General features: G+C 37.4%; 9 protein-coding genes, 7 long non-coding RNA genes and 2 pseudogenes across 26 annotated transcripts in view; 10 read left to right on the top strand and 8 right to left on the bottom strand.

Moving 5' to 3' along the window:
* LOC126592803 (uncharacterized) overlaps positions 1–1,273 on the bottom strand; it is a 1,823-nt gene extending 550 nt beyond the window's left edge. Inside the window, exons 1-2 of the mRNA XM_050258589.1 lie at positions 1,127–1,273; positions 1–724 (exon numbers count right to left, since the gene is read on the bottom strand). The exon at positions 1–724 is cut by the window's left edge and continues 550 nt beyond it. Of these exons, the coding sequence (XP_050114546.1) occupies positions 261–719 (459 nt within the window). The 5' untranslated portion in view covers positions 720–724; positions 1,127–1,273 and the 3' untranslated portion in view covers positions 1–260. The remainder of the gene's footprint in view (positions 725–1,126) is intronic.
* A 12,149-nt stretch (positions 1,274–13,422) lies between these two features.
* On the top strand, positions 13,423–21,050 carry LOC126592799 (pleiotropic drug resistance protein 2-like). Its single transcript, XM_050258584.1, has 18 exons — positions 13,423–14,194; positions 14,960–15,080; positions 15,194–15,282; positions 15,394–15,478; positions 15,563–15,853; positions 15,981–16,071; positions 16,161–17,061; positions 17,156–17,316; positions 17,458–17,561; positions 17,651–17,816; positions 17,918–18,120; positions 18,210–18,542; positions 18,632–19,006; positions 19,254–19,387; positions 19,473–19,700; positions 19,788–19,959; positions 20,045–20,299; positions 20,559–21,050. The coding sequence occupies exons 1-18, from the start codon at positions 13,809–13,811 to the stop codon at positions 20,826–20,828; spliced, it is 4,365 nt and encodes a 1,454-aa protein (XP_050114541.1). The 5' UTR covers positions 13,423–13,808; the 3' UTR covers positions 20,829–21,050.
* Positions 21,051–24,724: 3,674 nt separating this feature from the next.
* On the top strand, positions 24,725–27,128 carry LOC126594365 (tyrosine-protein phosphatase RLPH2-like). Its single transcript, XM_050260655.1, has 4 exons — positions 24,725–25,354; positions 26,149–26,216; positions 26,422–26,601; positions 26,805–27,128. The coding sequence occupies exons 1-4, from the start codon at positions 24,835–24,837 to the stop codon at positions 26,973–26,975; spliced, it is 939 nt and encodes a 312-aa protein (XP_050116612.1). The 5' UTR covers positions 24,725–24,834; the 3' UTR covers positions 26,976–27,128.
* A 1,618-nt stretch (positions 27,129–28,746) lies between these two features.
* Positions 28,747–37,737, top strand: LOC126593534 (1,4-alpha-glucan-branching enzyme 2-2, chloroplastic/amyloplastic-like). Its single transcript, XM_050259621.1, has 22 exons — positions 28,747–29,042; positions 29,593–29,753; positions 29,937–30,184; positions 30,489–30,587; positions 31,073–31,115; positions 31,351–31,410; positions 31,529–31,609; positions 31,931–32,047; positions 32,414–32,497; positions 32,994–33,115; positions 33,263–33,382; positions 33,705–33,834; positions 33,946–34,056; positions 34,422–34,550; positions 35,137–35,240; positions 35,371–35,515; positions 35,623–35,770; positions 35,859–35,959; positions 36,483–36,560; positions 36,663–36,818; positions 36,983–37,057; positions 37,162–37,737. Exons 1-22 carry the CDS (start codon positions 28,916–28,918, stop codon positions 37,270–37,272), a joined length of 2,550 nt encoding a protein of 849 aa, XP_050115578.1. The 5' UTR covers positions 28,747–28,915; the 3' UTR covers positions 37,273–37,737.
* Positions 37,738–37,765: 28 nt separating this feature from the next.
* LOC126593535 (growth-regulating factor 3-like) lies at positions 37,766–40,286 on the bottom strand. 2 transcript variants are annotated; one of them, XM_050259624.1, is made up of 4 exons: positions 39,892–40,286; positions 39,509–39,694; positions 38,795–39,128; positions 37,766–38,382 (listed from the first exon to the last, which is right to left on the bottom strand). In XM_050259624.1, exons 1-4 carry the CDS (start codon positions 40,100–40,102, stop codon positions 37,932–37,934), a joined length of 1,182 nt encoding a protein of 393 aa, XP_050115581.1. In that variant the 5' UTR covers positions 40,103–40,286; the 3' UTR covers positions 37,766–37,931. The 2 variants fall into 2 exon arrangements, with proteins under 2 accessions (XP_050115581.1, XP_050115580.1); XM_050259623.1 differs by having other exon boundaries at positions 39,509–39,697; positions 39,892–40,285.
* An 8,105-nt stretch (positions 40,287–48,391) lies between these two features.
* Positions 48,392–51,323, top strand: LOC126593594 (transcription factor TCP24-like). Its single transcript, XM_050259697.1, has 4 exons — positions 48,392–48,830; positions 49,140–49,195; positions 51,174–51,226; positions 51,320–51,323. The coding sequence occupies exons 1-4, from the start codon at positions 48,392–48,394 to the stop codon at positions 51,321–51,323; spliced, it is 552 nt and encodes a 183-aa protein (XP_050115654.1).
* Positions 51,324–73,274: 21,951 nt separating this feature from the next.
* LOC126593523 (uncharacterized) lies at positions 73,275–98,248 on the top strand. Of its 4 annotated transcripts, none has more exons than XM_050259618.1 (4): positions 73,275–73,836; positions 74,541–74,651; positions 74,769–74,849; positions 98,047–98,248. In XM_050259618.1, exons 1-4 carry the CDS (start codon positions 73,570–73,572, stop codon positions 98,056–98,058), a joined length of 471 nt encoding a protein of 156 aa, XP_050115575.1. In that variant the 5' UTR covers positions 73,275–73,569; the 3' UTR covers positions 98,059–98,248. The 4 variants fall into 4 exon arrangements, with proteins under 4 accessions (XP_050115575.1, XP_050115574.1, XP_050115573.1 ...); XM_050259617.1 differs by having other exon boundaries at positions 98,038–98,248; XM_050259616.1 differs by lacking the exon at positions 98,047–98,248 and adding an exon at positions 90,445–90,840.
* Positions 75,216–123,394, bottom strand: LOC126593532 (uncharacterized). Its single transcript, XR_007612989.1, has 2 exons — positions 123,262–123,394; positions 75,216–75,821 (listed from the first exon to the last, which is right to left on the bottom strand). It is a non-coding gene; the product is annotated as an uncharacterized LOC126593532 (long non-coding RNA).
* On the bottom strand, positions 80,081–81,643 carry LOC126593533 (uncharacterized). Its single transcript, XR_007612990.1, has 3 exons — positions 81,092–81,643; positions 80,315–80,862; positions 80,081–80,196 (listed from the first exon to the last, which is right to left on the bottom strand). It is a non-coding gene; the product is annotated as an uncharacterized LOC126593533 (long non-coding RNA).
* Positions 84,591–120,367, top strand: LOC126593522 (receptor-like protein EIX2). 5 transcript variants are annotated; one of them, XM_050259614.1, is made up of 3 exons: positions 84,591–87,623; positions 94,959–95,039; positions 119,653–119,887. In XM_050259614.1, exons 1-3 carry the CDS (start codon positions 84,682–84,684, stop codon positions 119,663–119,665), a joined length of 3,036 nt encoding a protein of 1,011 aa, XP_050115571.1. In that variant the 5' UTR covers positions 84,591–84,681; the 3' UTR covers positions 119,666–119,887. The 5 variants fall into 5 exon arrangements, 4 of the variants coding, with proteins under 4 accessions (XP_050115571.1, XP_050115570.1, XP_050115569.1 ...); XM_050259613.1 differs by having other exon boundaries at positions 84,592–87,663; positions 94,999–95,039; XR_007612981.1 differs by lacking the exons at positions 94,959–95,039; positions 119,653–119,887 and adding exons at positions 95,296–95,438; positions 120,068–120,367 and having other exon boundaries at positions 84,593–87,663.
* LOC126593527 (uncharacterized) lies at positions 85,661–117,958 on the bottom strand. The gene is made up of 3 exons (XR_007612982.1): positions 117,812–117,958; positions 93,141–93,197; positions 85,661–85,806 (listed from the first exon to the last, which is right to left on the bottom strand). It is a non-coding gene; the product is annotated as an uncharacterized LOC126593527 (long non-coding RNA).
* Positions 88,539–88,902, bottom strand: LOC126593531 (uncharacterized). Its single transcript, XR_007612988.1, has 2 exons — positions 88,766–88,902; positions 88,539–88,656 (listed from the first exon to the last, which is right to left on the bottom strand). It is a non-coding gene; the product is annotated as an uncharacterized LOC126593531 (long non-coding RNA).
* LOC126593528 (uncharacterized) lies at positions 88,968–90,202 on the top strand. Its single transcript, XR_007612983.1, has 3 exons — positions 88,968–89,292; positions 89,926–90,034; positions 90,152–90,202. It is a non-coding gene; the product is annotated as an uncharacterized LOC126593528 (long non-coding RNA).
* LOC126593530 (uncharacterized) lies at positions 95,880–96,385 on the bottom strand. Its single transcript, XR_007612987.1, has 2 exons — positions 96,088–96,385; positions 95,880–96,001 (listed from the first exon to the last, which is right to left on the bottom strand). It is a non-coding gene; the product is annotated as an uncharacterized LOC126593530 (long non-coding RNA).
* Positions 105,435–122,989, top strand: LOC126593525 (uncharacterized; annotated as a pseudogene).
* LOC126593526 (DNA mismatch repair protein MLH1-like) lies at positions 105,797–106,417 on the bottom strand. The gene is made up of 2 exons (XM_050259619.1): positions 106,143–106,417; positions 105,797–106,056 (listed from the first exon to the last, which is right to left on the bottom strand). The coding sequence occupies exons 1-2, from the start codon at positions 106,381–106,383 to the stop codon at positions 106,052–106,054; spliced, it is 246 nt and encodes an 81-aa protein (XP_050115576.1). The 5' UTR covers positions 106,384–106,417; the 3' UTR covers positions 105,797–106,051.
* Positions 123,395–125,187: 1,793 nt separating the features above from the next.
* Positions 125,188–135,201, top strand: LOC126593593 (receptor-like protein EIX2; annotated as a pseudogene).
* On the top strand, positions 128,591–130,277 carry LOC126593529 (uncharacterized). Of its 3 annotated transcripts, none has more exons than XR_007612985.1 (3): positions 128,591–128,657; positions 129,116–129,214; positions 129,875–130,277. It is a non-coding gene; the product is annotated as an uncharacterized LOC126593529 (long non-coding RNA). The 3 variants fall into 3 exon arrangements; XR_007612984.1 differs by having other exon boundaries at positions 129,104–129,214; XR_007612986.1 differs by lacking the exon at positions 129,875–130,277 and having other exon boundaries at positions 129,116–129,426.
* Positions 135,202–143,104: the final 7,903 nt, after the last annotated feature.

Raw genomic sequence — 143,104 nt, 5'->3', positions numbered from 1 at the left:
TTCTTTGACCCACCTTCCATAATGTGTGCCTTGGCTTGCATAAGTTGACTATTAGACTTCTTTTCAGAGCAACGATTATCCTCCTCAATCCTTAATCTTACGATTAAATCCTCGAGTCCCATCTCTTTGCGCTTATACTTGAGATAATTTTTGAAATCTTTCCAAGCAGGAGGTAAATTTTCAATTACTGCAGCCACTTGAAATGTCTCACTTAGCAACATCCCTTCAACATGTATTTCATGAAGAATAAGTTGTAGCTCTTAGACTTGATTGATAACCTTCTTGGAGTCTGTCATCTTATAGTCAAGAAATCGACCGACCATGAATTTCTCCATGCCGACATCTTCAGTCTTATATTTCTTGTCAAGAGAGTTCCATAAGGCTTTTACATTTTTAATTGGACTATACACATTGTATAGTGCATTATCTAATGCATTGAGGATGTAATTGTTGCAAAGAAAATCAGAATGGTTCCATGCATCTACTGCAGCCACTTCTTCTGCAGTAGTTCCAAACATGGGCGCATCTTCAGTCAGAAACTTTGCCAAGTTCAGGGTGGTGAGGTAAAATAACATTTTCTGTTGCCACCTCTTGAAGTATGTCCCATTGAACTTCTCAGGCTTCTGACCATGATTAGTGGAAGTTGGGATCACCACGGGCACAACACTCGCAATTGACGTGCTGCCCAATTTACTAGAAGAATTACTAGTATCATCCATTTTCCCTTAAGAGAGAAAATCACACAATTCAATATATTATAATTAAAGTAAAAGCAACAAAGTATTATGAAGCAAATAGACTTTAGTTCCTTAACGCCGTAACCCACAAGATTATTTAATTAAACTTGACTAAAAAAATATAACAATTTAACAAAACCAATTTATTGCACTAAAATAATTATCAGTCCAAATTAAAAACATGTATAAAAGTGGACCAATAATGGTGGTGGGCACGTGCTTTGAACTTCTCATAAATAATTCTCAAACAAACATATAGCAATCAAACCACAATCTTATCTTAAGTTGTTGGAAAAAGTTATGGAAAAATTGCTATATATTTTATCATAAATGATTAAATAATACATAATAAAATATATACATGCAAGAAGAACAAGGAATAGAAGAACCTTAAGAGATCGAGACTAGAATTTGATTCTATAGCCTTAAGACAAGATTGCCCCTCAGTGGTGCCTCAAGGTTTGCATTGGCAAATGTCTCCCAGGATACAATGAACTTTCTCTTTGTGGAAGTAGCACTCCAATCCACAAAGAACAGCGAACCAAAAGTATTTAAAACTCTCTCTTTGTTGAACACTAAACTACTCTAATTTCTATATGATTTCTGAATGCAAAGTATGTCTAAAATGCTTGACTTGGTGGTATATTTATAGGCTTTGACATGCCCTCTTTTCAAACGTTGTGTCTGCTTTCAAAAGGAAAAGGACACAACTTTTATTTGAAATACGGAAACAGTTCGTCTGCTTTTCCAAAAGAAAACAATGCAACCTTTGTTCAAAGGTGCATCTGTTTCCAAAAGCTCCAAAAGCTGCGTCTGCTTTTCCTAAACATACATAACTTCTTGGGAAAAGCTGCAGGTCAAAACTTTCACCATTTTCATAATAAAACAAAATTAAAAGCAAACATACACAACCCTTGAAATTGCCGGTCAAACAACTTTTCCACTTTGATTTTCATTCACTTGAATATTTAATATTTTAAATATAAATAATACTAATATTTAAATTATAAAATTTATAACATCAAGTATATATTTTATTGGCTCTTGAAGCCAATGGTTTATGAGATTGGCATAACTCCTTATTTTGATCACTGAGAAGTGGTCTCTAAGTTTGTCCAATGTAAATCATTATGATCATTCCGTGAAAAATATGTCAATATACCAACCCATACTATGAATTATTCTAAGGACAAAATTGGACTAGTTCAATTTTCTTTTTTATTTTGAATAAAACGATGTTATCTACACTAAGGGGTGGTGGAGTAGCTAAGTCTTACAGTGAGCTAGTAATAATGTGGTTCAACTTCGCATTTAGCGAGAATCGAATATACGACATCTCACTTACAAATAAAAAAAATACCACTAGATTATAATACTGAAGTATTATTACTTCTTTCTTTCTTGTAACGAGCATTTAGAATACTTTCAGTACTCTTGAAACGCTAAGCAAATATTACAGATGGATCAGGCTAGACATTCGAAATGCTTGATCATATGGGGAATTAGTTTTATATGAATTCAACCAAAAAAGAAATTAGTTTTTATACGATAAAAAAAGAAATTGTTATAAAGTGACGTTACGATATATTCATGCAATATAATAATATATTGTCAGGTGGTAGCAAACTAGTGGAAGAGTAGTAATAAAGCGGAGTTTATGGAAAACTAAGCCCCAGTTTGGGGTTGGGGTGATTTAAAAAAAAAACTCATATGAAAAAAAGATGGGAGTGTTTTTGGTGTTTGGTAAACTTAAAAAAAATGGCTTATTTTGGAAACTGCTGTGAGAATAAGCTGAAATAAAAGGAAAAAGCTGAAGCTGCAATTTGTAGCTTTGGAAAACTGGCTTTTTTTCAAAGCACATAGAACTACAGTGCTCCTTTAATGAAAAGATCCACTATCAGACTGCTTTTTTTTCCAAAAGCACTTTTACAAAAAAGTTTACCAAACACTTTGCTGATTTATTTCACAGCCGCTTATTCTCACAGCATAGCCGTTTATTCTCACAGCATCTTTTTTTCAAAGCACAGCAATATCAAACCAGCCCTAAAGGTCGTTGGCAACCATAAGCTTCGGAATCATGGCATTATGTAATTGTCAAATTCTACTAATGACTACTTAATGAACTGCATTTTCTTTATTGTAAAAACTAGCAGATAACAAATATAAATTATAAAAGCTTTAGGACAGGTCTGGGCTTGCCCTGGCCTCCATGTGGCTCTGTTATTGATAAAATGGAAGTGTACATATCAAAACTCAAATGAAAAGCGTCTCTATACCAAATTGTCTCGCTGCGCATAATGTGAATTTGAATATTAATCAAGTTGATTTTTGTAGTGTACTTCGTTTTAATTTACAGTTTAATAAAATAAACACAACTTCACATGAGATCTGTGAATTATAATCCGGTAATAGTTTAATAGGGGAGCATTTTACTAATCATTGACAGATCAATATATAACGTGTTGGATCCCCTCTCATCGCTTTCTTTGTTGTCTGCCTCTGTGGTGTTAGCCTCCTGGTAGGCTTTCCTGTTCTGGTTGTGATCCTTTCCTTTTTCAAAAAAAAAAAAATTAGAGTAACTTTTATTTTCCCTGGAAGCACTTATATCTATCAAGCAAGCTGCAAAGCGTCATCTATCATTGCGGGTGCCCGAAACACGAACACATATGTCATATGTCTTTGTATAAGTGAAAAGACACTTGAAAAAAAAATTCTCCACTAGTATAATAATATATGACGTATTGCCCATTTTTCTGGACATTTTGAAAAGGCTAGAAGCACCAACACTTGGCAATGAAGTATACGTAACCTAATAAATAAGGGATGGAAATTTTTATTTAGACTCGTTTATCCTCTTTCTACACCCAACTTATTATTTTTTATTTTGAAATTCCAAATGTGCCCAATAATTCTCTTTCTATACCCAACAAAAATAAAAAAAATAATAATAATTTAGCAATAGGCAACTCCAGCCATCCTATCTCTTCAAACCTCAACCACCCAGTCTCTAACCTCCCCAACTCCCCACCGCCACCTCCTTTACCACCTACAACAATTTGGAAATTAGAACATTATTCCCAACAACCCACGATTAAAAAAGCCAAGAGAAACATGTCAATATATATATATATATATATATATATATATTTGGGAAAAATTAATGGTATTATTAACATATGGTCCAACACAATTAGATTTGACACATCGACAATTTCGGCATAATTCAGACATGTTGGAAGGACTGGATGGAAGAGAGAGCTATTGTGTGGCCGGCGTAAGATCAGGAAAGGGACATTGATGGCTAAGATCCTTGGGGCTTTCACTGTGGGTGATAAGTAGATGACAGTGTGGGGGGGGGGGGGGTTGGGAGGGGTAGAAATTGGGTGTGGTTAGGGTTTGGAGTGATGGCATGGCCCGGATTTTCTAGTGTTGGAATTTTATATTATATATATTTTTTGTTTTTTTTCATTATGAGTGTAAAAGAAAATTGTTGGACAGATTTGAAACTTCAAGATTAAAAACTATAAGTTGGGTGTAGAAAAAGGATAAATGGGTCTGAATAAAATTTTTCATAAGGGATTTAGGGTTAGATAGACGTGCCATCATTTTCTACTACGTACGTACGCCTCCATGCATTGTCAGCGAATTCAATTGATATACATCCAATTTATGTAAACATTCAATCTCAGAAACTAGATCCACTAAACAGCAATTGGGAATTGCCATTTGAGAGCAGGCACAGTCACTGCTCAATCATTAAAGTTCTTTTCTGTAACTGTCTCACTTATTAGGGTTTAAATTTGGCTTAATTTGGTGGGTTTCTATCTGGTTGGTTGTTCAAGTAAATATAAAGAAACTTCTCATGTTTGGTCTACTTGGTAGAAATTACAGAGTTAATTGGTATCCTTGCCCCCATCCCCTCTCTCTGCACAAGAAAATTAAGGAGGGTAGCTAGTTATTTATGAAACGGAGACTTTGGATGCGGTCTATAGCTATCAATGTTCTTTTACTGAAATCTTGTTGATATTCAGTTTTTTATTGAAGCCACTGACATTAATGTAATAATATATTTCTATGTAGGTTACTATATTATTGGGAGACTTTGGATGCGGTCCTTAAATACCAATATTCTTTGACTAAAACCTTTGTGGTTTTCATTTTTTGATCGAAGTTCTTGACATTAATGTAATAATGTATTTATATGTAGGTTATAATATTTTAAAATTAAAAATAAATTTTGTAGTTATTTATATTAATGAGATTTTATATAAAACCCATAATTTATGGGATTAAAAAAATATTAAAGATAAATTATACTATCCAATATATTGGGTGTATATATACACACACACACACATTGGTACGCTCATCAAAACTAACCAAAACATTATTGTACCAAAATGTGGGTACATTTTTAAAAAAAAAAAAAGCTTAATAACATTATTAAATTTCCTCTATTAAACTTGAGATGGATACATTTTCAAATCAACGAAATAGAATGTACCCTTATAAGTTAAAAAAATGGATTAGAGAAAAGATTGAATGAATTTTATATAAAAAAAGGGTACATTTTTTGTATAACGCTCCAAATAAAGGCAAAACGCTACTACATGTGGAATGGCATTCTCATTCGAAGATCCTACACCGAACCACATCTCTGTTCCCTAGCGCCTCCTGATGACCTAAAAGTTCTAAGCTCAATCCATGAAGGCGTTTGTGGAAATCACTCTGGAGGCCAATCCTTAGCACAAAGGCTCTTAACGCAGACTACTACTGGCCTACCATGCACCAAGATGCTAAGGAGTTAGTACAAAAGTGCGACGATTGCCAACGCTACAAATTGTACCAACACTGCCTGCCAGCGAACTACACCCGCAGACGAGTCCTTAGCTGTTCATGCAGTGGGTAATCGACTTGGTATGGCTAATGCCGCCCGCTACTGAAGGCAAAGGTATGATGATCATGGCAATCGATTATTTCACCAAATGGGTAGAAGCAGAGCCCATGACAACCACGACTCAGACGGACATAGAGCGTTTCATTTGGAGGAACATCAATTGCCGATTTGGCATCCCTCGGTCCATTGTCACTGACAACTGCCCGCAATTTGTGGGCAAAGATTTAGCGAAGTTCTTCCAAAAGTATGGCATCATGGAGCGCATGTCCACGCCGAGGTATCCTCAAGGCAATGGGTAGGTTGAAGCATCCAACAAGACAATCATCAACTACCTCAAGAAATCCCTCTCTGACAAGAAGGGAAAATGGCCAGACGAACTCCACGGATGTTTATGTGCATATTGCACCACTAAAAGACGAGCAATCGGTGATACTCTTTTCTCTTTGGCATTTAGTTCGGAAGCAATCATTTCCCAACATTATCATGCCAACTATCAGCACTATACTGCCAAGTATTGAGTAGAACAATAAGGAGATGGCCACAAGCTTAGATCTGGCAGAGGAGAAACGCTAACAAACCATTACCTGCATCGTAACTTACCAGCAGCAGCTACTCTCCAGCTTCAACAAAAGGGCCAAGATCCGGCAGTTCCAACCTAGAGATCTAGTCCTAAGAAAAGCCTTCATCACTTCCCGCAGAGAAGGCTCCAAAAAGATGGATCACATCTGAAAAGGTTCGTATAAGATCAACAAAGTAAGCGATAAAGGTAATTACACCCTCGCTATCATGAACGATAAAGAGATCGAAAAGCAGTGGAACACCTACAATATGATGAAGTACCATGTGTGACCACCCACTACATCAAAGCCTGAAGAACTCAAGCAGCTCAATGGGCACCACCTTGCAAGCTGAGGATTATCCTGTTGTTATGCAGTTTATACTTTATAGCTATGTTTTTGTTCATTTCACTCATTTTTCAATGAGGAATTTATAAGTAATTTACAACTTGGCTCGACTACATGTCTACAACACCTAATCACTCCTGCACTTTAAAAGAAGACCGCACCCTTTTTAGGGACTCACCGTAGGAATTGCACCCCCCGAGGGACCAATCATGATCTCCAGTGCAAGAGGGTAAACTAATTCCTCGACACCCACATGGGTTTGCTCTCCAAAACGAGAGGATAAACTCTACAATTCGAATATCCAGACGTGGTTGAGCTGGGCTGCCCTAGTATAACTAGATGCATGATGGCTTGCGCCGGGATTCCTAACAGTAGCCACAATCGTCTTTTTCAAGGCTTACCTAACTGAAGGATTTTGCGTCTCTTGGCCTAATTTGCGGGGAACCGAGCCTTAGAGACGAAGGGGGCATATAACGCAATACGCCCTGTGAACGACTGCCCTGGAACCCTAAAGCTGTTACTGAGTGCGCTAAGGTAGCCTATGGTTTCTGAAAGACTGCCTACTACTTGCCCTTCGAGCAGTAAAACCGTGTTAGACTTATACAACCTTACATTCTTGTGAAAGGTTAAACAAGAATGCACATATAAGGCATGTACATATAAGGATCCACTCCCCTGTGCAATGTGGGATATAACAATCCACCCCCTTAGGGGCCTGACGTCTTCGTTGACACACTTCTGGCCAGGGATTGGCTCTGATACCAATCTGACACTCCCCGACCTTGATATTCCCCGAACATCAGGGTAGCTACATGCTGGCTGACACCCGAATGTGACGAAAGCAATTTATTAAGTGCAAATGCTGAAAACAAGGGATATATAAGACTTATAAATATAAAAGAATAAAGAATATGCATTTCAAGAATGTGTTCAGAGCATATAATTAACTAGAATACTAAAAGAAATAATATGAAATTGAATGAATAAAATGATGGATCCTACACCGAAAGGACTCGAAAATGCCGATGCGGAAGTGCCTTGACGTTGGGATTGTATGTCTCGATTCTAAGTCCTGAAGGGAGCACAAAACAAACATGAGTGGACCAAGTTGATATATATATATATAATAAAACAATTATCAACATACTAACCCCCAAGTTTTATGAAGACTCATATATCATGATAAAAATAGGTTTTCTGAAACCTAACATGCCGTGCAATGTCTCAAAACATATCTCGTATGTATCATAATCACTAGTGAATGTCTAATATCTCTTCAGGCCCAATGCCAGCTCCCCGTCTATGTGCAAAAAGCCAGAGGAAAATTACCCCCAGGCCCCGTGCCGACTCGCCGTCCATGTGCTAATAGCCAGAGGAAAAACACTTCAGACCTTATGCTAACACCATAACCGTTGTTTGGGACGGACTGGAATCAATCCCGTAACAAAATTGGGACCATTAGGTAAGTACAAAACCATTGAACATATATATATATATTGAAAAGCAACTTCATAGTATAAAGTCATCCATCATCTATACTATAAAGAGGTGTTCTAAATGTGTTCTAAATATTATATTGTCATCCATCAGATATTCTATAAGAACACGGGTTATAGGAAAAATAGTAATAATTCAAACTAGCCTCAGTAAGCATGTTATCTCATAAAACGTAATCATTAAATCATGATTTTCATGTATGCATTTCTACTATTAAAACATGCATTTTAGAAGGGGTCCATTCACAGATACTTCGCCGTTGAAGAGCCACGCAAACTAGCGAAGACAGAAACGCCACAATAATTACCCCTAAGCACATAAAGGATCCAATTAATACAACTATATTATAACAATTGAATTTGGGAAAATGGACGTCGGAAACGGTTTCAAAACGTAGAAATTAGTCTAGAAAGGGTTCCGGGTTAAGGGTTTTGGACTTGGGTTAGAATTAGGTCTAGGTGGGTTAGGCTTAGGATAAAGGGTTAATGGGTTAGGGAATTGGGTTGATAAAAGGGCCTGGGGTAATTAATTGGGTTTGGGCTTAAAAGGGTCACGAGTTGGGCTGGATGCCTATGGGTTTTGGGCTGGTTTCAAAGGATTTGGGTCGGGTTGACCCGTTTTCAGGCCAATGAATAAGCCGGGTTTCTGGGCACCACTTCAAACGCCCATTTCATACTAAGTGGGGACCGAGTGGTGGCCGGATTTGGTCGAAAAATGGCCAGAAAGATGGCCAAACGATCACGACCTGGAAATTTCCAGATTTGCACAGTGACTTTCCTTGAGTTTTTTCGAGTTCCTACACCACTAAAACCACCTTAAAACTTACTAATCGTGAACCTAGACATGATCTACAATGATAGGGACCAATTTCGAGGCTTACCTTCGTCGGGAAATCAATAAATAAGTCAGGGAAGGTGATGAACAGTGACAACGTCACTGTTGGGGTAACGGCTTCTAGCCACAGGTTCACGAGGTCCTTGTGTCACTTTGGAGGGTTGCTGATGTTGTTAAGCTCAGGGATGAGGAGGAAGATGGGTTGCAGAGGAGAAAGAGCCATCGGGGGTGTGGAACGAGAAGAAAGAAATGGAGAGAAAGTGATAGGAAGAGAGAGAGAAAGAGAACTATGTGTGTGTGTGTGCGCGTGTGTGTGTGTGCGTGTGTGTGTGTGTGTGCGTGTGTGTGTGTGCGCGCGCGTGTGTGTGTGCGCGCGCGTGTGTGTGTGTACGTGTGTGCGTGCGTGCGTGTGTGTATGTGTTAGAAATCAGAAAAATAGGGGAAAGCCGAGGGAACCAAATCAGGGGTGAGTCCCTTGGCACACCAATTAAGACCCAAAAATAATTTTAAAACGAAAAGATCTAGCCCAAGATGCAATTTCACGAAAATATCATATTTGTTCCGATAAGATTGGGACGGGTTGTTACAATCTACCCCCGTTAAATAAAATTTCGTCCCAAAATTTGAAATAACTTACTACACTGAAAACCTCAAAATAGGGAGAAGAAAAATATATATGTAGCAAAGAAATCAAATCAGAGTGGTTGCACAAAAGGGAAAATGCCACCCCGTCGCGATCGAGTTGCAATGATTCCATCTTTCGTGCCTCCAGGCTCATACCTTCTTTCCCCATCAGTGTAAAAGTAGAAAACATACTTTATAAAAATATAAAGTCGAAGATGCATATTGACGTAAGATCAAAAATATGTACGTAAAATACGATAACACCAAAATAGATAAGTAATAAAATATAGGTCGAAAACTCATGTTGAACTTAAAACTGAAAACGGAAATACTTCCCCCAAAACATTTGTAACAACAAAAACAAGTAACTAAACTAAAGGAAGTTAAAATACTTATACTGAAAACCAAAACTAGAAAATGAGAGTGGGTCTCGCCCAAGCATACGAAACGTCACGTACTTCGAGAACAAATGTGTCTTTGGGTCGAGCCCTAACAATAGCGAAGCTGTAACTGCCGTAGATGGGTTTTCTTGCCCACTTGCTTAACAAAACCAACAAATAAGTATTCGATACAACAGTCGGCCGCCCGAGATATCGACCACACATTTGTTGTCTCAATAAGCAACTAGTAATTTCCTGAGGATGCATAATTTCACATAACGTAAATTCGATCCTCCGAATACCAGTTCACAATACTCCTCTGTCAACCAGTGTTGCCTGTAGAAAACTCTCGTACCGCGTCACAAAAAATGCCATCTTCAAACCGAATCAAATAAAAACCGTTGTCGTAACAACTTCATCCAGTACCAAGCACCCCATCTTCCTCAGTTCTTCCAAATGTGACCAACTACTCTTGAGGAACGTATTCAGAGCACACATCTAATCTAGAACACTAAAACAATTTCTAAAAAAAAAAAATTGAATGAATAAAAGAATGGGTCATACACCTAGAGGACTTGAAAATGTTGATGCGGAAGTGCCTTGACGCCGGGATTTTTTGCCTCGATTCTAAGTTCTGAAGGGGACACAAAACAAACATGAGTGGATCAAGTTGATATAAATATAGTAAAGCAGTTATCAACATACTAACCCCCATGTTTTATGAAAACTCATATAACATGGTAAAAATAGGTTTTCTGAAACCTAGCATGCCATGCAATGTCTCAAAACCTATCTCGAATATATCGTAATCACTAGTGAATGTCTAATATCCTTCCAGGCCCCATGTCGGCTCCCCGTCTTTGTGCAAACAGCCAGAGGAAAATTACCCACAGGTCTCATGCCTGCTCCCCGTCCCTGTGCTAATAACCAGAGGAAAAATACTTCATGCCCTATGCCAACACCATAATCGTCGCCCAAGACGGACCGAAATCTATCATTTTTCCCGTAGCGAAATAGAGACCACTAAGTAAGTACAAAACCATTCAACATACATATATTTGAAAAAAAACTTCATAGTATAAAGTCATCCATCATCTATACTATAAACAGGTGTTCTAAACATGTTCTAAATATCATATCGTCATCCATCAGATAATCTATACGAACACGGGTTATAGGAAAAATAGTAATAATTCAAATAGCCTCAGTAAGCATGTTATCTGAAAGCATTTCATAAAACGTAGTCATTAAATCATGCTTTTCATGTATGCATTTCTACTATTAAAACATGCATTTTAGAAAGGGTCCACTCATAGTACTTCACCGTCGAAAAACCGCGTTGCTAGTGAAGACAGAAATGCCACAGTATATGCACCTAAGCACATAAAGGGTACATTTAGTCAAGCTCTACTCAAACGACTTATTTTGGGAAAACAGACATTGGAAACGGATTCAGGACATCGAAATTAGCCTAAGAAGGGTCCCAGACAAAAACCCAAAAAGTCAACCAGAAAAGTCAATGTTGATTGTTGACCGTTGACCGATCAAAGTCAAGGTTAACGGTCAGATCGGGTTGGGTAAAGGGTTTGGACTTAGGTTTGGGTTCTGATGGGTTTGGGTTTTAAAAGGGATTAGGCTTGGGTCACAAAGGCCCAAGGTTTTGGTTTAAAAGGGACTTGGGTTCTGGTGGGTTTGGAACCTGGGCTGGGCCTAAGGCCTGGGTTCAGCCCTAAAGGCTTGGCCCAAGGGCTTGGGTAAAATGGTTGGGTAACCCGGCCCAAAGGCCTGGGTTGAGGGTGGTTTTCAGGCCACCCTTTAGCTAGTTTGGTGGTTGATTTTCCAAGGTTCATAACTTATTCGTTACTCATCCAAATCAAGTGATCCAAACATGAAAGTTGTAGTACTCGACGAAATGAAGAGATTGATATCTCCTCATTATTTTAAAAAACTATGTAGCTGACCTATAAATTCATTATTACACTAACGCTAAAGACTTCGATTAAAATCTGAAAACTAATAAAGTCTCAATCTATGGACATGAATAACTAAGAATCGGATACTAATTTTCCCTTAAAAAATGAGCAATATCCTACAAATTTTCGCATTTAAATATCTGGAACACTCGTTTTCCTAGGAGTTGAGAAATATCTCTTAAGGTGACTTAGAAACATATTTATAGTGAACTTTTTGTCTCAGACGTAAAATATAGAGAAAGGCATGCATGACAACTATTTGAGAGGAATGAGGATCCTTTTCAGATCCTCTTTGTGAGAATTTTTGAGATTTTTAAATCGTGTCCGTTCATCGTATATCGTATGGTCAGTTTTTATCAAGTACTATTTATATTTAATTTTAAATAGAAGTATTTAAAATAATTTTTTACCACATAATGTACGTGTTAAAGATCAACACTAGCTCATTAAGATTAGTCGGTATAAAGAAACTAAATTGTTCTAGTTCAAACTTGCATAGGATTGTACTAGAAGATTCTAGCAAGTTGATTAGTCGGTGGTGCATTATAAAAGGTGCATGCATATTAAGGTAAAATGCTAGATAATTTTAGCAAGTTGTTAAGTGGGTGTGCATGCATATTAAGATAAAACCTGTAATGATCTAGCAATGTCCAATGTCGGCTAACCTCACCTATAAATAGGTGGAGTGTGTGTGTTGCTATGTAATCAACCAATCAACCAAGTAAGCTAAGCTTGTAATCAAAGAAGAAAGTAGCCAAGAAGAGAGAGCTAAGTAAGGAGTGTGAGTGGTCTAAAGTGTGTCTCTAGAAAGAGTGAGTGTCATAGCTTCTAAAGAGTGTTTTTGAGAGTTTGTGTGTTGTAATATTTTGTGTGTAATACAAGTAATTTGTTTACTTGTTTTGTCTCTCCAACACTTATGTTAGAGTTGTGTACTCTAAGTTTTCCCTCAACAGTACGATGAACGGATACGATTTGAGGATTCCCATAATTCTCACAAAGAGAATCCGGAGAGGAATCCTCATCAATTTTAGAGCTCTAAAAGTCAATTTCGTATTGGTATTAATTTTAAAATCATTTGCACATAATGACTATTTCAGATATCTTTTAATCTAAGAAAAAGAACAAGACCACTTGCAGATAGCGAGTAAGTATCAATTTGTTCCTTAATTATAAGAAAAGTTTATTTTTAAGAGAACAGGTGTGCTACCCGGCTAAGAAGATTATGATAAGTTCAAAGTTTTAAGTTCAATTTTTCCAACGTAACAAAGAAAAATGATTAGTAAACAATGCGATACAACTTTTTGGTTTTTTAATTACATGGTTCATAGTTAACCTAAAGAATGAATTCAGTGATTAGGTGTTGAAACTTGCTAATTGCTCAATCAATTGTTATGGAATGCACTCAAGTTAAAACAACCCACATATATTCAACTAAAAACACTCAAAGTCATGGAATAACTTGTAACTCAATTCATTAAAAGCATTATATTGTAGTATGATAGTCAAGATTATGCATTCGAATTATCTATCGCTTTGTTTAAGATAAGAAATAAATATAAACACTCAACATCAGCACACATCAGCGCCAAAAAAGGGAAGCTTCTTAAATTCAAACCTGCATTGCATTCCCTGCCGGTACATATGAAATTGAAACCTCACCAAAAATCTCCCAAACCACTCACACTCACTCTCTTTTATTGCCTCCAGTGGACCACCGTGGCACGCCGTTTCCTCGACGATGATTAAGTCCCACCACTCCCCACCATTTCTATAAGACCCTGAGTTAATTTAGGTCAAAGATAAGCACCTGAGTTTGCTATAACATCCAAAGCACCGGCACAGTTCAGTTATATAACGAACTCTCAGTTGTCGTTGCTTCCTTTTACCACGATTTTATGAGCAACGTGGCAAATAATCGATAAGTTGGACACAAGCAAAAGCTGTGTTGAATTAGATCAAAAATGGCGGCTGCTTTGGTGAGCGACGATCTGGCCCAGTCGACCAGCAGCCGGAGAAGCTGGGGGTCGGGAAGCAAGAGGAGCTGGGCGTCTACAAGTTTCGGGGAAGTGTGGCAGGCGCCGCCGGATGTGTTCAACAGGAGCGGGCGGCAGGATGAGGATGAGGAGGAGGAACTGCGGTGGGCGGCGATCGAGCGGCTGCCGACGTATGACAGGTTGAAAAGAGGGATGCTGAGGAAGGTGCTGGACAATGGGAGGGTGGTGACTGATGAGGTGGACGTGACGAAGCTGGGAATGCAGGACAGGAAGCAGTTGATGGAGAGTATATTGAAGGTTGTGGAAGACGATAACGAAAGTTTCTTGAGAAGACTTAGGGACAGAACTGATAGGTTTGAAACACTTTCTTTTCTTTTTTTAGTAGAAAGCGATATTATGAACTAGGAAATTTACAGACGTTTCAAATTCGAGTGTATGGGTGGTCACAGACTATCCTAGTTAACTGGTCTAATCTACCAAACTTTGTCTTGAAAATCATATATTTGCTTTTTTTAAAACTAGGAAATTAAGAGTCAGTTTGGGATTGCTTTTGTTTTTTTTTTTTTTTTTTTTGAACATTTGGTAAATTTTAATATAAAAATATATAATTGTATATAACAGCAAAAATGAACATGGGAGTAGGGGTGGTGGTGGCAGAGCGGTGGCAGTAGCGTTGGCGGTTGTGGTGGTGATGGCAACAATGATGGGGGTATGATAGTGGTGGTGCCAATTGTGGGGTGTGGTGGTTGGAGTGTAGAGGTAACAATTGTGCTAGGGGAGACGGTAGCGGTGGTGATGCCGTTTGTGGTCGTGGTGGTAGTTGTGGCGGTCACTTTATTTTTCAAGGGATAAAATGTGTGTAGAAAGATAAATAATATCAGTTTTAAATAATTAATGAGGATCTTACACGAATTGAAATTATTCATTAAAAACTCATCTCCACTTTTTATGAAAGCAACATTTTTTACTACTTAACTTTAAAGTAAAGCAACTTTTGGTATAAAAAAAAATACGAAACAGAGCTTCTTCTTTTTTTTTTTTTTTTTTTTTTTGTATTTTTAGGATTTTTTTAATGTTTTTATGTTTTTGAGTTTTGTTAATTTTTGTGATTTTTCTAGTGTGGGGATCGAAATTCCGAAGATTGAAGTCCGATATGAGAACTTGTCTATGGATGGGGATGTGTATGTTGGGAGCAGAGCACTGCCTACTCTACTTAATGTTACCTTGAACACCATTGAGGTTTGATTTCTCTTGGTTTAACTGATTTTATGAAAAAACTTATTTTTCTTGCTTAACTTTTTTAATTTCTTTAAATTATTATTTTTTCAAGATATTAGTTTTTTGAGCTGCAGAGTGTTCTGAGATTAATTAAGCTTGCTCCATCAAAAAAGAGAAGGATCCAGATACTTAAGGATGTTAGTGGAATAGTCAGACCTTCCAGGTATGAATTTACTTCAGCCGTTTAGTTTTGTGTTGGGGATGGGGTTCGAACTCGAACCTTGGGTGCATAGGCGAATGCTCTCAACAGTTAACTGATTTGGTAATTTCCCAGGATGACCCTACTTTTGGGTCCTCCAGGTGCAGGCAAAACAACCTTGTTACTAGCACTTGCAGGAAAGCTTGACGATGATCTAAGAGTGAGATTTTTTCTCTCTAAATCTTTTTAATTAGTGTGCATAATTAAGCTTTGTTATTGATATTACTCGGAAAATGGTGAGCAGGTTTCTGGGAAAGTCACATATTGTGGCCATGAACTGCATGAGTTTGTTCCTAGAAGAACATGTGCTTACATTAGCCAGCATGATCTACACTGTGGAGAAATGACAGTGAGAGAGACGTTGGATTTCTCGGGACGTTGTTTGGGTGTCGGAGCTCGATACCAAATGCTGGTTGAACTCTCAAGAAGAGAGAAAGAAGCCGGAATCAAGCCGGACCCCGAGATTGATGCATTCATGAAAGCCACCTCAGTCTCAGGCCAGAAGACTAGTTTGGTCACAGATTATGTTCTCAAGGTTTGTGATTGCCTTCATTTTTTAAGACAAACGACTTTCGCACACCTCTGTTTATTTCTGTCCCTTAAATCTCTACTGGATTATGATTTTTGGAAAATCTGACTGATTAGTAAATAAGTTTTTACAGATACTTGGATTGGATACCTGTGCTGATATCTTGGTTGGTGATGATATGAGGAGGGGTATTTCCGGTGGCCAGAAAAAGCGCTTGACCACCGGTACATTTTTTCGCACCATGTTTTTAATTTTGTTCATCAAATCTTCTTATAATTATGGTTTAGGGACTAATTGCTTGAACAATGTGTAGGGGAGATGTTGGTAGGACCAGCAAAGGTTCTTCTGATGGATGAAATATCAACAGGGTTAGACAGTTCCACAACTTTTCAGATATGCAGATACATGAGGCAATTGGTTCACATAATGGATGTTACCATGGTCATCTCTCTTCTGCAGCCTGCGCCGGAGACATTTGAGCTCTTTGATGACCTAATCCTGCTTTCGGAAGGGCAGATCGTGTACCAAGGTCCGCGCGAGAGTGTCCTCGAGTTCTTCGAACGCATGGGATTCAAGTGCCCAGAGAGGAAAGGAGTTGTTGATTTTTTGCAAGAAGTGACATCCAGGAAGGACCAAGAGCAGTATTGGTTCGAAAAAAGCCAACCTTACAGATATATTTCGGTTCCTGAGTTCGTGGAGGCCTTCAACTCTTTTCGTATTGGCCAACAGCTTGCAGCTGATCTCGGGGTTCCTTACGAGAAGTCCAGAGCTCATCCAGCTGCATTGGTCACAAGGAAGTATGGCATTTCAAACTGGGAATTGTTCAAGGCATGTTTTTCGAGGGAGTGGCTGCTAATGAAGCGCAATTCGTTCGTGTACATATTTAAGACCACGCAGATAACGATCATGTCATTGATCGCCTTGACTGTGTTCCTTAGAACAGAAATGCCTGTGGGGACAGTACAAGATGGAGGGAAATTTTTCGGAGCACTGTTCTTCAGTCTGCTCAATGTGATGTTTAATGGTATGGCAGAACTGGCAATGACTGTTTTCAGACTTCCTGTTTTCTATAAGCAGAGGGATTTCTTGTTTTATCCTGCGTGGGCTTTCGGATTACCAATTTGGGTCCTCAGGATCCCGCTTTCGTTCATGGAATCTGGGATTTGGATCATTCTTACCTATTACAGCATTGGATTTGCTCCAGCTGCTAGCAGGTAAATGGTAATGTTCACAGTTTTCAGTTTCCATCTTATAAATTTATATCCTTCCTGATTAACAACTCACATGATTTTTTCTTCACTGCTCCAGATTTTTCAAACAGTTCTTGGCATTCTTTGGCATACATCAGATGGCTCTATCCCTCTTTCGGTTCATTGCTGCACTTGGAAGAACACAAGTTGTTGCTACCACGCTTGGTGTTTTCACCTTGCTGATGGTATTCGTTCTGGGAGGATTTATTGTTTCCAAAAGTAAGTAATCAATCTTATATCTAACTTTACCGTGTTAATGTAGTTAAAGCAAGATGTTAGCATGCTTAAATTTGTTCCAAATTTCTTGAAAATTTCCAATTCTTTATGATTGTTCAGTTTCTAAGCTATTTTTCTTGGCAGACGACCTTGAGCCTTGGGTGCTATGGGGCTACTACATTTTCCCTATGATGTATGGACAAAATGCGATCGTCATGAATGAATTCCTTGACAAAAGATGGAGCGCAGTTAGATCTCTCTGTGGTTTGATAGTCTTCAGTTCATGATTTTTCGATAAAAACACCTTCATCTAATCAATTCTTATCTTCTTTTGCAGCCAAATACAGATCCAAGAATTAACGCAACTACAGTCGGGGAAGTCCTCCTCAAGTCTAGAGGATTCTTCACAGATGAATACTGGTTTTGGATTTGTATTGGAGCACTATTTGGTTTTTCTTTCGTCTTCAACATCTTGTTCATTGCAGCATTGACTTATCTGAACCGTAAGTTCATCTCATTTTGAAGCCATACTCTCTTTTCTTAACGGAATGAAATTGCGGAGCTGACACACCCTCCTTTTCTTTTTTTGGGAAACCAACATCAGCTCTCGGGGATGCAAAAGCTGTCGTGTCTGATGAAGAAAGTGAAGGAAAGAGAAAGAAGTCGTTAAGTGAAGAAATGACAGTGAAAAGTTCTTCAGAAATGATTGGCGATTCGGATCATGCACCAAAGAAAGGAATGGCTTTGCCCTTCCAACCTCTTTCGCTTGCGTTTAACCATGTGAACTACTTCGTGGATATGCCCTCTGTAAGTTATTCATTTTAGACATTTTATTCCGGATGCTTTACATACTCATTTTGATCAACAAATATACTTCTATCGATTACTGATTCCAGGAAATGAAGACTCATGGAGTTGAAGAAGATCGCCTTCAACTGCTACAAGATGTCTGTGGTGCTTTTAGACCCGGAATATTGACAGCCCTTGTAGGTGTTAGTGGTGCTGGAAAGACAACTCTTATGGACGTCTTGGCAGGTAGAAAGACTGGTGGATATATCGAAGGGACCATTAACATATCTGGTTATCCAAAGAAGCAAGAAACATTTGCTCGTGTCAGCGGTTATTGTGAACAGAATGACATCCATTCCCCACATGTTACTGTCTATGAATCTCTCCTGTATTCAGCCTGGCTCCGTCTTGCTTCTGATGTAAATACACAAACACGAAAGGTATGTTGCACTGGAATCTTTCCTTTCTTCTTGAAATCCTATTTTCAATCTTCTCGAGTACCAAAAGTTTCTTCCTAATGGTGATACAGATGTTTGTTGAAGAAGTCATGGCTTTGGTTGAGCTTAATCCACTAAGGGATTCTCTTGTTGGCCTCCCGGGAATAGATGGTCTTTCAACAGAACAAAGGAAGAGACTAACCATAGCTGTGGAGCTGGTTGTTAATCCCTCTATCATTTTTATGGATGAACCGACAACTGGTCTCGATGCCAGGGCTGCTGCTATCGTCATGCGTACTGTGAGAAACACGGTGGACACAGGCAGAACTGTTGTCTGCACAATTCACCAGCCAAGCATAGATATTTTTGAAGCTTTCGACGAGTTACTTCTGATGAAACGTGGAGGGCAAGTCATTTATGGTGGACCCCTCGGCCGCCATTCTCACAAGCTTGTAGAGCATTTTGAAGTGAGTTTTCCTTTCAGTTTTTATTTCTTGATGTACGTCCTTCACTAGTGATTTTAGAGAAGTGGTTTCCGCACGTGCATTTTCTCTCTTCCACACCCCTGTTTATTTGTAGTCTTTACATTGAGAAAATCAAAGGAGAATCAAGTGACAGAAATAAACGAGGTGTGCAGAAGAAGAATATGCATGTGTGGAAGTCATTTCCTGTGATTTTAATGCAGTCTCGACTCGTATATTTAACCTTCTACAGGCCATCCATGGAGTGACCAAGATCAAGGATGGTTGTAATCCTGCTACATGGATGCTGGAGGTCACTGCTCCTGCCGTTGAGACTCAACTTGATGTGGACTTTGCAGACATTTACACAAACTCCTTGCTTTACAAGTAAGTGTCGTAATATCTTTCTCGATCGGTTAATCTATGATTTCTAGTTTTAAGATTCTCACTCTTCCTCTTGATGTTCTTTTAGAAGGAACCAGGAGCTTATAAAAGAGCTTAGCACACCGGCTCCCGGGTCCAAAGATCTTTACTTTCCAACCAAATACTCCCAACCTTTCTCTATTCAGTGCAAAGCTTGTTTCTGGAAAATGTATTGGTCTTATTGGAGAAACTCTCAGTACAATGCCATCCGATTCTTCATAACCATTGTCATGGGTGTCTTATTCGGTATTATCTTCTGGCAGAAGGGACAGCAGATGTAAGATCTGGTTTTTTAACTGCATAATTGACGAAATCATGTTATTAGCATCTCTGTTTAATATAAATCAAAGTTTTCTTGTAACAGAACCCAACAACAAGATCTGATGAACCTTTTGGGAGCCTTGTTTTCTGCTGTGCTTTTCCTTGGAGCCACGAATGCTTCTGCGGTCCAATCTGTTGTTGCCATTGAAAGAACAGTTTTCTACCGCGAAAGAGCTGCCGGGATGTATTCTGAACTGCCTTATGCATTTTCTCAAGTAATATATAAAATTGACAAATTTCTTAGAGACCTTGTTGCACCATCATATTACTTGACTAACAAATTATCTTCTTCTTTTGCAGGTGGCTGTAGAGACAATCTATGTTGCAATCCAAACATTCATATATACACTTCTCCTCTACTCCATGATTGGATTCGAGTGGAAAATCGGCAAATTCTTGTGGTTTTACTACTATATCTTAATGTGCTTCATCTACTTCACCATGTACGGCATGATGGTCGTTGCACTGACTCCAGGCCATCAGATTGCTGCCATTGTCATGTCCTTCTTCCTCATTTTCTGGAACTTGTTTTCCGGCTTCCTCATTCCAAGACCGGTACGTGATATCAAAATTAAGGGCCTATTCGGGATTGCTTCTGGGATGGCTGAAACGCCTACCATAGAAGCGGTTTATGGAGAAACGTCTGCCATATTTATGACAAAATCTTTTATAAGTAAAATTGCTTTTTGCGAAATCAATCCCAAAATAACCCTAAATACGCGATCGATGCTCATTGCTTCCGTTTAACCACACTATATGAAAGTCCATGGTTTCAAAAATCCACATTAACTTTGAATGTCTATCTGTGTTGCAGCAAATACCAATCTGGTGGAGGTGGTACTACTGGGCTTCCCCTGTGGCCTGGACACTTTATGGCCTTGTGATGTCCCAAATGGGTGACAAGAATGCTGACATTGTCCTCCCTGGATATGGCACCGTGCCATTGAAGATGTTCCTCAAAGATGCCTTCGGTTTTGATTATGATTTCCTTCCCGCAGTCGCCGCCGCACACGTCGGCTGGGTTCTCCTTTTCTGCTTTGTGTTTGCCTATGGCATCAAGTTCCTCAACTTCCAAAGGAGATAAAGAAAGAACCAACTTTACATACTACTGCAATTGACTCAAGAGAGTCTTGGCGAGTTAAGATTAGCATTTTGTAAGTAATGGAGGAAAACAAACCAAAACTGTTTTCCCTTTTTCCCCTACTTATCTTGTGTATTATTGTATTCTTTTGTAAGAGTGTTTGCTTTTGTACTAAAAACATAGCTGAAGCTGAGTGTTTGATATTAAATAACGTCGTATAACTAATTCACGTGTTATAATTGTCAGAAAATTGAGGTCCATTTGCTATATTATTACGTTTATTTGAATAATTCTTGAATGATGATTGTGATAGGAGCCAAAATGCTAAAATAGACTTAAATCCATCCCTAGGAAGCTCACTGGTCTTAGGGAATTAAAATGATATAGATTGGAAGGAATTTGAAAAGTTGGATTTTTATTACAAACATTAAAATTCGGTTTTTGAAGTTTAAACGAACTCAAATGACTAAAATTCATTCTGTATTATAGCAAAGCAGCAAGTTTGAAATGGGACGTCGCGTTCTTTTCAAAGATGGCGTCAAAGCAGAGCTTGGACGCCAAATTTGTAAATTCATGTTGCATCCTTTTGTCTTCCTCCATCCACTCGGCTATTTGATATACATCAATCACGTCAAACAGTACTATCAATTCACTGTTCATGACTAATGTATTTGAATGACAAGATGATATTATTTTATGGCTTACTTGTATAACATGTCAATGTGAAGTTACTCTTACATATATAGTTTTCATTGTAGCAAGCAATTAGACTTGTGTATCTTTTCGACTCTTTCTATGACTTACTTGTATAACTATCAAAGTATACGACCCTACAACTATGTCACGTGAAACGTTATATATAAGCTCTCTTTGTAGCAAGTAACTAGACTTCACTTGTATCTTTTTTACTCTTCCGATTATATTATTTTATGGCTTACTTGTCTAACTGTCAAAGTAGACAACCCGACAACTTGTGCTAATAACAAATGACGTTACCTGTATCATATTTATTGAATTTACAACTTGATTTGTGAATAATGCAGTCATGAACAAATAAATCTTCCAGGGTGACAAGTCAAATTAGGATTATCAATTCACGTCTAACCTGTGTTTAAAATATCAGTATCAGTAAAAATATCGATAAACAAATCTCTAAAAATACCAATAGATGTATTAAATATCAATATCGATATCTATTATAAAAATATCGACCGTATTGAATATATTTTAAACACTGCATCACACCGTAATTTCCAACGACTAGATATCGATTCTTTGGTTCTACTCGCACCCATTTTCTCAAGATAATTGGTATGAATAAGACTCCACATTTCTCGCAACTACATCTCATTACCCATACCCGAACTATGAGTAACTTCAACCCAGCTAGTACACAATGCAACATCTTCAAGAGACGTCCAATTCGTACCTGCATCGGTAGTCATTTTGTTGAAAAAAATTGAATTGAAACTTTGAGAGAAAGATAGGAATGTGATTGAAAGTAGTTGAGAACATATGAAATTGTGGTGTAAGTTAAATGATAATGAGAAGATATTTATAGATAAGTAGAAACTTTTTTTTTTTTAATTTTCAGATTTTTTTTCGGATTTTTTTACATTTTTTTTAATTTTTTTATTCAAATAATTAATCTCTGCCGTTGGATTTAAAAAAAAATTGAATTCCAACACTCCAGATTGTGCCACATGTCACAATGGTAACTTTTCTTAATTTTAAAACTATTTTTTTTCGTTTTTTTATTTATTTATAAAACATATTAATATCGACCGTTGATCTCAAATCGAACGGTTGATATTAAATAAGATTTTTTTTATTTTTTTTACCGTTGAGATCGAACGGTCCAAGTTAAATAATCGTGAGATCGAAAGGACCGTGGGAAGCCACGTGGCTTCCCAACGGTAACATTGATGTCTGAAAAGTGGGCTGTTTTTTCTGAAAAGTTGTCGGAGCTGTTTTTTCTGAAAAGTTGTCGGACGACACGCCCCCACGCTCGAGTGGGATGCTCGCGCGTGACAAAAAAAAAAATTTTAAAGGCCCGAAGCTCGGGCTCGCAGGCTGTCAACTCTTCACAGGCCTGAAGCTCGGGCCTCCACCTCCGCTCGGGCGCCTTCACGCTGGAGCAAATCCACAAGGCCTCGGGCCCTTTTCTCTCGCCTGTCCCCCGAGCAATCCACAGGGTGGAGTTGCTCTAAAATGACAGCCACTAAGAGCAACTCCAGTGTAGGAGCCCTCCCCCCAGGCAATTCACTATTTAATCCACCTAGTGAACAGTAACTGCCCTTAATGAATAGTGCATTCCCCTGTCAATTGCCTTTTGCATCTCCACCCCTGCACTGAATAGCCCTGGCAATTGGCAATAAAATATTAATATTTTTTTATTTATAAAATAATACATAATAATTTTATTTGTAATTTCGGATAAGATTTTTAATCGTTCTCGTTGCACCACGTGTCATTATCCGAAAAGCCAATAGCAATAAAATTTTTGTATTTTTGTATTTATAAAATAATTCAAAATAATTATATTTTTGTATTTTTGTATTTTTGTAACAAATAAATAATACAAACAAATAAATATAATGAAAGTAGCTAACAAATAATTATAATGAAAGTAGGTAACAAATAAATAATACAACCAAATAATTATAATGAAAGTAGGTAACAAATAAATAATACAAACAAATAATTATAATGAAAGTAGCTAACAAATAATTATAATGAAAGTAGGTAACAAATAATACAAACAAATAAATATAATGAAAGTAGCTAACAAATAATTATAATGAAAGAAGATAACAAATAAATAATACAAACAAATAAATATAATGAAAGTAGCTAACAAATAAATAATATATTGTTACCTGATCCGTTAAATTTTCCCCACTTCGAAGATTACCACTAGCTTGTGCCAAGGCGTCTCTCCACGTACTAAACGATTGACTAAGTAATTTCCAACGACTGGACATCGATTCCTTAGTTCTTTGCCCACCCATTTTCTCAAGATAATTGGTATGAATAAGACTCCACATTTCTCGCAACTGCATCTCATTACCCGTAATCGAATCATGAGTAACTTGAACCCAACTAGTACACAACGCAACATCTTCAAGAAGCGTCCAATTCGTACCTGGTTGAGTAGTCATTTTGTTGGAAAAAAATTGGATTGAAACTTTGAAAGAAAGATAGGAATGTGGTTGAAAGTAGTTGAGAAAATATGAAATTGTGGTGTAGGGTAGAAGATAATGAGAAGGTATTTATAGGTGAAGTGAAATCAAAATTTTTTATAATTTTTCATAATTTTTTTTCGGATTTTTAAGAATTTTTTTACATTTTTTTTAAATTTTTATTCACCTAATTAATCTCTGCCGTTGGATTTAAAAAAATTTAAATTCCAACACTCCAGATTGTGCCACGTGTCACAACGGTAACATTTTAGATTTTTAAACTGTTTTTTCTTTTTTTTTTTAATTTACAAAGCCTAATAACGTGGACCGTTGATCTTAGATCAAACGGATGAAATTAAATTAGATTTTTAAATGTTTTTTACCGTTGGAAATCCAACGGCCCATAAAATAGGACCGTTTCAATCAAACGGACATGGGGAAGCCACGTGGCTTCCCCAACGGTAACTTTTCAAAACTGAAATCGCGGGCCCCTGCCCTGTTTTTTTGTCGGACGACTCGCGCCCACGCGCGCGTGAAACGCACGCGCCTGACGCAGCCCTCGGGCTCTCGGGCTGGCAATCCTCGACGGGCCTGCTCCTCGGGCCTCGCCTGTCGCTCGGGCTTCCATACGCTGGAGGTCATCCCCCCAGCAATTTGCTACTGTTTGACCCACTGGCCCCCGAGCAACCTCCCCCGCTGGAGGTGCTCTAAACACCACCACCTATATAATCCCCATTTCTCAAATTTCAACCTCCCCAGATCTCCCAACGCAACCACCATCAGCCTCAAAGACTCAAACTTACCACACAAATCTGTACACAAATTCAATGTCAGACCCAAAAGCAAAACCCAGAATAGTGTGCTGCATCGGCGACACCCATGGCTTCCACACCAAGCTCCAAAACCTCTGGTCCAATCTCCAATCCGCCATCGACCCATCAGATTTCTCCACCGCCCTCATCATTTTCCTCGGCGATTACTGCGACCGCGGCCCGGACACCAAAAAAGTCATCGACTTTCTCGTCTCCCTGCCCTCCAGGTACCCGAATCAGAAGCACGTCTTCCTCACCGGCAACCACGACCTGGCCTTCGCCGCCTTCGTGGGCGTCCTGCCGCCGCCTCCCGACGGGTCGGAGTTTTCCGAGGGGTGGAAGGAGTATGCGGATAGCGAGGATAGAGAAGGGTGGTTTAAGGGAGATGGGTACGAGAGGATGCACTTGCAGGGGAGGAGATGGGGTGGCAAGATCAAGGCTAAGTTTAATGCGGCTAAAGGGACAGAGTACAAAGGGTCAATTTATGATGCTGGGCCCACATTTGAATCCTATGGGGTCCCACATGGTTCTGCTGGTATGTGTTTCGAGTTTTTCTGGTTTGTGTGTGAGATTCATGGGTTTTTTGTTTGGTGTTTTGGGTTTCTTTTGTTTTGGTTTGTTTGATTGGATTCTCTGTTTGTTGATTTGATTCATTTGATGCCAATTGATGTTTCTGTTAATTGTTAAGTTGTTTTGTCGGTTGGGATTGTTTATGTAGGAAAGACTTCTGCTCAAAAGAGCTTCTGATAGAAGTGATTTTATGATAACATATCAAAGCTTTTATTAAAAAAAAAAAATACTTATGGAAAAGCAGTAAGCACTTGAAATTGCTTCAGCGCCTAGCAGCTGCCTCTCCAGAAAACTCTTCCATCTAAGAATCGCTTCAAATTTTTTTCTCTCAAAACGTAGACAGAAAAACTTTTGGTTGTCGGAATGCACCCTTCCACAAGCAATCCAAAACAGGCCTAAAAATTATATGCATTCCAGTTCTGTTCACTAGCAATTGACAAATGCTAAACTTTGTTAAGTTGTGGAAGTACCATTGTGTTATTGACTTATTAGTATTCGCAAACGTGGATTAGGGCAGTTTGCTAGGGCAATGTTCCCGCCCCTAGCATCCAAATGTGAATCCTCCTTCCCGTGGATTAGAATAGTTTAGAATATGGTCTTGTCAATAAAGAACTTGTTAGCACTCGGTGATTTGGTGACTTAGTGTCATATATTTACAATCCAGCTGTCTATCAGACTGGTTTGTGTGCTTTATTTGCAAATTCAATGCTGTGGCTTTGTTATGTAGTTTTGTGTTGAAAGAATGATTGTTATGGGCAGATTTGGTTAAGGCAGTTCCTGATGAACACAAGAAGTTTCTTGCTGATATGGTTTGGGTCCATGAAGAGGTGAGGCCTGTTCTATTTGCTATCTTTTTTTTCGATGAACACTAGAGTCGTTGTGTAAGATACTAAAATGTGAGAAAAAACCTTAAAATTTCAATTGGTTCACTTCCCGATTCTTTTTGTGTGTTATGGAGCAGAATGCAGTAGTCGAGAACTGTAGGACCAAATGCTGAACTTAGTCGGTCTTGATGATGTGTATTTTTTCCAGGATGATGTCTGCATAGAGACTGCGGATGGAATCAAACACTGTAGATTGATTGCTGTCCATGCTGGTTTAGAGAAAGATAAAGATGTCAAACAGCAGTTGGCATTTTTGCGAGCCAGAGACACCCGGGTGCCTAAGATACAGGCTCTGAGTGGGAGGAAGAATGTATGGGATATACCAAAGGTAGTGACTTTCTACCTCTTAATATCAGCAATCCTTTTTACTGAAACGTTCGCTGTTTATTGTCTGATGATTTTTGTATTTCCTACGTTCGTTAGTTCTTGATAAAGATTTTATCTTTTGTGGGTTAACTGAGATATGATATGCAACCTCATACAATAAAATGCAACTGAAATCAATAGATATCGGTGTTTTGGTCCTGATAGGAACTGACAGAGAAACCAACTGTTGTTGTAAGCGGTCATCACGGGAAACTTAACATTGAAGGCCTCAGACTGATCATCGATGAAGGCGGTGGTATGGCGGAAAGACCAGTGGCTGCAGTTGTGCTCCCCTCTGTGAAAATAGTCCGGGATACAGATGCGTTGACCAACTAGAAACTGTGTTACAATTGATAAGCATAGGTTTATAGCTTTTACTATCTGTGCGCAAGTTTGTAAACTAGAAACTCTGTTGCTTAAAAGACAATGGCAACGCATATCATACATGAATTTACAATTGAATGACTCATTGTCAATTTGGCGCTTCAATTATCTGACGATCGACGGATGAAGAAGGTATATTCCATTTTGTGAGGATCATTCACTTGCGGTCCATTTTTTAAGGTTAACTGAAAACAAAGGTCATGACTCATGAGAGTGAGGGCTGGTTTGGTATTGCTGTGCTTTGAAAAAAAGCTGCTGTGAGAATAAGCGGCTGTGCTGTGAGAATAAGCGGCTGTGAAATAAAGCCAGTAGAGTGTTTGGTAAACTTTTTTGTGAAAGTGCTTTTGGAAAAAAAAAGCAGGATGATAGTGTGTCTTTTCATTAAAGGAGCATTGTAGCTCCGTGTGCTTTGAAAAACTGGCTTTTTTTCAAAGCAGCAAATAGCAGCTTCAGCTTTTCCTTTGATTTTCAGCTTATTCTCACAGCAGCTTCCAAAATAAGCCCTTTTTTTTCAGTTTACCAAACACAAAAATGACCCTCAGCTTTTTTTCACAGTGGCTTTTTTTAAAATCACCTCAATCCCAAACGGGGCCTGACTTTTGTTAGAGAGAGAATGATAGGAGAGAGAGACACACACACACACAGAGTCACAGATAGGTTATAAATGACTGGACTAATCACTTTTATTAAAAAATTCAATCAAAAATAGTTAAATTATAATTTCACGGAATTGTTATTGGCATTCTAAAAATCTCATTATATATTTCAAATTTTCTATACTTGGAAAGAAAAATATATTTGTGAGGAGTATAGAATGAGATTTTTGGAGTGCCAATAACACTTCCCTAATTATAAGGTGGTTTAAATTCGTCTTTTGGCGAGAATTGAATATAATACCTCACTTATCACAAGGTGACGTAGTAATTGAACACGAATTTCAAGTCCGTATTTCACACAGCATGTTCTGAGTTCGATTCTTGATTAATAGTCTTTATGAATCTTTCCGATTCCTGAAAGAGTGAACTATCGTGACGAAATTATCAACTAATCACTTTTATAAAATATTCAATCAAAACTAGTTAAATTTTTATCAAAATTCCAGAAGGAAATACAAAAATTCATTTGATTCCAATAAGAATGTAACCTATGTGAAAATAACAAGAAATGGCAACAAACGGGCAAACAAAATCTCAAAAATATCCCTTCTCTCCCCCCACAGCCTTTCGTTCCTCATCCTCCTCCAAGGATTTGTATCCTCTCCTGATCCAATGGAGATGATCCTCCTGACCAATCATTGTGGGTCGTTGGATGAAAATCCAACGGTTATAATTATTATAACTTTAAAATGATCTCTTGTTTGTAACCGTTGGAGTTTTATCCAACGGCCCACAATTATTAGTCAAGAGGATCCTCTCCATTGGCTCAGGAGAGGATCCAAATCCCCCCTCCAACATACCCCCCATTATTTTATTGTTTAATTTTTAGATTACCAAATATATATACTAAATAAATAGTTATAGTTCTCAAAAAAACAAAAATATATACACACACACACTAAATAAATAAATAAAAGTCGAAATTCCATGGACGATCGAAAATTTAGAGGAGAAGCAGACTGGGTCCCACCAACACATCCCCATGCAACTCTCAACTGTACACGTGGCATCCAGCGGTATTCAACAAAATACTTGGTTACTCTCTCACTCCTCCCTCTCTCTCTCTCTCTCTCTCCCCCCCCGATTTCTCTGTTGCATCACTCACTCACTCAACGTTTCTTCCGGGAGGCGAGTTTCGAAACCCCGCAAAACGAAACGGCTGCTGCTGCTGCTTCGAGATCGATCGATCCTTCTCGCGCGCTTCGGTCGATCTGATAACGAAAGGAGGAAGAAGAAATGGTCTCGACTCTCTCGGGGATTCGCTTCCCTCTCCTACCTTCCGCCTACACCTCGCATTCCAGCTTCAATGGCGATCGGAGGACCTCCGGCCTCTCTCTCTTCCTCTCCAACACCTCCTCCTCTCGTATTCCCTCTCTCTCCGTTTCTTTTTTCGTTTCGAAAAAATTGATATTCGAGTTCGATTTCTCTGTTTCAATCGGCTGCTTCGATTTTCTGTTTATTTTTCAGTAATTAATTATTATTTTTTTGTTATATAATTAGTATTATTATTGTTTTTTAATTTTAGTTTTTGAAGTTATGCGTAGATTGATTGATTGTTAGTGGTCACCCTCTTAGAGATGGAGCTTACTTGGATATGCTGTGAGCTTTTTTGGAAGCTTGGAACAGTAATGGAGACTTATGCTTTTTTGAAGAGGACAAAAAAGCATATGGATTTCGATTACGGATTATATGGACGTAATGCCTATGCTTTTTTTGTGTCCGATAGCAATTTTGAATTTAATTCTTGTTGAAAAGAATTAAAATTTTAGAAAAAAGGCATTGTTTTAGTCGATTTTGTGCTTAAGAGATGAACTTATTAGCTTAAAAATGATTTCTTTTATTATTATTTCATACTTTTTATTCGATGATTGTGGTGTGTGTGTGTGTTAAGCTAAATTGATGCGCGTTTGCAGGGAAGATCTTTGTTGGAAAGCCTTCGTATGATTCTAATTTGCCATCTTTAGCGGTTGCTGCATCGAAGAAAATGCTTGTTCCTGACAGCCAGAGTGATGGCTCTTCGTCTTTGAAGAAGGAGCAGTCGGGAGCTGCAAGTACAGTTCCAGAGGATCCTCAGGTTTATGATACCCATCTATATGCATACCAGTTATGTTCTGTGGTATCAATTAAAATATTATGCTTTCAATTCAAAGGTTTTATTGGGTGTGCAGAATGCCGTAGCTTAGTCAATTTCCTTGTGACATCTTGGAGGATCCCGCATAACATATTGTTGTACTGTGTATGTATAATTTTTGTTTAGGTGATTCAGGACGTAGATAATGTAGCAAAGGAAGATGAAGAGAAGCTTGAGGATGCCCCTTCATTAGTTGTGGCCAATGTTGATGACGCTGAAGCCAAGGTTGAGGACACACCTCGTCCCTTAGAAGTGAAAGCAAGTACTGCTACAAACAAAGCAACAGGAAAGACAATTCCACCGCCTGGCAATGGGCAAAAGATATATGAAATAGATTCACTTTTGGTGGGTCACCGTGATCACCTTGATTACCGGTAGGATGCCCCTTCATATTTTAGTTTATGATTATAATACATATACAACATGAATGGATGATGGCCTAAAATTGAAAAAAGAGTAAATAAATTGATTAACAGCAATGTCGCTACCCCTTTCAAGCAAAAGGGTACATGGCAGCTAGCTGGTTAGTGTAACAAGTGCAAGATTATTTTTGCTCCTTTAGTGCACTGAATTATGTTTCTTTCTTTTTCTTATTTCCGGTTACAAATCCTTCATGCTTTGCTTTATGTCCAAATTAGGTTCATAAGGCTTTAAGTAATTTTGTTTTACTATGGTCAGTTATGGACAATACAAAAGGCTGCGTGAGGAGATTAACAAGTACGAAGGTGGTTTAGAGGTGTTTTCTCGTGGCTATGAGAAGTTTGGCTTCACACGCAGGTATTACTTTTGGCTTTATCTTCTGGAGTCCACGTATTTTCCATGTTTTTTGAGTAGTTTACAACATTGAATACGTACCACATTTTTAGTTGTTTTTTATTTTGATATGGAATAGAAATTAATAGGTAAATATGCTAATAGGGTGTCGATGTATAAGGTCAGATAGATCATAGAGCAGACGAGAGAAAAGTTTTTCCTTTGACTGTTTTGAACTGCATACTGGCGTTATATTAAATATTGTGTTACGATTAGCGATTTCATGCTCTCATCCACCTTATTGTGGCAGTGCCCTTTATCACCTTCTTAGCTAATTATTGTCCTTGTTTACATCTTTGTATTTATTCTGTGGGTAATATCTTTTGTTATTTTTTATTTTAGGGTTCCTTTTTCAATTTCCCATAGTAATTTCCATAGTTTTTGGTTTAAAACTAAATTATAATTTGTCAAATCTTTAATGCTGATTATTATCTCTACTGGTTTTTCAGTGCCAAAGGTATCACTTATAGGGAGTGGGCACCTGGAGCAAAGGTTTGTTTTCCTTGTCTGGTGTTTTAAGGATTTTACTTTTTGCAGTTAGTTACTCTCTGTATAAGGGTGACTTATTGAGACCAACAATCATAGACACGATGTGCTTACTAAGATCCTTTCCCCTTATTTTGTTGTGAGGAGTATCTTGTCATTTGATGGAAGGTTTTATTTGACCAGTTTAGGTACCTTAATAAGGTTTAATCTCATGGTTGCCGTTTCTTGTTGTCCTTTTCAGTCAGCATCACTGATTGGAGATTTCAACAATTGGAACACGAATGCAGATGTGATGACTCAGGTATGTTTTTGGAACTGTAGCAGTGGGATTTCCAAGATAGTGGACAAATGAATTACATCAAGCCACATGATTAATATTTTTTGTACAACATCATTGCTCATGTACCATATGTGAACAGAATGACTTTGGAGTCTGGGAGATCTCTTTGCCAAACAATGCAGATGGCTCACCTGCAATTCCCCATGGTTCTCGAGTGAAGGTAATATTTTCTGTGGATAATTGTATGTCTGGTTTTGCTGCTCTTTCTCTATTATTGTAATGCTTCATAATCCAGCGAATAAAAAGAGGACTTATTTTCATCTAAGTAATCCTTAACTAATTTGTCTGTTGACTTGTCTGTAGTGATAATTTCAAAAAAGAGCTTGGTTATACACTTTTTTAATTTGTTCTCTTCTAGAAATTTATGTGGAGAATGAACAATAGTTTCAAGGCATACTACAATTGCAAGTTTTGTCCATCTCATGTTATTGCAATAAGATAAATTTGTGTAGTTAATTCAGTATGTTATGTGAAATTGCAGGTCCGTATGGATACTCCTTCAGGCATCAAAGACTCGATTCCTGCTTGGATCAAGTTTTCCATACAGGCTCCAGGTGAAATCCCATACAATGGCATATACTATGATCCACCAGAAGAGGTATGTTCTTCGGAAAAAAAATCAGTTATGCTTGATACTGGTAGGGATGCCGGGGCTCTGGGTAGAAGAAAGGCTGCAGTAAGGTAGAAATTAAACCATAGGATTGAATCAAAATTGAGCAAATGTTTGTGATATTGGAGAGGGAATGATTCCCAAGTCATTAATGATTCTTAGGATTCTTATACTGGTTCTTTGATTTATCATAGGTTTCAGTTGGGAATCATTCCCTCTCCAACATCACTTCATTAATTTTATGAAATAGTTAAGACAGTAAATAGGTTAGTCTGCTTCATTTACATGTTCATGTTTCCTATTGTTGTTCAACTCTTGAATGGGTTAATGATACTCGCATGCACTTCTTTTCAGGAAAAGTATGTATTTCAACATTCTCAGCCGAGTAGACCAAAATCACTTCGCATTTATGAGGCACATGTTGGAATGAGTAGCACGGTGTGGATCGTAACCCTTCTAGCTTATTCAGCTAATTATTATGTTCTTGCACATTAATTTTTAATTCTTCTTTTTGATAAGCCTCACCTTAGGTGTGCTCCAGATCAGTAGGATCTTATTTTTAGAATCTGCTTTTAAAGTTCTTTATTTTAGTGCAGGTGGTCATAACTTAAGATCCTTGAGTTGGGAGTTCAGTTTGGCATGCGCCTCACAAATGAATGCTCTAGTTGTGGCCGAAATTTTATGACCCATGTTTTAACATGTTAGACAAGAATAGTATAGATGATTCGGAAACATCTTCTTTTTATATCTGTCATCAATAGTTCTAACAGCATCAACGGCATTTTTTTTGTATTGAAATCTATCCAGATGAAATCATCCAAAGTTCAAGGGGATTACTGTGCCACAGAGCTGTCTTAGATCTCTTCTTCCTTTTGGTTTCTAATCACTTGTTAAATTTTATTCCCTAACAGTACCATTAACTTTTGAGTTGCAGGAGCCCAAAATTAACACGTATGCTGAATTCAGAGATGATGTGCTTCCACGCATTAAAAAACTTGGTTACAATGCTGTTCAACTCATGGCTATTCAAGAGCACTCCTACTATGCTAGCTTTGGGTATTGTCCTTTTAACATATGCTCCAACTGTTTGTACTCCATTTTATCTTTTGGGAAAATATATTTCTGTTGAAACAAATGGAATTTCTTGTGAGCAGTTGATGTTTTCTAAAAATAAAATTGAAATTTTTTCTGTTTGTGGTGCAGGTACCATGTCACCAATTTTTTTGCTCCTAGCAGCCGCTGTGGAACCCCTGACGATCTGAAGTCTCTAATAGATAAAGCTCATGAGCTTGGTCTGCTTGTACTCATGGATATTGTTCACAGGTAATAACTAATTGTTCGCAGCAGATAGGACTTAGGTTCCTGGACACATCCATGGGTTAATCATATTCAACATTTTTCACATGCTTAGCAGAAATACCGATTAAGTTTCCATAAATTTCTTTTTATACTTATTGTACTAACTTTAGTCTGTTTGATGTATTACTCCACCTATTTGTATTGGGATTGACGATGTCAAATTCTTTTTTCACTCTATCCTATTCAAATATTTTGCACGAATCATGCTTCTAGACTGAATATTACTTGTTAATTACTATGAACTTATTTGTCTAAATATCTAACTGCTAAATATGTAACACTACAGCCATGCATCAAATAACACATTGGATGGTTTGAACATGTTTGATGGAACCGATAGTCATTACTTCCACTCTGGGTCTCGAGGATATCATTGGATGTGGGATTCCCGCTTGTTTAATTATGGAAGCTGGGAGGTATGTGCTTTTGTGCATTCTTTTCTTTAAATAGTGCACTGTGAGTGATTTGGCCTTAATCTTTTGCTTTATCCTATGTTTATGAGGTACTGATTTTAACTTTTCATGTAGGTTTTGAGGTATCTTCTTTCCAATGCAAGGTGGTGGCTGGAAGAATACAAGTTCGATGGGTTCAGATTTGATGGTGTGACTTCAATGATGTACACTCACCATGGATTGGAGGTACCATTTTAGATTTTACTTTGTCTTCTACTATGGGTATCTGAATGACTCATATGCTATTCAATCTTAAGTTTCACTGAAATGGTAAATGTTATGTGTACGTTTTGTTTTGGTTGTGTTTCATTTTATTTGCCTTTAAGGTCCTACAATTTTTTATGGAAAACTTCCTTGCTTATCTATCGTCAGCATATTTGACCCAAAAAAATCTATTGTCAGCATAGTTTTTCGTTGATTCTGATGTCCAATATCAGTTTCAGTATTCCCATTGGTACCTCTGTTGCTACATATGCTACTACAATTCGAGTTTACTTTCATATATCCAATGACAGGTTCTTATATTTGTTTATTGGTTGAGCTTGCTTTAGGTAGCATTCACTGGAAATTACAGTGAGTACTTTGGGTTAGCAACCGATGTAGATGCTGTTACTTACCTGATGCTGGTTAACGATTTGATTCATGGGCTCTACCCTGAAGCTGTTACCATTGGTGAAGATGTATGTTGTCTATACCCTTTGATAAGTAAAGTTGAGCATCCTTTGTTGCAGTTATCTCCCAAGTAATGAATTTAGATTTCATAGTGGACTGAACTGAAATAAACTGTTTACAAGGTTTGGTAACTTGAAATAAGAAAAATAAAATATTACCACTGTTATATAAGTTCTACATTTTTTTTTAGTTTTTTTTTTTTTTACTATTTTAATTTCTCTCATCCACTTTCCCCCAATCCTTAAGACATGGAAGTTCATGTAGTTTTACAACTATTTCTATTCAGATGAGTATTTAATTCAGCTTGTTTTGAGTTGATAACATTTCAATGTTTCTCATTAGAAATGAAAATACAGCCAGGTTTGAGTTTCAATCAAATTGACCTGTCGAGTTTGAGGAAGGTTTTATAGAGGAGCTCATTGTTATATTTAGATTTTAGAAATAATAGCCATAAATATTTTGAGCTTTGAATCATCACTCATTAGCTGATTTAACAAGTCAAATCTGTTTTTCCTGTTCAATTGGTTTAAAATATGATGAAAATGCTACTTTTATAGGCTGTTATACTGGTTATGCATATTTCTACCTTTACAGGTTAGTGGAATGCCAACATTCTGTGTTCCTGTTGAAGATGGTGGTGTTGGATTTGATTATCGCCTGCATATGGCTATTGCTGATAAATGGATTGAGCTCCTCCAGTAAGTTGCGATACAAAGCATATCTGCTCCATTTTTAAAGTTAGAAAGTCTTTTATCTCTGATGTAGGTGGCATTTGTGAAAAAAAACTAATTAGCTTTGGTTGACATTGTCGCATGAAATTTGATGTAGGAAAATGGATGAAGAGTGGCAAATGGGTGATATTGTTTTCACACTCACCAACAGAAGGTGGGGGGAGAATTGTGTTGCTTATGCCGAAAGTCATGACCAAGCTCTTGTTGGTGACAAAACAATTGCATTTTGGCTGATGGACAAGGTTATACAAGTTTTCGTTGCATTTTGCATATCTCGTAACTTGAAGGATGTGTATACTTTGGTTTCTTGTATTAGAATTATTTGTCTAATATTCTATGCTTCTCTCAGGATATGTATGATTTCATGGCTCTGGATAGACCATCAACTCCCCTTATAGATCGTGGAATAGCATTACATAAAATGATTAGGCTTATTACTATGGGATTAGGCGGAGAAGGATATCTGAATTTCATGGGAAATGAATTTGGACATCCTGGTAAGATTAGGCCAAAATGTGATATTGTACATCATCATTCTGTCGAGCTGCCATTCATTTTTATATTTATGTTTATTTTTCTCTTCAGAGTGGATTGATTTTCCAAGAGGCGTTCAACATCTTCCAAATGGAAAAATAGTCCCTGGGAACAATAACAGTTTTGACAAATGCCGACGTAGATTTGATCTTGTAAGTTCTTACTATCCATGAAGCATGCCTGTTGGTTTATATCACTTTTGTGCATCAACATTTTGGTAATTATGTAACAAGAATTTGTGTTTAGTTCAGATGGTGGCTAATTGAAGCAATGCATGATTCCTAAGAGATTTTTCAGTTGTGCTGAAAAACTGAAGAGCATGATGACATAATACAATTAAATGTTACTTGTAAAGGCAGTAGAAAATTACTAACCGAGGTCAAGTTGATTGGTAACCTAATAGCGTACTCGTGATACATACATCAAGATATATTGATCTTGACAGTGCTACTACTAGCAAATTACTAAACTATAGAATCTCTCTGTTGAGCAATCCCTTTTATGTTGCACATGAAATTCTTGAAGTACTATCTCCTTGTCGAACTTTGCATATCCATTTCCATATTCCTGGTTCTTTTAAGGGTATATTGGCCTTACAGAAAATAAATTGTGCATAACCTTTGTTGCTTCTGATTACATCGTATGTTTTCTGAATTGTTGATTATACTTGACCAGGGGGATGCAGAGTATCTAAGATATCATGGAATGCAAGAATTTGATCGAGCGATGCAACATCTTGAAGAAACCTATGGTGTAAGTTTAGTCAAACGCGTACATGTGCTTAATTACTTAGGGCATGGGTTGTGCCATATCTGTTAGATTATAGTATGAAAAATTGGTCTACTGCTGATGTAGTTCATGACTTCTGAGCATCAATACATATCACACAAGGATGAAGGAGACAAAATTATCGTCTTTGAAAGGGGTGACCTGGTTTTTGTCTTCAATTTTCATTGGAGTAACAGCTATTCAGACTACCGAGTTGGCTGCTTAAAGCCAGGAAAGTATAAGGTATTTCCTCTAAAAATTTCTATGAAGCCCTCATAGCCTAATATACTATCTTTCCGCGCTTTCAGATTTTCTTTTTAGAATTGATCTTTATTGGTTAAGTGCATGTCATAGAACTCCTCTTCGCTTATTCTTTTCATATGATAACGCTGTGTTTCTTCTTCCAGATTGTCTTGGATTCAGATGAAAAGTTATTCGGAGGCTTTGATAGGATTGATCACAGTGCTGAGTACTTCACTACTGTAAGAAAATTTTCCTTTGGATCTTCTCCAGTGCTATCATGTGTAGACTTCGGGTGAGTACTTCCCGGCTGTAAAATATTACTAACCCTCATTGTGATCTGCAGGATGGGTGGTTCGATGAGCGGCCTCATTCTTTCCTACTGTATGCACCTTGTAGAACAGCCGTGGTCTATGCCTTCGTAGAGGGACCTAAAAAGGCTGATATCCGACTCTAATTCAGTTCCGGTGCTCAAAATGTCTTCATCCTCCCGCACTCCTAAAACCAGACGCGCTGTACATTAGCTAATAAAAGTGCCGTCAATGTGGAATTCCGCTGCCGCCTTCGGCAGTTACGCTACGCCAAAGTCGGAAGAACGAGGTTAACAAAGTAAAACCAGAACTTAAAACTGCGAAGGTGAGAGAATTTAGGCAGAAGTTTAGGAGACCAGTGTCTTTCATAGGCCTATGAGAAAGTAGACATACATGGCAGTTTGTTTTCCAAGCTAGAGATTTTCTAATGTACAGATGGAGCATGTAGCTGATCGTGGTGTTACATTAGTTGGCAAACATCTGGGCTCGCCGAGTTTTGTTACCGAAAATACGATGAGTCCTTCGTGCTTGGATGGTTGTTTTTTCTTTAAAACGATGTAAAAAAAGAATTTAAACTTGAGCGCATGAGAGCGAAACTATGTCTTGACCAACTGGTCTAGCTCACAAAGGAGAATCACCTTAACTTGAAAAGTGAATTGCAATTGCACATCTACGAGATAATGAGTGTTAAATTTGTTTTGGTTAAAACATACACAGAACTCGTCCAGTTAAAGTAAAATAATGAGAGCGATTTACACAAGCAACTATAAGAAGCTTGCCGGAACTGTCTGATACGGATGATAATTCAAGTGCTGATGAAGCTAGCTTCGGAGGCAGAGGCGCGGGGCAACCGATGTAAGACGCTGGTCGGCGACGAATTGGAGTTGGAAGAGGACCGCAGGGCTTCTGCAAGTGGTCCTCCCATGGAAGCCATTTGGTTTGTTGCCCACCCGGCTGGCCAATTCAAATGTGGTTGCCCACGCTCAGCATGGCTGTCCTGGTGGCCTGGCTCGACCCCATTGCCAGTAGACAATTTCAACGACACATCCGATGAGGTAGTTCCACGTATCGAAATGGAGAGGCTGGTGGCCGAGTTCATTGAGCTAGCATTGCTTCTTGCGTTGTCGAGTTCTTGAAGCTTCCCCGGCCAGTCATCAAAAAAGGGCCTCAACACATGGCTGTCGGATTTTGCACTAGCGAAGACCTCACTGCGGGGCCCGAAGAGGCTCATATTCTCAGGTTTGGCCTCTGAAGAACTAAAGTTGACATGAAACACTAGCAATTACGGGCGAGAAATCAAAGTAAAAAAAAAAATTTGAGCATACAAATAGAGCATCATGTACTTTTAGGGGCCCATGAGATTCCATAATTAAACTGCCTACTTTATTAGCGTGCCCTCTCGTCAATGTTAGCGAGAAACACTTAGAAAGTTGCACACAAAAGGAAACAAAACCCGCCACCACCTATTGTGCAATGACGATTAGTGTGTTTTATTTTTCTTGTGTGTTTTGATTCTTGAAGTGTTTCATACCAACATTAGCCGTTGTCACTTGTCGAGGACTACATTAATTTAATTCGACAAGTGACATCGGTTAATGTTAGTGACATTAATTTAGTTCAAATTGAATTAAACCCAAAAATAATAGCCTTGGTGGTGGTGTTTACTACCTTTGGTTGAGATGAAGAAGATCAATCGAAGGGGATGATGAAGACCCAGAAAGAGCGAAATGGGTCCCACTAGCGGATGTATTGGTGATGGTGGTACCATTATTAAGACTAGTGCCACTCCCTCCGCCACCAGCGGTAGTGGTGGCGGCGGTGGTTGTGGTGGCAACTTCCACAGGCTTTCTTGAACGGTTTCTGCCACGGTGCACATGGCGCTCACAGTACTTCTGACCTGCAACCACATCTCTCGAGCACCGCCATTTCTTCCCATCTGTCCTCCTGCACCTCGTTGGCTCCGGATCCATGGCAGCTCTTCCCCAATACCCTGATTGCAACACTGAAAGATAATACACATTATGATTTTTCATTAATCTTCATGCTTAACTCACTCAAATCTCAGCAAACCTGGGCTTAGAAAGTTGACTAGAGCAAGTTATGTACCCAAGTTCAAATCTTCCTCCCCGTAATTTAGATTAGATTAGAATATTAATCCACTAAATGGGCATTGTTTTCTTTGAAAAAAACGATATTCTAAACTACTCTAATTTATGAAAGGAGATTCGAGCTTAGGGGGCAAGAGACGAGCAAGCTACTCTAACTAACTAACCTAACCCGCGTTTGCAAATCAAATTGGCATTTTAAATAGATTCTTATTTGTGACAGATCTGAATAATAATATTTGGTTTAATTAAAGTTTGGAGTTAAAAGTACACATACAAGCAGGTTGAAGGTGAGGGAACTGTTGGAGAGGGTGGTGGAGGAAATAAGGAGCAGAATGGAGGCTTTTCCTGATTGGCTGAAGAAGCTCCGGAGGAACAGCCGCACCGGCCACCATGTACCTGAATATCAAAGCCTGCAGCTCCAGCTCCTGCCACTGTGACAAGCTGAAATAGCTTCCCATTTCTTCTACAGAAAACAATAATTAAATTAAAAGATTTGAGCTTTTAAAAATAAAACTTGAGAAGAAACAAGAAAAAAAGACCAGGCAAGAACATCAACTTTTCTATTCAAAGAATCAAACTTTTTCTTGTGGGTTGGATGTATGTGTGTGTGACAGAAGAAAGAAAAGGGAAAGGTTCAAGAAGGAGATAAAATCTTACTGGGAAATCTAGAGGTGGCAGGTGAGGATTCAGAAAATGCTGCTGACAGGATTTTGGTGTTGGGTTCAGGAACAAACAGAGGGAGAGCATACCCAGCAGATGGAAGCTCTGAGTTTTGATGGGGATCAAGGTCAAGTTTTGGTATCTTTGCAGAATGTTGTTCCTCTGACTCATGCTGCTGGGTTCTCCATTGCTCAAGGTGAAAGTCCATCTAGAGAGAGAGAGAGAGAGATGGGGTGGGGTTCAAGCTTGGTCTGTTTTTCTGTTGTGGTGATTAGTTGTTTACTGGGTGAGATTAATATGTTGGGTTTGTTGGGTGTGGAGATTGTTTTTTTTTAAGCTTTTGGCAGAGGTTCTGACAGAAAAAGCCTGCAAAGTTTTGTTTAAAGTGGAGTGAAGAAGCCTGAGTGGGCCTGGCAATTCCTGACACGACCCGATAACCCGACACGACACGACACGAAATTAACAGGTGTTCGGGTCGACACGATAACGAAACGGGTCGTTATCGGGTAACCCGATAAGCACCTGTTAGGATAACGGGTTTGTTCGGGTATACACGTGGGTAACACGATACACGATAAGCAGAATATTAATTTAATAATTTATAACCCTAAAAAAATACTATAATAATTATATATATATTAATTTAACAATTTTATACCCCTAAAAACTATAATAATTATAATAATTATATATACTATAATAATTATACCCAAAATATTAACTATAATAATTATATATATATATATATATTAAATTTTATACCCCTAAAAACTATAATAATTATACATACAAAATAAATAGATTTAAATCTACTTAATAAATAAATATATATATACACACACACCATTGAACTTCATGAGATACGAATTGTACGAAACTAATTTCAACGATCCAACTGTCAAACATGTTTGTATATATTTCGAGATCGCATACGCCAAAAATTGCAAAAAACAAACATTCAGAGAGCAAGTGACGGGACAAAACTTTTTGACGGTTATAAACGAAAAATCATGATTTAACGGTCATTTTAACTCCGATTTTGATGATTTTTTACAACCACGCTCCTTGACCCTATATGAATACAATGATTGAATTCGATCTTCAATTTAAAATATTTACACTAGTGGATACCACAAAATCTTATGTTATACTTAATAAAAGTATGAATAAACTCTTAAGTATTAGTGAATCTATTGTTTTGATGGGATACTCATTCTACAAAACTAGTTTCAATGATCCAACCGTCAAACATGTTTGCATATACTTCGAGAGCGCATACGCCAAAAATTGCAAAAAACAAACATTCAGAGATCAAGTAATGGGACAAAAGTTTTCGACGGTTATAAACGAAAAATCTCGATTTAACGGTTATTTTAACTCCGACTTTGATGATTTTTTACAACTACACTCCTTGACCCTATATGAATACAAGTAATGAATTCGATCTTCAATTTAAAATACTTACACTAGTGGATACCACAAAATCTTATGTTATACTTAATAAAAGTATGAATAAACTATTAAGTATTAGTGAATCTATTGTTTTGATGGGATACTCATTCTACGAAACTAGTTTCAAAGATCCAACCGTCAAACATGTTTGTATATACTTCGAGATCGCATACGTCAAAAATTACAAAAAACAAACATTCAGAGATCAATTAACGGGACAAAACTTTTCGACGGTTATAAAAAGAAAAATCACGATTTAACGGTCATTTTAACTCTGATTTTGAGGATTTTTTTGCAGCTACACTCCTTGACCTTATATGAATACAATGATTGAATTCGATCTTCAATTTAAAATATTTACACTAGTGGATACCACAAAATCTTATATTATACTTAATAAAAGTATGAATAAACTATTAAGTATAAGTGAATCTATTGTTTTGATGGGATACTCATTCTACGAAACTAGTTTCAATGATCCAACCGTCAAACATGTTTATATATACTTCGAGATCGTATACGCCAAAAATTGCAAAAAACAAACATTCAGAGATCAAGTAACGGGACAAAACATTTCGACGGTTATAAACGAAAAAGCACGATTTAACGGTCATTTTAACTCCGATTTTGATGATTTTTTACAACTACACTCCTTGACCCTATATGAATACAATGATTGAATTCGATCTTCAATTTAAAATATTTACACTAGTGGATACCACACAATCTTATGTTATACTTAATAAAAGTATGAATAAACTATTAAGTATTAGTGAATCTATTGTTTTGATGGGATACTCATTCTACGAAACTAGTTTCAAAGATCCAATCGTCAAACATGTTTGTATATACTTCGAGATCGCATACGTCAAAAATTACAAAAAACAAACATTCAGAGATCAATTAAAGGGACAAAACTTTTCGACGGTTATAAAAAGAAAAATCACGATTTAACAGTCATTTTAACTCTGATTTTGATGATTTTTTGCAGCTACACTCCTTGACCTTATATGAATACAATGATTGAATTCGATCTTCAATTTAAAATATTTACACTAGTGGAAACCACAAAATCTTATATTATACTTAATAAAAGTATGAATAAACTATTACGTATTAGTGAATCTATTGTTTTGATGAGATACTCATTCTACGAAACTAGTTTCAAAGATCGAACCATCAAACATGTTTGTATATACTTCAAGATCGCATACGTCAAAAATTACAAAAAACAAACATTCAGAGATCAAGTAACGGGACAAAACTTTTCGACGGTTATAAACGAAAAATCACAATTTAACGGTCATTGTAACTCCGATTTTGATGTTTTTTTACAACCACACTCCTTGACCCTATATGAATACAATGATTGAATTCGATCTTCAATTTAAAATATTTACACTAGTGGATACCACAAAATCTTATATTATACTTAATAAAAGTATGAATAAACTATTAAGTATTAGTGAATCTATTGTTTTGATGAGATACTCATTCTACGAAACTAGTTTCAATGATCCAACCGTCAAACATATTTATATATACTTCGAGATTGCATACGCCAAAAATTGAAAAAAAAACAAATATTCAGAGATCAAGTAACGGGACAAAACGTTTCGACGGTTATAAACGAAAAATCACGATTTAACGGTCATTTTAACTCCGATTTTGATGATTTTTTACAACTACACTCCTTGACCCTAGATGAATACAATGATTGAATTCGATCTTCAATTTAAAATATTTACACTAGTGGAAACCACAAAATCTTATGTTATACTTAATAAAAGTATGAATAAACTCTTAAGTATTAGTGAATCTATTGTTTGATGGGATACTTATTCTACGAAACTAGTTTCAATGATCCAACCGTCAAACATGTTTGTATATATTTCGAGATCGCATACGCCAAAAATTGCAAAAAACAAACATTCAGAGAGCACGTAACGGGACAAAACTTTTCGACGGTTATAAACGAAAAATCATGATTTAACGGTTAATTTAACTCCGATTTTGATGATTTTTTACAACTACACTCCTTGACCTTATATGAATACAATGATTGAATTCGATCTTCAATTTAAAATATTTACACTAGTGGATACCACAAAATCTTATGTTTATACTTAATAAAAGTATGGTATAGTACTATTGTTTTATTTTTTTTCATAATTATTTTGGTAAACTTCTCATAATTTGAATGATTTTTAATGTTTGGTTTTTCTATGCTTAGTTTATGCAGAAGATAGTTATGACGTGGAAAACCTTACTGAAAACATCATCAACATAACTCTTGAAGGCAATAGATCAAGCCAAAGTTCCAATGCAATTTCATGATGATCGATGTAAATCGAGGATTTTGTAAATTGAGGTTTAAACTTTTGAGAAAGATTTCACAACCTTGAAAACAAAAACTATTTCATTTTGCAAATCCTTGCACATTTAAAATTTGTAATAGATTAGTAGTGTATGTATTATTTTTTTATTAGGCTCTTATTTTCGAGTGTAAATGTAGTACTTAAACGACAAATGTGTTTTAATGTTTTGAAGTAATATTTATGTGGCAATGTGTGGTATGTGCAAATTTAAGAAAAAAAATATATTTTTCTTAACGGGTCATAACGGGTCATAACGGGTCGGGTCACTTTACCCGTTGGGTAAAGTGACACGACCTGTTAAGGACCCGTTAAGATAACGGGTGTGACACGACACGACCCGTTAAGATAACAGGTGTTACACGAAAACGACACGAACACGACTGACACGACCCGTTTGCCAGGCCTAAGCCTGAGGCACTTGAGAAAAGACAGCAGACAAGACAGATGAGAGATAAAATATTAGTATAGTATAACCCAGAAAAGAATTTTAAAATTAATTAAAAAAATTGGAAGAAAACAGATAGCTAGAGCTAGAGAGTAGAGAGAGAGAGAGGAAGAACCCTGCAGACTTTCTGCCTCACTGCAAATGCTTTGGAAATAGCAGAAGGGTGTTTTTATTAGGCTTGATTTCTAACCCAGGACCCAAGATCCATTTGCATGATATAATGAGAGAGAGAAGAGAGAGAGAGAGAGAGAGCAGTTACATCTTCAACCTTTATCACTCAGCTTTCGAAGTTAATGTTCTTTTCTTCATAGTTCCAGTTGGGAACAAAGTATGAACATCTTATTTGAGAAATATAATTTATGAGGAGCATTACGGTTTATTAGCATTTATCTTATTCGTAGGTAAAACTTTATGTTATATTTTCAAAATTGTATAATTAATATTTAACTATGATCGATTGAGCGCGTAGATTAGTTCAAATTTTGAACATCTCACTTCTTTAGACCAATTGAGAATAGAAATTAAAAACCCCACAAGTACTCATTTTATACTATACTCTATCTCATTTGTCCTTTTTCTTTAATTAGATTCTTTTACTTTTGTGGCGAATTAATATCTATTGCTTTTTTTACCAAAAAATAAATAGATTTTATTGCTTTTTTCACACATGAAGAGATCTCAATTATTCAAAAAGAAGAACTACTACAATTTTGTCTTTTCTTTTGAGATCATTTGAACAAATTTAATAGCATGCATGCATGTTCAAATCTCTGAAGAAAAAAAATAGGAAAACTTATTTTAAGCTCTAAAAAATACTATTTTTTAATAATATTGTATGCAAGACTAAAAATTAAAAACAGTTCTTTGACTCATGTTCACGTTAGCTTATACCTCACGTCAAATTTAGTTATTATTTATAAACTTTTTTTTGTTTATAATTTGCCTATATTACTCTTAGGTAAAATTGTTATATGGATCAAACACCAAAAAAATTGAAAAGCAATCATAACTAATGTATGAGCCTACGAATCAAAAATGTTGAAATTGTCGGAACTAACGAACTAAAACATAAAAAATAAAATTGGACCAAATTGATCATACCGAATCAATCGAATCTAAACTATACAACTCACCCAATGTACTGAATCAACTGAACCTAATTGTATATAGAACCAAACAATGCAAATTCAATACTACCACTTAGTATTACAAGCTAGTGATATTCATCTTCATGAAAAGTCCTAGGTTTGATTCTCACCAAATGCGATGTTGAACCACATTGAGGCTAAACCCACTTCTCCCCCTTTTAGTGGTATTAATATCGTTTGTTAAACAAAATGCAAATTCCCCACTATGTCTTTTAACAACGGCTTGGTATGCATGGTAAAAGTAATCATGTCTGCCTAAGACAATTTTTGGATGTAAATTAGTGCATTCTCCACACAATGTCATTATGAGAGCTTTCAAAAGTGTGACTATAGAACTGGTTATACAATGTTAAAAATTTGAATAAATATCAAGAACAAAAATAAAATAAAAAAAAATAGCAATGGGTATGTAATAGGGAATAATGATGGCATTCATGTAGACAATGAAGATGGAAGATACATTTATGGGTGATAATGAATCTATGATTACGTTTCTAAAACTTTGACGGTAGAGCTTATGTTGTGGACACGATGAAGATGACATTCTTGTAAATAGTAATATAATCTATTATATTGTTCTAACGTCTAAGTGACATGTCATCATGTATTAAAATAAAAGAGCTTTTTAGATGTAAAAAACTTTTCAGGTTATAGTTTAGAAATCGTCTTATTTAAGTAAAATGGGCTTTTAGACATAAAGCCTATGTCTAGAAGCCCCAAAAACAAGTAAGTAAAAAGGTATCTCACTGCACAAGCAAGCTATCTTCTTATTTATGCAGCTCAATACTATATGAGATAATTTCATATCTATAATTTATGTGTCAAATGGTATGCCAAAGAATAACAGGTGACCTCAAAAAATCCATCTGTGGAACAAAGCCAAATTGAGAATCCTAAACCGTTGATCGCTTTCCACTCCGTAGAATTAATCCGTAAAAGTAAAACAAGTAAACAAGAGGGGAGCAAGCAAAAGTGGTAGAACTAGAAAGTGGTCGGTTGTGGGGTGGGAGGGGGTGGAGGGGTTGGGGTGCCTTCTCTTTCCCAGCTGTCTTCCTCCTCCTCTTTCTTTCTTCTTCTTTTTATTCTGTGTTACTTTTTAATGCGTTGGACTGATTTGACCAACTTAATATCTACAACTGTGTCGACATGACAACTCAATTCCAACACAACGCCATCGGCACCTACTCACCTAGTCCTTTGACAAAACTTTCCATCTTAGTAAATTGTAGTTATGATCCTTTAACTTTAACTTAATTAAAGTAATGGTCCATCAACTAAAAATTCATTACCATTGGTCCCTCAACTCATCAAAACGTACAGCTATGGTCCCTCAACTAAAAATCCATTACTATTGGTTCCTCAACTTTAATTCAACTAGAAAAATAGTCCTTTAACTTTAACCCAATTGTAGCAATGATCCTTCTAACATAACTCATTTTGACAAAAATTTTGACGTAATTGACGAAAATAATCATAATTACACACTTTGATAAGTTGATGGACCCTAATTACATAAATGGTTATTCCAATATAACTTATTTTGACAAAATTTTGACGAAATTGATGAAAATGACTATAGCTACACATTTTGATAAGTTGAGAGACCAATGGTAATGGATTTTTAGTTGAGGGACCATTGCTCAAATTTAATTAAAGTTAAGGGACCATTGCTACAATTTACTCGCCTGCATTATATTCCAGCCTACCTACTTTCGATCTTCGTTTCGCTAGGAATAGGATTATCTCCCTTCTTATTACTATCTATTTCTATCATCTCCTCTTGCATTCTTCTTTTTGTTTTATTCTCCATATAAAAAATTTAAAACAAGATATAAACGTGGCGTAATCGTAACCGTTTAAATAGGAGATGATGGAAGGGAAGAGAGATTAAAAGGGGAAAGAATCCTACTCCGTTTTGACAGATTTTATCTTTCAAGTTTTCAACTAATGCTAATTCTAGTTATATTATTCTACTAATAGATGTTTGTAACACGTTTATTAAATACTTGTTCTATACAATATTTTTAGAAGTGTGATATTCACACATCTTATTTGACTTTTCTCACAATATTCTAATTTTCGACTGTCAGATCGGATGAATTGAAGAAAATTAACGAATATAAATTAACAAATTATGTGTAAAAAGTAAAATAAGATATGTGAATAGGACATCTCTATTTTTAATTACAAGAGAGTTTCTTTCTTTTACTTTCGCAACCAAATTTTATATATTCTATTATTTCGTCAATACTTTTACATCAATGCTCCTCGAAGTTTGGATGTTACTTTGATATATGAACTTTCAATTTTGTTTTCAACTCCCAAAAACTTGTATATAGTTCTTGTTAAATTTTGTGACCTTGATTAATTTTACGTACATTGCCCAGCTAATGGATGTTTTTTTACATGTTTAAAGATACATCACTCGTCAAACACTTGTTAAAAATAATGTCTTCCGTCACAAGAGAGTTTCTTTCCTTCACTTATGCTAGCAAATTTTACACCTTTATTTCGTGAATACTTTCTACAACAATGCTCCCCAAAATTTTGATGTTCTAGTTTGATCTTTGAAGTTTTTATCTCGTCTTGAAGTCCCGTAAACTTATGATTCTTGTTAGGCCATCTCTAACCAAGAGTCAAAATGAATCTGCTAAAATGAATCATGGTTAAATTTAACCAAGAGCTAGGTACATATCCCTTATACACCTCGTAGGCCTCAACATATGCATTATAAACCTAAATAAATAAATAAAATTTAACACTGAATAGTTGGAGATGAAAAATTTTAAACCTACAATAGTATTAATTTTTAAAAGACTATATAATAAAGGGAATTTTAATGAAAAACTCCCAGTATTGTTTACTTTAACGAAAAACCATATTTTTACACTAAAAAGTCAATCCTGATACTATTTATTTCATCATTTATTTTATCTTTATCGTTAAAACTCAAAATTTTCAAACCATTTTCATTAGTTTTCCTTAGAGAAATTTTATTTGGACCCAATAAACTTATTTCTACACCCATTAAATTTTTGTTAAAATTCATATTCCAATTATGCCCTAAAGAAAATATGGGTGTAGAAAGATATTATCAACTGGCGAAAAATCCAACCACAATTGGCTGCCGGAAATTGGAAAATGGATTACTGAAGGGTGGAGAAGAACATCAAAAATATAGTGGAGGGCGGTTGTGGTCTTCGACGACACCAAGAGAATGCGTCGCCAGAGAAGCTAATAAAATCTCATCAAACCCTAATTTATCTCGTTCATTAACTCCATGGCCAAGGTTGAAGGATCCAAGGATTGTGCGTGCGTCTCGAGCTTTTGGAGGAAAGGACAGGCATAGCAAGGTTTGCACCATAAGAGGGCTTCAAGATCGGCAGGTGAGGCTATCGGTACCCACTGCAATCCAATTGTATGATCTTCAAGAAAGGCTTGGTCTTAACCAGCCTAGCAAGGTTGTCAATTGGTTGCTTGATGACGACCATAATCAAGTCTGGTTGTTGCAGGGTAGGTGGTTGGGTGGGTTTATGTGTTTGTGTATTTTTTTCAAGTTTGTAAATTTGTATTTGAGGGTAAAATGGTAAGTTTGTGGGATAAAATTTCTAAGTTGGATGTGGAAAGAGGATTAATGAGTTTAAATAAAATTTCTCTTTTCTTTATAACAAATTTACGATCGGCCCTACGTTACCGGAGATGACCTTATTGTCTTCCCAAATCGTCCAATTGTCACATTAGGAAATTTTCCATACATTTGAACTGGCAGAAAGAATCATGAACATCTGTCTTTTTTCTGTTTTCAATTATTCAAATTTTCAGAAAGGTCAGAGGCATTGCCTGCATCTACAGTATCTGTACAACTGAACCAAACTTGTGTATACAGTTATATATGTATTCTTGTACCGACGAACGAAGGTCAACTTCGATCGAGCTCACTACTTTAATGCATGTGTTTTCTAGTTCTCTACTCTTTCACTGTCGATTACTATTCTTTGCTATCAAATCAAAGCATGTTTTTTGTTCATTGCTAATTTAAACTTAGCTAGGTTAATCATGGTTAACAATGAGTCTTAAAGACTTTATTTTTTATCAACTTTTTGTCACTTCATAATTTAACGTTTATTTCATGTCAGTATAATAAAATATTGTACTAAAATCATGAGCTATTAGAAAGTTCATAAAAAGTCTCATTTTTTAGAAATTCTCTCTCTATGCCATTTCTCTATTACGTAATTTGGTTGAATGAATGGTGATGATGAACATTATGAGTCTTTTGCAACAGTTGAAAATTAGAGTACGTCACGTTAAGCAGACTTTCTCAAAGTAAGATTCTTTATAAACTCTCTGTTACCTGACAATTTAACATCAATTTTTCGAACGCACATTATAAAAGATTGTATCAAAAACACGATGTAACATATACTCTATAGAGAGTTCCATTTTTAAAAGAGTCTCCTTAACATTTCTCTAAATCAAATAAACTACACATTGCTAGACTTTACCACCTCATGTTTGTGGTCGATTTCAATTCCTTACAACATCTTTAAAACATTTCACTTTCATACCTCAAGTACTGTTTTATTTCAATATAATACATCCGTTACATTTTTCATCCATTGATATGTTAAGTGCTGACATGACAACCACATTTCTACCACGTGGCTGCCAAATTGGTGTCAGGTGGCAAAAAATAATTTTTTTATTCATTTAAAATATTATAATAATTTACCCTTAAAAAAAACAAAAAAAAAAACTGAAACCCACATTCCTGCAGCCCCCACCCCCGCAAACAAACCCAGAAACCTTCCCCTCCCCTCACCCCACCCCACCCCCGACCCACCTCCCTGTCCTCCACTCTCTTCATCTCCCCTCCCATCAAAAACCCACCCCATCCCACCCTACCCCCACCTTCCCCACTTCCATTACAATCCAAAAATACAATCCCAAATCAAATGTCAAAAAACCCTAATTCAAAATTTCCAGGCAAAATCCAATGTCTGCAACCCAGTTCACGGAACCCTCGAAAGAACAAATTTAACAACCAGAACCCCAAAATTTGAGCACAAATCAGATAAAAAAAACCCACATCTGCAAGCTTCAAGCTTTAAAACCCATCAACCAGAGGATCATGATTTCAGGCGGAGGTCAAGGAGGGTGATGCGGCCTTGGCATTCGCCGACAAGGAGGAGAAGATGGGAGCTGGAGGGATCGGTGGATAGGATATCGTGGCAGAGAATGACCCATTGCCACTACCACTGCTGCTGATGTGTCTTCTCCGAAGAGGTGGGGTGGGTTTTTGGATGGGAGGGGAGGTGAAGAGAGTCGAAGAGATGGAGGTGGGTCAGGGGGAGGGGGAAAAGGTTTATGGGTTTGTTTGTGGGAAGGTGGGTTTCAGTGTGTGTTTTTTTTTTTAGGGTAAATTATTATAATATTTTAAATAAATTAAAAAAAAATTTGCACACAAATTTGGCAGTCACGTAGTACAAATGTAGCCGCCACGTCAGCACTTAACGAATTAATGGATGAAAAATGTAACAGATGTATTATATTAAAATAAAATAGTACTTGAGGTATGAAAGTGAAATGTTTTAAAGATCTTATAAGGAATTGAAATCAACCCATAATCTAAGATGGTAAAGTGTAATTTAACCTTACTAGTATTATATTTACAAAGAACCAACCTACTTCTATTTGGTGAGGCAACCGAATCTTCATCTTACAGTAAAAACTCTTAAGACATAATTACAATGATACCCATAAACAATATAACAAAATGAAAATGATTTTTTTTCTTGTAACTTCAACGTAAAAAGTGTGAATAGGATAATGTTTTATGTGCACAACATGTTGTAGGCATATTGTGGCAACAAAGAGAGAGAACTTAACTACAACGGAGTATCTAAAAGGTTAGTAAATTATGTATTTAAACTTTTCTAGTAAAACATTCATTAGTGACAAGTTAAGTGGTAAGACAAGTTAATCTGTAATTTTTTTTGCAGGTGATTCAATATCTTAAAGTTAAAGTGTCGGATTTTCATCCATCAATCTTGATTTCGAAACTCCTTCCCTAATCACATTATCTAAAATTGTGTTTCATTTAGGACATGATCAAGATTCAAACCAACCATGTTATGAAAACGTTTTTATTCTATATCCTATAAATTTTTTTTTAAAAATACTCAAAAAATAGTCTTTAAATTGTAGGGCAAACACGGATAACGGAAATTGAGGTGGAGCGTTGGCTTTCATGTGGGTATCGGGTATTGGACCCGAAAAACCCAAAAACCGGTTTTGTTTGGGAATTTTGAAGGTTTCAAGGGGCACATTTGTCAACCCACACCACACTTCCACGAGACCGCCCATTGCCCACCGGCCAAAAGACATCTTGGATCCACTGCACGTACGGATCTAGCCGGGGCCCACCTGAGCAATCCACGTCACCTATTCGTCTTCATCCGGGATATTATTAAAAAATCCGAATTAATTAATGTAAAAAACGTAAAAAAAATAATTGTGGTCACATGTCTGAGGAGGCATACGTCACTGACACGAAAAGTCAGAAGAAAAAGCTTCAGAGACAGCTGCTCACGTGGGTCCCAGGCTTTTTCAACATTTTCTGTAGGATAAAGCAGGGCACGCCGGCACGCGAGGCCTCACGTGCCTTCACGTGACTTATATTCTCGAGGTTCATTTTACATTTCATTTTTTATTTTTTTTGGCCTTTTGTTTTGTAAAAGGTGTTGAGTGTATATGCTCGTACCTCTATTTGATATACGGTCAGTCATTGGAAAATTACCCTCTAATGTCTAATTTATCCTCTTCTTCGTAAAAGAAGGACTTGCATGGAGCATATATAGGCAATCGTAACGTCTTGTGTTGGTAAAGTAATTGCATTGTTACTAACTAGGATGCCGTTATGACAGTTGTTGGGACTATTTGGTCAAGTTGAATTTGGACGTCGGCACTCATCTCTAATCACTTGATTCGATTTCAGCACCAAGTTCTGAAATATTTCAAAATAATTAGCGTGTCTTGTTTCATGAAACATTCCAGATGAATCAATTACTCCAATATAGCAATGATTGAGTAATTACAATAAATTGTAACTTGTCAAAATGAAGGGTGGCATGGAAGTTAGAAGTCCACTAGTTTTGTGTGAAAGAGAGTACGTACTTGCTTGCATGGTTTGGAGGCGGTTATTCTAGGTTTCTAATGCTTTAGTAGTTTTGAAGGGACTAGGGAAACTTATGGGAAAGCTCAGAAGAAGGCAAAGTTGAAAGCTCAAGAACTGGAGTTTCCAGAACTTAGAGGTAGCTTGCTCTGCTTGATGCGTTCGTGCCCTAGTTCATTCTCCTTGTTTTTTTCCCTCTTCTTTCTATGGTTATATAGTTATAGGCTCATTTTTTGGTATAACGTTGCAGAGGTTGATGGACTCGTGAAGCCTAAGTTGAACACGTTGTCCATGTCTCAAAGTATAAATTTGTTATTCGTTACTATGACTGTAAAACATGCATATTAACTAAAATCCTATCTAGCAACGTCATACAAACTCTCATTTATTTGTTACTCGTTACATTTTTTTTACATTCGACATACTCTCATTACTTTTCAACCATATAATTGAGCAAATAAAAATAAATATATGTCACAATTAATAAGATGCATAAAAAAAATTTGTGCTAAAATCATTTTTTAAAAGTGATTATTTCTCTTCTACTATTATTCAGTAAAAAACTCATTGAATCACGCAATAACAAAATGGTTAAATTGTTATTGAACACAGTTTCATCTCTCTTTGTAATCTCTCCTCACTATTTAAATTTAAAATTGATACGATAAATCATAGTTTTAATTGCACCTTGCTTTGAATAATCTCCAAACTAACAACCACCGTTGAAGAAAAGTAGTTTAATTTGAGGCAAAGAAATGACAAAAGGAAAACTAGTTCTATATGTTTGATTTTTCCAGGACCGACGACAGATCTCATCATCAAAGCGGGACCACATGTTTTTTTTTTTTTTTTAATGTTTGGTGATTTTGTCATATAGACTAGTATGCTCTCATTCTATAATTATTTTTTTTAAGGTTAATTGGAAAATTAATTGGCAATTGAGGGAATGGCGAAACTCTTTGTTTCCTTGTAAAGTTTCTTAGTTTTCTGAAATGAAACTATTTTTCATATTATTAGAACTGTATTACGCAAAATCTCAAATAATAATATTAGGGTACCTCATACTTTGTACCTTAATGGTTTGGCATCTGCAATTTGGTTTAGAGATGTGATATCCACACACCCCTTTTTACTTCTTTCACACCTTTTCAATTTTCGGCCGTCAGATCAGATGAATTAAAGAAGATCAAATGACAGAAATTAACAAGGGGTGTGTGGATAGCACACCCCTTTGGTCTATTTCTAGTAAGAATTGAGCACTCTCTTTGATTGAGCAAAAAGAATCTATAAGCTACAAAGTATGATTTTTGTCTAAGAAATTGAACGCTCTTTTTTTTCGAAAAGTAACATTCGTTAAATAGAAAAATGTTACAGGCTAATCCACAAGAAAGCAAAATAACCGAAAACATATTGGGGGAATTCAAATACATAAAAGCCTTGCCCAATAAGGACACAAACAAAAAATAAAGCCCTAATCCCAACATTCTAAACACAAGGATAGTCAACCCAAGGGCCCAGCTAGTTCGAATTCAAACAGATATAGTCAACCAAGGGTTTTGGACCAAACAAGTTGGGCTTTACATGTAGCCCAGTGGACAATCGGGTTAAGCTATGAGCTTTTCCAGTTGGCTACTTTCTCAAGTGCACATTAAAAGTGTATATTTATGTTACACATCTGAACAAGAGTTATTAGATCATTTAACCTAGATATATCTAACGGCTTTTGTTCATATTTGTAACATAAATGTGTACTAGAAAAAATTCAAGTTGGATGGCTGGAAAGATTGGATAAGTCTTGATTTAGATAGAGATAACTTAACATAGGTCCTAAAACCCAACATATGTTGGGCTATGTAAGTGTGAAAGGTTGAGACAATATCGGTGTGATCAGTACTTAGCAGTGAATCATAGGCCCTTTGAAATCTTGATATGGTATTAGAGTGGATTGTCTCAGACCATTTCCCATTATGAGTAAGACCCACTTGTACTCAAATTTGGGTTTGGTCTAGTACTTTTGCTTGCTGGTTCAAAGTCCATTGACTGGTATAAATCATCTTATTTCAAATACCTATGTTGCCCTTGAAGCAAATAACGGAAACAAAAAAAACCAATAATTATCATTTCTTATCTCTTAGTTATGATTGCAATCAAGATATATAGGCTTATAACTCATTATCCTCGATGACACAACTAATTCTCTCGTCAAACCCTTAATATTTGATCCATTATATAAACTCGTCATGGTATATGACCGTCATATATTGAACAATAATTTCTTTCACATCACCAAGAATAACGTAAGTGTATAGATAGCTGATAAGGATTTTACTACACATGTGAACGAGCTAAAAACTCCTATTATACTTGCAAGAATCACAAGGTTGTTGTAGTATAAACGGATCTCACAAGGTCGTTCTCCACATGGATTATTAAATAATTCGAAACAAACCAAATTCCAATTAATTATTATAAAGTAGAAATTGAGATGATTGATTTTATAACCTACTTAAATTAAAACGAATTTAATTAATAAAAATAAGACAATCTGCAATATTAAAAACTAGAAGGAAAAGAAAACAGGTTTGGGAGAAATCAAATTAAGAAAGCACTAGGGTTCCACCATCACCTAGCAATCCTATGAACTTTTACCAATTACTTATGATCTACACATGCCAAGTTTGAAGGTTATATTTTTCTAATTCATATTCTACTTGGAACCTCCAACATAGAACGTATATCTAACATGCAACCCGTCTGGACGTTCGGATCAAATCTGAACATGAAAGACTCGTTATGCTTTATGAAAACCCTTTGAAAAACCATGCAATCCTTAAGACGTGGTGTTCATCCTAAGTGAAATTACAATTATTAATCACAAGAAGCCAGTGTCAATTTCAGGGAACATTCTGACCAAAATTGCATCAAATTACTTTTCTAAAAATCCTAATGGTGATCAGGCATTAAGATAATTAGATAGTTTTTATCCCGGTGATTAACAATTCAAAGTATGCATGCAATCAATCATAAGCAATTAATTAAAAATCACATATTCATGCTAAGGCTCAAGGCTTCGCCCTAGCAAAAGGAATTAGTTACGCATATTCATAATTAAAATCATAGAAAATATTATTAAGAAAATGATTGAAAGCACCTTCAAGTAGAAAATCTCCAAAAACCCTAGCAATTCTCTCTGTCTCCAAAGTTGCATAAAAATAAAGCGTAGAGAAAAATTGTAGACGGCCAAGCAATATATTTGCTAAGCCCCCACACAAACCCTAAAAACAGGTCCTTTATTCCTACTAGGAAACTAAAAATAATAATAAAATAAAATAGGAAACATAATCTTAAATTAAATAGTAAAATTCGCCTAAAACCTGAACAGCCACGTTTTGGACCCATAAGCTACTCCAAAACTGGCCCAATATAGCTGGATTTAATGTTTGGAATACTCTGCGCTTCTTCAGAAGGCCACGAACCCATCCGAGGTCATCTTGGGCTCCAAAAACGTAATTTAAGCCCAGAAATGTCATTTTCCAGCATCGCGCATCGCTCCTTTATTTTATCGCCATAAAATAACCGCTTGGTGGACAAATCCCAAATTTTGATTCGATCAAGCTAAGTGACTCAAGAACTTCCTCCAACTAGAATTAATCCAAAATTCGTCCATTTGGTCCTGTTTTGCTCCAAAGGAAGTCGAAAGTCTTACATTGAAAATACAATTCAAAGTATCAAAATTCTTCCAAAATATTAACCAAAATATACTAAGATTAGGGTAAAATATATAATATAAAATCTACTCATCAATAGCAATTATATAATTGATGCAATTCATAGTTTTTGTTATGTACCTGTGGGAGCCAAAAGTTACTCCTCAACTGGAGAATTAGAAGGAAGGTGGAACTTGGAGCCCAATAATTGGAAGCCTATAAAAGGCCAACAATCCCACCAGCATGTGGGGGGAGAAAAAGAGAGGTATAAGATCATTCTATATTTTATGAGCATTCCTAAATAAATATTGACTTGAGTGTCAGAGTGTTTTCTTGCAGGTCCCCCGCTCTCATTCTTGACAAGCGAAGATTGTGTCTAGAACTTCTCAACATGTTTAAGATTACTTGTTGGTGGAGAATTCGAGTACCATAAATTTTGCGCTCCAACAGTACCCATAGCCACAATCCAGTGTATTTGCTGGTTAAGCTAGCAGAGCATTCTGCAGCACATGCAATCATCGAATGCTTCAGTTCCTATATTTGGGGTTACAAAACCTGTTCTGTTTCTCTATCGCTATTTTTTCAGGTGTATGTTGGTGTTGGTTTGTTTATTTCTTGGCATCTTACTTACGTAATCTGCTTTGAAATCCATGTACTTAGGATTCAACTTACAAGTACTTAGAGGTAATCTGGGCTGATGTTGCTCATAAAGCCATCCGAAATGACTCAAGCATCAACTGAAAATGAATATCACTAAACCGTAGTATTAAATGATTAGGATTTCACATTTATATCAACTGGCAAGATCATATCAGAACCAATCCATATATGATTGTGCCCTAGTAGGCTGAAGGTTACGGAATACAATAATCCTCAAATGATTAGAAACTGACAGAGTCCAGAAATATATTACGTGATTGCGATTGTAACAAAAAAAACATTAGGGTTCGTACAAATTGGTTAGGATATTTTTAGCGAAGATATTTATAATATTAATGTAATGTATATATTTGATAATGATGGAATATATTAATATATAGATTCAGCAAAGATAAGGCCAAGTAGGAAGTCCAAATCTTTGTCCCCACAACTCTATCAATCAAAATCTTACGGCGTAATATACTCATCGTTTTTTTGTTTGTTTGTTGATAAATGATAAAATATTATAGTAAATTCATCATAAGGATAGAGATTTAAATTTAGGTGCATAGATTAAAGCACATGTCCGCATCATTGTCCGTTTTATGGCTTAAATATGGCGATGCCTACATTTTTCTTTTTCAGACATATGATATGATATTTTACACTTCGGGAGAGGAGATTGGAATTCAGTTCCAGAAAAATGAGCATATTGTTCTAGCCAACTTTATTAAGTTTAGATCTGCTATGACGAATCGTACATGATTTGTACAAATTTCTATAAACTTTTTAAGCTACAATAATTTGCTTCATGTGGCATATATAATTGAAAAATAGTGTAGGCGTTTGATATATGGCAGAATAGATTAATATACATTATAATAGTAATTAATATTAAGAAAGATTAAGACAATCAACAAATTAATAAGATTCTTATAGGACACAAGTAGTTGGAAGAAGACACAGGAATCGTTTGTCATTGTCGTGATATGAGCAATGTCTACATTCATCTTCATATGAGTTGCGGTCCTTCCACTCCAACCACATATATAATTACAAGAGGGCTTTTCATGTTACCTACATCCATTTGGCATGTATATAACTAACGTATTAATTTGGAGAATGTTTACGATTTTTTTTAAATTTTTATCATAAGTGCTTTTATTCGAAGTATTATCGTCACAAACAACAAAATTCTATTAAAAGAAATTCAAGTGCTTCATGAAGAAACATCTTGAAGAAACGCTTCTATAACTTATAAACAATTTTTTTGGAAATTATCTGTGAACCGTAGTAAAAAATGCTTAGAAAGCCGTTTTTACCAGTTCATGGTTAATCTCAAGCATAGCCTTAGCTTTTCCTATATATGGTTCATTTAATCTAAAGATAATATGCATGACTCAGCTATTCACCATTAAGTGAAGGGGAAAGCCGAGGGGACGGGGAAAGCTACAGGCCGAAAACCTTCAACCCTTCTTTGGGGGTGCTGCGTAGATGGGGAGGAACTTTAATCACATGTCGATGCTCTCATCACATGTCGATGCTTGGCATTAGCCTTCGAAGCTGTTGATGAACTAGGAAGATAACGACATGCTCACTAAGAGCTCGACTAAATCTCCAATGAAAAAACTGAAATTTTTTGGGCATGTTGCATACACTTGAATCTTTTACACCATGATCCCACAAAGTTAAATTCCTAAATCAGCCACCAGTGGTATCTAATTGCAGAAAAAGAATAATGAACATTGAAATATGTTTTATTATTTGGGTGGAAACTAGTACCGTTATCATTTAAAGTTCGCCCAAGGTACGAGGGAGGTGAGTTAATGTATTAGGATTATGGGTTTGATCCCTCTAATGAGCAACCAAAAATATTGTTTAGGGCTTTTGTTTGGGTTATAGGATTTGGTTTCCAAAACTTTGATTCGAGGTCTAGAGGTCGATAATGGAATCCGACTATAGGACTCGATATTCTTGGACACACATCATAGTTGGTGTCCAAGTATTAAAATCCTAGGATATATAGGCTTATAACTTATTATCCTCGATGACACAACTAATTCTCTCGTCAAACCCTTAATATTTGATCCATTATATAAACTCGTCATATATTGAACAATAATTTCTTTCACATCACCAAAAATAACGTAAATGTATAGATAGCAATTGTATAATTGATGCAATTCATAGTTTTTGTTTCGTATGGGAGCCAAAAGTTATTTCTCAACTAAACAAGCCACTAGCATGCTGAAAATAAAGAGTGGGGCTAAAATAAAGGAGCATGATCATATACTTCCATGGAATGTGGAATGTGGAATGTGGAACGTGGAGAAATAGAAGGAAGGTGGGACTTGGAGCCCAAGACTTGGAAGCCTATAAAATGCCAACAATCCCACCAGCATGGTGGGGGAGAAAATGAGAGGTATATAAGATCATTCTATATTTTATAAGCATTCTGAACAAATACTAACTTGAGTGATAGGATTTTTACTACTCATGTGAAGGCGATAAAAACCTCCTATTTTACTTGCAAGAATCACAAGGTTATTGTAGTATAAACGGATCTCGCAAGGTCATTCTCCACAGGGATTATTAAATAATTCGAAACAAATCAGATTCCAATTAATGATTGTAAAGTAGAAATTTAGATGATTGATTTTATAGCCTACTTAAATTAAAAACGAATTTAACTATTAATGATAAGACAATCTGCAATATTAAAACTAGAGAGAAAAGAAAACAGTTTTGAGTGAAATCAAATTAAGAAAGCACTAGGGTTCCACCATCACCTAGCAATCCTATGAATTTTTACCCATTACTTATGATCTATACATGCTACTTTGAAGGTTAGATTTTCCTAATTCATATTCTACTTGGAACCTCCAACATAGAACATATATCTAACATGCAACCCGTCCGGACGTTCGGATCAAATCTAAACATGAAAGACTCATTATGCTTTATGAAAATCTTTTGAAAAACCATGCAATCCTTAAGACGTGATATTCATCCTAAGAGAAATTACAATTATTAATCACAAGAAGCCAACATCAATTTCAGGGAACATTCCGACCAAAATTGCATCAAATTACTTTTCTAAAAATCCTAATGGTGATCAGACATTAAAACAATTAGATAGTTTTTATCTCGGTGATTAACAATTCAAAGTACGCATGCAATCAATCATAAGAAATTAAATAAAAATCACATAATCATGCTAAGGCTCAAGGTTTCGCATACTCATAATTGAAATCATAGAAAATATATTCAAGAAAAGGATTGAAAGCACCTTCAAGTAAAAATCTTCAAAACCCTAACAATTCTCTCTGTCTCCAAAATTGCATAAAAGAAAGCGTTCCCCAAAACTGTAGACGGCTAAAACAATATATTTGCCAAGCCACCATCCAAACCCTAGGAAACATAACCCTAAATTAAATAATAAAATTCGTTTAAAATCTGAACAGACACGTTTTGGCCCATAAGCTACTCCAAAACTGGCCCAATATAGCTGGATTTAATATTTGGAATATTCTGAACACTTTTCCAGAAGGCCACGAACCCATCCGAGGTCATCTTGGGCTCCAAAAACGCAATTTAAGTCCAAAAACGTCACTTTCCAGCATTGCGCACTGCTTCTTTATTTCATCGCCAGAAAGTAACCTCTTGGTGGAAAAATCCCAAATTTTAATACAATCAAGCTAAGTGACTCACGAACGTCCTCCAACTGGAATTACTCCAAAATTCGTCCATTTGGTCCTGTTTTGCTCCAGAGGAAATCGAAAGTCCTATATTGAAAATACAATTCAAAGTATCAAAATTCTTCCAATATATTAATCAAAATATACTAAGATTAGGGTAAAATATATAATATAAAATCTACTCATCATTGAGCATCAGAGTGTTTGCAGGTCCTCCGCTCTAATTGTTGACAAGCGAAGATTGTGTGTAAGGTTTCTCAACGTGTTTAAGATTACTTGTTGGTGGAGAATTCGAGTACCCGAAATTTTGCGCTCGAACAGTACCCATAGCTACAATCCAGTGTATTTGCTGGTTATGCTAGCAGAGCATTCTGCAGCACATGCAATCATCGAATGCTTCAGTTCCTATACTTGGGGTTACAAAACCTGTTTTGTTTCTCTATCGCTATTTTTTCAGGTTTATGTTGGTGTTGGTTTGTTTATTTCTTGGCATCTTACGTAATCTGCTTTGATATCTATGTAATTAGGATTCAATTTACAAGTACTAACGCCATTCGAAATGACTCAAGTGTCAACTAGAAATGAATATTATTAAACTGTAGTACTAAATAGCTAGGATTTCACATTTATATCAACCGGCAAGATCATATCAGAACCAATCCATATATGATTGTGCCCTAGTAGGCTGAAGGTTTCAGATTACAATAAGCCTCAAATGATTAGAAACTGACAGGCTCCAGAAATATATTACATGATTGCGATTGTAACAATAAAACATTAGGGTTTGTACAAATTGCTTGGGATATTTTTTGCGAATATTGTTGGAATCCCCAATTGTCCCACATTGGCTAGAGGGAAATAGACAAAGCACTTTAAATAGAATTACCTCACTCTAACTAATACCGAGGTTTTTTGTGATAAAACCCCACACTTGATGGATTAGGCAAGTGGTAAAGTGAGTACAGTATCGATATTGTTAGGGTGAGCCATCGGTCCGTCGACCTGAAAAATTCTACAAAAATATTTATAATATTAATGTATATATATTTGATAATGATGGAATAGACTCATCGTTTAAATCTTACGTCGTAATATACTCATCGTTTTTTGTTTGTTTGTTTGTTTGTTGTTGACAAATGATAAAATATTGTCATAAATTCATCTAAAATACAAGGATAGATATTTAAATTTGGGTGCAGAGGTTAAGGCATGTGTCTGCATCATTGTCCGTTTTATGGCTTAAATATGGCGATGTCTGCATTTTTCTTTTTCAGACAAAATTCATCTAAAATACAAGGATAGAGATTTAAATTTGGGTGCAGAGGTTAATGCACATGTCTGCATCATTGTTCGTTTTATGGCTTAAATATGACGATGCCTACATTTTTCTTTTTCAAACATATGAAAGGATATTTTACACTTCGGGAGAGGAGATTGGAATTCAGTTGCAGAAAAATGAGCACATTACTCTAGCCAACTTTATTAAGTTCAGGTCTGCTGTGGCGAAACGTATATGATTTGTACAAATTTCTATAAACTTTTTAAGCTACAATAATTTGCTTCATATGGCATATGTAATTGAAAAATAGTGTAGGCGCTTGATATATGACGGCGTAGATAAGTACACATTATAATGGTAATTAAAATTAAGATTAAGACATTCAACAAATTAATAAGATTCTTATAGGACACAAGTGGTTGGAAGAAGACACAGGAATCTTTTGTCATTGTCGTGATATGAGCAATGTCTACATTCATCTTCATGTGAGTTGCGGTCCTCCCACTCCAACCACATATATAATTACAAGAGGGCTTTTCATGCTACCAACATCCATTTGGCATGTATATAACTAACCTATTAATTTGGAGAATGTTTACGATTTTTTTTCAGATTTTTATCATAAGTACTTTTATTCGAAGTGTTATCGTCACAAACAACAAAATTCTATTAAAAGAAATTCAAGTGCTTCATGAACAAACATCTTTAAGATCTATAACTTATAAACATTTTTCTTGGAAATTATATGTGAACCGTAGTAAAAAATCCTTAGAAAGCGACCTTTACCAGTTCATGGTTAATCTCAAGCATAGTCTTAGCTTTTCCTCTATATGGTTCATTTAATCTAAAGATAATATGCATGACTCAGCTATTTACCATTAAGTGAAAGGGAAAGCCGAGGGGACGGGGAAAGCTACAGGCCGAAAACCTTCAACCCTTCTTTGGGGGTGCTGCATAGTTGGGGAAGAACTTCAGTCACATGTCGATGTTTGGCATTTGCCTTCGAAGCTGTTGATCGAACTAGGAAGATAACGACATGCTCACTAAAAGCTCGACTAAATGCCTCAATAAAAAAAACTGAAATTTTTTGGTCGTGTTGCGTACACTTGAATCTTTTACACCATGACCCCACAAAGTTAAATCCCTAAATCAGCCACTAGTGTTATCTAAATTCTAATTGCAGAAAAAGAATGAGAATGAACATTGAAATATGTTTTATTATTGGGAACTTTTACGAAAAACTTCTGGTACTGTTTATTTTAACGAAAAACCACATTTTTACACTAAAAAGTCAATTTTGGTATTATTCACTTTACCCTTTATTTTGTCTTTTTTGTTAAAACTCAAAGTTTTCAAGTCATTTTCATTTGTTTTCCTTTTATTATTTGGGTGGAAACTAGTACCGTTATCATTTAAAGTTAGGCCAAGGTATGATGGAGGGTGAGTTAATGTATGAGGATTATGGTAGTTTAGGGGTTTGATCCCTCTAATGAGCAACCAAAATATTTTTTAGGGCTTTTGTTTGGGTTCTAGGATTTGGTTTCTGAAACTTTGATTCGAGGTCTGGAGGTCAATAATGGAACCCGATTATAGAACTCATATTCTTGGACACACATCATTGTTGGTGCCCAAGTATTAAAGTCCTAGGATATGTTAGCAAGATTAGAATAAGAATCCTCAATAATCAAACTAGTCATAATAAGATGAATGCTTCTTCTGTGTTAATTAACATCATTCCACTTCACCAAATGTCACTTGAGAGACAAACGGAGTACGGTATGTACTTTGTCTTCTTCTTGGTGGAAGAATTCTCAATATTCCCACGCCAAAAATAGCAAAATACCCATAAATACTTGATTTGTGATGCTTTGGGTCACCTAGTTAGATTAAGAAAGCATTATTTGTGGATCCACGAGTCTGTCAGATGTTTGGTCATCGTAGACAAGTCGACCCAACCATCCACCTCATCTTAGGCCATCTCTCTTTACGATAAATAATTTTTGATAAATGTGTCACGTAATTAGATTTATTATGTTTATTCTGTTGAAGAAGATCGAGCTTAGAATAGGAATGTTGACTTTGTTTATATTGTAAATAATTCCTTTCCTTATTTATGAATGTTTTAGCTTGATTGTAGGAATCATATTAGGTATTATTGTGACTACAAATAGGCTGTTCTGCCTCTTGAATCAATATCAAATCAATTATACATCATTCTTTTACATGGTATCAGAGCATTGATTTGGGCAATAAAACAAACACAACAAAACCCTAGCCGACCTTCATGGCAGACGATAAACCATCAGGCACGGCTTCAGGAACTCAGTGGGATAATCCCACTCATCAACTATACCTTCATCATTCAGACCAACCCGGCGCTATTCTTGTGCCGCAGCCCTTGGTCGAAGACAATTACAGCACATGGAAACAATCCATGACTATGGCCTTAACGGTCAAGAACAAAATCGGACTCGTAGACGGTTCGATCGAAGAACCAAGTGGAAAGAATCTCCATGAATGGCAGCAGTGGAATCGCTGCAATAATCTGGTCCAGACTTGGCTGCTAGGGTCGATGTCGAAAGACATCGCTAGCAGCGTTATCAATTGTAAGAACGCCAGGCAGATGTGGCTGGAACTGCAGGAGCGATTCTCGCATGTGAACGTGGTTCAACTGTTCAATATCGAGAACGAGATTCATGATTGTGTGCAAGGAGGTATGTCTGTGGGATCTTACTTCACGAAGTTAAAGGGACTCTGGGATGCCCGTGACGCTCTCTGCACTTTTCCGATCTGCACCTGTGGCTCAGTCAAGGAACTGGCTGCATATTTGGACACACAGAAAACTATGAAGTTCCTCATGGGCCTCAATGACTCATATGCAAGTGTTCGCAGCAACACCTTGCTGCAAGATCCATTACCCACAGTAAACAAAGCGTACTCCCTTGTTCTGAGGCATGAGAAGCAATCGGAAGTAACAGCAGGAAAAGCTTCAACACAACCGGATGCGGCTGTGTTTGCCGTGAAGAATGCCGTGAAGAATGCCAACCGTGAATCCGAAGGAGAAAAAGATGAGTTGAAGTGCACCAAGTGCAACAAGACAAACCACACTGCCAAGACTTGTCGGGCACATCTCAAATGTGCATTTTGTGGCTGGAAGGGTCACACGGCAGAATACTGCCGCAAGAAGAAGGCAGCGGCTGAGGCTAATTTTGGGGCAGTGCTTTCCAAAGGGAATCAAGCAGCAACGTGTTCGACAGACAGAAAGGAGATGAAATTCCCGTTTACTGCTGAAGAATGCAAACAAATCTTGAGTATGCTACACAATAAATCCTCATCTGCCAATCATGTTAGTAATCCTGCAATCCATGAAGAATTCTCAGGTAAAGCTTTTTCACTCAACTCTCATGGAAAACAAAGCACTTGGATTTTAGACAGTGGCTGCACAGATCATATGATTTATGATCCCGACATGTTCTCCACCTCGAGGCCTGTCACTAATCACACAGTGGAATTGCCGAATGGATCCGTAGCACAAGTGACTCACATTGGCAAAGTTGTCTTGACCCCCAATTTGATCCTTGAGAACGTTTTATGTGTCCCGTACTTTAAGTTGAATTTGGTTTCAATTAGCAAGTTAGCCAATTCATCTTGTATTACAATTTTTCTGAACCAATTTTGTATCATACATGACCTACGTTCGGGGATGATGATTGGGACGGGAATTGAACGGGAGGGCCTCTACTATCTCGACCATACCAAGAAAGGAACATGCAATCAGGCCCACAAGGCCCATCCCATCCTTTGGCACCAACGCCTTGGCCACCCATCTACCAGGATTCTTCCATTATTTCCTATTACTACTTTTACACGTGCATCTTGTGATACCGACAAGTGCACAATTTGCCCCTTGGCTAAACAAACCAAGCTTCCCTTCTCTTCCAGTTTAATTACTACTCATTCTAGTTTTGATTTAATTCATATAGACATATGGGGTGGTTATAAAATTGCTTCCACTTCGGGTGCAAAATATTTCCTTACTATTGTTGATGATTATACTAGATGCACATGGATTTATCTTATGAAACACAAGTCTGATGCTCGGCCTCTTCTAGTTAATTTCATCAATATGGTTTCCACTCAATTTGATTCCAAAATTAAAATCATTCGTAGTGATAATGGCCCTGAATTCAAAATTGACAGTTTCTATGCAGAAAAAGGTATTATGCATCAAACTAGTTGTATCAACACACCACAACAAAATGGGGTTGCTGAAAGAAAACATAGACACTTGTTAAATATGGCACGTGCCTTGCTTATTCAGGCCGGGCTTCCAACTCATTTTTGGGGGGATGCCATTCTCACATCAGCTTATCTCATCAATCGTACCCCTACTCCTCTTCTCGATGGCAAAACCCCGTATGAAAAATTGTTTAACAAAACTCCCAGTTATTCCCATTTGCGTGTTTTTGGTTGTTTATGCTTTACTTCTACCCATGCCCAAACTCGTTCCAAATTTGATCCACGAGCCTCTCGGTGTATTTTTTTGGGCTATCCTTATGGTAAAAAAGGCTATCGGGTTTTTGATCTTAGTCAACAAAAGGTCGTTGTGTCTCGTGATGTGAGTTTTTTTGAGGATGTGTTTCCTTTTCTTCTTCCTCACCATTCCGCTGCGTCACCACATTCCCATATTACCCACATTCCCAACATTTCTTCATCGCACCCTGACCCGTTTTTACCATCTGATTTGGACTCCCTTTCCGCAGCCCACCTGTCTACACCTCCCGTTGGGCCTCCACCCACACCCGGCCCACCTGACCCCACCTCTCTTAACCCCCTTCCTGCAGAATCCACACCCGCCGAATTCACACCTCTGCTTTCTCCTTCTCCGCTCCCCGATCACTCTCCACCGACACCTCTCATTTCCCCACCACCGTCACCCCCGCCTACCAGCCTCGCTCCGCGCCGCAGCGGTCGCTCCACCCGACCGCCCGTCTATTTGCAGGACTTTCATATCGAGACTAGCCTCCCTTCCCGGACCGCCTCATCATCGTCTTCGAACATGGTCACCCGTTCAGGTACGGCTCACCCGATCTCTCAATTTTTGTCTTATGCTCACCTTTCTCACCCTCACAAAACCTATCTTGCTCAACTTACTCTCCTTAAAGAACCCACAAGTTTCTCTCAGGCAGTCCAAATCCCCCACTGGCGTGATGCCATGAAAACTGAGATTGCTGCCTTACAAGCTAATGGGACTTGGAGCTTGGTGCCGTTGCCTCCTCATAAGCGGCCGATCGGTTGTAAGTGGGTGTATAAGGTGAAATTGAAGGCTGATGGCACAGTTGAACGCTACAAAGCCCGCTTAGTGGCCAAGGGCTACAGTCAGGTTGAAGGCGTTGATTACCGGGAAACCTTTGCCCCCGTTGCAAAAATGGTGACAGTTCGTGTTCTTCTTAGTGTGGCCTCTCTGCGTGGCTGGCATCTCCATCAGTTGGATGTGAACAATGCGTTTCTGAATGGTGACCTTGATGAAGAGGTCTTTATGTCCTTGCCTCCCGGTTTCGGACGAAAGGGGGAGCATCGGGTCTGCCAATTGCACAAGTCGTTGTACGGGTTAAAACAGGCATCTAGGCAGTGGTTTATCAAGCTTTCCACTGCCCTCAAGGCCGCGGGATTCCAACAGTCACGATCTGACTATTCTCTCTTCGTCCGACGTCGTCAAGACAACTTCCTAGCGTTGCTTGTATATGTTGATGATGTTATACTGGCAGGGAACAATTTGGAAGATATAGAAAACACAAAGTTGTTCTTGGCTAACCGATTCAAACTCAAGGATTTGGGGCAGTTGAAATATTTCCTTGGCATTGAAGTTGCCAGGTCACGACATGGAATTAGTTTGTCACAACGAAAGTATGCTTTGGAAATCTTGGATGATGCAGGCTTTTTGGGTGTCAAACCTTCTCGATTCCCTGTGGAACCGAATTTATCACTTACACAGCTCGATGGAAAGCTGTTAGAAGATGCTTCGGTATACAGAAGAATGGTTGGGAGATTAATATATTTGACCATAACTAGGCCAGACTTGACTTATGTTGTACATGTACTAAGCCAGTTCATGGACAAACCACGACAACCGCATCTGGAGGCAGCCCACAAAGTGCTTAAGTATATTAAGCGAACACCGGGCCAAGGCATCCTACTGCCATCTACAGGGTCACTACAATTGCGGGCATTCTGTGATGCCGATTGGGCACGTTGTAAGGATACAAGAAGATCGATCACGGGATACTGCATCTTACTTGGGCAAGCACCGGTTTCTTGGAAGACTAAGAAACAGACAACAGTATCACGTTCAAGTGCGGAAGCCGAGTATCGTTCCATGGCTACCACTTGCTGCGAAGTTACATGGTTGAAGAACATTTTGAAGGATTTGGGAGTTGATCACACGCAGCCAGTAGCCTTGTTTTGTGACAATCAGGCGGCTATACACATAGCATCGAATCCGGTGTTTCATGAGAGAACCAAACACATAGAGATAGATTGCCATCTGGTTCGAGAAAAGGTACAAGAAGGGACGATCCGGACAGCTCACATTCGAACCACAAATCAGCCAGCAGATTTGTTCACTAAACCATTAAGCTCGACACAATTTGAGGTGCTACTTAGCAAGTTGGGTGTCATAAACATACACTCCAACTTGAGGGGGAGTGTTGAAGAAGATCGAGCTTAGAATAGGAATGTTGACTTTGTTTATATTGTAAATAATTCCTTTCCTTATTTATGAATGTTTTAGCTTGATTGTAGGAATCATATTAGGTATTATTGTGACTACAAATAGGCTGTTCTGCCTCTTGAATCAATATCAAATCAATTATACATCATTCTTTTACATATTCAATAATAAGAAGTCATATTAATACAAACGAAACTGAATTAATCTAATTGCATAAGAAGGAATGGAGCCGAAAAAGAGCCCTACTGAAGTTTCCTGCTACGTGCCTTCTTAATCTTTGAAAAACAAAAAAGAAGAAAAGAAACTCCATGGCCTCCTAACATTTTTAAGTCAAGGATTCCAAACCGAAACGCCAAGCAACAGATCAAAAGCTAAAAGATGCCAAAAACCAAACAAAATAGGAAGAAAATTAACAAATACTTAAAACCAGTTTGCCATTTAGTGATACAGTGTATTGTTATTCCTCTTTATTTGTAAGTAAGAAGTTTTAGGTTCGATTCTCGCCAAAGACTAATTTAAACCACATTATTGTTAGTCCATTGTAAACCTTAGCCTACCTCTTCTCCGTTAATGTAGATAATATCGTTTGTTAAAATAAAAAACAGTTTGTCTAATTATTGAGTACCAATTTAATTGACAGTGTCAATTGTCACAGCCTGAGAAAAAAAAAAGAGTGATAATCTCTCTCAAAAAACAGTTGGCAGTTGGCACAAAACCACCACCCGGACACAAGATTCTCATATTCGTGACAGAAACAAGACAGACAACTAAATGTTGTAAAATATTGCAACATTTTATAGTTTGAGAAAATCAACAAAATATAACAGCCGCTCTGCAAAAATCTGAAAAATTCAGACACCCAAATCATTGAAAATGCTTAATGCAGCTTGTTTACGCTGTCATTACGTAAAAGTTGCGATGGGATTTGATTAATCAAATAATAATTATGATTAAGAAAGGCATGCTGGCAAGCTAATGGGTACACTGATCATCCACCCATTTGGATTGGGACCCCACAGATGAGATTCCACAGCGCCATCATGGATTCTGTCTAATGATCTCGACCGTTGAACTTAACTATCATATGTTTTGTAGCATAATTAATTTCTAGGGTTTTGAAATTGTCAAATGTTGAATTAGTGAGTTGGTCCCTCCACGAACAGATAAAACGGAAAGCAGAAAATAAAGTAGAAAATCCATTAGCATGAGATTAGGTCATTTAGGAATATTTAAAGTATGCCTTGACTCAATCATACAAAGTAAAATAAGAATTAAAAAACTAAATATGACTAAACATTTTTAAGTGAGATTGATAAAAACTAACATAATTTATCTTAAAAAAATAAAAATATTGCGCAATCAAACCATAAAATAAAATTCCCGATACTAATATGATAATAATCATCAGTACAAATTAGTCGTGAATCAACATAACATGACAAATCTATAAAGAAAACACGCTTAAGAACTCAAGTTTGCCTATAGCGAGAACATTAAACTCTCCAAGTTATAACGAGAATACAAAACTTGTTTAAAGTAAGATTACATAACCCAAAGAAAGAAGATTTATTTGTTTAGTTAAAAGAAAAAGAAAAGGGAAAGGGGGCAGATTCTAGGGTTTGAGGGGACATATCTCACATCGGAAAGGAGGTGAGATTGTCAAAAGGGGGAGGGAAGCTGCCGGCAGTGTGGCTTTGTTCTCCAAACTTTTGCCATGGTTCATAAGCCTCTGTCACCCTCGCTGGTTTTTTTTTATTGGGTGCAGTTAGTGTGTATGTGCGTGTATCTGGCTGTCCTCAAGGGAAAGGGATGAGATTAAATTCCCCATTCACTCCTTTCACCACCTTTGAAATTCTTATATATATGTATCCACTCTTTATTGTTGAGATTTGCTTCTCAGTGTCCGTTGTATAGAATGTTCGCTCTTTTTTCGTAAATTTGATTAGTTTAGCATATAAGGTATTATTGACCAAATTTCTCATGATTATGGCATACATGACCAAGACAGTAGGTGTAACATCCCACATCGTCCATGGGAGTGATCTTTAAATATATATTCCCATCCCTACCTAGCACGAGGCATTTTGGAAGATCACTGGCTTCGGGTTTCATAGGAACTCCGAAGTTAAGCGAGAAGGAGGCCAGAGCACTCCCAGGATGGGTGACCCACTGGGAAGTTGCTCGTGAGTTCCCAAAAACAAAACCGTGAGGGAATGGTAAGCCCAAAGCGGACAATATTGTGCTACGGTGGTGTAGCGGGCCCGAGAAGTGATCCCCCCGGCCGGGATGTGACAATTGGTATCAGAGCCTAACCCTGGCCGTGATGTGCCGACGAGGACGTCGGGCCCCTAAGGGGGGTGGATTGTAACATCCCACATCGCCCAGGGGAGTGATCCTTAAATGTATATTCTCATCCCTACCTAGCATGAGGCCTTTTGGGAGCTCATTGACTTCGGGTTTCGTAGGAACTTCGAAGTTAAGCGAGAAGGAGGCTAGAGCACTCCCAGGATGGGTGACCCATTGGGAAGTTGCTCGTGAGTTCCCAGAAACAAAACCGTGAGGGCGTGGTCGGAGCCTAAAGTGGACAATATCGTGCTACGGTGGTGGAGTGGGCCCGGGAAGTGATCCGCCCCGGGCCGGGATGTGACAATTGGTATCAGAGCCTAACCCTGGCCGTGGTGTGCCGACGAGGATGTCGGGCCCCTAAGGGGGGTGGATTGTAACATCCCACATCGCCCAGGGGAGTGGTCCTTAAATGTATATTCTCATCCCTACCTAGCACGAGACCTTTTGGGAGCTCACTGGCTTCGGATTCCGTAGGAACTCCGAAGTTAAGCGAGAAGGGGGCTAGAGCACTCCCAGAATGGGTGACCCACTGGAAACTAGCCCCCCAGGATGGGTGACCCACTGGGAAGTTGCTCGTGAGTTCCCAAAAACAAAACCGTGAGGGAATGGTAAGCCCAAAGCGGACAATATCGTGCTACGGTGGTGTAGCGGGCCCGGGAAGTGATCCGCCCCGGGCCGGGATGTGACAGTAGGATGAATAAAAATGGTACAACTACGGTCATTCTTTTAAAATTAGCAAATGCTTGAGATATTAAGCTTTATCAATTGACGTTAATATGTGGTATGAAGGTTGGATGGTTAGATTAAAGTTGCCGAATAAAGATGGTCGATAGAATGACCAACCTAAATATATTTTTGACACACACAAAAGCATGCACGTATGATGATGTTCTCTTTTTACCAATGCATTATGTGCTTTGCGTGTAGCCCATGTGAATGAGTTAACCCTAAAAGGTTAAAGTTGTCCGTCCACCAAACATTGCAACATCGATTGGAAAGTAACAACTTTGTCTACCCATGTTCATCACCATCCTTCCAAAATTCTCATCGATACTATATTTTATAAGATAGAAAATGATTTCACACACTGTTTTCTTTTTTATGCACACTTTGATTTATTTCTGATTTTTATGTCGAATAAAACAATGAAGAAGCAATACAAAAAAAAAAAAAGGTTAAGGAGAGAAATGATGTGCATAAATCATTTCCTTATATGAATAAGTATGAGAAAATTGAGAAGTAATAATAGTAACTGCTGAAAGCTTGAATTTCACATCGAGAAATTAAGAAACTTTACAAAACTTTATAAGGAGTTGAGTTGCTACTTCTATTTCCAATTAGTATAAGAGTGGAAGCTCATTCTCTTTTCACATATATACTTTCAAGGGATATCCATCGTGGATTAATTAGTCTTGGTTATACATTGTCTTAAAGATAATCCAATTTGTCAAAATCTCGTGAGGTACAAATATCTACTTTTTTTAAGATAAACTTCCATGCTCTCGTTTCACTTCGACCGAGATTCTCATCAAATTTTATGTGTATGTTTATGTTAAGAAGACTCTACACAACATCGCACTTTCATGTTAAGAGTGTCTATAACGAGGCTACCTTATAAAGCATTTCAACTAATGAAAAATAATATAGGCTGGGGTGGGATCGAAACCCACGGCTTATTTTCTTTTTATTTTTTTTGACCAAAAAAAAAAGAATTGGAACATGATATATTTTACGTCTTCATGTCAAACTCGGAGCACATTATGTTGAATGCAAATAGATGAATGTTTTATTTATGACATTCAAACATTTCTCAAATATACAATTTCTAATTAGTCCAATATATTTCATAAATTGTCTTCTAAAGAGAATCTCCACACCACGTAAATAATATATCCACAACTTGGAATCTTTATTGATGCAGAAAACTACAACATAAGAAAATATCCTACTGTAAAAGACTAGACTACCCATACTATTTTTATACGTGTTTTTACTTTTCACACAGTCTTATTAGTTTTTATCAATAAATCTTCTTTAATTCATTCGATTTGACAATTACAAATTAAAAAAAGTACGTAAAAAGTAAAAATAAGCGTGGATAACACTGCTCTAGACTATTTGTACTTCTTGTAAAATTACAAAAAATTCTGAGCAAGGTAAATATTTCAAATCGGGGTTTCAATAAAAAACCAAGAATTTTGAAATTCCAAGAGGGATTTTTTCAGGTGGGGGGCCTACACAAACGGGTAGAGGTTGTGGTTGGCAGTTGGGTCATTTCAACAAAAAGCTTTTCCCAAATTCTTTTTCTAATTCTCCATTTTCTTTTTTCCCTTTTTTTTTTCCTTTAATCTTTTATTATTAATTTTTGTTGGTTTATTAAAGAACACAATTAGCTGCTAGCTTTGACGTTTTGCAACCCTTTAACGCCAGCCTCTCAGCCCCTCAGCCTCCGAGAGTTTTCTCTTCACATGCGTTTAATCGGTTTCAGAGAGTGAATTCGAGTCCTACAGAGCGAGCGTACCAGCAAGTATCGATAGGTTTGCGAAAGAACTCTATACAGTGTTGCACTGTATCCGCAAAAGCAAAAGGGAAAGAAAGAGATAAGAAAATATAGCGAATTTCAGGAAAAGGGTTGGTTTTTGTTTCTGTGGGGACGAAGTAGAGGAGGTTGAAGAGAAGATGATGCAGACGGAGCAGTCACAGGAGGCGGCTCAGCCGCCGCAGCAGCAGCAGCAGCAGCAGCTGATGTTGCAGAACTCCTCCGGAAGCCTCAGCTTCAGCAGCAACATGTCGAGGGAGGACGAGGAGATGTCAAGGTCGGCGCTTTCCACTTTCAGAGCCAAAGAGGAGGAGATCGAGAGGAAGAAGATGGAGGTCAGAGAGAAGGTTCAGGCTCAGTTGGGTCGTGTGGAAGAGGAGACCAAGCGTTTGGCCACCATTCGTGAGGTTTGTGCCAAAAAATAAAGTCTTTTTCCAATTAAACAATGATTTTTATGGGCTTTTTTTGTGTGTATTTTAGGCTAGATTAAAGGGTTAAAAATGATTTTATGCAAAAGAAAATTGTGGGTTTTCAAGGGAATTTAACTTTCTGAAAATTCTGGGTGACAAAAGTTGGAGGAAAAACCTAGATCTCCAGAACATGTAATGAAAATAAATTGGGTATTTTTTCATTTTTTTTTGTTTTTTTTTGTTTTTTGGATTTTCGTTTTTGAATTTTCGGTTTATGTATTTACAAAGGCCATGAACTCTTTGATGGAGGTAATTCCATTTTTCTTTACTAATTTCTAGAATTTTTTCCAAGAGAATTATTTGTTTGTCTCAGCTAACAGAGTAAATCTGGGGTTCTCTACACATCAAAATATGGAATTTAGCTGAGAAATTTCAACAACAAAGTTTAAAGTTTTTGATATGGCAAAAAACAGATTCTCTTCTTTCTCAAAACCCTCAAATTTGTCATATGGTCAGGTTTTATTTGGTCACTTGTTTATGTTTGCGACAAGAATATAAGTCCAAGGATGCCTTGTTGAAAATATCTGTGTCCCATGTGCATCATCTTCTGCTGGTTGAACCAGAAATATAGCCGTTGAATCAGTTGCTAGCAATTAGTAGATGATTAATTTCCTTTTTGTCGTAAATTATGGAACTTCCAGGAGCTTGAAGGGCTCTCAGATCCGATGAGGAAGGATGTTTCACAAGTTCGTAAGAGGATCGATGCGATTAACAAAGAGTTAAAGCCACTAGGACATACCTGCCAGAAGAAGGTTACACAACTTGGATTTTTACCACATTTTGGTGTTAATGTTTAATGCTATGCATATGCAATTATGGATCACTTCGTGCGTGGTTGTGATGAATTTTGGGTTTGTAACTTGTCACAGGAAAAGGAATACAGAGATGCACTTGAGGCTTTCAATGAAAAGAACAGAGAAAAAGTGCAGCTTATCACAAAGCTAATGGAGGTTAGTTTGTTAAACAACTTTTTATGTGGCATAGGTAGGGTTGCAATTACATAGTGTTTATATAATTCAACGTTTTGAGATTGTTTTGTTGTCGTGTAACATTTGATGCAGCTGGTGAGTGAAAGTGAGAAGACGAGGATGAAGAAGCTGGAGGAGCTGAGCAAGAACATAGAATCATTAAAGTGAAGAAATAGCAGCCTATGTGGGTAACTGATGATCTGATTAGGTTTGTGTGATGATGTATTTAAGGTGAGTTTTTTCGGTGTTTACATATATGGGTGGTGATTTGCATTTGGTGTAATTTCTAAGTTGGTTTGTTTCGTTAATTAGTGTTTGGTAAAAACATTTGGCTGATTTAGGCAGGAAAATACCCTTTAAATTTAAGCAGGTTTGTAACTAAAAGCATCTGGCCTTGCATTTTTCTTCTCATTTTTCCATGTATCCAAACACTGTACTACACTACTTCCTAGTGTAATGTGGGGTTCTTTGAATTTATTCCTATTCTTTGTTCTAACTTTTTATGGATTGCAAAGGCCATGATATTTATGTAATAATGTAAAGTTTTATGAGTAATTTGGGACATATGGAGTGTATTTTTTTCAATTTTTCTTCAGTACTCCGCTCTATACGAAACAATTGCATTTTCTACTCCTACCCCCACAACACCATGATCTTCTTCTTCTCTCTCTTTCATGGATTCTTGTGACTGTAACCTCCATTTGCTGAGATCTCTCCCGGTCTTCAAGAACACCATCAACCATGGTGAGTTGATTAGGAGCTTGCATGTGCACGGATTGGATGAGGGGAAGAGAAATAAAGTTGTGAGGGAGTTTGTGTTCATAGAAAATGGGTTGTATGTGGAGCTGACAACTGAGCCGCTTATGAGATTGATGAAATTTCCAGCTTCCCAAGTGCTCCAAGGGCATGTCAATGGTTGCTGGGTTTGCATTTTTGCATTTCATAAGAATTCACCTTCTGATTTTACATGCATTCCCTCTATTCTTTCAGTCTCCTCCATGTACCATTTTCAGTCTAATGAATTTAGTCTTATGTTGTCTCTCTGCTTATGAAGTTTTTCACGGTATTGTTCTTTTGGTGGGGGGTTGTCATTTTTTGTGTTTGTGTTTATGTTTGAGATGTACTAATTGCAGTATTATTCGATTACGGATTTGTAAACACATCGTTAGAATGATTAGCTTGATGTTTAGGATTTGGTTGTCTACATTTTTTTGGGATCTTTTTACCCTTTTAGATTTTGCTCCTTCCCCCGACAATTCTTGACTTCGCCACTGACTGAAGGCTAACTTTTTGTTGTGGCTTCACTTGTTTTGGAGGATATTGCAGTGTACTGATTCTCTCATATTATAGTGTGTGGATTGATTATTAATGTTATATTCTAAAGTATAAATTGGATCGTCTACTCATACTATAACATGTTGATGTGTTCTAGTATGTTTCAATAATTTTTCTTGATGAAGAGCCTTTGGTTTGCTTTCTATTTATGTTACTAGTTGCATGGAAGAGTGTATTTTGCATGCTATCGTTAGTGGTCGTGAGCATTACCACTACATAAATTATGATTGGTTTAGTTTAGGTTTTGAGATTTAAGTAGTGGACAAATTTGATCACATTCATCAACAACTATTCATGTGGTGATAATGCTCATAAAAATGCAATTTGAGTGGAAAAGCTAGGGTTACAAGACAACCATTTCACTGAATCTCTTGCAATCTTTAAAACCCAATGCAATTGCTGAAAATTTTATACTATATCGATGTATCGGATTACATCGAGTAACCGGGTTTAAACATTTTTATCCGTTCGAACATTGGTGCATCCTGTATAGGGATGATGTATAAAACGTGAAAGGAAGCTTCTTGCAAATAACCCAACGGTTAGGTTTAGTCAAGCATTCTTCCCCAAAATACAAGCATGGGTTGAAGCATCTGAGGAGGGGAAATGACATCACTTTTTCAAGCAGATTGAGCACGCTAAGTTAGCCATTGCTATACACAAAATACACGCTTCACCTAACACCAAAAAAGAATCCAAAAAATAACAAGTGCTATTATGTCCACTATGTTGTCTAATTTTTCACCCACTACTTAATGAAAGCTTTAGTGACAAGTTTATTCTATTGCAAGATTACATAGAAGGACATAAGCAAATTATAAAGAAAGTGTATTTGTTTGGGAACTGAAGTGACGTAGGCGACTCCGCCTCTCTCTGTATGTCTCAGGCGCACCAGTGAACTCACAACCATACTGAAAACCAAGCGAAAGACCCACGGTTTAAGTGTTGCTTCCCTTTGATTGAGTAAACACATTATGCCATTTTTAGAATTTAAGGAATGATTCTTGGTATAGACGCAAATAGTGGAAAAAATGGAACAAATCACGTCCCTTCCTCAAGTTTGGCCAAACGATAAGAACCTTAAAAGATGCAAATAGAGTTAGGGATTAAGGGTTCTGTCTCTGTCCATCTCTCTTGCAATTTCCTAAATGCATGTGAAACAATGAACAAATTTATAGATGAATTAGTTTAGAATATTGCTAGTATTAAAAAAAAAAAGATACTGCAAATAGTAAGTCATCCTCACTTGGATTGCCAATCGCCGCTCTCTTGTCTCTTCCAATCCCTTTCATCAAGTATGATATATGAATTTCCACGGCTAGTCATCTCATTCATGCATTCACTATATCTGCTCCTACAAGGCTTCATTAAAATTTGGAAAAGTCCACAGGAAATCTCGTGTATTCCTTATTAGTGAAAAACAAATAAGAAAGCAACGAGTGTAATAATGATTATTTTACTGTTAACAATAATTTCGCTGTTTAGAAAATTTGTAAATAATGACACAACAGTCATATCCAAGAAGTGACTAAATACGAGAACATATCTAAATACGTTTACGTAATTTACCATGTAGGCGATGGACTTGCAAAATACAAGAACATATCTAAATCCATTTACGTAATTTACCACAAGAAAAGAACAGTAAATAAGATGATAAGTTGTGAATTGTGATGGAACATGAAGACTCTTAATTCAAAGTCTCTGTTGTATATGGATTTCTACAACCCGTCACAAACAGGTACCAGCTGTGTCGACAAAGGACTTGCAAACTTGTAAAAGTGGTTGTAAACAACCGCCACTCATTTCGTTTTCCAATCAATCGGTTTTTCAACATAGGGAATTTGGAATTTAAAGGAAACCAAGAAACAAGACTAAATTGTAAATTCAAAACAGGAAATAAAGCAAATCCTAATTGAAAGATGCAAGCCTAAATCCATAAGAGCAAGGAAACCTAAATATATTCTCACACTTCCCATTTTTATTATTCTCCAACAGGGTCCAAAACTAGGGTTTACATGGCATATGTTAAATCAGGAAGAAACCAAAGTGGTGTTAATTAGGATTATATTTCATAAAGATGATCATAGTAATCCTAGGAATAGTATGGCTACTTGTGTAAGAAGGAATCACAATTCTCGAGTGAAACTAATTTTAGTCAGACTAGTACACGGATATACCATGATCATCATTATATATAAAAAGGAAAAGTATTTTTTTTTTAAAGTACAACGATATATTTACACTAAGAGGATGAGGGAGTTTAGCTAAGCCAGACAAAAGGCAACCTAATTTAGTATCAAATTTGTCATTCACGCGATTCGAACTTAAGACTTCTCACTTACAAATGAAAATGAATACAACCAGACCGTTGTATCGAGTGACAAAAAAAAAAGTACTTAAAAGCAATATATATCTCACAATTAGCAAAACTTTTTCACATCTGTCTCCCTCTCGTGCGTACCATAGTCAATACGGACAACGCTTACTATCTGGATATATGTTATACATACTATCTGGATATATTCTAGTTTGCTTCAACAATTTTTCTTGACGAAGAGTCTTTGGTTTGCTTTCTATTATGTTACTAGTTGCATGGAAGTGTGCATTTTGCTCGCTATCCTTCAATGGTCATGACCATTACCATTTACCACTTATATTAATTGCGATTGAATTAGTTTAAGTTTTGAGATTGAAGTAGTAAACAAATATGATCACATTCATCGACAATAATTCATGTGGCGGTAATGCTCATAAAAATGCACTTTGAGTGGAAAAGCTAGGGTTAGAAGAAAACCATTTCACTGAATCTCGTGCAATCATTAAAACCAGTGACGGAGCAAGCATGAGGTTATTGGTTGCCTTTAACCCCAATAACTTAAAAAACTTAATGTAAATTTGTTTGTGTATTGTATAATGACCCTTAAAAATAATTGAGGCAATCTAAATTATAACATCCTTCTTCTACTTGTTCTTTCACATTTGTCTTCATTTTCTATTTTCTTGTGCGCACCATGTGCTCTATGAAATATCTTAGTCAAAAAGCCTTCAATATTATTCCACAGTATCATGCAGTCACCCTTTACAAGCTACAAATAATAGTAGTTGTCGACGTATGTTGGCATAAACATTCGGCATATGTTGACAGGAATTAGCAAGTGCCTACTAGGTGCTCGATGAAATACCTCAATGAAGCTTTTTTAGTTGATATTATACCCCATTATTTAAAAATCCTAACTTCGCCACTGATTAAAACCCAATGCAATTGCCGAAATTTCTTTACTTTATCGATGTATTGGATAACTGGATTTAAACATTTTTAACCGTTCAAACATTGGTACATCCTGTACATAGATGTAGTATAAAACCCCAAAAGGAAGCTTCTTGCAAATAACTCCGAAATACAAGCATAGGTTGAAGCATCTGAGGTGGGGAGTTGACATCACTTTTTCTACTTTTGTCACCACTTTAATCATAGTTCAAGCAGATTGAGCACGCTAAGTTAGCCGTTGCTACACACAAAATACATGCTTCACCTAACACCAAAAAACAAAACCAAAAATTAATGAGTGCTATTATGTCAACTATATTGTTTTTACTTTTTCACTCACTTTTTAATGAAAGTTTTAGTGACAAGTTTATTTTATTGCGAAGTTACATAGAAGGACATAAGCAAAATATAAAGAAGTGTTTTTGTTTGGGAACTAAAGTGACATAGGCGACCCCGTCTCCCTGTATCTCTTCGGCGCACCACCACTCCACACAACCCAACTCAAAACCAAGCGAAAGACCCAAGGTTTAAGTGCTGCTTTCCTTTGATTGAGCAAACATATTTTGCCATTCTTAGGATTTAAGGAATGATTCTTGGTATAGACACAAATAGTGAGAAAAATGAAACAAATCACGTCCCTTCCTTTAGTCGGGCTAAACTGTAAGAACCCTAAAAAGTGCGAACAGAGTTAGGGATTAGGGCTTTAGTCTCTGTCTATCCCTCCTGCAATTTCGTAAATGCATGTGAATCAATGAACACATTAATAGATGAATTAGTTTAGAATATCACTAGTATTTACTACAAAAAAAAAAAAAAACTGCATATATTAAATCATCCTCACTTGCATTGCCAATTGCCACTCTCTTGTCTCTTCCAATCCCTTTCATAAATTATTATTTATGAATTTCCACGGCTAGACATATCGATTTTCCACCAAAGACTAATCGGTGTGCAAAGACTTCCACAGGTAGCTAGCCATCTCTTTCATGCATTCATAATATATGCTCGTACACGGCTTGCAAACTTGTAAATATCCAAGTAGTGACTACCAGTCTACCAGCATGTATGGTGTAAAACATAAGAACATATCCAAATCAGTTTTCGTAAGTAAGTTGATAAGTTGTGAATTGTGATGGAACATGAAGACCCTTAATTCAAAGTCTTCGCTGCCTATGCATTTCCACAATCCATCACAACCAGGTACCAGCTGTGTCGACAAGGAACCTGCAAACTTGTAAATGGGGTTGTGAACAACTGCCACTCATGTCAGTTACCCTTTGTTCTTTTCTCCATCAGACGACTTTCGTTTTCAGCTCTCCGGCCAACATCGATAATCTATTCCTATAAATTCCAGTATCATCAAAAATTTGAAAAGTCCATAGAAAATCTCTTGTGTTTCCTATTAGTGAAAAACAAATAAGAAAGCGATCAGTGTAACAATAACGACTTTAGACTGTTAATAACAATTCTATTGTCTAGAAAAATTTGTAAATAACGACTGAACAGTCAGATTCGTTTTAATTCGAACAAAATATAGAACATATCTAAATTCGTTTTCGTAATTTACCACAAGAAAAGAACTGTAAATAAGATGATAAGTTGTGGATCGTGATGGAACATGAAGACCTTTAATTCAAAGTCTCCGCTGCATGTGAATTTCTACAACACATCACAACCAGGTACTAAGCAGGTCGACAAAGGACTTGCAAACTTGTATAAGGGGTTGTGAACACTAGCCACTCATTTCAGTTACCTTTTTTTCTTTTCTCCATCAAACGACTTTCGTTTTCAACTCTCCGGCCTACATCTATAATCTGTTCCTACATGCATTCATAGTATCCGCTCCTACACGGCTTGCAACTTGTAAAAATCCAAGTAGCGACTACCAGTCTACCAGCATGTGTGGTGTAGGCGATGGTTGCAAAATTTAAGAACGTATCTAATGGTTGCAAAATATAAGAACGTACCTAAATCTGTTTTCGTAATTTACCACAAGAAAAAAACAGTAAATAAGATGATAAGTTGTGAATTGTGATGGAACATGAAGACCCTTAATTCAAAGTCTCCGCTGCATATGGATTTCTACAACCTATCACAACCAGCTGTGTCGATAAAGGACTTGCAAACTTGTAAAAGGGGTTGTGAACATCCGCCACTCATTTCAGTTACCCTTTTTTTTTTTTTTTTTTTGGAGCGGCGGTGGTGGTGAAGGCAATGGCATTAGCAGTGGTGGTGGCAGCGGGATGATGGTGGTGATGGTGATGGTAACAACAATTGTAAGGGTATGGTGGTGGTGCCAATAATGAGGTGTGGTGGTTGGGGTGCACAAGTTAAAATTTTTGTAGAAGCATTGACAACAGCACAAAACATAAAAAAAAAGTTTTTTTGTTTGGGAACTAAAGTGACTTAGGCAACCCTGCCTCTCTCAAAACCAAGCGAAAGACTCGAGATTTAAGAGCCACTTACTTTTGATTGAGCAAAATTTTTTTTGCCATTCTTTGGATTTAATCTGATATAGGCGCAAATAGTAGTAAAAATGGAACAAATCACGTCATTTACTCCAGTCGGGCCAAATGGTAAGAATCCTAAAAGGTGTGAACAGACTTAGGAATTAGGATTTATGTCTCTGTCTATCTCTCTTGCGGTTTTGTAAATGCATATGAATCAGTGAACAAGTTTTAAATGAATTAATTTGGAATATCGCTGAGTATTTACAAAAAAAAAAAAGTACCACAAATTATAATTCATTCTCACTTGCATTGCCAATTGCCACTCTCTTGTCCCTTCCAATTCCTTTCATCAAGTATGATTTATGAATTTCCACGGCTAGCCATATGGATTTTCCACCAAAGACTAATTGGTGTGCCAAGACTTCCACTGGTAGCTAGCCATCTCATTCATGCATTCATAATATCTGCTCCTACACGGCTTCATTAAAATTCGGATAACCATGGAAAATCTCTTGTATTCCCTATTAGTGCCAAGACACCACTCTAGTTTTGCTTTTGCTTTTTATTTCGAAAGCTGGTTCATAAAATAAAAATAAAAAAAATAAAACATAAATTTCACAGCATTCTCCTTTGTATAAGAAAGAGGGTGTCAATTTTATGTGTAAACTATCATTCGACATTTTAAACTATTACTCCAGCTGAGATTGACTTCCTGAACTCTTTTTGTTTTTTTTGTTAATAACCCCTGAACTATTTAAAATTAGCCAATTAACCCATTGTCAGTAGATTTCATCCACTATTTCATCAAATTTAAGGGTAGATTAGTCTTTCCATCATTAATTTTAACTTGTCAACTATAACTACCAATAAAATTATGACATATGGACATAAAATAATGTCTGTAATGACAATGTGAAATGGTTCGCTATGTAAACGTTTGGTTTTTATTTATTTTTTATTTTTTATGTTTTCTTATTATGCTATATGTTTAACACATTATTTTGTGTCACATGTCATAGTTTTATCGATGATTATCGTTGACAAGTAAGAATTGATGACGAAATGACCAATTCGTTCTTGAATTTGACGGAATAGTGAACGGAATATAATTGCAAGGGGTTAACTGGTTTATGGGTAACTAAAAGTTTCATCCTTTTAAATTTTATTATGGATAAGTGTATAAAATTATTCGAATATTGGTGCATCATGTACATAGATATCGTATAAAAAAACCCCAAACGGAAGCTTCATGCGAATAACCCCACGGGTAGGCTTACTGGCTTAGTCAAGCATTGGAGAAATTATAGTGGAGTCCGTAATACCACGTCATCCTTGATACTTCCTTTCAAATTTTGCCATGTGTCATGTTCTTACACAATTGGAATTTAATCTCATTTTTAATCTTTAAATAAATTTAAAAAATGAAAAGAACAAAAGAACAAAATAAATCGTGTTCCTGAAGTTGTTGCCCCCTTCGACCCAATCTGGTAATCCCCTTCCACGCACCGCTGCATCTCTTGTCTTCACGATTTGGGGATTGAAATCGAAAATGATCGGCAAAGCATAGGTTGAAGCATCCCGGGAGGGGAAATGACATCACATTTTCAACTTTTGTCACCACCTCTTTTTTTTTTTTTTTTTTTTGAAGAGACCTTTGTCACCACTTTAATCATCAAGATGCCTGCAATTTTCTATAACGGCCATGTCCTACTTACATGTATTCAGTTTTGTTTTTGCCTTCTATTTCCAAAAGCTGATTCAAAAAAAAAAAAAAAGGGGATGCACTATCCCCACTTCTTTTTATTTCTCACGCATCATTTTTTAATTTGCAACTGTTAGATCGAATGAATTAAAGAAGATCAAATAATAGAAATTAATAGAAGGTGTTTGAGAAGTAAAAAAAAAATATCGATAGCACACCACAAAAGATAAATTCCACATCGTTCTCCTTTTTGTATTAGCAAGAGGGTGTCAATTTTATATATAGTTCAAGCAGACTGAGCACATGCTGTTGATGTACACTAAATGCATGATGTGTCGACAAGGGGCTTGCAAACTTGTAAAAGGGGTTGTGAACACCCACCACTCATTTTGGACTGGATCTTTCCATCTTCTCTTCTCATCATCCTTATTTTCTCCTCTTTTTTTTTTTTTTAAGAACTTTAACGAAAACATTCGGTACTGTTTATTTTAACGAAAAATCAAATTTTTGTACTAAAAAATCAATTCTGGTACTATTCATTTTACCCTTTATTTTGTCCTTATCATTAAAACTCAAAATTTTCAAACCATTTTTATTAATTTTTTTTTTTATAAAAATTAATATAATATATTAACGTAACTTAATCGGACGATTATTCAAATTTATACCGTTGCAGAAAGCTTTTTTTAAATGATTTTTTATTTATGAGAATCTTGACTAGAAGTAGAACCCCACCCAAGTCACTATCTCCCAAAAGTATTGAAGAAATAAACGGGGCGAGAAGAAACAACTCATCACTAACCCGACCCGACCACACCTCCACGCTCAGACCACGGTTGGCGTTGGAGCCACTCGGTCACTGCAGACGATTAAAAAAAGTCACTTTCCCCAGAAAAAAAACGGAGGAGAAGGAAATTGGGACAATGGCTATCTATCAGACGACTTTCGTTTTCAGCTCTCTGCCCACATCGATAACTATTCCTATAAATTCCGGTATCGCGCTAATTTAGTAGCTAAACATCTCACCAGCAAAGCAAAGAAAAATTGTGTGTAATAATGGATAGCCATTGTCACCGCAGTATTGCTCGCTATTTGCTTCTTTTGCTTTTGGTCTCTTCCTGCATGCAGAGTACGACCAAACTCTGTTTCTGTTTGGCTGGTGAAGAAATTTCAAGCAGTGTGAAGACAAATTCATGCATTGACGAAGAAAGACAAGCGCTTCTCGTCTTTAAACAACATCTTGTTGATGATTCTGGTAGGCTTTCGTCTTGGGTGGGTCATGATTGCTGTCGATGGGAAGGCATTTCATGCAACAACAGCACTGGTCATGTCGTGAAGATGGACCTCCGGAATCCATATGACGGTTTTTATTATGAAATGGCGATGAATGCTTCTTTGCAAGGTAAGATAAATGCTTCTCTGTTGAGCTTGAAACATTTAAATTACCTGGACTTGAGCCAGAATTGGTTTGATCGCAGTCAAATTCCAAAGTTCTTTGGGGAGCTTAAAAGTTTGCAATATCTCAATCTCTCCTTTGCGCATTTTGGAGGAGAGATTCCCTCTTCTCTTGGTAACCTGTCAAGCCTAGATTTTCTTGATCTCGGGGGGAATGATTTATTATCTTCCAAAAATTTGAATTGGCTTTCTCACCTCTCTTCCCTGAAATACATTAATCTCAATGGCGTTAACCTTAACAGCACAGGAGTCAGTTGGGCATATGATATTATCATGCTTCCTTCATTGTTAGAGTTGCATTTATCTTCGTGCCAAATTGAAAGCATTCCACTCTCACTACAGAGCATTGGCTTCCTTCCACTCTCACTGCAGAGGATTAACTTGACATCACTTTTGGTCCTTGATATGTCGTATAATGGCATTAAAAGTTCTTCATTTCCCAGTTGGTTTCTTAATCTTACCAACCTCAAAACACTTGATCTATCCGGGAATGATTTCAGTGATCATTTTCCAAGTGAATTTTCAAACTTCAAATATTTGGAAAACCTTGATTTATCTGAAACAGGCTTAAACGGTCAAATTCCTAAAGTGAGTGGAAATTTCTGCAAACTAAAGGTCTTAAGTCTTTCAGGGAACAACTTTGATGGGGGGATTGAAGAGTTTTGGATGAGTCTCTCAAATTGTCCAAGTAATACATTAGAGTCACTAGATTTGTCATATTGCAAGCTTGAAGGCCAATTGCCGACCTTTTTAGGAATGTTTAAAAGTTTGCAGAATCTCAACCTTGGAGGAAACAATTTGTGGGGCTCAATTCCAGATTCCATCGGAAACTTGTCATCTTTAAGAACACTGGACCTCACTTCGAATAATATGAACTGCTCAATTCCAGAAAGTATTGGACAACTCTACGAGCTAGTTTCCCTACTTCTGCTTGGTAATTCATGGGAAGGTATTCTAACAGAAGCCCATTTCATAAATCTTACCAAATTACAAGATTTTGAAGTAGGAAATATAAACCGACCCATTTCCCTCATTTTCGACGTGGCTTCTGATTCGGTTCCTCCTTTCCAGCTCCACACAATTCAAATCATAAATTGTGGGATAAAACCTGGTTTTCGAGTATGGCTTCAAGCTCAAATTGAATTGTCCGATGTTACTCTTAGTGGTAATGGAATCTCAGATTCCATACCAGAGGAATGGTTGTCGAAGATATCTTCCCAACTCACCCTACTAGATTTGTCTTACAACCAATTTCGTGGAAACTTTCCATCCCATTTGAAATTTCCAATTTTATTGTTTATTGATTTGAGTCATAATCAGTTGGAAGACCAACTCCCACTTTGGTGGTCCACTAATGTACTTTACCTTTATCTTGAAAGCAATTTATTTTCCGGGTCAATCCCCTCAAATATTGACCAAATGATGCCCAAGTTGCAAGAATTGTTACTTGATGAGAATCATTTGAATGGCACTATTCCTCCCTCTATTTTTAACATCCAGAAGTTGCAAATCATGTCTCTAAGGAGCAATCAATTTTACGGAGAATTCCCTCATGCATGGAGAGCAAAGAGCTATATGATTTTTCTAGACGTTGGTCAAAACAATCTCTCTGGTAAGATTCCCACTTCATTGGGGGGACTACGTTTCCTGGAAATATTAAAGCTCAACGACAACAATTTTGAAGGTGAAATTCCTGATGCCTTGCAAAATTGTTCTAGTTTGAGGAGTATTGATCTTGGAGACAACAAGTTATCTGGGAAAATACCTCTATGGATAGGAGGGTCAAACGTATCTATGTTGTCTAGGCTACGATTACGGTTTAACTATTTGAGTGGCCATATTTCCCAACAACTGTGCAATCTCCATGGCCTTCACATCCTCGACCTTAGTCACAACAGCCTTTCAGGTACTATTCCCATGTGTTTGGATAATTTAACTTCGCTAGTCAATGATGATTCTTATAGAAACTATTATGATAGGCTTGAGCAAGCCACACTGACACTAAAAGGAGAAGAACTTGTGTACAACACGACTCTATATCTTGTAAAGAGCATTGATCTTTCATCAAATAATTTACAAGGTGAAATCCCTGAAGAAATAAGCAGCCTCATTATGTTGGGCACCTTGAATTTGTCTATGAATCAATTAACTGGAAAGATCCCTTCCAAGGTCGGAAATTTGCGATGGCTCGAAACTCTTGATCTCTCACACAACCACCTTTCGGGAAAGATTCCTCAAAGCTTGTCATCTTTAACCTCTTTGTCCCACTTGAACTTGTCTTACAACAACTTGTCCGGAAGAATTCCTTCTGGAAACCAGCTTCAAACGCTCAATGTTTCGTCCATTTATATGGGCAATCCATCACTATGTGGCGTTCCTCTCACAACTAAGTGCCTTGAAGATGACACTTTTACTGCTAAGGATGCAAAGGACAAGAATGATGATGGAAAAGATAAGTTGTGGCTCTATGTCAGCGTGGTACTTGGCTTTATCGTAGGCTTTTGGGGCGTTTGCGACACATTGATCTTAAAGACATCGTGGAGGTATGCCTATTTTCAATTCTTCGATGACATCAAAGATAAGGTAGCACTAGCAATTTCATTGAAATTGGCTCGTTTCAAAAGGTTTTTATTCTAAAATTTGATTATACTAAAATATAGTGTGATGTTTTTACTTTCTACTTTGTGTTTTAGTACTTGCAACTTATGTATTAAATAAAAGAATCTTTCAGTAAGTGTTGTCACAAACAATTATGTAACGGTTATCCATTTAATACAAGAATTCTATGTAGTTTGTACTTATCAATCGCATAATACAAAATTTATATGCAACGGTTATCTGTGTAATGTTGCAATTTAACAAAATAACATTACGAACTAGATAAGCACACGTATGTACACTTGAATGTCGTCGAACTCGGCCAGTGGTATTCCACCTCCACCGCCTTCGAGACAAGGAGGAAGAATTGGTGGTTCGATATCGTCGAGAGTTTTCTGGGATTCATGTTCCTTGCAGAGAGAGAGGTCGATGGCGTCTTCTGGGTTCCTGTCCCTTGCCGAGAGAGAGATGGGAGAAGTATGGGGGTAAAGGAGAGGCTTTTCTTCCATTTCGGTGGATGCTGCAAAACCATACAAAAATAGGAGGGAGACAAGGAGGAAGAAGAAGGAGAAGAAGTTGAACCCTTGAATTGGGAAAAGGAACAAACTTGTGGAGGCGATTGAATTGGGTTTGAAGATTTGAGGGTTTTTTGGCGTCTGTTGCAGAGAGAGATTAGGGGGTGGGTCTAGGGTTTGCACAGAGGGTGGGTGGGCGATTCAAGTGAGGGGCTAGGGCTAGAGGGATGGGGGCTCCATCTCTATTCTCGCTTGCTGAAACTTTCCGCTCTTCAGGTAATCTCTCAGTTGAAAGCTTCTGATTAATTTTTTTCTTTGGATTTATGTATTTTTCCCCCCAGTGAATTCGAAATGAAATCAGAAAAACGGATTTAGTAAACAAATTAATGAAAGTTTTATTTGCGTGCCCTGTTTTTGATTTGTTTGGTTTGGCTTTTAGAGAATAAAGTAGCTTGCTGCTACCCTTGATTTTCCAGTGACATTTGTGCAGCCTGCATTTAATCACATCTTTCTTCATATCTTTCTTTTTTCACATGATTTATATAAGCTTTTTCTTTGCTCTCTTTTTTCACATCTTTCTAATTGTTTATGTGCAAATGGGGTTGTACGTATTAATGAGTGCTTGTGTTGTTTACAGCGAGCTCCGTTCAAGGTAGTTTCAGTTCTTATAGACAATTTTTTCATGATTTCTGGGTTTCTTTTTGCTTCTTCTCTGTTAAATTACTCATCTGGAATTCAATTTTGTTCAAAGACCAAGTATTGTTCTTCAATTAAGATTTCTGGGTTTGCTTTTTTTGTTGTTGCTTCTTTTCTGTTAAATTACTCATCTGGATGTGAATTTAGTTCAAAAATTAAGTATTGTTCTTCAATTAATCTTACAAGAATGCATATCAGAACTTGGCAGACTAGGTGTTCGATGAAATGTGTTTGAGAATCCGTCAATATGATATATTATAATTCTGACTCTCCTCTTCAGCTCCGGCCCCAGGTGCATGAAAGCAACATGGTCCTGGTCAGCGGTCTCTTCCTTCACAGTTCTGGACGACTGTTCTGAACCTCTGGCGATTCCGACTGAGAAGGGGGTCAATAACAACAACATGTACTATCCTTTTATCAACTTTTAGTCAGGTTCAAATTTAGAATGCATTTGTACTCATGAGGCATTGGGGTAAAGTGCCTATGTTCTGTATTTTGTTGTTATTTTTTTCATCCTTTTAAATTTTATTATGGATAAGTTTTATGGGAGCCAACCATTTATACTTATTCATATTCAAATGTAATATAATATCGATTTTGTAAGAATTTTTTGCCAATAATTTATGAATTTTTGTCAGTGAAACAATTTTCTAGCAGCATTTGGTCGGACGCTAATAATTTTTGTACTGCTGGATTATTATTTGTTTGTTTCAGCTAACAGAGTAAATCTGTGTTCTGTACACAACAAAAATATGGAATTTAGCCGAGAAATTTCAACAACTAAGTTTAAACTTTATGATATGGCAAAAAACAAATTCTCTTCTTTCTCAAAACCCTTAAATTTGTCATAGGGTCAGGTTTTATTTGGTCACTTGTTTATGTTTGCGACAAGAATATAAGTCCAAGGATGCCTTGTTGAAAATTTCTGTGTCCCATGTGCTTCATCTTTTAAACCAGAAATATAACCATTGGATCATTTGCTAGGAATTTGTAGATGATTAATTTCCTTTTTGTCTTAAATTATGGAACTTCCAAGAGCTTGAAGGGCTTTCAGGTCCAATGAGGAAGGATGTTTCACAAGTTCGTAAGAAAGATCGATGCGATTAACAAAGAGTTGGCCACTAGGACATGCCTGCCAGAAGAAGGTAACACAACTTGGATTTTTACCACATTTTGGTGTTAATGTTTACCGCTATGCATATGCAATTATGGATCAATTCGTGCGGTTTCGTGATGAATTTTGGGTTCGTAACTTGTCACAGGAAAAGGAATACAGAGATGTACCAGTGCAGCTTATCACAAAGCTAATGGAGGTTAGTTTGTTAAACAATTTTTTACTTGGTATAGCTAGGGTTGCAATTTCATGGATGGTTTGAACTCGAACCAACCAATCCTACAAAATTTGGGCTTACCTCCGGTTAGGAGTTCAACCCGTCCAAACTCTCAACCGATGCTAGTTATCACTCATTATATTTCGATTCAGTAAAAGCGTACAAAGTGTTTACATAATTCAAGGTTTTGAGATTGTCTTGTTGTCGTGTTACATTTAATGCAGCTGGTGAGCGAAAGTGAGGAGACGAGGATGAAGAAGCTGGAGGAGCTGAGCAAGAACATATAATCTTTAAAGTGAAGAAATAGCAGCCAATGTGGGTAACTGAGGATCTGATTAGGTTTGTGTGATGATGTATTTAAGGTGAGTTTTTTCAATGTTTACATATATGGGTGGTGATTGGCATTTGGTGTAATTTCTAAGTTGGTTTGTTTCATTAATTAGTGTAAAACATTTGGCTGATTTAGGCAGGAAAATACCCTTTAAATTTAAACAGATTTGCAACTAAAAGCATCTGGCCATGCATTTTCCTTCTCATTTTTCCATGTATCCAAACACCGTACTACACTACTTCCTAGTGTAATGTGGGGTTCTTTGAATTTATTCCTATTCTTTGTTTTATATTTTTATGGATTGCAAAGGCCATGATATTTATGTAATAATGTCAAGTTTTACAAGTGATTTTTGGACAAATGGAGTGTATTTTGTTCAATTTTTCTTCAGCACTCTGCTCTATATGGAACGATTGCATTTTCTACTCCTACCCCCACAACACCATGATCTTCTTCTTCTCTCTCTTTTCATGGATGCTTTGACTGTAACCTCCATTTGCTGAGATCTCTCCCGGTCTTGAAGAACACCATCAACCGCGGTGAGTTTATCAAAAAACCCACCATCCCCATTTTCCAAGTTTTCCCTTCTCTCCAAATATTGAATGTTTCTGCTCTTCTGCGTGGCTGGTTTTGTTTGTTTCCAGAAGATAAGTGCAATTCTGTCTACCTGTTCCTGAAATTTTTGTGTCTCATTGGAGCCTCTCAACCTCCATTCAACCACTGACTGTATCTTCTCAATGATGATTTCCTGATTCAGAAGGCTTACCTGCATAACAAAAGAGTTCATTTTTGATAAAAATGTAAATATTTGGTGTTTCAAAGGCTCATGAATTTTCTAAATAATCTCACACAACCCTAAGACTAGAAAGTAGAAACACATACCTCTCTCTTTGTTTGGGTGAACATTCACATCAACATGTTCAGGTGGTAACATAATTGACATGTATATGTAGGGTTTTGATGCTTTTGGCAATGTTGCAGCATAAACAACTTCTAGAGCTCTCTTCAGAGCATTGCAATCTACCAATCTATCTGTGGTTTGAAAGAACAACGAATAAGAAAACATATCAATGGTGTAATTCTGACCTCAGGTATATTTGTGTTCTAAAGCCTTTTACTTCTTCCGATTTCTTCAGAGCCATTATTTACCCATATGTGATTTGTAAAGTGGAAGATTGGATTTCATATGTTTGAGTATTTAGGGTTTTGTACCATGCAAACTTGAGCTTATTGATCCAAATGTCTAGAACAGTGTACTTAACCAATTTCATATCCTCTTGTGCTAAGGAGAGTATATTACTTGCCAATGAGAAATATACTTCATATAATAGCAATGTGATGATGTGTGGCATGCTTTAATTAGGGATATTTTTGTGTAGCAAGAAAGCCATAGAGAGAGAGAGAGAGAGAGAGTCACATTTTTGTTTTTTTTGGATTTGGTTAATGTAGTGATTACGCAATGAAAGCCGAAGACACACAAATGACACTTGTAGTTGGGAATTTGAGAGCTACAAGCAGAGCTCATGGAAAGTAAGCTTTTGTAATGTGTCTAATGGCATAGTCAAGGAGTTGTCCACCTAATGTCTACTCTACAGCGATCGTAGAGTAGATCTGTTTGTGTTGAGCAAAACTATGATCAATTTGATCAATTTACATAAATGAAGATAAATTGGGTTTTTTTCAACTTAATTTTTTTTGGATTTTTTGTTTTTGAATTTTTGGTTTATGTATTTACAAAGGCCATGAACTCTGATGGAAGTAATTCCATTTTTTTAAAACTAATTTCCAGAATTTTTGTAAATCTGGAGTTCTGTACACAACTAAATATGGAATTTCAACAACAAAGTTTAAACTTTCTGATATGGCCAAAAACAGATTCTCTTCTTTCTCAAAACCCTCAAATTTGTCATATGGTCAGGTTTTGTTTGGTCACTTGTTTATGTTTGCAACAAGAATATAAGTCCACGGATGCCTTGTTGAAAATATCTGTGTCCCATGTGCTTCATCTACAGCTGGTTAAACCAGAAATAGAGCTGTTGAATCGGTTGGGAGCAATTAGTAGATGATTAATTTCATTTTTGTCGGAAATTATGGAACTTCCAGGAGCTTGAAGGGCTCTCAGATCCGATGAGGAAGGATGTTTCACAAGTTCGTAAGAAGATCGATGCGATTAACAAAGAGTTAAAGCCACTAGGACGTACCTGCCAGAAGAAGGTAACACAACTGGATTTTTACCACATTCTGATGTTAATGTTTACTGCTATGCATATGCAATTATGGATCAATTCGTGCGTGATCGTGATGAATTTTGGGTTTGTAACTTGTCACATGAAAAGGAGTACAGAGATGCACTTGAGTTTTTCAATGAAAAGAACTGAGAAAAAGTCAAACTTCAAATCTTTGGAAAACCTTGATTTATCTACAACAGGCTTAAAAGGTCAAATTCCTAAAGTGAGTGGAAATTTCTGCACACTAAAGGTCTTAAGTCTTTCAGGGAACTACTTTGATGAGGGGATTGAAGAGTTTTGGAGGAGTCTCTCAAATTGTCCAAGTAATACACTAGAGTCACTAGATTTGTCATATTGCAACCTTGAAGGCCAATTGCCGGCCTTTTTAGGAATGTTTAAAAGTTTGCAGAATCTCAACCTTAGAGGAAACAATTTGTGGGGCTCAATTCCAGATTCCATTGGAAACTTGTCGTGCTTGAGAACACTGGACCTCACTTCGAATAATATGAACGGCTCAATTCCAGAAAGTATTGGACAACTCTACGAGCTAGTTTCCCTACGTTTGTTTGGTAATTCATGGGAAGGCATTCTAACGGAAGCCCATTTCATAAATCTTACTAGATTACAACATTTTGAAATAGGAAACATAGACCGACCCACGTCCCTCATTTTCGACGAGGCTTATGACAGGGTTCCTCCTTTCAAGCTCTATACAATTTGGATAAAAAATTGTCGGATAAGTCCTGGTTTTTGGGTATGGTTTCAAACTCAAACTAAACTGTCTGATGTTATTCTTAGTGGTAATGGAATCTCGGCTTCCATACCAGAGGAATGTTTGTTGAAGATATCTCCCCAACTCACCCGACTAGACTTGTCTTACAACCAATTTCGTGGAAACTTTCCATCCCATTTGAAATTTCCAAATTTATGGTATATTGATTTGAGTCATAATTAGTTGGAGGGCCCACTTCCACTTTGGTGTTTCCCTAATGTCTATTACCTTTATCTAGAAAGCAATTTCTTTTCCGGTCCAATCCACTCAAATATTGACCAAATGATGCCCAAATTGAATGAATTGTTACTTGATGAGAATCATTTGAATGGCACAATTCCTCCCTCTATTTGTAACATCCAGAACTTGCAAATCATGTCTCTAAGGAGCAATCAATTTTACGGAGAATTCCCCCATGCATGGAGAGTAAAGAGCTATATGATCTTTCTAGATGTTGGTCAAAACAACCTCTCTGGTAAGATTCCCACTTCATTGGGGGGACTACGTTCCCTGGAAATATTAAAGCTCAACGACAACAATTTTGGTGGTAAAATTCCTGATTCCTTGCAAAATTGTTCTAGTTTGAGGAGTATTGATCTTGGAGACAACAAGTTATCTGGGAAAATACCTCAATGGATAGGAAGATCAAACGTATCCATGTTGTCTAGGCTACCGATTACGGTCCAACTATTTTAGTGGATGTATTTCCAAGCAACTGTGCAATCTTCATGGCCTTCACATCCTCGACCTTAGTCACAACAGCCTTTCAGGTACTATTCCCATGTGTTTGGATAATTTAACTTCGCTAGTCAATGATGATTCTTATTACCACGATTATGATAGGCTTGAGCAAGCCGCACTGACATTAAAAGGAGAAGAACTTGTGTACAACACGACTCTATATCTTGTAAAGAGTATTGATCTTTCATCAAATAATTTACAAGGTGAAATCCCTGAAGAAATAAGCAGCCTCATTATGTTGGGCACCTTGAATTTGTCCATGAATCAATTAACTGGAAAGATCCCTTCCAAGGTTGGAAATTTGCGATGGCTCGAAACTCTTGATCTCTCACACAACCACCTTTCGGGACAGATTCCTCAAAGCTTGTCATCTTTAACCTCTTTGTCCCACTTGAACTTGTCTTACAACAACTTGTCCGGAAGAATTCCTTCTGGAAACCAGCTTCAAACGCTCAATGTTTCGTCCATTTATATGGGCAATCCATCACTATGTGGTGTTCCTCTCACAACTAAGTGCCTTGAAGATGACACTTTTACTGCTAAGGATGCAAAGGACAAGAATGATGATGGAAAAGATAAGTTGTGGCTCTATGTCAGCGTGGTACTTGGCTTTATCGTAGGCTTTTGGGGCGTTTGCGGCACATTGATCTTGAAAACATCGTGGAGGTATGCCTATTTTCAATTCTTCGATGACATCAAAGATAAGGTAGCACTAGCAATTTCATTGAAATTGGCTCGTTTCAAAAGGTTTTTATTCTAAAATTTGATTATACTAGTATATAGTGTGATGTTTTTCCTTTCTACTTTGTGTTTTAGTACTTGCAACTTATGTATTAAATAAAGGAATCTTTCAGTAAGTGTTGTCACAAACAATTATGTAACGGCTATCCATTTAATACAAGAATTCTATGTAGTTTGTACTTATCAATCGCATAATACAAAATTTATATGCAACGGTTATCTGTGTAATGTTGCAATTTAACAAAATAACATTACGAACTAGATAAGCACACGTATGTACACTTGAATGTCGTCGAACTCGGCCAGTGGTAGTCCACCTCCACCGCCTTCGAGACAAGGAGGAAGAATTGGTGGTTCGATATCGTCGAGAGTTTTCTGGGATTCATGTTCCTTGCAGAGAGAGAGGTAGGAGAATTCGATGGCGTCTTCTGGGTTTCTGTCCCTTGCCGAGAGAGAGATGGGAGAAGTGTGGGGGTAAAGGAGAGGCTTTTCTTCCATTTCGGTGGATGCTGCAAAACCATACAAAAATAGGAGGGAGACAAGGAGGAAGAAGAAGGAGAAGAAGTTGAACCCTTGAATTGGGAAAAGGAACGAACTTGTAGAGGCGATTGAATTGGGTTTGAAGATTTGAGGGTTTTTTGGCGTCTGTTGCAGAGAGAGATTACGGGGTGGGTCTACGGTTTGCACAGAGGGTGGGTGGGCGATTCAAGTGAGGGGCTAGGGCTAGAGGTATGAGGGCTCCATCTCTATTCTCGCTTGCTGAAACTTTCCGCTCTTCAGGTAATCTCTCAGTTGAAAGCTTCTGATTAATTTTTTTCTTTGGATTTATGTATTTTTTCCCCCCAGTGAATTCGAAATGAAATCAGAAAAACGGATTTAGTAAACAAATTGATGAAAGTTTTATTTGCGTGCCCTGTTTTTGATTTGTTTGGTTTGGCTTTTAGAGAATAAAGTAGCTTGCTGCTACCCTTGATTTTCCAGTGACATTTGTGCAGCCTGCATTTAATCACATCTTTCTTCATATCTTTCTTTTTTCTTTGCTCTCCTTTTTCACATCTTTCTAATTGTTTATGTGCAAATGGGGTTGTACGTATTAATGAGTGCTTGTGTTGTTTACAGCGAGCTCCGTTCAAGGTAGTTTCAGTTCTTATAGACAATTTTTTCAAGATTTCTGGGTTTCTTTTTGCTTCTTCTCTGTTATATTACTCATCTGGAATTCAATTTTATTGAAAGACCAAGTACTGTTCTTCAATTAAGATTTCTGGGTTTTTTTTTGTTGCTTCTTTTCTGTTAAATCACTCATCTGGATGTTAATTTAGTTCAAAAACTAAGTATTGTTGTTCAATTAATCTTACAAGAACGTGGCAGACTAGGTGTTCGATGAAATGTATCTGAGAATCCGTCAATATGATATATTATAATTCTGACTCTCCTCTTCTGCTCCGGCCCCAGGTGCATGAAAGCGACATGGTCCTGGTCGACGGTCTCTTCCTTCACAGTTCTGGACGACGGTTCTGAAACTCTGGCGATTCCGACTGAGAAAGAGGTCAATAACAAGAAGGTAACAGAATTCAATGTTTTGTGTTTGTTATAGAGGCATATTTGCAACAGTTTATGAGAGAATATTTCTAGATAGTCTGTCCAGATAGCTTAGAATGTGGTTCATGATGCATATGGCTGAAGCGGTTTTGGCTACATTTTGGATTGCTCATTATTTTTTTTGCTGGCCTTGGCTGGTACAAATACATATAAGAAGTACTATCCTTTTAACAACTTTTAGTCTGGTTCAAATTTAGAATGTATTTGTACTCATGAGGCATTTATGAGTGAACACATTTATGGATAAGTGAACAAATACATAAAGTGCCTGTGTTCTGTGTTTTGTTGTTATTTTTTCATCCTTTTAAATTTTATTACGGATAATTGAACACATTTATGAGTGTCAACCATTTGTCCTCATTCATATTCAAATGTAATATAATATCGATTTTGTAAGAAGTTTTTGTCAATAATTTATGAATTTTTGTCAGTGAAACAATTTTCTAGCAGCATTTGGTCGGACGCTAATAATTTTTGTACTGCTGGATAATTATTTGTTTGTCTCAGCTAACAGAGTAAATCTGGGGTTCCGTACACAACAAAAATATGGAATTTAGCCGAGAAATTTCAACAACAAAGTTTAAACTTTATGATATGGCAAAAAACAGATTCTCTTCTTTCTCAAAACCCTTAAATTTGTCATATGGTCAGGTTTTATTTGGTCACTTGTTTATGTTTGCGACAACAAGAATATAAGTCCAAGGATGCCTTGTTTAAAATTTCTGTGTCCCATGTGCTTCATCTTCTGCTGGTTAAACCAGAAATATAACCCTTGGATCCTTTGCTAGCAATTAGTAGATGATTAATTTCCTTTTTGTCGTAAATTATGGAACTTCCAGGAGCTTGAAGGGCTCTCAGGTCCAATGAGGAAGGATGTTTCACAAGTTTGTAAGAAAGATCGATGCGATTAACAAAAAGTTAAAGCCACTAGGACATACCTGCCAGAAGAAGGTAACACAACTTGGATTTTTACCACATTTTGGTGTTAATGTTTACTGCTATGCATATGCAATTATGGATCAATTCGTGCGGGTTCGTGATGAATTTTGGGTTCGTAACTTGTCACAGGAAAAGGAATACAGAGATGCACAAGTGCAGCTTATCACAAAGCTGAAGGAGGTTAGTTTGTTAAACAATTTTTTACTTGGCATAGCTAGGGTTGCAATTTCATGGATGGTTTGAACTCGAACCAGTCTGGCCAGTTTGGGGTTAGAGTGGGGGCGGTTGAGCCTGCTTTGACAAAATACCAATCCTACAAAATTTGGGCTTACCTCCGGTTAGGAGTTCAACCCGTCCAAACTCTCAACTGATGCTAGTTATCCCTCATTATATTTCGATTTGGTAAAAGCGTACAAAGTGTTTACATAATTCAAGGTTTTGAGATTGTCTTGTTGTCGTTTTACATTTGATGCAGCTGGTGAGCTAAAGTGAGAAGACGAGGATGAAGAAGCTGGAGGAGCTGAGCAAGAACATAGAATCTTTAAAGTGAAGAAATAGCAGCCTATGTGGGTAACTGATGATCTGATTAGGTTTGTGTGATGATGTATTTAAGGTGGCCTATGTGGCTTAGCAAATCTACAATCTTTGAATAATCATCAGCAGAATTTCGTAGTGTCTTCCTCCGGGCAGTCATGTTGTAGAATAAGTTCTCAATCTGATAACAAGTTCCCCATCCTCGTTTCTCTGGCCATGGTTTTGGGGAGAGAAACGAGGATGGGGAAGCTATCTTGGATTTTGCAATGGCATATGATCTCTTCTTAGCCAACACCTTCTTTAAGAAGAGAGAAGAACATGTGATCACCTACAAGAGTGGGTCGTCAAAAACACAAATAGATTTTCTTCTAATGAGGAAAGGGGATCGTATAACTTGTAAGGATTGCAAAGTTATACCAGGAGAGAGCGTGGCTAATCAACATCGCTTGTTGGTGATGGATGTACATATCAAAAGAGTAAGACAAAAGAACAAGACTTGGAAGTGCCCAAGGACTAGATGGTGGAATCTAAAAGAAGAAAAACAAGCCATTTTCAAAGAGAAGGTAATCACCCAATGTGTGTGGGATAGAGAGGGGGAAGCTAGCCAAATGTGGGATTCCATGGCTAGTTGTATCCGAAAAGTAGCAAAAGAGGTATTAGGAGAGTCCAAGGGCTTTGCCCCACACCAAAAGGAATCTTGGTGGTGGAATGAGGAGGTACAAACAAAGGTGAAGACTAAGAAGGAATGTTGTAAAGCCTTATACAAGGAGAGGACTGATGAAAATGGTGAAAGGTATAGAAAAGCGAAGCAAGAGGCGAAGAAAGCTGTCAGAGAAGCTAAGTTAGCGGCTTACGACGATATGTATAAACGACTAGATACCAAAGAAGGAGAGTTGGATATCTATAAACTATCTAGAGCAAGGGAAAAGAAGACAAGGGACCTAAACCAAGTGAGGTGCATCAAGGATGAGGATGGAAAGGTTCTTGCTACAGAGAACGCGGTTAAAGACAGATGGAGAGGTTATTTTCATAAACTTTTCAATGAAGGACATGAAATGAGTGCTTCTTTAGGGGAGTTGAGTAACTCAGAAGAGTGTAGAAACTACTATTTTTATCGTCGAATCCGGAAGGAAGAAGTGGTTGTAGCTTTGAAGAAGATGAAGCATAAAAAAGCAATAGGCCCAGACGATATACCAATCGAAGTGTGGAAACTTTTGGGAGAGACAGGTATAACATGGCTCACTGACCTTTTCAATAGGATTTTGAAAACGAAGAAGATGCCAAATGAGTGGCGAATGAGCACTTTGGTGCCTATCTACAAGAATAAGGGCGACGTACAAAATTGCATGAACTATAGGGGTATTAAGCTAATGAGTCATACAATGAAGCTCTGGGAGAGAGTCATTGAGCATAGATTGAGGCAAGAGACACGGGTTTCGGACAACCAATTCGGGTTCATGCCAGGGCGCTCAACCATGGAGGCAATCTATCTCTTACGAAGATTGATGGAAAGATATAGAGATGGGAAAAAGGATTTACACATGGTCTTTATAGATTTGGAAAAAGCGTATGATAGGGTCCCAAGAGACATTCTTTGGAGGATTTTAGAGAAGAAAGGAGTACGAGTAGCATATATCCAAGCTATAAAGGATATGTATGAAGGAGCAAAGACTGCCGTAAGAACTCATGAAGGACAAACCGAAAGCTTTCCCATAACTGTAGGATTACATCAAGGCTCATCCTTAAGTCCTTACCTTTTTGCGTTGGTAATGGATGGGTTAACACGACATATTCAAGATGATATTCCTTGGTGTATGCTTTTCGCAGACGATATAGTGTTGATAGATGAAACTCAGGAAGGGGTAAATGCAAAGCTTAACCTTTGGAGAGAAGTGTTGGAATCTAAAGGTCTTCGCCTAAGCCGATCAAAGACAGAATATATGGAGTGCAAGTTCAGTGCAAATGGAGGCCAAAACGAGTTAGGGGTGAGGATCGGAGATCAAGAAATACCAAAGAGCGACCGTTTTCGTTACCTAGGATCTATCTTGCAAAAGAACGGAGAATTAGATGGAGATCTCAACCATAGAATACAAGCTGGATGGATGAAGTGGAAGAGTGCATCCGGCGTGTTGTGTGACCGCCGTATGCCACTGAAGCTCAAGGGAAAATTTTATAGGACGGCAATAAGGCCGGCGATGCTGTATGGCACAGAATGTTGGGCGGTGAAACATCAACACGTACACAAAATGGGTGTAGCGGAGATGCAGATGCTTCGTTGGATGTGTGGGCACACGAGAAAGGATAAGATTAGGAATGAGGATATCCGGGGTAAAGTAGGAGTAGCCGAAATTGAAGGAAAGATGAGAGAAAATCGGTTACGGTGGTTTGGACATGTGCAAAGAAGGCCTACTGACGTTCCGATTAGAAGATGCGACTATGGGACAGAGGTTCAGGGCCTAAGGGGTAGAGGAAGACCTAGGAAAACTTTGGAAGAGACTCTAAGAAAAGACTTAGAGTACTTGGATCTAACGAAGGACATGACACAAGATCGAGCACAATGGCGTTCTAAGATTCATATAGCCGATCCCACTTAGTGACTTGGATTTTCCAAGTCTCCAACCGAGAAGTTTTCCTCACTCGGGAAATTAAGGGAACACTACCCCAACCTACATGCTCCACTCAGAAAGCTTCAACATACAAGCTTTAACAAAAGAAAATTCAAAGAACTTAGCGAAGAAGGCTTTGGTGTATTTAACACAATACGTTGAAATGAAGGAAAGCTTATTTATTGATATCCCCGATAAGCTACAAATATGTACATATACATGAGTCAAAATAAGCACACAAGAGGGAGCTTTCACAAAGGTTGCTTAGGAGAAGTCTCAGCAGTCGGTAGAGCCCCAGAAAGAGAAGGTACCGGAGGGGGATCATTTGGAGCCTCAGTACTGGACAGAACCCTAGAAGGATGAGGCATCAGAGGTTGATCATTTGGAGCTTCATTACGCGGTACAGCCCCAGAAGACGAAGACAATAAATGCCTTTGGAACAAACCCATAAATCTCTGATGATCAAGTAAAACCTGACCATCAGTTTCCTTCATCTGGTCAAGCTTCATCTTCATGTTTGTAGCATAGTCATGTGCGAGCCGGTGCAACTGTTTATTCTCATGCTTGAGCCCTCTAATCTCTTGTTTGAGACTCATCACTTCAGCCGCCAATGATTCAACTTGGCGGGTTCGAGCAAATAGGCGTTGGGCCATATTAGACACAGAACCTGCACACTGAACACTGAGAGCCAGCGAATCCTTAACAGCTAACTCATCAGACCGTTTGGAAAGTAGTCTGTTATCTTTGGGAGTGAGAAGGTTCCTGGCCACCACCGCAGCGGTCATATCATTCTTCATCACGGAATCCCCAACGGTAAGAGGACCAGTAGGGGAGACGAAGGATGGGCGCCATATGTTGTCTGGAGAAGGCGGGGCTGCCTCTTCAACAAGGTTCAAGTCAAAACGACGGTCGGAGGGGCCAGACATTTTCAAAGGTGTTGAAGAGAGAAGAGGTCGGACAAATCAAGATCTTAGAAGTGCAAGAATGAAGCTTCTACTGGTGGAGATTCAAGTGTGCTTTGGAACTTAATGTCAGCCCCTATAAAAATCTGCACTCGACGAAGCTTCAGAAATCGAAGAGGCGTCTGCTCAGAAATCGAAGAGGCGTTTGCTTTCTCAAAAGCTGGGCTGCTTAGAAATCACGAGGGTTGATCTCAGAAATCGAAGAGGCGTTTGCTTTCTCAAAAGTTGGGCTGCTCAAAGACCACGAAGGCCGATCTCAAAAATCGAAGAGGCGCTCGCTTTCTCAAAAGCTGGGCTCCCCAGAGACCACGAGGGCCGATCTCAGAAATCGAAGAGGCACCTACTTTTCCAGCCTTTTCCAGCCTTGTCAGCACCTGTCACACGCACACTCAGTTTTGCGGAAATTATGGGCATTCTGTCAAAGACTTCTGGGGAAGTAGAAAACACATGAATCTTACTGTTCAATCACCCACTTCCCACACGCAACAATAGCTCATGGGTACCACAGATAACTTTGCCAAAGTTCTCTGCCAAAGTTGAGCACGTGAAGCTTGCAGCTCCAACTACATCGCTCTGACCAAGAAGGGTAAAAGAATAGCAAAGAAACAGCACTAACAAAGTTTAGACCCATAAATTTTGAAGGTCTAGCTACCATATTATTACCCACAAGGGTAAAGGAACAGTACCACTGCTGGATAATTGGAAAGTCCCTGTGTGTCAACCTCTGTGCTTCGTGGCAAGGTAGACTAGCAAACATGCCCAACCTTTACTCACATTCGAGAAAACACTCCCAATAAGATTGCTTGCTCCAAAATCGAAGGGGCACCGTCCTCCGAATCTCGAGAGCCAGACTCCCAACATGACTACTTTCTTAAAAATCGAAGAGAGGGTAAAGGAACAGTACCATTGCTGGATAATTGGAAAGTCCCTGTGTGTCAACCTCTGTGCTTCGTGGCAAGGTAGACTAGCAAACATGCCCAACCTTTACTCACATTCGAGAAAACACTCCCAACAAGATTGCTTGCTCCAAAATCGAAGAGGCACCGCCCTCCGAATCTCGAGAGCCAGACTCCCAACATGATTACTTTCTCAAAAATCGAAGAGACACTGCTCCCCGAATCTCGAGAGCCAGACCCCCAGCATGATTGCTTTCTCAAAAATCGATGAGGCATCGTTCTCCGAATCAATCGAAGAGGCGCTCGCTTTCTCAAAAGCTGGGCTGCTCAGAGACCACGAGGGCCGATCTCAGAAATCGAAGAGGCACCTACTTTTCTAGCCTTGTCAGCACCTGTCACACGTACACTCAGCTTTGCAGAAATTATGGGCATTCTGTCGAAGACTTCTAGTGAAATAGAAAGCACATGAATCTTACTGTTCAATCACCCACTTCCCACACGCAACAATAGCTCATGGGTACCACAAATAACTTTGCCAAAGTTCTCTGCCAAAGTTGAGCACGTGAAGCTTGCAGCTCCCACTACATCGCTCTGACCAAGAAAGGTAAAAGAATAGCAAAGAAACAGCACTAACAAAAGTTTAGACACATAAATTTTGAAGGTCTAGCTACCATATTATTACCCACAACTGTAAAGGAACAGTACCACTGCTGGATAATTGGAAAGTCCCTGTGTGTCAACCTCTGTGCTTCGTGGCAAGGTAGACTAGCAAACATGCCCAACCTTTACTCACATTCGAGAAAACACTCCCAATAAGATTGCTTGCTCCAAAATCGAAGAGGCACCGTCCTCCGAATCTCGAGAGCCAGACTCCCAACATGACTACTTTCTCAAAATCGAAGAGAGGGTAAAGGAACAGTACCATTGCTGGATAATTGGAAAGTCCCTGTGTGTCAACCTTTGTGCTTCGTGGCAAGGTAGACTAGCAAACATGCCCAACCTTTACTCACATTCGAGAAAACACTCCCAACAAGATTGCTTGCTCCAAAATCGAAGAGGCACCGCCCTCCGAATCTCGAGAGCCAGACTCCCAACATGATTACTTCCTCAAAAATCGAAGAGACACTGCTCTCCGAATCTCGAGAGTCATACCCCCAGCATGATTGCTTTCTCAAAAATCGAAGAGGCATCGTTCTCCGAATCTCGAGAGCCAGATACCACAGACCACTTTTTCAAAGTGCTCTGACAGAGTTAAAACATGTGAAACTGGCAGCTCCCACTACCGTGCTATGACCAAGCAGGGTAAAGGAATAGCATTACTACTTGTAGTTAGGGAGACTCCTATATATGTCGACCTCCATCCCCAACGGACAGGCAGACCTGCAAAAATGCTCAACCCTTCATCATATCTGAGAGGGCACTCCCAACGAAGCCTTTCGAAATATTCAGCTTTCTTTCCCCCCGATAATACCTCTGCAAACAAGCTATACTAGAGCAAGAATATCTCATATCATCAGGGTTAAAAGCAAGAGTATCCCATATCATGCTTTTTCCCTGTCTTTTCTTTTGGCCTTGTTTTTACCTGCAAGACAAGGAGAAAGAGAGCAATCAGTCAGCACTTGGAATCAAGCTTCCAGCCAGGAACTGACTGCCTGGAACCCCTTACCTGATTACTTACCTGGCATTGCTCTCGAGTACTCATCTTCAACATCTTATGTTTCCAGGGAAGATTCCGCATCTGCTTGAGGAACAGATAGGGCAAGTGCGAAGGATACAAGGAAGCATGTGGAGACAAGCGTAACAGCACACGTGCCGATACATTCATTACTCTGTCAAAAGCAAAAGTATCCCATATCAGCAGGGTGGAACGTACTCTAGATTTGATGGACTTGTTTTGACCCTCAAATTCTTCAGTCGGCCTTATACTCTGGAGGAAACCAGAAAACCCTCCAGCTCAGTTCAAGAATAAGCCTGTGGAAAGTTACTTCTTCAAAAGCAAAAGTATCTCATATCATCTCTTCTCATTTTTCTTCTCTTTATCCTTCATGCTGCTGCAAGATGGGGAGAAGGTGAACAATCAGTCGGAGCTCTGATTGCTTACCTTGTCTGTCACCTCTTTCAGCAGACCCTCTAGCTCGGCGACTTGGGGGACTCCTACTACATGGTTTGTATCGCGCTTGACCAAGCCTGAAACTACAAGTAAGCTTCAAGTGAAATTGATACATTACCTTGTGCATCTCCACCAGTTAAAGATACCACCCCTGGATGGAGGAAAAGTACTTCCAGAGAAGATGCCACATCTACCTATGAGACAGATAAGGCAAGTCAAGACGACACCACTCCGATACTTAGAAGTTTCGTGATTACGAGATCATTCTCCCACAATATTTCCTAATGTCATTTGTACTAAATCATTCACTTGTACTCACTAAATGAGAGCTTGAACCTATGTACTTGTGTAAACCCTTCACAATTAATGAGAACTCTTCTATTCCGTGGACGTAGCCAATCTAGGTGAACCACGTACATCTTGTGTTTGCTTTCCTATCTCTATCCATTTATATACTTATCCACACTAATGACCGAAGCAATCTAGCGAAGATCACAAAAAGCGATCGTTTTCGCTACCTAGGATCTATCTCTCAAGAGAACGGAGAATTAGATGGAGATTTCAACCATAGAATACGAGCTGAATGGAAAGAGTGCATCCGGCGTGTTGTGTGACCGTCGTAGGCCACTGAAGCTCAAGGGAAAATTTTATAGGACGGCAATAAGGCTAGCGATGTTGTATGGCACAGAATGTTGGGTGGTGAAGCATCAACACGTACACAAAATGGGTGTAGCGGAGATGAGGATGCTTCGTGGGATGTGTGGGCACACGAGAAAGGATAAGATTGGAAATGAGGATATCCGAGGTAAAGTAGGAGTAGCCGAAATTGTAGGAAAGATGAGAGAAAATCGGCTCCGGTGATTTTGAACATGTGCAAAGAAGGCCGACTGACGCTCCGGTTCGAAGATGTGACTACGGGACAGAGGTTCAGGGCCGAAGGGGTAGAGGAAGACCTAGGACAACTTTGGAAGAGACTCTAAGAAAAGACTTAAAGTACTTGGATCTAACGGAGGACATGACACAAAACCGAGCGCAATGGCGTTCTAGGATTCATATAGCCGACCCCACTTAGTGGGAAAAGGCTTTGTTGTTGTTGTTGTTGTTTGTTGAAACCAAAACATAAATTACAAGTATAACCATTTCTTTCTATGAACAAATCATATAATTTTCTGGGAATTTCATCAAACAGGTAATGGGCACGCACCTATAACCATGCAACTGGCCTTTGGTAATGGTGGTGACGGTGACGCGAGCTACGTATGTCATGCTGGCAAGTGCTTTTCCTCTGAACCCCATCGACTTTATCGACTGTAAGTCCTCAAACGCCGAGAGTTTCGACGTCGTGTGCCGCTCACACAGTATCGGCAGGTCCTCATACTGCAATGAATCGTAAATTCGTAAATAAATTTATAAATAATTCAAAATTTAATAAAATGGAAAAAATGAGTGGAGAAGGGACTAACGCGTATGCCGTGGCCGTCGTCGGAGACTTGGGATGAGTTTGAGGCCGCCGTCCTTGACGACGACGTTGATGGAGGAGGAGCGGGCGTCGAGGCTGTTCTCGACGAGCTCTTTGACGGCGGAGACAGGGCGTTGGATGTCATCGCCGGCAGCGATTCGGTTCACCACAGACTCTTCTAGGCGGTGAGTTTTGGGAGGCTCCGTCGCGACTTGCTCTTCTTCTTCTTCTGCTTCAATTTCCATTTCCGTTGTACTGCACTCGTTTGGAAGCGCCAATTTTCCCAGTTAAATAAATGATTCGAAGCTCGCCTTCACGGTAAATAAATAAATAAAATGAGTAATTCTCCTTTTATTATTCTAAAATTTTTAAAAATTTGATCATTTTTCATACGAGTTTATTTTTATTTTTTTGGCACTTTTGTACTTTGCGTTGATTTGTTTCGTCAAATGCTTTGTTAATTAATAAAGTGGCACGGCTTTAGTCTACGACGCTATCACGTCATCAATTAACAAAAGGGTTTTTATTACAAATGATTTCTAAAATTGATTCATCTCATCAAGATGGTTTCTGGAATTGAAAATCAATCAATATAATCCGTCAAATAGGTGTCGCAAATCAATCTAGTTCTTCCATTACATTTCCGTCAAAAATTTCGTTATGTGATGACATGACACATAACTGGGTCCCATAAGTCTAATTATATATTGCCAAGTGGATTAAAACTATTTAAATAATTAAAACAATGTTATCTTTTGTATAATTAAAAACTTAAAAAAAAGGAAAGAAAAGAAAAAGAAAAAAAAAAGAAGATGCGTCAATCTTCTTCTCCTCCCACTCGAACACAACCACACCCAGACCTTTCTCATTGTATTAATTTCTCAATTAATGGGAAAGTTGAAGGAGCGAAGTACCAGGGGGTGAAGGGACCGAAGGAGGTGGTGATTGCATCGTGGGTGCAGAGGGTGAGTTATTAGCTGGTGGAGGAGCAGATTTGGAACCATATGGAGGAGGTGTGACGGTGGGGGATGAAGGAGATTTTTCTGGTGCTTCTCCTTGTGGTGCTAGTGGAGAATCGGACGAAGGGGGCATGACATCAGCTGGAGGAGGTGGGGACTTTGTTTGCACCTAAAAGCAACTCCAGCGTGTGCTGAAGCCCGAGGGACATGCGAGTGAACAGAGCCAGAGAGCTTAAGCAATCAAGTCCAGCGTATGCTGGCAAGGGAGCCCGAGCAGGCCCGAGCGAGAGGCCGGTGGAGAGTTGCCAGCCCAAGAGCCCGGAGTGGGTTTGACGCAAGGCTGACGTCGCCCTGACGTCAGCCACGTTTTTTCTTCTATTTTACTTTGGCGTCCGTTGGATCTCAACCCACAAACTTGCCGAAGTTCGCTCCGAGGACGGGCCAAAAACTGGGCAAGGTTTCAGAGAAATTGCAGGGGGTTAAACCTCTGGTTTCGAACTGGAAAAACACCACAAATCTTGTCCCAAGCAACATTAAGACATAATGAAACAAGATTTGCATAGAGAACCTCACCTGGGTTGGAGTTTCAAATCTTGAAGCTCTCGGCTTCAATGGTGGTTTACACCATGATGGTCCGATGACGCATGCAACGGTATAGCAAGGATCCTTTAGTCCTAGAGATTAAGGTTTCATGGTTTTGGAGTTTAATATGTTTAATTTTTGAAGAGGAAAGTGGGTGAGAGCTCTCGGAGCTCTAGAGAGAGTGAGAGTGTAGAGAGAGAGAGGAACTTCAATGAAGAATGGGAGAGAGAGAGTGAGGTGCACGGGAAAGAGAGGAGTGACGTGAGGGAGTGCAAAAAATATTATTATTTTATTTACTTGTTGCCAGGGCTATTTAAGTGCAGGGGTGGAGATACCAAAGACAATTACTGTTCATTAAAGGTAATTACTGTTCACTAGGTGGATTAAATAGTGGATTGCCTGGGGGGAGGGCTCCAACGGTGAAGTTGCTCTAAAATGTGTACCATTTCACTTATTTGGGCCATTTGGGTAAAATATGGCATTTGAAGGATAAATGTGCAAGAAAGCTAATTTGGAAAGATATTTGGCTGTAAGTGAGGTGGTTTTGACATTATAATATTACTTTTCCCAGCTAATTTGGAAAGATATTTGGTTGCAAGTGGGGTGGTTTTGACATTATAATATTAATTTTCCCTTTTATTTGGGTGGTGGAGATTTGCTAAGAGATTTGTTTAATCAAGACAAATGCATGCTTTTTCATGCAAGTGGATAGGCAGACACCATGCAGGCTTTCGGGCAATGATATGTGATGAAAGAAGCTTTGCTTGCTTCTTTTAATTATTTTATTGCAAGTGGGAAATAGACATGTGGTGGAGATGCAAACTTGCCTATTTTAATATTATTTCACATGCTAGCTGGTAGTGAAGTGCATTCAGATAGATTCAAGGTTCTCAGCAAGAGCTCTCTTAGTTCTCTATATAAAGAAGAAGGAGTACAAAGATTAGGGACACTCAACCAATCAAACAAACAAATACACAAACTCTGCTCAAGCTAGATTTGCATACGAAACTGTAGTTAGCCCCCAACCTCAATCCTTTTCGGGATCAGCCCTCACAAAAGCCATCTTTTGTCTAGTTTATTAGCTCTACTGCTCACTAGTAGTATCAATCTCATTTGTAGTCTTTATATACAACTCAATTCCAGTCATTTAATCTACAAGTAATCTGCAATACTAGTCATTCACTTTCCTCTGTCATTTACATTTCCAGCAACCTTGCCATTTACATATTGTTCTATCTCTCCATATAAGTAAAGTCCTTATCTTTAAGGCAAACAAAGAACCTTGATTTGAGCCACTCACACTCAATGGCACAATCTCTTGGTTTGAAGTCAAACTCAGGTGCAACCTCAATCATTCAAAACCCGTCTACTAACAGCATCTAGTAGTGGCACGCCCGCACCCACCAATTTCATGTTTGAATAAATTCCCGACATGCCCGCAAGGGCCATGGCGAATTTAGGGAGCGAATAGACTCTGTGGATTTAGGTGGAGGTGTGGTGAGGCTTTTGCTAGATGTGCTGGGGAAGATTTGGGAGGGGGAACCTTCTGATGGAGGTGGTGGGGGTTTTGACATAGCCGAAGGAGAGGCAGCTGGTGGAGAAGGTGGTGGCTATCCTGGAGGAGGCGATGACGGGGGTGGAGAAGCAGTAGATGATGGGGTGGAGAAACCGTAACTAATTTTTTGGCTTATTGTTATATCAATTCTATCACCAAACTTTTCAAAGTTGTTGATGTATTGGCAATTAAAATCGTGAGGAGGGGTTTGGGTGCAGTGCAGGTGTGATTGTGTTCAGTTGGGAGTAGAACAAACGTGTTCGTCTTCCTTTTTTTTTTTTTTTTTTTTTTGAAGTTTTTAATTATACAAAAAATAAAAATTGTTTTTTAATTTAAACGTTTTTAATTCATGTGGCATATTTAATTAGACTTGTAAGGGTCGGTTATGTGACATGTCACCACTTAACATAATTTTTGACGGAATTGTAACGGAATGACTAGATTGATTTGCGACACCCATTTTCAAGGACTACATTGATTGATTTTCAATTTCAATGACCATCTTAATGGAGTAGATCAATTTGAAGGATCATTTGTGATAAAAACCCTTAACAAAAATTTTAATGATCAGGTTAACAAAAGTTAGGTTTTTACCTAAAACTTGTAACCTCGCAAAGAAATTTCATTACATCTTACACTAAATGAGATTCTGTTAATGTACGTGTTAAATTATGGACATGGCCTGTGACATTTTTATCTTCAAGGGCATCGGTTCGAGTAATAGTAAAACCACCTGCTTCTTTTTGCAAGTAATAGTGGATTACTCACACTATTACAAAATTAGCTTAATGTGTTGGAGAGTGGTGGCAGTTTATACGATATGCTCTCGAATAAAAGGTAATAAAAGGTAAAGAAAAGGTTTTGTTGTTGTTGTGGGGGGGGGGGGGGCGGTGTTGATCTGGAGCTTGCATGTGTGCGGATTGGATGAGGGAAGAGAAATAAGGTTGAGTGGGACTTTGTGTTCAGAGAAAATGAGTTGTATGTGGAGTCTGATATTGATGAAATTACCAGTTTCCCAAGTGCTCCAAGGCATGTCAATGGATGGAAGTAGGATTCTCTCTCCTTGTATTCCCCTTCTCTCACATATTGTTTTATTGTCTCTATAAAAAAATCAATATAAGATGTTGACGTGGCTTAACCGTAACCGTTCAAGTAGGAGGGGAGAGAATCCTCCTCCCAATGGATGTTGGGTCTACATTTTAGCATTTCATAAGAATTCACTTTCGGATTTTACATTCATTCCCTCTATTCTTTCAGTCTCCATGTACCATTTTCAGTCTAATGAATTTAGTTTTATGTTGTCTCTCTGCTTTTGATGTTTTTCACATTATTGTTCTTTTGGTTGGGGGTTGTCATTATTTGTGTTTGTGCTTGTGTTTATGTTTGAGATGTACTAATTGCAGTATTACTCGAATACGGATTTGTAAACACATCCTTATAGTGATTAGCTTGATATTTAATTAGGATTTAGTTGTCTACAATTTTTTTGGACCTTTTACGCTTTTAAATTTCGCTCATTTCCCCGACAATTCCTAACTTCGTCCCTGACTGAAGACAAACACGTATTATGTTGGGGCATCACTTGTTATGGTCTTTCAAAGGAAGAAGAAAGGATATTGCGGTGCACTGAAATACAGGCACATGATATCTTGATTCTCACATATTATAGTGTGTGGATTGATTATTAATGCTATATTCTAAAGTATAAATTGGATCGTCTACTCATAATATAACATGTTGATGTGTTCTAGTATGTTTCAATAATTTTTCTTGATGAAAAGCCTTTGGTTTGCTTTCTACTATGTTACTAGTTGCATGGAAGAGTGCATTTTGCTCGCTATCCTTTGTGGTCGTGAGCATTACCACTCCATAAATTATGATTGGTTTAGTTTAGGTTTTGAGATTTAAGTATTAGACAAATTTGATCACATTCATCAACAACTATTCATGTGGTGGTAATGCTCATAAAAATGCACTTTGAGTGGAAAAGCTAGGGTTACAAGACAACCATTTCACTGAATCTCTTGCAATCTTTAAAACGCAATGCAATTGCTAAATTTTTTATACCATGTCGATGTATCAGATTACAACGAGTAACCGGGTTTAAACATATTTAGCCGTTCAAACATTGGTGCATCCTGTATAGGGATGATGTATAAACCCTGAAAGGAAGCTTCTTGCAAATAACCCAACAGTTAGGTTTAGTCAAGCATTGACCTCTTCCCCGAAGTACAAGCATGGGTTGAAGCATCTGAGGAGGGGAAATGACATCACTTTTTCAAGCAGATTGAACACGCTAAGTTAGCCATTGCAACACAAAAAAAGAATCCAAAAAGTAACAAGTGCTATTATGTTCACTGTGTTGTCTACTTTTTCACCCACTATTTAATGAAAGCTTTAGTGACAAGTTTATTCTATTGCAAGATTATATAGAAGGACATAAGTAAATTATAAAGAAAGTGTTTTTGTTTGGGAAATGAAGTGATGTAGGCGACTCCGCCTCTCTCTGTATGTCTCAGGCGCACCACTGAACTCACAACCAACCTGAAAACCAAGCGAAAGACCCACGGTTTAAGTGTTGCTTCCCTTTGATTGAGTAAACACATTATGCCATTTTTAGAATTTAAGGAATGATTCTTGGTATAGACGCAAATAGTGGAAAAAATGGAACAAATCACGTCCCTTCCTCCAATCGGGTCAAATGATAAGAACCTTAAAAGATGCAAATAGAGTTAGGGATTAAGGGTTATGTCTCTGTCTATCTCGCTTGCAGTTTCCTAAATGGATGTGAATCAATGAACAAATTTATAGATGAATTAGTTTAGAATATTGCTAGTATTAAAAAAAAATTAAAAAAAAAAAAGATACCGCAAATACTAAGTCAACCTCACTTGGATTGCCAATCGCCGCTCTTTTGTCTCTTCCAATCCCTTTCATCAAGTATGAATAGCCATCTCATTCATGCATTCACTATATCTGCTCCTACAAGGCTACATTAAAATTTGGAAAAGTCCACAGGAAATCTCGTGTATTCCTTATTAGTGATAAACAAATAAGAAAACAATGAGTGTAACGATGATTATTTTAGACTGTTAACAATAATTTCACTGTTTAGAAAATTTGTAAATAATGACACAACAGTCATATCCAAGTAGTGACTACCAGTCTACCAGTGTGGTGTAGGCGATGGACTTGCAAAATACAAGAACATATCTAAATCCATTTACGTAATTTACCACAAGAAAAAAACAAAGAACAGTAAATAAGATGATAAGTTGTGAATTGTGATGGAACATGAAGACCCTTAATTCAAAGTCTCCGCTGTATATGGATTTCTACAACCCGTCACAAGTAGGTACCAACTGTGTCGACAAAGGACTTGCAAACTTGTAAAAGTGGTTGTGAACAACCGCCACTCATTTCATTTTCCAATAAATCGGTTTTTCAACATAGGGAATTTGGAATTTAAAGGAAAACAAGAAACGAGACTAAATTGTAAATTCAAAACAGGAAATAAAGCAAATCCTAATTGAAAGATGCAAAACCCAAATCCATAAGAGCAAGGAAACCTAAATATATTCTCACACTTCCTACTTTTATTATTCTCCAACAGGGTCCAAAACTAGGGTTTACATGGCATATGTTAAATCAGGAAGAAACCAAAGTGGTGTTAATTAGGATTATATTTCATAAAGATGATCATGTTAATCCTAGGAATAGTACGTGTAAGAAGGAATCACAATTCTCGAGTAAAACTAATTTTAGTCAGATTAGTACACGGATATACCATGATCATCACTATATATAAAAAGGAAAAGTAATGGTTTTTTTTAAGTACAACGATATATTTTACACTAATAGGATGGGGGAGTTTGGCTAAGCCAGACAAAAGGCAACCTAATTTAGTATCAAATTCGCTATTCACAAGATTCGAACCTAAAACTTCTCACTTACAAATGAAAAGGAATACAATCAGACCGTTATACTGAGTGGCAAAAAAAAAATACTTAAAAGCAATATATATCTCACAACGCTTACATAGTATATGTTATACATACTATTTGGATATATTCTAGTTTGCTTCAACAATTTTTCTTGACGAAGAGTCTTTGGTTTGCTTTCTATTATGTTACTACTAGTTGCATGGAAGAGTGCATTTTGCTCGCTGTCCTTCAATGGTCATGACCATTACCATTTACCACTTGTATTAATTGCGATTGAATTAGTTTAAGTTTTGAGATTTAAGTAGTAAACAAATCTGATCACATTCATCGACAATAATTCATGTGGCGGTAATGCTCATAAAAATGCACTTTGAGTGGAAAAGCTAGGGTTAGAAGAAAACCATTTCACTGAATCTCGTGTAATCATTAAAGTCAGTGACGAAGCGAGCATGGGGTCATTGGTTGCCCTTAACCGCAATAACTTAAAAAACTTCATGTAAATTTGTTTGTGTATTGTATATGACCCTTATAAATAGCTAAGGCAATCTAAATTACAACATCCTTCTTCTACTTGTTCTTTCACATTTGTCTTAATTTTCTCTTTTCTTGTGCGATCTATTGTGCGCACCATGTGCTCGATGAAATACCTTAGTTAAAAAGCCTTGGCAGCCTTCAATATTATTCCATAGTATCATGCACTCACCCTGTACAAGCTACAAATAATAGTAGTTGTCGACATAGGTTGGCATAAACATTCGGCATATGTTGACAGGAATTGGCAAGTGCCTACTAGGTGCTTGATGAAATAGCTCAATGAAGCTTTTTTAGTTGATATTATACCCCATTATTTAAAAAACCTGACTTCGCCATTGATTAAAACCCAATGCAATTGCCGAAATTTCTTTACTTTATCGATGTATTTGATAACTGGATTTAAACATTTTTAACCGTTCAAACATTGGTACATCTTGTACATAGATGTAGTATAAAACCCCAAAAGGAAGCTTCTTGCAAATAACTCAACGGTTAGGTTTAGTCAAGCATTGGCCTCTTCTCCGAAATACAAGCATAGGTTGAAGCATCTGAGGTGGGGAATTGACATTACTTTTTCAACTTTTGTCACCACTTTAATCATAGTTCAAGCAGATTGAGCACGCTAAGTTAGCCGTTGCTATACACAAAATACATGCTTCACCTAACACCAAAAAATAAACGAAAAGTCCAAAAAAACTTCTCTTTTAATAAAAAGTCATTTTTAAAGGTATAGTGAATAGTGCCAGTTAAAGGTAAAAATGTGGTTTTTCGTTAAAAGTGAACAGTACAGGGAGTGTTTTGTTAAAACTCCCAAAAACAAAACCAAAAATTAATGAGTGCTATTATGTCCACCATATTGTTTTAACTTTTTCACCCATTTTTAATGAAAGTTTTAGTGACAAATTTATTTTGTTGCAAAATTACATAGAAGGACATAAGCAAAATATAAAGAAAGTGTTTTTGTTTGGGAACTGAAGTGACGTAGACAATCCTGCCTCTCTGTATCTCTTTGGCTCACCACCGCTCCTCACAACCTAACTCAAAGCCAAGCGAAAGAACCAATGTTTAAGTGCTGCTTCCCTTTGATTGAGCAAACATATTGTGCCATTCTTAGGAACTTAAGGAATGATTCTTGGTATAGACGCAAATAGTGAGAAAATGGAACAAATCAAGTCCCTTCCTCTAGTCTGGCTAAATGGTAAGAACCCTAAAAAGTGCGAATATAGTTAGGGATTAGGGCTTCAGTCTCTATCTATCCCTTTCGCAATTTCATAAATGCATGTGAATCAATGAACAAATTAATAGATGAATTAATTTAGAATATAACTAGTATTTAAAAAAAAAAGAAAAAAAAACCGCAAATATTATATCATCCTCACTTGCATTGCCAATTGCCACTATCTTCTCTCTACCAATCCCTTTCATCAATTATGATTTATGACTTTCCACGGCTAGACATATGGATTTTCCATCAAAGACTAATCGGTGTGCAAAGACTTCCACAGGTAGCTAGCCACCTTATTCATGCATTCATAATCGGTGTGCTGAAAATTTTATATTGTATCGATGTATCGGATAACTAGGTTTAAACATTTTTAGCTGTTCAAACATTGGTGCATTCTGTACATAGATATAGTATAAAACCCCAAAAAGAAGCTTCTTGCAAATAACCCAACGGTTAGACTTAGTCAAGCATTGACCTCTTCCCCGAAATACAAGCATACGTTGAAGCATCTGAGGAGGGGGAAAAGACAATCACTTTTTCAACTTTTGTCACCACTTTATCATAGTTCAAGCAGATTGAACACGCTAAGTTAGCCATTGCTCTACAAAACATACAGCTTCACCAAACACCAAAACAGAAACCAAAAAATAAGGAGTGTCATTATGTCCACTATATTGTCTAATTTTTTCACCCACTTTTTAACGAAAGTTTTGGTGACAAGTTTATTCTATTGCAAAATTACATAGAAGGACATAAGCACAATGTAAAGAAAGTGTTTTTGTTTGGGAATTAAAGTGACGTAGGCGACCCTGCCTCTCTTTGTATCTCTCCGGCGCACCACCATCCTCACAACCAAGCTCAAAACCAAGTGAAAGAACCAAGGTTTAAGTGCTGCTTCCCTTTGATTGAGCAAACATATTATGCCATTCTTAGGATTTAAGGAACGATTCTTGGTATATACGCAAATCGTGAGAAAAATGGAACAAATCACGTCAATTCCTCTAGTTGGGCTAAACGGTAAGAACCCTAAAAAGTGTTAACAGAGTTATGGATTAGGGCTTCAGTCTCTGTCTATCCCTCTTGCAATTTCGTAAATGCATGTGAATCAGTGAACAAATTAATAGATGAATTAGTTTAGAATATCACTAGTATTTAAAAAAAAAGACAGAAAAATACCGCAAATATTCTATCATTCTTACTTGCATTGCCAATTGCCACTCTTCTCTCTACCAATCCCTTTCATCAATTATGATTTTTGAATTTCCACGGCTTGACATATGGATTTTCCACCAAAGACTAATCGGTGTGCAAAGACTTCCACAGGTAGCTAGCCATCTCATCCATGCATTCATAATCTCTGCTCCTACACGGCTTGCAAACTTGTAAATATCCAAGTAGTGACTACCAGTCTACCAGCATGTGTGGTGTAAAATATAAGAACATATCCAAATCGGCTTTCATAAGCTGATTAGTTGTGACTTGTGATGGAACATGAAGACCCTTAAATCAAAGTTTTCGCAGCATATGGATTTCCACAACCCATCACAACCGCCACTATTTCAGTTACCCTTTTTTCTTTTGTCTATCAGACGGCTTTCGTTTTCAGCTCTCCAGCCTACATCCATAATATCTTCCTATAAATTCCGGTATTGCACTAATTTTAGTAGCTAAACATCTCACCAACAAAGCAAAGAAAAATTGTGTGTCATAATGGATAGCCATTGTCACCGCAGTATTGCTCACTATTTGCTTCTTTTGCTTTTGGTCTCTTCTTGCATGCAGAGTCCTACTAAACTCTGTTTCTGTTTGGCTGGTGATGAAATTTCAAGCGGTGTAAAGACAAATTCATGCATTGATGAAGAAAGACAAGCGCTTCTCGTCTTTAAACAACATCTTGTTGATCATTCTGGTAGGCTTTCGTCTTGGGTGGGTCATGATTGCTGTCAATGGGAAGGTATTTCATGCAACAACAACACTGGTCATGTCGTGAAGATGGACCTCCGGAATGATGAAGAGTGGGAAAATGCTTATTTGCAAGGTAAGATAAATGCTTCTCTGTTGAGCTTGAAACATTTAAATTACTTGGACTTGAGCCAGAATTCGTTTGATAGCAATCAAATTCCAAAGTTCATTGGGGAGCTTAAAAGTTTGCAATATCTCAATCTCTCCTATGCGTCATTTGGAGGAGAGATTCCCTCTTCTCTTGGTAACCTGTCAAGCCTAAATTTTCTTGATCTCGGGTGGAATTATGACTTATCTTCCAAAAATTTGAATTGGCTTTCTCACCTCTCTTCCCTGAAATACATTAATCTCAATGGCGTTAACCTTAAGAGCACAGGAGTCAGTTGGGCGTATGATATTATCATGCTCCCTTCATTGTTAGAGTTGCATTTATCTTCGTGCCAAATTGAAAGCATTCCACTCTCACTACAGAGCATTAACTTCCTTCCACTCTCACTGCAGAGGATTAACTTGACATCACTTTTGATCCTTGATATGTCGGATAATGGCATTAAAAGTTTTTCATTTCCCAGTTGGTTTCTTAATCTTACCAACCTCAAAACACTTGATCTATCCGGGAATGATTTCAGGGATCATTTTCCAAGTGAATTTTCAAACTTCAAATCTTTGGAAAACCTTGATTTATCTGGAACAGGCTTAAAAGGTCAAATTCCTAAAGTGAGTGGAAATTTCTGCAAACTAAAGGTCTTAAGTCTTTCAGGGAACAACTTTGATGGGGGGATTGAAGAGTTTTGGATGAGTCTCTCAAATTGTCCAAGTAATACATTAGAGTCACTAGATTTGTCTTATTGCGAGCTTGAAAGCCAATTGCCGACCTTTTTAGGAATGTTTCGAAGTTTACAGAATCTCAACCTTGGAGGAAACAATTTGTGGGGCTCAATTCCAGATTCTATCGGAAACTTGTCATCCTTGAGAACACTAGACCTCACTTATAATAATATGAACGGCTCAATTCCAGAAAGTATTGGACAACTCTATGAGCTAGTTTCCCTACGTCTGCTTGGTAATTCATGGGAAGGCATTCTAACGGAAGCCCATTTCATAAATTTTACCAGATTACAAGATTTTGAAGTAGGAAATATAGATCGGCCCATTTCCCTCATTTTCGACGGGGCTTATGACAGGGTTCCTCCTTTCAAGCTCCACACAATTCGGATCATAAATTGTGGTGTAAGTTCTGGTTTTTGGGTATGGCTTCAAACTAAAACTGAACTATTTGAAGTTATCCTTCGTGGTAATGGAATCTCGGATTCCATACCAGATGAATGGTTGTTGAAGATATCTTCCCAACTCACCCTACTAGACTTGTCTTACAACCAATTTCGTGGAAATTTTCCATCCTATTTGAAATGTCCAAATTTGACGTTTATTGATTTGAGTCATAATCAGTTGGAGGGCCCACTCCCACTTTGGTGCTTCCCTAATGTCAGTTCCCTTTGTCTCGAAAGTAATTTATTTTCCGGACCAATCTCCTCAAATATTGACCAAATGATGCCCAAATTGCAAGAATTGTTACTTGATGAGAATCATTTGAATGGCATTATTCCTCCCTCAATTTGTAACATCCAGAACTTGCAAATACTGTCTCTAAGGAGCAATCAATTTTACGGAGAATTCCCTCATGCATGGAGAGTAGAGAGCTATATGATCTTTCTAGATGTTGGTCAAAACAATCTCTCTGGTAAGATTCCCACTTCATTGGGGGGACTACGTTCCCTAGAAATATTAAAGCTCAACGACAACAATTTTGGCGGTGAAATTCCTAATGCCTTGCAAAATTGTTCGAGTTTGAGGAGTATTGATCTTGGAGACAACAAGTTATCTGGGAAAATACCTCTATGGATAGGAGGGTCAAACATATCTATGTTGTCTAGGCTACGATTACGGTCCAACTATTTTAGTGGACATATTTCTCAGCAACTGTTCAATCTTCATCGCCTTGTCATCCTTGACCTTAGTCACAACAGCCTTTCAGGTACTATTCCCATGTGTTTGGATAACTTAACTTCGCTAGTCAATGATGATTCTTATGGAAACTACTATGATGAGTTTGATCAAGCCACACTAACACTAAAAGGAGAAGAACTTGTGTACAACACAACTCTATATCTTGTAAAGAGCATTGATCTTTCATCAAATAATTTACAAGGTGAAATCCCTGAAGAAATAAGCAGCCTCATTATGTTGGGCACCTTGAATTTGTCCATGAATCAATTAACTGGAAAGATCCCTTCCAAGGTTGGAAACTTGCGATGGCTCGAAACTCTTGATCTCTCACACAATCAACTTTCAGGACAGATTCCTCAAAGCTTGTCATCTTTAACCTTTTTGTCCCATTTGGACTTGTCTTACAACAACTTGTCTGGAAGAATTCCTTCTGGAAACCAGCTTCAAGCCCTCAATTTTTCATCTATTTATGTGGGCAATCTATGGCTATGTGGCATTCCTCTCTCAACTAAGTGCCCTGAAGATGACACTTTTACTGCTAAGGATGCAAAGGACAAGAATGAAGATGGAAATGATAACTTGTGGCTCTATGTCAGTGTGGCACTTGGCTTTAGCATAGGCTTTTGGGGCATTTGCGGCACATTAATCTTAAAGACATCGTGGAGGTGTGCCTATTTTCAATTCATCGATGACATCAAAGATAAGGTAGCATTAGCAATTACATTGAAAGTGACTCGTTTCAAAAGGTTTTTATTCTGAAGTTTTATTGTACTAATATATAATGTGATGTTTTTTCCTTTCTACTTTGTGTTTTGTTACTTGCAATTTATGTATTAAATAAAAGAATCTTTCAGTAAATGTTCCCACAAACAATTATGTAACGGCTATCCATTTAATTTGGTACTTGCAAAATATATATGCAACGGCTATCTATGTAATGCTGCAATTTAACAAAATAACATTATGAACTAGATTAGCACATGTATGTATTCTTCTCTTTTACACTTGAATGTCGTCGAACTCGGCCAGTGGTAGTCCACCTCCTCCGCCTTGTCGATGCTGCGAAAACCATGCAAAAATGGGAGGGAGACAAGGAGGAAGAATTGGTGGTTCGATATCGTCGAGGGTTTTCTGGGATTCCTGTTCCTTGCAGATAGAGAGGTGGGAGAATTGGATGGCGTCTTCTGGGTTCCTGTCCCTTGCCGAGAGAGAGATGGGAGAAGTATGGGGGTAAAGGAGAGGCTTTTCTTCCATTTCTGTCGATGCTGCAAAACCGTACAAAAATAGGAGGGAGACAAGGAGGAAGAAGAAGGAGAAGAAGTTGAACCCTTGAATTGGGAAAAGGAACGAACTTGTAGAGGCGATTGAATTGGGTTTGAAGATTTGAGGGTTTTTTGGCGTCTGTTGCAGAGAGGGATTAGGGGGTGGGTCTAGGGTTTGTACTGAGGGTGGGTGGGCGATTCAAGTGAGGGGCTAGGGCTTAGAGGGATGTTGGCTTCATCTCTATTCTCGCTTGCTGAAACTTTCCGCTCTTCAGGTAATCTCTCCGTTGAAAGCTTCTAATTAATTTTTCTCATTTGGGTATTTTTTTTCTATGGATTTATGTATTTTTTTCCCCAGTGAATTCGAAATGAAATCAGAAAAACGGATTTAGTAAACAAATTGATGAAATTTTTATTTGCGTGTCCTGTTTTTTATTTGTTTGGTTGGTGCTACCCTTGATTTTCCAGTGACATTTGTGCAGCCTGCATTTAATCATATGATGATTTATATAAGCTTTTTGTTTGCTTTCATTTTTCACATCTTTCTAATTGTTTATGTGCAAATGGGGTTGAACGTATTAATGAGTGGTTGTGTTGTTTGCAGCGAGCTCCGTTCAAGGTAATTGCATTTCTTATAGACAATTTTTTAAAGATTTCTGGGTTTCTTTTTGCTTCTTCTCTGTTAAATTACTCATCTGGAATTCAATTTTGTTCAAAGACCAAGTATTGTTCTTCAATTAAAAGATTTCTGGGTTTTTTTGTTGCATCTTTTCTGTTAAATTACTCATCTAGAAGTTAATTTTGTTCAAAAACTTAGTACTGTTCTTCAATTAATCTTACGAGAAAGCATATGAGAACGTGGCAGACTAGGTGTTCGATGAAATGTATCTGAGAATCCGTCAATATGATATATTATAATTCTGACTCTCCTCTTCAGCTCCGACGCAGGTGTGTGAAGGCGACGTGGTACTGGTCGACGGTCTCTTCCTTCACAGTTCCGGAAGACGGTTCTGAACCTCTGGCGATTCTGACTGAGAGACAGGTCAATGGCAACAAGGTAACGGAATTCAATGTTTTGTGTTTGTTATAGAGGCATATTTGCAACAGTATATCAGAGAATATTTATAGATAGTCTGTCCAGATAGCTTAGAATGTGTTTCACGATGAGTAAGGCTGAAGCGGTTTTGGCTACTTTTTGGATTGCTCATTAATTTTTTTGCTGGCCTTTGCTCGTACAAATACATATAAGAAGTACTATCCTTTTAGCAACTTTTAGTCAGGTTCAAATTTAGAATGCATTTGTACTCATGAGGCATTGGGGTAAGGTGCCTGTGTTCTGTGTTTTGTTGTTATTTTTTCAACCTTTTAAATTTTATTATGGATAAGTGAACACATGTATGAGTGTCAACCATTTATCCTCATTCATATTCAAATGCAATATAATATCAATTTTGTAAAAAAATTTTGTCAATAATTTATGAATTTTTGTTAGTGAAACAATTTTCTAGCAGCATATGGTCGGACGCTAACGGAGGACATGACACAAAACCGAGCGCAATGGCGTTCTAGGATTCATATAGCCGACCCCACTTAGTGGGAAAAGGCTTTGTTGTTGTTGTTGTTGTATATGGTCGGACGCTAATAATTTTGTACTGCTGGATAATTATTTGTTTGTCTTATCTAACAGAGTAAATCTGGGGTTCTGTACACAACAAAATATGGAATTTAGCCGAGAAATTTCAACAACAAAGTTTAAACTTTTTGATATGGCAAAAAACAGATTCTCTTCTTTCTCAAAACCCTCAAATTTTCTTCTGTATAATCGTTGGATCATTTGCTAGCAATTATTAGATGATTAATTTCCCTTTTGTCGTAAATTATGGAACTTCCAGGAGCTTGAAGGGCTCTCAGGTCCAATGAGGAAGGATGTTTCACTAGTTCGTAAGAAAGATCTATGTGATTAACAGAGTTAAAGCCACTAGGACATACCTGCCAGAAGAAGGTAACACAACCTGGATTTTTCTGATGTCAATGTTTACTGCTATGCATATGCAATTATGGATCAATTCATGCGTGTTTGTGAGGAATTTCGGGTTTGTAACTTGTCACAGGAAAAGGAATACAGAGATGCACTTGAGGCTTTCAATGACAAGAACAGAGAAAAAGTGCAGCTTATCACAAAGCTAATGGAGGTTAGTTTGTTAAACAATTTTTTACTTGGCATAGCTAGGGTTGCAATTTCATGGATGGGTTGAACTTGAACCAGTCTGGCCAGTTCGGAGTTAGAGTGAGCACGGTTGAGCCTGCTTTGACAAAACCAATCCTACAAAATTTGGGCTTACCTCCGGTTAGGAGTTCAACCCGTCCAAACTCTCAACCGATGCTAGTTATCACTCATTATATTTTGATTCAGTAAAAGCGTAGAAAGTGCTTATATAATTCAATGTTTTGAGATTGTTTTGTTGTCATGTTACATTTGATGCAGCTGGTGAGCAAAAATGAGAAGACGAGGATGAAGAAGCTGGAGGAGCTGAGCAAGAACATAGAATCTTTAAAGTGAAGAAATAGCAGCCTATGTGGGTAACTGATGATCTGATTAGGTTTGTGTGATGATTAGGTTTGTGCGAGGATGAAAAAGCATCTGGCCTTGCATTTTCCTTCTCATTTTTCCATGTATCCAAACACTGTACTACACTACTTCCTAGTGTAATGTGGGGCTCGTTGAATTTATTCCTATTCTTTGTTTTAATTTTTTTATGGATTGCAAAGGCCATGATATTTATGTAATAATGTGAAGTTTTATGAGTGATTTTGGGACAAATGGAGTGTGTTTTGTTCATTTGCTGAGATCTCTCCTGGTCTTCAAGAACACCATCAACCATGGTGAGTTTATTAGGAGCTTGCATGTGTACGGATTGGATGAGGGGAAGAGAAATAAAGTTGAGAGGGAGTTTGTATTCATAGAAAATGGGTTGTATGTGGAGCTGACAACTGAGCCGCTTATGAGATCGATAAAATTTCCAGCTTCCCAAGTGCTCCAAGGGCATGTCAATGGTTGCTGGGTTTGCATTTTTGCATTTCATAAGTATTCACCTCCTGATTTTGCATGCATTCCCTCTATTCTTTCAGTCTCCAAGTACCATTTTCAGTCTAATGAATTTAGTCTTATGTTGTCTCTCTTCTTATCATGTTTTTCACGGTATTGTTCTTTTGGTTGGGGGTTGTCATTATTTGTGTTTGTGTTTGTGTTTGAGATGTACTAATTGCAGTATTACCCGATTACGGATTTGTAACACATCATTAGAATGATTAGCTTGATGTTTAGGATTTGGTCGTCTACATTTTTTTGGATCTTTTACCCTTATGGATTTCATTCATTCCCCCAACAATTCCTGACTTAGCCACTGACTGAAGACAAACTTTTTGTTGGGGCTTCAAAACCATGCAAAAATAGGAGGGAGACAAGGAGGAAGAAGAAGGAGAAGAAGTTGGACCCTTGAATTGGGAAAAGGAACGAACTTCTAGAGGCGATTGAGCTAAGTGTCGAGAGAAGTGTTGAGTGGGACTGCAATAAAATCATTGGGATTGAATTGGGTTTGAAGATTTGAGGGTTTTTTGGCGTCTGTGGCTTCTGCTCTTAGTATTACAATAGATAATTTGATATGGCTGAGATGGATCTTCAATGGATAATTTGTAAAGGAGATGTTTGGGTTATAATTTAAACCTTGGGCTTATAAGGGAGTTGGCCCAAAAAGAAGAGAAAAGCCCGAAGCACAGCCCAAACCCAGAAGGCAGAAGAGGCCCTTTTCTGACTAGGTACAGGTCATTTGCACCACTTGCTCACCTACCCAAGGGCCAAGTGGTATAGACCCACCAGCTAATCAGCCCCTAAAGTACTTTATAGTGGCAGTACAAGTAAAAAACTGATGAGTCACTACCCTTCAAGCTGCATTCGGGCAAGGTTACTACTACAGGAAGACAAGCCGAGTTGTCTATAAAAGAAGCAGATGAAGAAGGATTAGATACACTCAAACAAACAAACAAATACAAGCACAAACTCTGCTCAAAGCCATATTTGCCTTCAAAACGAAGCTGTAGTCAGCAAGCCTTCATCCATTTCAGGATAAACCCTTTGTAATAGCTCTGTTACCCTGTTCAACTCTTGCTGTAGTATCGATCTCTTTCTGTAAACTCATCTCCCAACCCCGTTTCTAAGCTTCCAAACCCCTTGATAAACCACAAAGATAGGAAGTCGCAAGACGGTCAGCCTTGCCCGACCCCCCCTTTGTTTTTGTCTTTTCATTCACTAGCCTAGCAATATATTGTATACTACAAGTTGTATTCAAGTTATTTCTAGTAATATGGCTATTAAAAGACCCTCTCAGCGCTTGAATCCGACTTGAATATGTCTTCACAGTTCAAGACAGATCTAAGTTCTAAGCCCTCGGGCATATAAGATTTGATCACTCAAAAGTCCTTGGCCTCAAGGCATAAAAAAGAACCTTATGTGGACTTAACCCATCCACGACAACCCTTGATAAACAAGAAGTCAGAAGTTACTTGAGGCGCAAGTAATCGACCTGTCACTTAGTTTTATTTCTATTATATTATGATTACCATAGAACGTTGAGTACGGAATGAATTCTGATGGGAAGCCTCAAGGCCTATTTAAGGCCCTACAAAGGCACCTATTTGGATTCATCCTGTTCCTCGGGCTAGAACGTTGAGTATAGAAAGAGTTCTGATGGGAAGCCTCAAGGCCTATTTAAAGCCCTACAAAGGCACCTATTTGGATTCATTCTGTTCTTCGGGCTCAGGTAATCAGAAGTATAATGAGTATAAGACTCATATAGCCAAGAAAATGAACCATATATATATATATATATGAGTACTGAGTTAGTTATTAACGGGAAGCCTCAAGGCCTACACCTAAGGTCCCACAAAGGCACCTGTCATAACTAATATAGTCTCTCGGATATATATATATATACAAAACTCGACATCCGTTTTACATCTGCCATGTTGAAGATGGTAGTGGCACGCTTGAGCATTTAAAAGTTAATCTTGATTGTGAGCCTCAAGGCCTACACCTAAGGCCCTACAAAGGCACATTTCAAAGTTAACTCTGTCTTTCTCTTTCAGCCTTGCCCGATAAACCTTGCCCGACAAGGCTTTGCCCAACAAGCCCACCAGTAAAGCAGAAGCCCGACAGGAAGCATCAACCGGCGCCGACCTCTCGGGGAGCTGTGTGCTCGTCGGCCAGGAAACATCCCCGACGGAAATTCCTGCCACGAACAGGAGAGGCTTGTCTTCCATTTCTGTCCATTGCAGAGAGAGATTACGGGGTGGGTCTAGGGTTTGCAAAGAAGGCGGGTGGGCGATTCAAGTGAGGGCTAGGGCTAGAGGGTTGGGGGCTCCATCTCTATTCTTGCTTGCTGAAACTTTCCGCTCTTCAGGTAATCTCTCAGTTGAAAGCTTCTGGGTGTTTGATGAAATGTGTCTTAGAATCCATCAATGTGATATATTATTATTATTCTTACTCTCCTCTTCAGCTCCAACCGCAGGTGCGTGAAGGAGACGTGGTCCTGGTCAACGGTCTCTTCCTCCATAGTTCCGGACGACGGTTTGAAGCTCTGGCGATTCCGACCGAGAAAGAGGTCAATAACAACAAGGTAATGGAATTCAATGTTTTGTGTATTTAGACGTAGGCATTATACATTTTAATTGATGCACATACTTCTAGAGGCTATTCAGATAATGATGGAAATATCCTGGTAGTGGATTCAATTAGGAAGAAGCTAGACTTGGTAAATGCCTGTCATTTACAAAGTTCATTGCCACTTTGCCATCTCCGTGAATATTTTAAGACCTTCTGCGTTGTTTGCTACTGTTGACAAACATATTTTATTTGAGCTTTTGGGTTGAGTCTTTTGACAGTTGAAGAGGATGCTGATGATGCTGAACCTAAATTTAACCCTTTTACTGGATCTGGAAGACGCTTGGATGGGAAACCTTTGAAATATGAGCCAGCACCGGCTTCTTCCTCAGGATCAAATATTGACCAAGTAGTGCCCAATTTGGTAGAATTGTTACTTGATGAGAGTCATTTGAACGGCACTATTCCTCCCTCTATTTGTGACATGCATGAGTTGCAAATCCTGTCTCTAAGGAGCAATCAGTTTTCTGGAGAACTCCCTCATGCATGGAATATGGAGAGCGTTATGGTGTATTTAGATGTTGGTCAAAACAATCTTTCTGATAAGATTCCCATTTCATTGGGGGTACTAAGTTCCCTGGAAATATTAAAGCTCAACGACAACAATTTTGACGGTGAAATTCCTGATTCCTTGCAAAATTGTTCTCGTTTGAGGAGTACGGATCTTGGAGACAAGAAGTTTTATGGGAACATACCTCTATGGATAGGAGGATCAAATGTATCTATGTTGTTTATGCCACGATTACGGTCCAACTATTTTAATGGATGTATTTCCCAGCAACTGTTCAATATTCATGGCCTTGTCATCCTTGACCTTAGTCACAACAGCCTTTCAGGTACTATTCCCATGTGTTTGGATAACTTAACTTCGCTAGTCAATGATGTGGAAACTATGATGATGGGTTTGAGCAAGCCAGACTGACACTAAAAGGAGAAGAACTTGTGTACAACACGACTCTATATCTTGTAAAGAGCATTGATCTTTCATCAAATAATTTGCAAGGTGAAATCCCTGAAGAAATAAGCAGCCTCATTCAATTGGGCACCTTGAATTTGTCCATGAATCAATTGATTGGAAAGATCCCCTCTAAGGTCGGAAACTTGCATTGGCTCGAAACTCTTGATCTCTCACACAACCACCTTTCGGGACATATTCCTCAAAACTTGTCATCTTCAACCTCTTTGTCCCGCTTGGACTTGTCTTACAACAACTTGTTCAAAAGAATTCCTTCTAGAAACCAGCTTCAAACCCTCAATGTTTAGTCCATTTATATGGGCAATCCATCGTTGTGTGGCGTTCCTCTCTCAACTAAGTGCCCTGAAGATGACACTTTTTCTACTAAGAATGCAAAGGACAAGAATGAAGATGGAAATGATAAGTTGTGGCTCTATGTCAGTGTGGTACTTGGCTTTATCGTAGGCTTTTGGGGCGTTTACGGCCCATTGATCTTAAAGACATCGTGGAGGTATGCTTATTTTCAATTCTTCGATGGTTTGAAAGATAAGGTAGCACTAGTAATTGTATTGAAAGTAGCTCATTTCAAAATGCTTTTCTTCTGAAGTTTGATTGTACTAATATATAATGTGATGTTTTTCCTTTCTACTTTGTGTTTTGGTATTTGCAGCTCATGTATTAAATAAAAGAATTATATCTTTCAATAAAAATTCCCACAAACAATTATGTAACGGCTATCCATTTAATACAAGAATTCAATCTAGTTTGTGTACTTATCAATCACATAGTACAAACAATTATGTAACAGCTGTCTATTTATTGGAATTTAACAAAATAATGCTTTGTTAATAATAATGTTCTGAAAAACGGCCTAGGCGCTAGGTGGTGATGACCCGAGGCATTTTCTTGCAAATCGGTTGGAAAAATCTGATGAACTCTAGGCGGTGTCTAGGCGAGCTAGGCGATAGGCGGTGCTAGGTGGCTAGGCGGTTTTTTTTTTTTTTTTTATGAAATTAAAAAAAAATATATTCATATCTACATTACTATATTTCCTTATTTCCCTCCTATTTTGCATTTTATGTGGTTTTAAATTGTGAACTTATTATACATGTGTCATCCTACAATACTTCTCAATATGGTTATATGGCATATATGCTTAATGTGTTTTAAAATTTTGGACTTGTTGTATACTCTTTTTGCATTTTATCATTATTTTATTATCTTATCTATGGATTTCATACTAGTATAATTTTTTGTAAGTGTCAATATGCACTTATTTATAATATATAAAAGAAATTTACCTAAATCTGTCTAGACCGCCTAAACTCCTAGCGTCAAGCCACCGTCCAACTAGTGCCTAATGTTTTTTAGAACTTGGGTAATAAAGTAGATAAGCACACGTATAAATATTCTTCTCATTTACACTTGAATGTCGTCGAACTCGGCCAGTGGTAGTCCACCTCCGCCTTCTCGATGCTGCAAAACCATACAAAAATGGGAGGGAGACAAGGAGGAAGAAGAAGAAGGAAATAAGTTGGACCCTTGAATTGGGAAAAGGAACGAACTTCTGGGGGCGATAGTGCTAAGTGTCGAGAGAAATGTTGATTGAATTGGGTTTGAAGATTTGAGGGTTTTTTAGTGTGTCGCTCAGGGAGTCGGGACTTCCAACAATGGATAATTTGTAAAGGAGAGGCTTGTCTTCCATTTCTGTCTAGGGTTTGCACAGAGGGTGGGTGGGCGATTCAAGTGAGGGGGCTAGGGCTAGAGGGTTGGGGGCTTCATTTCTATTCTCGCTTGCTGAAACTTTCCGCTCTTCAGGTAATCTTCTCTCAGTTGAATGCTTCTAATTAATTTTTTTCATTTGGGTGATTTTTTATTTTATTTTATGGATTTATGTATTTTTCTTTCCCAGTGAATTCGAAATGAAATCAGAAAAAACAGATTCAATTTTTCTTATTTTCTTTGCTATTTTTGGCAAGGGCTTTTAGAGAATAAGGTAGCTTGCTGCTACCCTTGATTTTCCAGTGACATTTGTGCAGCCTGCATTTAATCATATTATGATTTATATAAGCTTTTTCATTGCGCTCTTGTTGCTTCTTCTCTGTTAAATTACTCATCAGGAAGTTAATTTTGTTCAAAAACTAGTATTGTTCTTCAATTAATCTTACAAGAAAGCATATGAGAACGTGGCACACTAGTGTTCGATGAAATGTGTCTGAGAATCCGTCAATATGATATATTATAATTCTAACTCTCCTCTTCAGCTCCGGCCGCAGGTGCGTGAAGGCGTGGTCGACGGTCTCTTCCTCCACAGTTCCGGATGATGGTTCGGAAGTCTGGCGATTCCGACTGAGAAAGAGGTCAATAACAAGAAGGTAATGGAATTCAATGTTTTGTGTTTGTTATAGAGGCATATTTGCAACAGTATATCAGAGAATATTTCTAGATAGTCTGTCCAGATAGCTTAGAATGTGTTTCATGATGCATATGGCTGAAGCGGTTTTGGCTACTTTTTGGATTGCTCATTAATTTTTTTGCTGGCCTTGGCTGGTACAAATATATATAAGAAGTACTATCCTTTTATCAACCGTCTAACTTAAATCTGTGCCAAGAGAACCCAACTAAAGTGGTTCGCTACTCCATGTATGAAGTATTAGTGAATTATTTGTAATTTACGAAACAAAATTTTTTGCATTGTACGCATACATGTTGAAGCGTACAATGGGGGTAAGGCTAGCTGACATTCACCTCTCCCAGACCCTGCGTAAAGTGGGAGCCTTGTGCACTGGGTACGACGACGCATACATGTTGAAATTTATGTTACAATTTTTTTTTTTATAAGAAACAGATGTAAATTAGAATCATACTAATATAGGTATGCTATATACATTAATTTGATAGTACCATAAATTCAGAATTAATCTTTAGTGTCATTAAAAAATATACATAAATTTGATAGCACCATAAATTTGGGGTTACTGTTATATTTAGTACAGCCAAGGTGCTGTTCAGGTGTTTTTGACTAATCTCTGCAGTTTTTCAATTCATCTGGGGTACTTGTGATTTTGAACGACACTAGAAAAATTTATGGGTTATAGGAACCACGAGGTTAAGAAAATGGATCCAAAATTAGAGCTGCATTCTTCTTCCCTCAAAATAAGAAGAAAACGTTTCCTCAACTCCATATTTTGGCACCTCAGGTATATTTGTGTTCTAAAGCCCTTTACTTCTTCCGATTTCTTTAGAGCTATTATTTTACCCATATGTGATTTGTAAAGTGGAAGATTGGATATCATATGTCTGAGTATTTAGGGTTTTGTACCATGCAAACTTGAGCTTATTGATTCGAATGGCTAGAACAGTGTACTCAACCAATTTCATATCCTCTTGGGCTAAGGAGAGTATATTACTTGCCAATGAGAAACATACTTCATATAATAGCAATGTGATGATGTGTGGCATGCTTTAATTAGGGATATTTTTGTGTAGTAAGAAAGCCATAGAGAGAGAGTCACATTTTTTTATTTTTTTTATTTTTGGGATTTGGTTACTTTAGTGATTACGCAATGAAGGCCAAAGGACAAACAAATGACACATGTAGTTGGGAATTTGTGAGTTACATGCAAAGCTCATGGAAAGTAAGCTTTTGTAATGTGTCTATTGGCATAGTCAAAAGAGTTGTCCACCTAATGTCTACTCTACAACGATCGTAGAGTAGATCTGTTTGTGTTGAGCAAAACAATGATCAATTTACATGAAATGAAGATAAATTGGTTTTTTTTTTTCAACTTTTTTTTTTTTTTTTTTTTGAATTTTTGGTTTATGTATTTTACAAAGGCCATGAACTCTGATGGAAGTAATTCCCTGTTTTTTAACTAATTTCCAGAATTTTTGTAAATCTGGGGTTTTGTACACAACAAAATATGGAATTTCAACAACAAAGTTTGAACTTTTTGATATGGCCAAAAATAGATTCTTCTCTGCGAGAATTTGCGAGGTAAGATAAATGCTTCTCTGTTGAGCTTGAAACATTTAAATTACCTGGACGTGAGCGGGAATTATTTTCTTAGCAATCAAATTCCTAAGTTCATTGGGGAGCTTAAAAGTTTGCAATATCTCAATCTCTCCTCTGTGTCATTTGGAGGAGAGATTCCCTCTTCTCTTGGTAACCTGTCAAGCCTAAATTTTCTTGATCTTGGGTGGAATTATGACTTATCTTTTAAAAATTTGAATTGGCTTCCTCACCTCTATTCCCTGAAATACATTAATTTCAATGACGTTGATCTTAGCAGCACAGGAGTCAGTTGGGCATATGATACTATCATGCTCCCTTCATTGTTAGAGTTATATTTATCTTCGTGTCAAATTGAAAGCATTCCACTCTCACTACAGAGGATTAACTTTCTTCCACTCTCATTGCAGAGGATTAACTTGACATCACTTTTGGTCCTTGATATGTCGGTTAATGGCATTAAAAGTTCTTCATTTCCCAGTTGGTTTCTTAATCTTACCAACCTCATAACACTTGATCTATCCGGGAATTATTTCAGGGATAATTTTCCAGGTGAATTTTCAAACTTCAAATCTCTGGAAAACCTTGATTTATCTGAAACAGGCTTCAAATCTCTGGATATTATCATGCTATTACTTGTTCTTATGTTTTCTTCTTTTGCTCAAGGACAAGCAAAATGTAAGTTTGGGGGTATTTGATGATCGCATATTTTACTATTTATTTACTTCAAAAGTTACATTTTCTTGTGATAAGTTGGACAAAAATGAAAGGAATTTCAGAGATTTGTGCCTTTATGACTAGATTAATAATAAGGCAACCTTCCTAAGATTTTTGTTTAATTTCTAGTCAAAGTGGACGTTGTTGGAGCTTCTGCTCTTTTGGATTCATGTGTAGGCATTATCTAAATTCATCTTATTCTCATAATTTTTATGTAGGGTCTACATGGTAAAAGCTGGCAATATTTCTATCATTTGGATACAAAGATGAACCATTTTGTTTTGCTTCCACATGGCCACTTCAATACCTAAAGGGCATCAAACTTCAATTTGATCTGTCTTAAAAGATGATTGAAAGGCTTGTGACTATTACCATTTTCCAGGGGGAACTCACTATCTCAAAGAAAAGTGGGGAATTGACTGCTACAAAATCAGAAAAATGGGAGATCGCATCAAAGAGGCAGCGATTAAGTTGGTGAAATTGCAGTTGCACAGTTGGGGGAGAACGGAAAAGGAACGCAGAGGAATGTTATTCCCATATTTTCTTGCTCCTAATTTGTTTGATTTTCTTGTGGTATGTGTTCTCTTTTATTATGGGTTTTGGAGAAGGCATCAAAGAGAGAGACTTGGCTGTTGTATAAATGGATTTATTGATGGCAATGAAAGAGTTATTGAACCTAGGGGAAGCAGCAGCAAGGAGATCAAGGGCACGAGCTTAATGTTAATAGATGTTCATTTGGGTGCCTTAAGGGTGCGTTTGGTACGTGGGACGGGACGGGACGGAACGGAACGAGGCGTTCCGTCCCGCGTTTGGTGCGCTAAAAATAGGTGGAACGGGTTGTTCCACGGGACAGATTTTGGGTGTTTTTGCGTTCCACCTCTCCCCCCTGGAACGGGTTTGTTCCACGTCTGTGGAACACAATGTTTTACCATTTTAAGACAAATATACCCCATGTCTTTTTCAAAAATTACACCTTCGTTCCGTCCCGTCCCGTCCCGTTCCGTCCCGTCCCGTCCCGTTCCGTCCCGTCCCGTCCCGTTCCGTTCCGTCCCGTCCCGTCCCGTCCCGTTCCGTTCCGTCCCGTCCGCGTACCAAACGCACCCTAATGTACCAAAGAGTGGCCAGCACATAATTGAAGACTTCTACCGTTTCCTCTCTTTTACCGTCAGCAATTAATTGGGGTTAATCTTTCGTCGGTTACGGAAACGTAAAAGGTGAAAAGAAGGAAAAGAACTGATCAATTTTTTCTGGAAGGAGAAAAAAGAGAAGAAGGCAGCAGCAGAGCACGGGGATTTCAAGCTTTTTTAAAATTAGTTTTTCTTTTAATTTTTTTTATATGAATTCAATCATATTTCCAGTTATGTTTCGAAACTAATTTTCCTTAGCTAAGGCTACGGTGTAGCCTTGACTATGAATGATTAAATTCTGAATTTAATAATTTTCGCGTTTTCAATTTCATTGAGTATCGTTTGCTGTGCTTATATGCTTGGTTTTAGTCTTGGTGATTAGCTACCATCTTGATTTTTACTTGGTAAATTTGATACAAGTTGTGTAGGTGCCATGTTTTCAACTTGAGTGATAGCTTCTTGCACATAGATACCATGAATTACCTAGTAGTAGATGTCATAATCTAGGATTTGTGTAATCTTTATATAAATTTCCACTGATCGTAATGAGTTTTATTATGTTAAACTATTCCAGATGCCATGGATTGCATATTGGGATATACGTAATAGTCTAGATGCCATAGATATTACATTTGTTAGGGAGATTTGACTATCAATGAGGTTGAGTACTTGTTAATAATTCATTGAAGAAAATAAGTTGGATTGGTTATGGTAAGTCGGATGCTCTAGCGTTTTACTCGACTGAATTACAATTTGTGTTCTTGGCTACCACTTTTTGCATTGTGATCAAACTTTCTTGTTTTCATTTGTTTTTACTATTAGTTTCAATTCTCAAATCCATCTTTCATCAATCTTTGCTAATTTTACTTCGTTGCAATTGGACTTAAGTTAGTTGATAAGCATTAAATCATTTTCTGAGGTATGATATTAAGTGCTTGCTTTATATACTATCAACCGATTTGTACGCTTCCGAGCATAAAATTTGGAACTAAGTTGGACTAATTTCGGTTAGTTTAAATTTCGCAACACTTGTGTCACAACCAATTTCATGGAAACGTTCCATCCCATTTGAAATTTCCAAATTTAGATTATGTTGACTTGAGTCATAATCAATTGGAGGGCCAACTCCCACTTTGGTGGTCGACTCATGCTTTATACCTTTATCTTGAAAGCAATTTATTTTCAGGGTCAATCACCTCAAATATTGACCAAATGATGCCCAATTTGCAAGAATTGTTACTTCATGAGAATCATTTGAATGGCACTATTCCTCCCTCTATTTGCAACATGTAGCACTTAAGAATCCTATCTCTGAGGAGCAATCAATTTTCTAGAGAACTCCCAAATGCATGGAGTGTGGAGAGCAACATGGTGTTTCTAGATGTTGATCAAAACAACATCTTTGGTAAGATTCCCACTTCAATGGGGGTACCAAGTTCCCTTGAAATATTAAAGCTCAACAACAACAATTTTGGAGGTGAAATTCCTGATTCTTTGTAAAATTGTTCTAGTTTGATGAGTATTGATCTTGGTAACAACAAGTTATCTGGGAACATACCTCTATGGATAGGAGGATCAAATGTATCCATATTGTCTATGCTACGATTACGGTCCAATTATTTTACTGGACGCATTTCCCAGCAACTATGCAATCTTCATGGCCTTCACATCCTCGACCTTAGTCACAACAACCTTTCAAATACTATTCCAATGTGTTTGGGTAATTTAACTTCCATGGTCGATGATAATTCTTATGGATACTCTTCTCCGGTCAATGATAATTCCTATGAACACTATCTTGATGAGCTTGAGCAAGCCACACTGACACTAAAAGGAAAATAACTTGTGTACAACTCGACTCTATATCTTGTAAAGCGCATTGATCTTTCATCAAATAATTCACAAGATGAAATCCCTGAAGAAATAAGCAGCCTCATTAAGTTGGACATCTTGAATTTGTCTATGAATCAATTGACTGAAAAGATCCCCTTCAAGGTCGGAAACTTGTGTTGGCTTGAAACTCTTGATCTCTCACACAATCACCCTTCAAGACAGATTCCTCAAAGCTTGTCATCTTTAACCTCTTTGTCTCACTTGGACTAGTCTTACAACAACTTGTTCGGAAGAATTCATTCTGAAAACCAGCTTCAAACGCTCAATGTTTCGTCCATTTATATGGGTAATCCATGGCTATGTGGCTTTCATCTCTCAACTAAGTGCCCTGAAGATGACACTTTTACTGCCAAGGATGCAATGGAAAAGAATGAAGATGGAAATGATAAGTTGTTGTTCTATGTCAGTGTGGTACTTGGCTTTATCGCAAGCTTTTGAGGCGTCTATGACACATTAATCTTAAAGACCTCATGGAGGTGTGCCTATTTTCAATTCTTTGATGACATCAAAGATAAGGTAACACTAGCAATTGTATTGAAAACGGCTTGTTTCAAAAGCTTTTATTGTGAAGTTTGATTGTACTAATATATAATGTGATGTTTTTTCCTTTCTACTTTGTCTTTGGATACTTGCAACATGAGTATTAAATAAAAGAATTATATCTTTCAATAAATGTTCCCATAAACAATTATGTAACGGCTATCCATTTAGTACAAGAATTCTGTCTAGTTTGTACTTATCAATCACATAATACAAAATATATATGTAACGGCTATCTATTTAATGTTGTAATTTAACAAAATAACACTGTTCATAAAGCAGATAAACAAATGTATATATTCTTCCCATAAACCTCCACCGCCTTCTCGATGCTGCAAAACCATACAAAATGGGAGGGTTGGACCCTTGAATTGGGAAAAGGAATGAACTTCTGGAGGCGATTGAGCCAAGTGTCGAGAGAAATGTTGAGTGGGACTGCAATAGAATCATTGGGATTGAATTGGGTTTGAAGATTTGAAGGTTTGTTTTTTGGCGTCTGTGGCATCTGCTCTTAGTATCTTTGCGACGGGAGAGATCTTAGAAAATAAGAAAAATTAATGAAAATGATTTGAAAATTTTGAGTTTTAACAATAAAAATAAAATAAAAAATAAAATAAATAGTACCATAATTGATATTTTAATATAAAAATGTAATTTTTCGTTAAAATGAATAATACCGAAAAAGTTTCGTTAAAATCTCTTAAAAAATATGGAAAAATGGCTGTGATGGATCTACAGTTGATAATTTGACATGGCGTGTCGTTCGGGGAGTCGGGAGTTGCAACAATGTCGGTTTTTTTGGCTTATACCTTTTTTTTTTCTTTTTTTTTTAAACTTTTACCCCTTTTTTTTTTTTTTTGGTTATTCGCTCCTTCTGGAATTTGGATGCCGGACGGTTCCAATTTGCGAATTTTATTATTAACTTGGGTACCATAGTTCTTTTCTATATTCTAAATTTCCACCCGCTCTTCTCCTCGTTGTGCCACGTTGTGTAGTTGCTTTGGCTTCGGAGGTCCTTTGAGACATTCTGTCACATGTATATTGCTTCTAAGTTTCAAGACAGCCTCTTTAAGACCAACTCTAATTGTGGGTTAAAAGCTAAATTACTCCTCAAAAATTTTCTCCAAACTCACTCTAACCCAAGGGGAAAATTTAGACTAAATGCTAAACCAAGGCCAGATCTCCCGAAATTTAGCCCAGAAATTGAAATTTAAACTTTTCAATATTTATCGGAATTTAAATTTTTTTTAGATTAAAATGTTCATAAAATTAATTTACGATAGTCTACATATTTATTTATTTTTTTAAATTTAATTTAACAAAAATACTAGCCTAAGTTCATTCTTTAATAATCCCGGGCTAAAATTCTAGGCTAGAACGGTTGGAGCAAAAAAGTTGTTTCTGGGCTAAAAGCTAAATTTTTCAGGCTAAAATATTTGGCTTTTAGCCCAACCATTGGAGATGGTCTAAGGAGAATGTCAAAGAAAACATTAGGTAGATTCCTGTTTATCATAAATAGAGAATGATTAAATTAGATCATTGAATTCACTAATCCTGTTATGAATTCATTGTAATACTAAAATTGAACGTTTGATAGGCCAAATAACCGGACATTTAGAATTCAAACATTTACGAAAACAAAACATTTTACCTAATATGTAGTTATCTATGAATTTATCGTTTCAGTAATAGATCTTACTAGAAAAAATGCCGACGCGGTGCCGACCTGTTAGCAATATATAACATTTCAATATTCGAAAGCCGATCTGTTAGCAACATCAGAATCTCATAGCACCACCATTCAAGGCAGCCAGGCAGGTAGTAAGGCACCATGGTCCACAAAGCTTAAGCAGCCTTTTTCTATCAATGCCAACATTATAGACAGATTCAAAAACAAAAATTGAAGCCATGAAAAAAACTTGAAAACCCACAAAAAACTAAAATCTTATAGGAGCTTCCTTATACTAACCACACAACGAAAATTACAAACAACAAAACATGAAAAAACTGAAAATGATATGACAATGGATTCATACTTTGTCGAGCACTTGCTTTGCACTTAGGTATAACTAAAATCATACTTACAATCAATTCATCCAAAACGCATTAACAATTCGTAATTAAAAAGCAGCTTCAGTCAATTCGTCAAAAACCCGTTAACCAATCATTCATTACTAAGTGTTTAACCATCTTAAAGCATATCAAAACAGTGCTATAGTAGTAATTAAAACGAAAGCAATTGTGAGAAATTTGCCTAGATAAACATCAGCAACGGAGGCACTAACGATCGGTAATAAACAATAGGAACATATCCAAATGTTAATTGGGATGGAAGTAGTAACCTGCTCCATGCGATTAAAGGGGGCAAAAGAGTCATTTTGACTCTCTCTCCATCCAACCCAGCCGAACAGGCCTGTTATTTGGGCCCAGCCCGTATTTGTTGGGTGATAAACGGCCCACACAAAGAGACCAAATGTAGCATTGTAATCAAATCAAAATTGACACCCCATTCCATAAGCAAGATGGATACTTCAATTTGAACCTCTACTTTAGACTATGGTTATAATGAAGAAAACTCTAAAGTTTTCATCAACTAGTTACTTGTCTAGTGATATTATTTTCCTCAATGTCGAAAGAGTTCCAATTTCAAAACCTTTACCCTATTAATTTCAAGACTTGAAATTTTGGATTGGAAAAAATAATATTCTTCAAAAACTTAGCTCATGGGTAAGTTGAAAATGGCTATAAAAATTCAGGGGACAAACTAGCAAAGCAACCTATATGAATAAAGGGCTTTAGGGCAAACTTAAGTGAATTTTAGGATTTTAATCAATGCGGGGCGGGAGAGGGGGGTGCGGCTTTTAGGTCCAGGTCCAAAAACATAGGCAATTTTTTTGGAGTGCTACTATGGCTACCTCAATGACTTATTCTCCCAACCACTTTTTAATGAAAGTTTTAACAAAAAGTTTACCCTATTGCAAAATTACATAGAAGGTCATAAGCAAAGTATAAAGAAAGTGTTCGTAGGCAGCCTCACCTCTTTCTGTCTTTTTTCGGTGCACCACCGTTCCACACAACCCAACTCAAAACCAAACGAAAGACCCAAGATTTAAGTTGATGCCTCCTTCGATTGAGCAAAGATACTATACAATTCTTTGAATTTAAGAAACAATTTCCTGGTATAGACGCAAATAGTGGGAAAAGTTGAACAAATTAAAACTTTGGGTTTGTCGGCAGTAAGAGGAATATCAGTTTAGGTACAAAAACCTATTTTTCCCCTTCTATTTCCCCCTCCCCCAATCCAATCCAACCCAAGTTCTAATTTGGACCTAAAACCTAAACAAAACTCAAATTCCTCCTAAGATTTAGCCCAAAATTAGTGGTAGAGTCCACATGTGAGAGTGGAAAACAGAAAGTGACGCCCAAATGCCCAGCTCTCACCCGCCTAAACCCTTGCACGCGCCAAGGAAGCAGCAATCAAACCCCACCCATGTGGGCTTGTCCCCTGGATTCTGCTGGCAATCTTGAGCCTAACGACTCTTTTTCTGATCATGCGGCCACGTTTAAATAGATCGTCAGTAACTAATCTAACATCTAATTAATAATGATATCGCTCAACTCCCAAAAAAAAAAAAAAATCCAAACATACCTTCTCCAAAAAAAGAAAAAAAACATACCTACTCATAGAGTGGGGACAAATTGTCTCTTCAAATTCTAAAAAATCAAGGGGCCTTGTTCTTTTCGGCTAAGTAATGGGCCTCATTGAATCGAATAATAGAAAAGGCAACACCAATCCCCTATCTAGGGTTTAGCTTTTTTGGAAAAAATTGAAAAAAATCCAAGGGTTTGACTTGTGGTTCGTATATATAGAGTAAGAGGAATGCCAAAGAAATCTTTTTAAAAGTGAGATTTCTTCATTATTTTTTGTCACTTCACAGTTTAACGTCAATTCTTCTGTTAATATTATAAAATATTGTATAGAAAACATGAAGTGGCAAAGAGTATATGAAGAGTCATACTTTAAAGAACGTCTCATTTGCATTTCTTATAGGGTAATATATATTAATTTGTAGTCCAAGAGTGAAGAGGGTACGTGTGAGTTTTTGAACCAACTGATTATGTTTTACCACACAAGGAATTTAAGGATCTGGAAAATGCGTGTGAAGTAATTTTAAGATGATACACTGAATATAACCTAACTAATGACGTCCATAATATTCTTGTCTAAAGTAGTATATACACACTCGCACATATATCAATTATTTCTTTGTCTATTGTGGAAATGAAGCCTCCACGATGTTTCTTATTAAGCAGTATTATTTATGATACAATAAAAAGAGAATAATTAGCACAAGAGATATGGATTAGATGGATTTATTTTATGGAATACGTCCAAAAGTTCAGTATAATTAATCACTTAATCATATATTTTGGTCGGAAACTAAGATGAATGTCGTCTATATATATCAGCAAATTTGACCCATGCAGACAAACATGCAGCTGGACATACATGTTCATTATTGTCCCAGAACAATTGAACGGTCAATCGATGTACACACACACACACACGTAAATATGTATATGTATGTAATATAAGGGGAATCCCATGTACATATATGTTTTTATTAACACACTATATTATCCATATTCATGAAGCACCTTATGACTACATGAAGAGAATCCACGATCCAAATTTAACCCTCCTAACTTGAGAGAGAGAGAGAGAGAGAGAGAGAGAGAGAGAGAGAGAGAGAGAGAGAGGTCTTTCCTTTTCTTGCTAGGAAGATTTGATGTCTCCTGAGAAAGCGACCAAAAAATGAGGCTTTGCATATGCATACAAGTTCGTATACATGTCGTTTGCGCTTGGCTCGACTCCAAAGTCATGTTCATCGACGGAGATAAATGTGATCGGCAGAGGAACAAGATATTTATTTTGAGATTGAGGAGGGTAGAGATATTACGTTGTTATACTACATGTCATAAAATATACACTTAACATATAAAATTAAAGTAATTATTCAGTATGTTTGCACGTATTATTAACGGGTTAATGTTAAGATTTTAGAGGCATGGCTTCAATTGTTCATTACAAAGGGGTCTGTTGAAATATGTCCCACGAAAAAATTAATGAAATTAAATCTCTTATATATTGAATAGTTCGACTACTAATTGAATCTAGGTATTTGGTAAAAACTCTAAACTTATTATTTTGCACATATGATTGAGTTGGGACAGCATCAATATTGATTAGTAATAGACAGATGAACTGTCTCTATATTTTACATGGTACTAGAGCAGACTAATCCTCTAGGAATGATTGAACTCAAATTGGGACCACGAATTGCAAACCCTGAAGCCCCGAGTTGGGATACCAAAATAAAATCCTCAAAATCAAAATCAAAAGTGTCACCGATGTGGAGTTACCTTCACATGTGGCCCACTGAAAATTGGTCATATGTGAGATGGCATGTTGAAATATGTCTGACATCTTAAACTTAATAAAATTAAACTCTCCTTTTATACAATAATTTAACTACTAATTGCATCAAGTCTTTTGTTTAAATTTGTACAAAAACCTACCCCTATGGGTTTGCGTAAGTAATTAAGTTGCGTATAATATGATGTTGATTAATTACTAGTGGGTAAATGGACCATCTCTAAAAGTTGTACATGGCATCAAAGCTTACTAGTCCTCTTGGCCCAATTAAATTTGATTTACGACCACAAATGGAAAGCAATGAAGTCTCGAGTTGGGACATCCAAATCAAAATTGGCCGAAACAAAATTTAAAGAAGGGTTATCGATATGGAGTTGTCTTCACTTATATCTTATTAAAATTAGGTTACACGTGAGGAGACGAGTTAAAACATATCCCATGTGAAAGAAAAAAAAAATTGGATCAATTGTCATCCAATAGTGTCAAGATCCTGTTTTGATACCATATTATAAAATTATTAAAAAAAAAATCCAACAACCCATTACTAATGACTACAACATCAATATTGTCACCAAGTTAACCACATACTAACTCAACAACTATAAATTTTATCACAAAGGCTTCAATTCTATTATGGGAACTTTAACAAAAAGCTCCCGGTACTGTTCATTTTAACAAAAAACCACATTTTTACATTAAAAAGTCAATCATGGTACTCTTCACTTTACCCTTTATTTTATCCTTATCATTAAAACTCAAAATTTTCAAACACTTTTCATTAGTTTTCCTTCCAATTAAAGATTGAATCACTTAATATAAATTAAAATAATTAGTAATCATATATTTATATAAATTGGATATAGAAATATCAATATGGAAATTTGTTGGTTCAATAAAAAATGAGATATAATAATAGTGCAATCATGGGAATCCTATGTAGAGGATGCCACGTCGACTAGGGCAAACCAAATGTCGTTTGACCAAATTGGAGAACAACAAATAGTCCACAAGAAGTAGAAATTTTTAGTTGGAAAGGGAATACCGATGTAACATTACGTGTTTTTATCCAAGTGGTAGAAAATCTTAATTTTTAAATTATTAATCTTTTAACATATTAACGCACTATTTATAAAGGGACACGTGATGTATCACCTCGTGTGACGGTTGCACTGAAAAATCTCTCCACAAGGGACGGAGACAGAAATCTGACCATCTGACACGTGGAGGGAGGTCCTCCACCGCTATCACACGTGCGAAATGGACGTCCCGGTGTTTGGGTGTCTTACGTGGACGCACCAGATTGACGGTTATGGGCGGGTCATGTTCCCTTTGTCCGTTTTGAAAAGGTTGAGGAATTTTTGGGGCCCCATGTTAACGCCGATGACTCGGAGTTAATGTTAGGACTAGGTCAATGACCTTTATTTTTAAGGACCAATACTAACTCACGTCGCAACTTGCCACAAAGATGGATAAAGGGTTATGGCCGGAGATCTTCAAAATTTTAGTGTCTAGAGTTCAAAGATCAGGTAATTCGAAGTATTCAAATTGAATCTAATAGCACTTATAAGGCAATCCTTACATAAACCAAGGACGTCTTTCATTCAAAATAATGCTTCAGACCCCAAAATTCGAAGAGGATCCAAATTCGAAGGATTATAATATACTATCCAAAGCTTAAAAAATAGATTATTCACCAAAAACAGAGTTCTTTTGAGAAACCTTTAGCTAAAAACAGAGTTAAAATATATTAAGATGGATGATCCTAGCGATTAAAGATGTCCAAGATATGGGCTGAAAAATTACTTAATGAGACTCTGTGTCTTGTATATGCATGTGCATGTGTGATTGACAGTTGTTCATTATATTCAGCGTAGAAATTGGATAATATTTGGTTTTTTACACATAATGAGTCGCTCTTCTAATCCTCGTTACATAATAATGTAGTATCATTTTATCGTAGATATGTTATATCTTGTACAGTTTATTTTCTTTATCATCATCATCTAAAGATTTCTCTAGAAAAATTCATTCAAATTGACTATCATTTAGTCATTTATATGTATCGAGTAAACTGACGCGTATGATAGCAAGTAATATTTTTATGATGAGTCATCAACTTGTCTGATTCTCCAAATCAAATGAAATTTTTTTAACTAGAACAAAGGCATTTCGTCAATGAACTCTTAATAAGAGGACCACCGAAATTTAAAATATTTTAAATACCTACATGTTCCCTTTAAATTCGACAATGTGTATAAAGTTGATTTGAATTCCAAAATGTATTTTAACTTTAGCTTCCTTCAATAAATAATGGAAGTTGCTAGTTTATGGGTTGTGCCTTGTGTGAGTGGCAGCGAGAGGACAATCCACGACGCTCGGGCACTCGTAGGGATTTTATTGGGAAGGAAACCCATGCATCTTCCTTAACGTTTACCCAACTCCTAGAAAATATTTAAAATATACACGTTCTAAAATGCTTGTTTTACACTGCAAAATCAGGTGATGATCCAACTATATATCTAATTAATTAGTTCAAACT

This window comes from Malus sylvestris, chromosome 12 (genome assembly GCF_916048215.2).
Source record: "Malus sylvestris chromosome 12, drMalSylv7.2, whole genome shotgun sequence".
Classification (NCBI taxonomy): domain Eukaryota; kingdom Viridiplantae; phylum Streptophyta; class Magnoliopsida; order Rosales; family Rosaceae; genus Malus; species Malus sylvestris.
The sequence above is the reverse complement of the archived record's forward strand: the minus strand, read 5'-3'. Positions and strand labels throughout refer to the sequence as shown.

Coding starts and splice junctions, on each gene's coding strand:
- LOC126593594 (XM_050259697.1), top strand. CDS start 48,392: ATGGGTGTAGAAAGATATTATCAACTGGCGAAAAATCCAACCACAATT. Junction 48,831..49,139: donor TCAAGTCTGGTTGTTGCAGG/GTAGGTGGTTGG, acceptor TCAAATTTTCAG/AAAGGTCAGAGGCATTGCCT. Junction 49,196..51,173: donor TACAACTGAACCAAACTTGT/GTATACAGTTAT, acceptor AACATGTTGTAG/GCATATTGTGGCAACAAAGA.
- LOC126593522 (XM_050259614.1), top strand. CDS start 84,682: ATGGATAGCCATTGTCACCGCAGTATTGCTCGCTATTTGCTTCTTTTG. Junction 87,624..94,958: donor ATCTTAAAGACATCGTGGAG/GTATGCCTATTT, acceptor AACATCGTGGAG/GTATGCCTATTTTCAATTCT.
- LOC126594365 (XM_050260655.1), top strand. CDS start 24,835: ATGTCAGACCCAAAAGCAAAACCCAGAATAGTGTGCTGCATCGGCGAC. Junction 25,355..26,148: donor GGTCCCACATGGTTCTGCTG/GTATGTGTTTCG, acceptor TGTTATGGGCAG/ATTTGGTTAAGGCAGTTCCT. Junction 26,217..26,421: donor TGGTTTGGGTCCATGAAGAG/GTGAGGCCTGTT, acceptor TATTTTTTCCAG/GATGATGTCTGCATAGAGAC.
- LOC126593535 (XM_050259623.1), bottom strand. CDS start 40,102: ATGGACTTTCACCTTGAGCAATGGAGAACCCAGCAGCATGAGTCAGAG. Junction 39,129..39,508: donor CCCTCACCTTCAACCTGCTT/GTATGTGTACTT, acceptor ATTATCTTTCAG/TGTTGCAATCAGGGTATTGG. Junction 38,383..38,794: donor CTTCTTCATCTCAACCAAAG/GTAGTAAACACC, acceptor TGTCAACTTTAG/TTCTTCAGAGGCCAAACCTG.
- LOC126593523 (XM_050259615.1), top strand. CDS start 73,570: ATGATGCAGACGGAGCAGTCACAGGAGGCGGCTCAGCCGCCGCAGCAG. Junction 74,652..74,768: donor GACATACCTGCCAGAAGAAG/GTTACACAACTT, acceptor AACTTGTCACAG/GAAAAGGAATACAGAGATGC. Junction 74,850..74,960: donor TTATCACAAAGCTAATGGAG/GTTAGTTTGTTA, acceptor CATTTGATGCAG/CTGGTGAGTGAAAGTGAGAA.
- LOC126593534 (XM_050259621.1), top strand. CDS start 28,916: ATGGTCTCGACTCTCTCGGGGATTCGCTTCCCTCTCCTACCTTCCGCC. Junction 30,185..30,488: donor CGTGATCACCTTGATTACCG/GTAGGATGCCCC, acceptor TACTATGGTCAG/TTATGGACAATACAAAAGGC. Junction 30,588..31,072: donor AAGTTTGGCTTCACACGCAG/GTATTACTTTTG, acceptor CTGGTTTTTCAG/TGCCAAAGGTATCACTTATA.
- LOC126593526 (XM_050259619.1), bottom strand. CDS start 106,383: ATGGAAATTGAAGCAGAAGAAGAAGAAGAGCAAGTCGCGACGGAGCCT.
- LOC126592799 (XM_050258584.1), top strand. CDS start 13,809: ATGGCGGCTGCTTTGGTGAGCGACGATCTGGCCCAGTCGACCAGCAGC. Junction 15,479..15,562: donor AGCTTGACGATGATCTAAGA/GTGAGATTTTTT, acceptor AATGGTGAGCAG/GTTTCTGGGAAAGTCACATA. Junction 18,121..18,209: donor ACTTCGTGGATATGCCCTCT/GTAAGTTATTCA, acceptor TACTGATTCCAG/GAAATGAAGACTCATGGAGT.